General features: G+C 49.6%; 1 protein-coding gene across 2 annotated transcripts; it reads right to left on the bottom strand.

Annotated features, from left to right (window-relative positions):
* Positions 1 to 6,772: 6,772 nt before the first annotated feature.
* SERTAD2 (SERTA domain containing 2) lies at positions 6,773 to 85,541 on the bottom strand. 2 transcript variants are annotated; one of them, XM_084284663.1, is made up of 2 exons: positions 85,410 to 85,541; positions 6,773 to 12,356 (listed from the first exon to the last, which is right to left on the bottom strand). In XM_084284663.1, exon 2 carries the CDS (start codon positions 12,350 to 12,352, stop codon positions 11,402 to 11,404), a length of 951 nt encoding a protein of 316 aa, XP_084140789.1. In that variant the 5' UTR covers positions 12,353 to 12,356; positions 85,410 to 85,541; the 3' UTR covers positions 6,773 to 11,401. The 2 variants fall into 2 exon arrangements, with proteins under 2 accessions (XP_084140789.1, XP_084140788.1); XM_084284662.1 differs by lacking the exon at positions 85,410 to 85,541 and adding an exon at positions 27,360 to 27,469.
* Between the last annotated feature and the right edge of the window lie 19,328 nt (positions 85,542 to 104,869).

Genomic DNA, 104,869 nt, shown 5'->3' with positions numbered 1-104,869 from the left:
AGTGCCACCACGTCACGTTTCCTGTAGGTTTCACCTCTCAGTGTTCAGCAGTTGTTATTCCCAAGGCCTGGAGTTCTCCAAGAAGTAACTGAGCTTTTCTTAAAGTAAAAAAGCTCCTCCATCCGAGGGGCAGGCTGCCGGTAGCTGTGGCTACCCAGACCTGGAGCTTCCCCTCAGAGCTCCCTGGGTTTCCACCCTGGATGCTCAGAGTTACAAGCTGCCACCGAGGGATTTCCAGCTCCTTTCACGCAGAGCAGCAGCAGCCTTAGACTCAGAGGCGTGGTTGGAGACAGCTCCTCTCTCCCTGGCAGCCCTGCGAGCCTCACCTGCTGGAAGCTCCTCGTTTTCCCCAACAGGCCAGAGGTGCCCTGCAGCCCCGCCACCTGCCTCTCGCCCTGCTGTGCCTCTGGAGGCTGGTAGCCAACTGCTTGGGGATGAAAGGTGCTATTTAAAAATAATAATAGAAAAAGAATTGCTAGCAGTGTTGTTTAGGGACTCCAGTATTCAGACGAACACATTCTCTCATGAAAAATGAAGGAACTGGCTCCTTAAATATTACTTTGGAGGGGATGGTTTCACAGCACAGCAGTGATTTGAGATATTCCAAGTTCCGCTGTGGTGTTTGTTTTTTTCTTCCAAGGATTTCTCTCCTTCTCTCCCATTTTATTTCCCTCAGGCTGAGGCCATGGCATCATTTTTCCTTCACAGTCTTTGCTGTTGTCTATCTGGGGTATTTCATCTACAGAGGCCGCAGCCAGCAGGACAGCACCACACCACACGTGCAAGCTAAGTGCCAGGCACACCTCTGGGTTCAGAGCAGCAGCGAGCTGTTAAAATGATTCCCAGCAAACTGCTGCTGCCCATCCTTGTGTGTTTGTAAAATAGGGGAAAAAAACAAAACAAAACAAAACACTTATTTTTTTTTCTTACTGTTTTCAATCCTGGATTGGGTTTGCTGTTTGAAATACCTGCTCTCTGCTTTCTGCCCTGTCTCCTGAGGAGTTTGGCGGGACGCCGGGGAGCGGTGAGTTCGGCAGGCTGTGCTGAAGCCTGGGTTCATTTACAAGTACAGCGGCTCGAACAACGCGTGGCCTTGCTCTCCCTTCTTCCCTGGCGTGCAGAGCAATCGTAGTTTAAATGAAAACACGGGGCGAGAACAAAGCTGTGGGTAAATCCAATCTATTTCCCTGGGCCCAAACGAAGAGCGCCGCTCCCCATCCCAGCCTGTGTCCCCACTGAAGGGCTCACAGCGCCCAGCAGCCTGCGTTAAACATCCCAACAACAGCCCAGGCAAGGCTGCAGGGGGGTGAGGCTTTCTGGAAGTGCGTGGGGATGCCTTTTCTTTGCATCCTCAGAGCCCGGGGCTTAACTCCTCGCTGCTCTGCCTCTCGCACACGCCTGCCGCAGCGACTGCAGGGCACCGAGTGACAAATGAGCAGGGGCTCAGAACGAAACAAATCGGGGAAACAACATGAAAATCACACCGTGGCCTAGCATTGCACCCGTGAAAGGCATCCAGAGATGAAAACCAGCACCTCTTTCACAAGGACAGCGAGAATGCCCGCGAATTGTTGGTTTACACGAGAAAAGCAGAAACACGCTGAAAAATTGGCTCACAAAGGCAGTTGCTGTATCATAATCTCCTGCTTCCCTTCGTGCCTTGCTAATAAGAAGTAAGACTAATTTAACTTTTACAACGTCCCAAATCTGTGGCTATACGATTCAGAGACTTAATAAGATTCCCCTGCCAAGCCAAGAAAAGCTTAGCGGTTTTTAGCTTGCTTTCTTCTTCTGGGTTTCAGTTTCGGGACATTTGTGCAGTGGCTGTGACATTTTATTTTATTTTTATTTTTCGAAGCCGGCCTTTCATCAGAATTACTGATGTCTCTGTTTAAGTTATTATAGGTGTAAATTGGTTGGACTGGAGCTGGGTAAAATCTTCGTCTGGTGTTTTTCTAGTAAAAAAAAAAAAGGCAAATTTTGGCAAAACTAAAACATTTTATGAATTGTTTTGATTTGCCAAGCTTTTCTTCTGGAGAGAAGAGACAAAAAATACATTTTCTTTCAGCATTTTCAAAACGAGAGGCTTTGAGCTTTTTCCCTTTGAAGCAGTTCTTCATTCTGAGTGATCTGAACAAACTTTTTGTCAAGGGCTGAAGTCAAAGCGAACCATTTGTTTCAGCCAACCCTAAATGAATTATTTTTTTTTTTTCCCCCCCTAACTTTTTTTCAGAATCGCCAGCGAACCGAAAAATCAGTTATTCGCCCAGCTTTCTATACCATGTACCAACAGCAACCTCGGAGCACCCCGGTGACTGTTTACGTAGCGCAGCTGCAGCTGAGGCCCCCCTTTGGATGTGGGGGAATTATTGAGCTCCTCAGGGTTGCGTGAGATGGGAAACCCTCAGCGAGCGCGTGGTTTTTCTCCCGTGGGTGAAGGAGGAGGCAGCGCTTTAGGAAACGTGTTTCTAACTTTCTCTTCTCGTTGCGTGGCAGGTATTAGCTCTGCTGGCTGCCCTGCAGGACCCGTGTTTGCAGAAGGCACACGAGAAGCTCTTTGGGGACGCCGGTGCGCTAGGAAAAGGCGGCGCGTCAGGAGCTGCGTGGACGGAGCGGGTCGCAGCTCAGCTGTGTTTCGAAAGATTGGCATAACAATCAGGAATAGATAAAGTCCTCGATTTCGGGGTTAACCACAGTCAGAAACCACACTTGAAAATGTGCTTTTCCTATGGTTACTCCGGGCGATAAATTGTATATAACGTGAAGGTATTTAAACAGATTGTTTTAACCCTTTTCAGCAGGGCACATTTTCCTCGTGCAGAAAGATGTCTGCAGGGCGTTCTGGAACGACCAGGCCAGATGAACTGCTTTTACTGAAGCTGATGGGGGGAAAAAACACAACCTTAGAGCAGTTCCTGCACAACAGAGACACCCAGTAACCAAAATTGTGCCTGGTACGGTCTGCGAGTCCTGGAGAGGAGGGAGTTGCACCAAAAGGTTGGTTGCTGCTGTTCATCAGCTTCAGTCTTTCTGCACCTCAGGGGAAGGCCTTCAGCGTTTAGAGCAGCACAACAAGCCCAAAAAACGAGCTCAGGGTGCTAAATGCTCCTGAGGCTTTCCCTCCATACTGCTGTCCCACCCGGCGTGTACCGGGGTGCATTTCCGTGCCCAGCTGCAATGACAGGGCCTTTGCTGCATGCGAGCAGCAACCAGGGTGTCTCTGGGCTCACCCTGGCTGCAGAGGGACATTTCTCCTTACTGTTAGTATTTTTTTATCCCTGTCTTTGGAGCACTGACCCTGGCTTAGGTCGAGGCGTGTAGAGTCAGAGCCACGCAGACTCGCTACCCCCGTGGAGCAGCCCACAGACTGCAGACAGGTCGGTTTTTCCTCTCCAAGGACACATCAGTTCAGCAAGTCCTGCTCCCCTTGAGCTCTCCTCCTCCCCTGCCCTCTCTCCCTTCACCCCCGGTGCCTCCACGCCCTGCAGGGACCTGTTTTTGAGGCTCCCTCGGGTCCGTGGGTGCCAGCTCCTGCCTGGAGGCAGCAGCTGCCGGGCGGCCGTGCCGGCAGGGAGGTCGCAGCGGGAGCACGGGGCGTGGGAGGGGAGGCAGGAACAAGATCCTGGCAGCGAGCTGGGACTTGCTGCCTCTCCGAGCTCATCCCCAGGGCCACGCCAGAGAGCCGTCCCTCCTGCCTGGCACGTTTCTCTCCCTTTCTCCCCCACCCCTGCGCCTGGGATTACACAGTCCTGGGGTGGCTCTGCTCTTGGGTGTGGGACTTGAAACTGGTCGAACCAACCCCCAGCAGGTGATTCACTGGACGTGCTCTGGCCCCTGCTTTGTTCCCGCAGCGTCTGTCAGCAGCTGGTGATTTTTTTCACAGATGTGTGAGTCGTTCTGCATCGCCGCTGCCCCAGGAGCCCCCGCGAGGCCGCAGGCACTGCCCAGTCCTTTCCGCCAGTGACTGGGTGTCCTGGTGACCCCCGAGCCATCGAGTTGAGGCTTTTCACTAACCAGTTTGAGTGGCAGAGATGAATTTATTTAATTTTTTTTTTGGTTGCTTTAGTCGCAGTGTCTGGGGAGTCACCTGCAGCGCTGGCTGGGCGGAGGTGGTGTGCTGAGCCCTGCTCACGGCCCCGCAGGAGGTGGGGGCTCAGCGGAACAGGGGCGGCCTCGCAGCCAGCGTTGCTCCTGCCAGAGCTGTTGCTCGCATCTGGGATGTCCGAAAGAGCAGACTGCAAACCCCACTCATCCCCTGCCTCCCTGCCCTGGTGCTTCCCTTTTTCTCTGCAAGGTGCGGTGACGCTGTACCACGGGCTTCATCTTCGCATGGTTTGAAAGCCGCGGGGTGCAGGAGAGCAGCTCCTGGTTGTGGAGGTAACCCCAGAAGGGGTTTGAGGTCCTGGAGCAGGGGTGCTAATGCCCAACTCTCTCAGGATGGAAGCTCTGTGGTTGGTACCAAGCCTTGCTGCCAGAGCTGGGTTATCTCGGGGCTGCTGTGTGTTTGCTGCGAATTGCTGCTGCTTCTGTCCGTGTGCATCTTCAGGGACGTGGATCTGGGTCCAAACCCTGCTCTTGCTTTCACCCTGTGAAGGCCGAGGCCTGGCAGCTCGGCTCCCCTGACCTCCCCCAAGCCCTGGCACAGCCCCAAGCTGTGTCCTTGCAGCCTCCTTCGCAGCAGTTCGTGCCCTGCTTTGCCCGGGGGAAAGGAAGATGTCCTGCTGCGTGCACAGCAGAAGCAGCCTCCTCGTGTGGGCCGATGCCACCGCCCTCCCCAGCGAGCCCTGGCAGCCTCCAGCAGCCTCCTCCTGCCTCGCTCCCAGCCCCGCCGAGGGCTGTGCTTAAAAACGGCCGCCTGGGAACGGGCATTGTCCTCCAGCGAACTTCCAGGGTGTCGTGGCATTGATTATTTTTCCTCCTCTGATAAATGCAGGGCTTGGCTCCGGCACAAAATCCATCTCATCCCAGCTCACGCCGGGAAGGGAGAGGTGAAGGCAGCGGCGGCTGACGGCCAAGCTGCCCAGCGGAGAGAAGCGAGGGGAGGAGCACGGGGAGGGGAGGCAGCCCGGGGAGTGTGGGGGGAGAGGAAACACCAGGGGGGAAATGGTCAGGGGAGAGCAGCCTGAGGTGGACAGAGCAGGACCGTGGTGGCAGGGGAGAATGGAAGGAAACCCTCGCAGAAAGGGGCGATCTGGAAGCTGTTCTTTCTGCCGCAATTCGTGATGCGACTTCCCCTGGCAGATGCTGCAGACTGAAGGTGTCTGGGGAGGAATCGGTGGGGTTTTGGGGACGTGTGAGTGCTGGGGTGAGGGAAAAAAGCCTCGCTGCCTGTGCCCCTGAGCACCCGGCGTACCTCAGTGCCAGTCCCTGAGGACGGGGTTTGGAAGTGGCCGCTGCGCCCAGCCCGCTGTGGCCACAGCCTGGAGGTCGCACCGGTCTTTCCCCTCCACAGCCACGCAGTTATTTGGAGCAGGGTGGGAAACCCATGTTCCTGCCGGCCTGCTGCCAGTTGCCAAGGCAGTTTCTGCAAAAAGGGAGAGGAGCTGGGAAGGAGGGAGCTGCCTGGAGAGCAGGCAGATGATGTGCACGAGGACGAGGTGGCGAGGAGCCCGCAACCAGCAGCGATGGAGGCAGAGGAGCTCTCCGAAGCGCTGCCCATGGCTGAGGGTTTTTTCCCCGGTGCCTTTTCCCATCTGTGGTTTCTCTGGTGAGTACGAGCTGCGCGTGGTCCAGGCTGTGCCGCGGGGCAGCACGCGCTTCCCTCCAGGCCCGGGGTTAGAGGCAGGAGCGGTATCCCTCCTGGTGCAACCCCCAGGAGCCTGCAGGGACACGGGGGCCTCCTGGTGCCGCGCTGCTGAAGGTGTTTCTGCCCCCTGTGGTGCCTACTTGGGCGAGGCTCGTGGGAGCCTGGCTACAGCTCTCCGATCTTCCAGTTACTTGGGCCCGGAGAGGGGCTCGTTGCTGCCATCAGGGATCTGCATTGGCTCATGGAATTACCGAGCAGCTCCAGGCCATCGCTTTTGGAGGTTCAAACACAGCACAGGCCTATGAGGAGCCGCCGTGGTGGGTCCTCCGCCTGGAAACTCTGCTCCTGGGGCACAGGCACGTGGGTGAAGGGACCTGAACATGGCCAGCAGACACTGCGTGTCCCCGTGCCAAACCCCGGTCCTGCTTTCTCCTGCGGGGCGTTCTGTAGGGCAGGTGGGAAACCACTCGGTAAGGAAGGGGCAAGGGGGGCTGCGTGCAGCCTGGGTGTTTTGTGCTGGAGGCATCTCCTCGCTCTGCCTCGGGTGTGTTTCACCCCTTCGAGCACGGTGCTTTGCTGAGCAGGCAGAAATTCAATCCCCGGGCTGGCTTTAATTCCTACACTTCTCCTTTCTGTGCGCTTCACGTGCCCCGCGTCCCCGCAGCCATTTGTCCCCGAGCAGCAGCTGGTGCGCAGCGCGGTGGCTGCGTGCGCCCCATGCTGCTGCTGCTGGCGGCCGCCCCGGTATCGCGAGCCAGCTCGCTGCAGCGGAGCCGCTACGCGCGGCACGTCGGGCCGGGGGAAACTCGGCTGCTTTTCTGTCTGGTTTTGGTTCTCTGTGCCGTCCAAAATGGAGCAGCGACGTTTCCCGTGGGTGGTGGAGGCCACGCGGTGCGTGCAGCGGGGGCGGGCGGGGGGTGACTCACTCGCTGCGCCCTGGGGCCAGCCCCAACCCTGCTCCTGGGCTGCGCTCGCAGCCTCCTCGCCTCAAAACGCCTGAGCCAAAGCCAGGGCCAGGCCTCCCCGCTGCTGCTGCTGCTGCTGCTGCCCCTGGAACCAAACACCAGCACCTGCGGGGGGAAGAGGGCACCGCTGGCCAAGAAGCACTGGGTGAAGGTATCGGACGCTTCCTGCTGGGGTTTAATGCTCTGAACAAAAGTGCATTATGTGAAGTAAAAGTGTCCCGACCCTGCTCCCTCGCTGCACGCTGTCACACACGGTGACTTTTGTCCAGTCCTGAAAGAGGGCACGGTGCCGGTCCCTCCTGCATCCCCATCACCTCCCCTCTCCCCCACGCCCTGCCCCGTCCGCGGAGGGAAAGAAAGAAGCCGGAACTTATTTTAATCGTTTATTGTATAATATAAAACTACAAAAGTAAGACTGCTCATTTCCATGTACATTTGTCCAATTGGTTTTGATTACAGCCCATACCTACATGTGAATACAGTAATCTGGTTTCAGATGTATATGTCTGTAATATTGCATAGAAAAGGCACAGCTCTAAGGTCTGTGGGAGGGGGAAGGGGAAATACAGCCTTTTTTCTTTTTTTTTTCTTTTTTTTTTTTTCTTTTTTTGACAATAACAAGCCCTGTTCAAACAACCATGCACTGAACATGTCACACTATTTACACCTTTTCCGGAATCTTGGCCTTTACAGGCGCTAGTATGGATTACGCTCAGAACTAGATCGGAGTTGAGGTTGGGATTTTTGTCTGCAATTTGTATTTTTAAAGAGGTTCCAGAACTTGCATTAGGCTTATTTTCAGGAAAAGAAAAAGTGCTTAAAAAGAACTAATTTCTTGAAAAATGTTCAGTCTCGTTAATTAATAGAAGCACTGAAAGCAACTTGCACAGAAGCAGGATATTGAAACCTGAGGGGTGGGGAAAAAAACAAAACAACCAAATAAACCCTGTAACAACAACGCAAAGTTCACAATATGCCGGAGTCGATTAAACCGTTTGTCAGACAGGACCCATTACAATTTACTCAATTTAATTATGATAAAAGTGTAAACTTTGGATTCATAACATTGGTTTGAAATAATCCAGGCTATAACCACGCAACAGTGAGGGGAGGGAAAAAAAACAAAACCCACACGTTACCTCTCGCAAAGTCCAAATTTATTCTTACAGTGATTGCTTCAGCCAGTGGCTTCACGGTCTTGCTTCCCTCGGTGGCTGCAAGGAAGGTGCCGGGTTGATGCTTTTACGCTGCTCGGCCGCGGTTTCTTGCCCCGTCCCACGGGGGCTGGCTGAACTGGGACCAGTCTGCCAGGATGGGCTGGCTGGGGCGCAGCACTGCGGGCAGCTGGGCTCGGCCGCCTGCCTTCGCTGTCCTTACCTCAAGGCAAGAGGCTCGGCTGCGTCTCCTGGGGCTGGAGGGAAGGTCCCGCAGCCGCCGTCACCCAGCGGGGAGGTGCTGAACCCCTGCGAATGTCTCCGGACCAGCAGGCTGGAGGTGACTGCGCTCGCTGCTGGCTCCCCTCGCAGACCGAGAGGCTGACAGGGTAGGAGGCTGGCCGGGACTTGTTTTGAACGTAAAACTGTCCCCCACCCCGACCCCTTTTGCATATTTCAAACAACCAGACCCATATTAGAAAAAGAGCGGTGGTGGGGGGAAAAAAATGTCATGTGAACCATGCATATCCTGACTGGAACGCAATTCATTTTCTCTGAATCTGGCTCCCATACCCTTTTTCATACAGATTTACATTCCTACAAGAGAATACATTCCTACCATACATTCTGTACATGTTACAATCCAGATGTTGTTAGCTTCACAATAAAATAAATATATTTACAGAAGGAAAAAAAAAAAAAAAAGAATAAATAATTTATGAAAAACAAAAAAAAAAAATCACTTCAAATCCAAAGCTCTTATATTCTGCTCCCATCTTGTCACTTCATTGCACATTAATGTCGAAATCCATCCCTGGTGTAGGTCTCGGAGAAGCCCCGTGCGTGGCTGCGGTGAGGACCCCGGGGCGAGCGGCACCGCTGAGCCCTCCCCTCCGTCCCTCTGTGGCTTGCCGTGGCTGCCAACAGGACCAGAGCCTCTCCCTAGCCCCGTGTCAGCTGCTGGTGTCCCAGCAGATCGCCGCCAGGACCCTGGGGCAGGGCCTGTGCTTCAGCACCAAGGGCACACAGACATCTTCTGAGTGGAAAATGGACTTAGAGCTCACCTCGTCCCTCCTGCGGCTACACCACCTGCACCCAGCCACCTCTGTTGAAGCGTGGCTCCAGAAATGGCATTTACGTGGACTTTTGCCTAACATGCGGTAGTTGTTTGACTGCATAAATAACCCTCCCCTCCAAAAAAATAAAAAAATAAAACGGGCAGCTCCAGCTATCGGTGTCTAACCATGGCAATGCAAGCTCTGACCAAGTCACCGTGTGAAAGCGCCTGCGGGTTTGTGCAAGCAGACCCCGCGCCGCACGGCCGATGCTTTCCCAGTTTCTCCAGTTAGAAGCGGTGCGGAGCCCGGCAGGGCTGCTTCCCTACAGGCCACCACGTGCGGGGTGGGGGAGGATCCCCAGCCCTGGGCCCTGAGCTGTGCTCAGTCTGAGGGGTTTCTGTTGGAAGGGGTAACTTATTTTTTAGCCCGTGTAAGGAAATGACTGCAGCGCCATCAGCATCACTGAGTTTGGCTTGGAAAAGAAAGCAAACCCACCCCCAGCCCTGCTGTCCCCCAGCCCCACGCTCACCCTGGCGGAGGAGCCGGGCTCCAGAAGCGTTTCATAATTGTACGCGGCGCGTTTCGTTTCAATTCGGAGTTCCTTCATTGCAAAATGCGTTTGCCTTTATACTCTGTCTGTGTGCATATCTATGTCATATCTATCTATCTATACACTAATAAATATATATGGCCTGTTTTAAAGTGCCAATTTATAAAAAGCTGCCTCCTTACAAGGCAGACAAGACCCAATTTCATCCATGACAAGAAGGGAGCAGAATTGACTGAATATTGCCAAATGACGTAAAACATAATTTAAAATTTCTTAAATAAATATAAAAGTTATTCCTAAAGAAGCCATAGGCATGTCAACAATATAGGTTGTAACCGGCGCTCAACAGCTAAAGTACCATTGAAAAACTAAAATGCCATAGCAACTTCAGCAATAGGCATGATACATTGCAAACATTTTGTTTTTAAATTAAATGTACACCACAAGGAACTTAAAAAATGCTATTGGTGCAGTAATGAGAAGACTTCTCGGGTGTTACGGGGAAGGGGACCATGCATAGAAAGCTGTGTCTGTATATTCGTTGTAAAACAGGTCTATAAAGTGTAAAGCAGGTAACGCAGTTGATACAAGAAACCAACCCTATACGAGATGCCAAGTGATGTAACGCGACTGGCTCCAGTTTCGACAGCAATGGATATTAAAGCAAGTCCATCCAGTGCAGGTAAGAGATGAGCTTCACTGCAGTAATACTGAAGTTGCCTTTTTCAGCACTTAGCACAGTGAGGTGGGGCGAGGGGAGGAGAAATGCTCCAAGAAAGGGCGCGGGGACGCGGCGACGCCGGTCTTCTGCCCGCCGGTCAGGACGGTGGCCGCGGGAGGGCTGCTCCTGGCGAGCAGCGGGCGTGGGCCCCCTCGAAATTGCTCCCGGGGCTGCCACCGCGTTCGGCTCCTCCGGGCTGGAGTTCCACAACTGCTTCCTGCCGGCTGCTTCGCGTACGTGTTGGAGAAGGACATGGCTCTGAGTTTCGGGAATCACAGTAGTGCGCAGTGGGTACAGCAGGGAGCAAACACTTGTGAAACTCCCACAGGAGCAGCTCCCAGCCCTTTCTTAAAGCACTTTTTTTTTTGTTTTTGTTTGTTTGTTTGTTTGTTTGCATTCAGGGAAACCAACTGCAGGCTTATTTGATCCAATTTTCTCTTTGCACCATACACATATAAAACATTACAACTCTGTATAAAAGTACAAGTGGTTCTTGTACATCTGAATTATGCAGGAACTATGTGAGCAAATCCTATCAAAATAGCTATTTTTTGTGTGTATAAACAGCATTTGTTTTTAGAAAAAACAATATCATAAACTGCAGAATCTGTACAAAAATATAAAATAAATTTGGGCAGCAGTTTCTAAACAGCCATGTAAATGCAACACTTAAAGAGGAGCAGGTTAATGCCTCCAAAAGGCTGAATTGCTAAGTCAACCTATACAGGGCTAAAATGGTATTGAGATTATCTAAATAATAAATTTTTTTACCTCTTGCAATAAAACTTATAGAAAAAATAGACAAATATGCACATGCAATTTACAGCTTTCCCAAACATAATCCTTGTGCTTAGCTTTTACAATTTTTTTTTTTTGTAATAACATAACATTGTCTACAATACATATTCTTTCGTATACCAGGATATTCGGTCTTCCTTGAGGAACCACTTTAAAAAAAATACATTAGAAGTGGTCATACATGGATGAAGGCACTCCAACTCTGCTTGAAGCAAAAACTAGTGTGATCCTTTTCTTTTCAAAAAAGGCAAGCAAGGACGCATGCACAGTGCTGTGAATCGGGGGCGGGAGGGACTATGGAAATACTACCAAGTGTATATACTGGTACTTAAAATTAAAATTAAAAAAAAAAAAAAAAAAAAGAAGAAGAAGAAGAGAGAGAGAGAGAGAGTTGCTATATTTCTATATTTTAAGACCCAACAAGCACCTCCATGATGTGATCCAGTTCTGTGAGGTCCATTTTGAAAGGCTGATTTGGAGTTACTGGTTGACTGCTGTATGGCGCGAGCGTTTTTAGGAGCTCATCTGCTGAGACGGGAGCCATTTTGGAGGCAGCCCCCGTGGCAGACGTGCAGGGGTCAAAATCATACATGGACGTGTCAATGTCAGCGAACAGAATGTCATCCAGGGTCAAGTCTGTGAGGAAACCTGTGGAAGTCGTGATCTCGAAGTTGCCGGGCAGCGAGTCCATGAGTTTGGATTCGGCCGCTCTGCTCTCCGCGACGCCCTCGGGCTTTTGCGCGCTGGACTCGCTGGGGTGGGCTTTGGAGTCGGCGGCGGCTGCGTCGGCTGCTACTGCTACTGCCTCTGCGGAGGTAGGTGCGGGACAAAGCTCCTCGATTTCGTCCAAGGCTGAGGAGAAGCTGTCCTTGACTGGTTGGAGAGCAGGAGGTGGTAGTTTCGTCGGACCATCGTGCTGGACAGCCGGGGAAGTGCAAAAAGTGTCGTCCTCGAGCAACGAGGCCGGGGTGAGGCAAGACTCCAGGGGCGTAGTGCTTACGAAGTCAGTGGGGAGCAGGGGCTGGGAGGCGAGATGGCTGAACGCCGGCTGGGCCTCGCGGAAGTTGTCGCTGAGAGGGTCGGTGGGCTGCGAAGCCGTCACAAACACAGGCCTCAAGCTGCCTTCTTGTTTGAGTTCTTCCTGGATTCGCCTCAACATGTTGTTAATTAAAACTGTCTTTTGCAAGCTCGGCTCGGTTAATGGCCTGTGGTTATAAAGTTTCATAAGGGAAATGTTGAAGATAGTCTGACGCTGTAAGGTGTAAGACACCTTAGAGGGACCGTCAGTAGGAGACACCACTTTGCCTTCCAACCCATCTTCATGCTCGTCAAACTTCCGCTTTCCTCCTTTCCCCAACATATATCTGCAAGGAAGCAGAAGGGACCGATGAAGCCAGCAAAGCCCAAAACCTGCTCTTTGCTCCCCCAGCCCCCTCCCTGGCCACCCCGTCCCCTCCTCGCTTACCCCACAGCACATTTCCCTCGGGCACGTGCTGAGCGTACGGCCCCTCCTATCCGCACCGATGGACAAGCTCCAGATCCTGCGTTAAACTCCCAAATTCTGAGCTTCCTGGCCAATGCAGTGCCGTGGCTGGGAATACAAACCTAGCACGCCGAGGTTCTTACAACTAATTTCCCTTTTTTATTTGAAAGCACAGGGGAAGGGGGGTGAGGCTCAGCAATCCTGTACCGACAGAAACCTTCACGGCGAAGCCTGGAGTGTCAGCACTTCAGATGCGCGCGGCCCTGACCTGGTGGGTTTATTTAAATGATTGCATATGGACTAAACTACTGGAGCAGGAAATGCAGTTATTACACTCGTCTCATCGCAGAATTAGATGAATTACAGACAAAGAAGCCCTGCCAGGTCATTTAGCCTGATCGCCAAGATTATTCTCTGCACGACATTCTGCTGCCGCAGCGGGGGGGCTCGACTCCCGCTAGCGACGGGCCCTGGCTTTGGGGACGCTTTTGGGGACAGGGCCACCAGAGAGCCCTAAAGGCTGTCCCCAGGCGGGCACCACCTGCCTGCAGTGCCAGCAGCCTCTGCCACCTCTGGCGAGGCTTTCGGCGTGCGAGGCAGCTCCCTCGCCGCGCACAGAGGAGCTCCTGCAGCAGAGCTCTGGAGGACCCATTCGTCCCTGCTTCCCCCAAATCAGGGCGTGTTCCTCGCCCAGGACTACCTCCATGTCAAGTTTCCTTTGAGGCTCGCTGAGAACAAAAGAACGCCGCAGGGCTTTTTAAGAGCACAAAAATCAGCATAAGTGCATGTGCTTGTCTCCTGGTCAGAGAGCAGATTTTGAAGGTAACTCAGGCAATTTTACCAAATCTCCCCAGCATCGCAAGTCATCGCTGAGCTAGCAGTAAGTAGGGCACTTCAATCCTCGCTGCCGTCTCTTCCAGGATGTTTCAGAGCGCTGAGAAAAGCCTGCAAAGGCTCCTCTACACAGCCCAGCCCCAGCCCCGTTTTGTCCCTGTTATTTTTGTCACCTAAAGCTGCCCCCAGACGCAAAGGAACAAAGGCACCGCCGTGCTGCCACGGGCACGACACCTTGTGCCTTGAGCAGGGAGGGCTGGAGGGCCAGAAGCCCTCTGCCCTGTGCCTCCACCTATCTTTGGGGAGCAGCCAGGGCTGGGTTTGCCAAAATACCAGTGGCTGCAGGGTCAGAGAGTGTAGTGCCCATGCCAGCACCTCCCTGGGGGCTCACAGGACAGCAGGTTCCCTCCAGCTCTCTCCCTCACGACCTGCATGGAATGAAGTTGCAAGAAATGTAAGTAGAAACCCATTTTTAACCCCAAACGTGACTTCTCCCGTACGCAGCTGGCTCCTGGCTGTCATGCAGGAGGCAAAACTCGCCTTCCTTATTTGAGTACAGCTCCTCGCACGGGATCCCCGCCTGCGAAAGGACTGCACCAGGCAGGTCCCAGACAATCTGATGGCTGGACGCCGGTCGCAGACAGACTAAGGGCATGCAAACGCCCCCAGGAACGCCTACGAAACGTTCAGAAGCAAAGAGCCCTCACGATGTCGTCGGGGTTTTGTAAAAGAAAAAAAGAAAAAAGAAAGAAAAAAAAAAAAAAGAGTGAGGTTCAGAAGGCATTTGCTGGATGTTAAATCCCAAATCAGATTGGGTGAAGTGAGCCTTTTCTGGTTAAAAATAAGTCCCAAATCCAGATCATTTTCTAGCATATTATGCAATTAAAAAAAGAAAGGCGGGGGGGGGGGAGGGAGGGAGCTAAGAGGAGCCGAGGAACGGGCAGGCTGCGATCCAAGCGCCTTGGCCAGCTCCCAGCGATCCCCGCGCCTGGAATCTCGGGTGAGCAAAACCTCTGAAATTTCGCACTGCCGCTGAGGTCTGGTTTTTCTCTGCTCCCTGGTGTCGCTTCCATGGGCTACTCCAGAGCCGCGCACGTGGGTTCGGGGTGCTGGTGGGGCTTTGCTGGCTAAATGTTGACGACCGACAGGCATTTCCTTCGACTTTGAGCACCGACAGCGAGAAGGGGAGCTCGAGGCCAGCAGGAATCGAAAATCCTACCTGAGTTCAGCGCATGCTAAAGAAGCTGTGGGTTAGGAGGAGAGCGAGCAGCTTTCCGCCCCTTCCGACTCTCTCCTCCCCCTGAAAAAAGACAGACTCTGTCCTAAAGACATACCAGCGCTCCTTCCGCAGTGCTCTATTTAAAGGAGAAATTTTTAAATGGCTTGGGGACTAGGAGAGTTTTGAAGTTTGTCAGGCTCTGCGAGGAACGTAGAAAAATATTGGCCGCACAAAGCCAACCTTTCTCCCCGTGATAAAGGCAACACCGCTGGGGTGGCTGTGCTCAGCTCCCCACACTTGGTTATTAATTATTATTGTCAGGGGATGTTGGCACGCGTTTCTAATGAACCCGATTGAGCTGGTTCCTCTCATCTGCATCCGAGATCGAGGTGCTGGTAGCTGGACGTTTTCTAAGCTGGGCAGTAAGAGCTATGGGATCATCGTTAGTGAGCACAACGATAAGCTGGCTGCGTCGTTTTCCAGGAAGCACAGAAATGATTCAAGGTTTCCTGTAGGTATGACTGTCAAGCTTTCACATCTCACTCGATCTTCATGCAGCTCGGTTCAGAGCCGGGCCTTTTAAAGGACAAAACAGATCAGGAAACTCATCACAATTTCTCCTCTGAGCTTTTCAGCGCAGCTTTCAGTTTTCTTTTCCCCAGAAATGCTCGCTGAAAGCATTTAACTGTTAAAGCCACAAAGCAGGGCTGCAGCCTAAGCTGCTCCCCAAACAGGGAGCTGGAATGAACACCACAAGACTCCCAGCTTTGCGGAGTTTTATTTTATCCCCTTCTCCTCTGACGTGCAAACGGGAACTGTAAAAACATTTTCCTCCAGTTTCCATAAATCACCTCACTCGTTCTAAGCCAGGAGGGCGGCATCTTTTAGGACCAGCTGATACAGAGGGTAAAAGCACACGTGCCTGCAGGCCTTCCTCAGCATCTCCCTAAACCAAACGTGTCGTTTCGGACCGCCACGGCTGAAGACAACGCTGCCTGCCTGTTCTGTACCCTTCACACCATCTCCCCCAAGCAGCAGCTTCACGCCTACATTAGCGAGATCAGTTTTGCACGTCTCAAGGTAGCGAACAGCACGAGGCCAAACTGCAAGCTCGAACATCTCAAAGAAGGAGACGCCAAACTTCCAGATCTGCTGGGGCAAAGCTGAGCAGGGGATGGGATCTGCTCGCACCCTCCGAAACGGACGGGAAGCAGCCCGAGGGGTCGTGCCCACGGCGGGGTTTTCGTGCGTCTGTTTTGGCCGAGAGGTGATCCCGGCCAGACGAGGCTCTGCCGCGCTTCCAGCGGGCTGCCAGCAGCTGTCATTCTGCGTCCAAGCACTGCAGTCGGGACGGGATGTCGCTTTGTTGTTGTTGTTTTAATAAGGGGTGCTGCAGGGGTTTGGTATGCAAGTTAGTTTTCAGCGTTACTTAGGTATGTGGGATTAGAGAGTGGAAGAAAGGCCGTGGAAAAACTGAATTTATCTGGGCAAAGGGAGGGGTGGGGAGTTACGCGGAGATTTGCCCTGCTATTCCCCACTCGTTGGCTCCAAAGCTGGAAGACCCGGACCCAAAAGCTGAAGCATTGTTGTTGAGAAGGCTTCAGCTTGCTTTTTTGCCCATTTAGGGTGATTGCACGCGCCTCAGCGCCAGAGAAATGCTAGCATTGTTTGGGAGTTGGCTTCTCTTAATTGAAAAACAAAAGTAATATATATTTTTTTCATTTGCATGTCATTTAGCCTCCTTTTATTGGTGCTGCATGCTCTTCAGCCGGAGCTGGGGAAAAAAAAAATAAATGCAGTTGGGGCTGAGCAGAAGAGATAATCAGCCCGGAGCGGGTGGTGCTCTGGAGTCAACCATAATCGATTACACACAAAAAGCTTGTGCAATGCCTGGCTGGGTCGGAGCCTACTCAGCGACGAGTCCTTCGCTCTGCAGAGGGGAGGGAGAGGCATGTGCCTAGCGTGAGAGTGCTGCACGCATCAATTGCGCGCACGGTGCTGCACCTCGTCACTGCCGGGCTGTTTCAGGGACACAAAAGTCCCTGAAACTGTTTCAGGGACACAAAAGTCCCTGAAACTGCACAGAAAGTTGAGAAGGTGCAGACTCGACTCCCAAATCCAAGTTTCCCAAATCTCAGGTACAGATGAACCTCACCGGGGCTTCTCGGAGGCTCTCCCCAGCACCTCACGCAAGCGCCGTCTCCCTGCTGGAACACGAAACGTTATTTTCCTCTCCTCCATCCCTTCTCGCTCCTCATCCTGGAGGGCTGCGCTGGCTGTATCCCGGCCCAACGGTAGTCAATGAGTGTTTTGTTACTGACTTCAGCAGGATGGGGAGTTGGCACCGATAGCTGCAGGACCAAAATAAAAAGGTCTTTTGTGCCAACTGGGTTCAGCTGGCAAGGCGAGGGCCAGGTCCTCCGAGCTACAAGATGCACGCGCCGCCGGGTCCAGCCCGAGGGACCACCTGAGCTGACAACCAGAGCGGGGGCATCCTCCTCCCGGCACCTTTTCAGAGCTGCAAAGGAAGGGAAAGAGCGGAGGGGGACGCCAGTGGAAGGCTGGCAGCCTCTCCCAGCCTCGCTAAAGCCAGCGGAGCAAGCCCGGGTATTGAGGTTTAAGGGCAGGGCTGGAGCGAGCCCTCGGAGAGGTGAGGGCCATGAGAAGCAGCCCTCCTCGGAGCGTTCATCTGTTGACCCCGGGGTCTTCAAACCCTGGCACAGCAGCATCCCTGGGAGGCAGAGCAGCTCGTACCACGCAGTAACGCACGGCTACGTTCAATGCGCTGCAGCTGGCTCGCAATTCGTACGCTGACAGGGCTGGGGGTTTCTTTTTTTTTCCTTTTTTTTTTTTGCAAGGCTGCTTCTCGGGATCTGCTGCAGATTTTACTCGTTCAAGTTTAATGCGTCCATGCTGCCTGGCAAGAGGGAGGGCTCCTGACAAGCGCTGCTGGGTAAGAATTTGGTTTTAATGGCAGAGGGCAGCGAAAAACAAAAAGCCCGATACCAGACGTGGGGCCGGGGAGCAGAACTGTGCTGGGCTTTCTGTCCTCTCCAGAACCATGCCCTCCCATTTACAAGGTTTGTTTTCCCTGACACTTGCACTTCACCTTAATGCTGGCTGCTTTTTTTTTTTTAAAAAAAGGAGAAAGAAAAAAAAAAGCGAGGTTTAATAAGCACTTACAAAACCCTCCTTTAGAGCTCTATCAAAAAATTGGCCTCCTGGGTAGCTCTGTGCTTCCAGAGAGCACAGGGAATTGTGTTTTTTTTTTTTTTTCTGTTTGCAAGCCTTCACTGCGAGGCTGTCGTCACCAGCAGCAACCGTAAGCGGCAGGTATTTTGCACGCACGTTTTTAGGGGCTGACTCTTCTCACCTCCTGCAGCGGATGGGTGCACCTCGGCTGCCGTGGAAGCTGCGGAGAGGCAGGCAGAGCTGCTCAGTGCTCAGGCTGGAAGCACCCCATGGGCAAATTCGGCGAGCGAGGCAGCTCCTGCTGTCGGCACCCGCCGCTGAAGGCTGTGGCAGGTAGTACAGGGAGTGAGAGTGGTCTTTTCCAGCTTGGACTAGCATAAAAATACGAAGGGAAGCCACAGGGGGTGACTTTCAGAGGCTGATCTAAGGATTTAGCTCGGGTCGGTGCAAGGAAACCTCCTGGCAGAGGGGCGAGGCGAAGCTCTGGTGGGGTTTGGTGTTGGTGCCCGCAGCCCGGAGCCCCCCGTCCCTGCGGGCACGTCCATGCGGAGCAGCAAGTAAGGTGAAGCCTCCCCTAGCAAATCAGCAAGGCAATTATAAAGGCAGTCAATAGCCTAACGCCAGCCAACGTGTTCCAGCGATATTTTGAAACTGTAATCTGATCCTACTGTTTCCATCCTCGTGCCTTGCCTGCTCTCCCTTGTTGCATACTGTACTATTTGAGGCCCAGAGGGCAAAGCAAGCTCTTGCTGTTTGTTAATGATCAGAAACTGCGTTTCGAGCGAGAGCTCTCCGCGCGCCGCCCACACGACTTTCTTGATAGTTTCTTCAACTCGCAGCCCGCCGAAGCCCCATTAGAAGGCTCTGCGAAAAACAAAAGGCAGCAAAAACAACCAGAAACGCCACTTCGGCACTCCGCTTCTGTCTCCGGTTTCCAGCTCCTTTTCTACCAGGCTAAAAAAAGGCAAAGCCGCAGTCTAAGGCAATCTCCGACTCTGCAGTGTGTTAAGTCTTGCAGGAAACATATGCTGCTATTAAATTGGAAACAGTTTCTAATGCTGTCAGTTTGCTAAATGTAAGGCGCTCCCTTGGAAGAAGCGGAGCAGTTTTAATGTTTTTGACTAACTGCACACACCAAACAGAGTACGTCTGATAAAGCCGGAATGGGCTCCAATAAATATAGCTTGGGATAAATTACTGCCTCATTAAGTAATTGTTTGGGAAAAGGAGAGCAGGTTTTCTAGATTATAGCCGTGTTATTAAGGGTGTTTATAATATTAGGAATTCTATCGGGGTAGCAGACCTTAATACACGTTTAAATCAGACGAGCACTTGTTAGCTCGTTAAGCCATTAAAAACTACCCTGGCAGAACGAGGAGGTGAACAAGGCTGCACAGGTTGGGCGTGGGGAGAGCTCGCTGCGAAGGAAGGGGGCAGCCAGGCAAGAGCCCCGAGTACCAGCAGCTCCTGTCAGCGCAGAGGAGGAGAGGGCAGAGCTGGAGAGCACGCCGAGGCCAGAAAACGTTGAGTCAAACCAGGCTTTATTCGTGTACAGGAAGGCAGCCGCGTTTACTGGAAGAAGAGCAGGTTTGGATTGCCCGGCAGCAGCAATTTCTCTCTGAAAAGGTCTCCGAGTGGCAATTCTCACGTGTTTGGCCTCCCCTCAGCATCCTCACGGTGGCGCCCACCAGGTGCCACAAAGACCCCGGTCTGCCCTTTTTTGGTCTCGTCCCAAACTGGAAACTTCACCAAACGCCCTCCCCACAGCTGCTAACACCATCTCATCACCAACACCAGCTTCGACGCAGACCTCGGTGGGTGACTGCCGCTAGTGGCTGCGGCACTCGGGGTGGTCACGGGGCGCAGCCGCCTTCTCCTCGCGCCATATCCACGCAGACCCCTCTTTATATCCTCCCCCAGCACGGCTGCACGCACCATCTACTTAAACCAGTGCCCGTGCCACCGTGCAGGGACACCGAGGAGCCTCCTCGCCGGGCACGGGCTGTGCCGAGGCTCCCCCCGTGCTTCGAAGAGCCACCCCGATGAGCCGGGCCAAGGTTATTCTCCAATTCAGCCTCCACGTGGCGGCGTGAAGGAAGCTGCCAGGCCTGCCAAGCGTGAATCAAATTATACCGCGCTGCGTGCACGCGGCCCGGGACGGCTCTGCTGCCAGTAGCCAGAGCTCAAGGCGCAGGATCTGCGTTACGCACCTGGGCATCGGCAGCAGGAAACCGGAGCTGCAGTAAATAAAACCGGGCGCTGCGCTAGGCCAGCTCCTCGGACTTTACTACGCGATTAGCTGATGATTCAGGAGGCTCTGCTTGTTGTCACCTGAAAAACACGTGAGGGCTTCTACGCACAAGTCTCCCCGGGAGCAGCCAGGCTGCTCTGCCTGCTCTGCGCTGCTGTTTCTTTGCTGGCACCCGGGGCCTCCTCGCCCGGCAGCCGCCAGCCCTGCCAGCGGGAGCGGGGCACGAGGAGGGCTCCGCGTGGGGAGGAGCAGGGCCAGCATCTCTTCCAGCAGTGGAGCAGCAGCAATTAAGGTGGCCGTGTAGTGCTTCGGGGCCCAATTGGGCCGAGAGCCGACCGCCTGCCTTTTCTTCCCACTTCAGAGCCCGCAGGCACCGGCAGAGCGAAAGCGCCGGCTGAGAGGAGGCTCCTTGCTTGGAAATTGCGTTCGAGCCGATCTGCAAGGGGCTGGTGCAGCCACAAGAAAGTGCCTGCTAAAATGCCACGCCTGCAACGCCAAGATGCTACTGGTCAGTCTCTACGGGAGGGTGACGAAGCAGCAGGGCCGGCCGTACATCCTTCCTCCCCTGCGACGCCGCTCCCAACAATAGATCGGGGCAGCGCGGCGTCTCAGCGCACAAGGCGTCTCGACAGGCACGTGCATGTCACGATCTGGCTGATATTTTTAGTGTATGCAGGGACCGAGCTCTACGGGATGTTGTGTGATTCCTATAAAGGTTAATGAGAGCGGTGTGTGCACCCAAGAGGGACCAGACCCCTTCGTGGGTAATAAGGGGGAGTTTTTCCTCGCGTCTTTATAATTACTTGGTTAGAGTCCTTGATCGCGAGCGGATCGCAGTGCCTTTTCCCCAAAGATAGCTTGTTTTTCCCCCTCCTTGCAGACCCTTAATAAACACTTGGGGGAAAAAAAAATACCCACACTGCTGTGGAAAGAACTGAATGGTTTGCCAAAAAGTAGGTTATTGCTCTGAAAACAGTGCTGAATAAATTATCACAGTCAAACTGAAAAGCAGCAAACTGAGGGGGGGGGGGGAAGGGAGGGGAAGAGAAAAAACTCCAAAGAAACGTATACAGCAAAATGCAAAACACATCCCAGCAATGACAAGTCATTTTAGTTTCTGGCCTGCAGGTTTTATTTGTTAACCAGTTTCTTGCTATTGAAAGTTAACAGAGGAGAAAAACAAAGATTGTAACAGAAGGCATTTCCCTGGCACTTTTTAAAGGAGTTACGCTGCACATGGGTTGTTTTCAACATCTTCACTTAAATAAAATGAACACAGCCCTGCAAACAAGAAAAGCCTGTGAGAAAAGCACCCGCCCGCCCTCGGGTTTCTTTTAGGGACATGGAAAAGCTGCGGGGCATTTCTCCACCAGTGAGAACCCCCCCTAAAAAAAAAAAGGTAGTTAAAGTTTGACATGAGAGTTTGCTGAGGCGGTGTTAAGTGATGTTAGGCAACACGATGACTGCCGGCCTCTCAGCCCGCTGCACTGCAGCTCTCACATCTGTAGAAACACAGCGTGTGCTGCCCCGTCCAGCGAAGGAGCCTTCGGAGAGCTGATAAAGGGAACTTTGGCCAGCCTTGAGCTACTCTCAGCCATTACCAGCCACGAGTCGGAGAGGAAAGAGATTTAATTTTTCCCAGCACCTGTTTGATTGCACAATAAAACTACTCCAGCGAAGCAGCCCCCTTTGAAATAGTCACCGTACGGTCCACGTAAATTTTATGTGTAGTGGTTTAAACGTTCTCAAATAAACCACTTTGACTTATACAGGGACACCCTTTTAACAGCATATTTTAACAATTCAGTACGTACTCTGAAGCTCGCTCGCTGCAGGTCAATTATCATGGAACAAAAACCCGATCAGAAAGTAAGTCCCTGGGAATTAGGAGGGGAAAATACAGACGGAGAAGAGACCGGGAAACTGAAACTAAACCTCCTAAGCCTCATTTTGTTTTCGGTCAGACACAAGCCATTCACCTCACCCAGGACGTTGTTACGCTAGTTTTCCCCACAATTAAACAAAAAGCAAAAACAAACGAAAAGAAAAGGGGAGGGAAAAAAAAAAAAAAAAAAAAGAGCCAGCAAGCCTTCTGACAGCACATATGTACAATGTACGTTCCGCTGACAGCCCCGAGAAGCACGGCAGCAACAGGAAGCTTCCTGCTGTATGCTACATGCATACAGAAAATATGATCTCACTTCTCACTCGCGAGGCGTTTGTGTAATACTTCAGTTAGGGGAGGAAAGGGGAAGGGTTGCTTCGGTGGCCGGCTTTGCCAAACAGATGGAGAGGGAGGGGAGGAGAGCCTAGGCCGTGTGCTCCGTCACTGGAGGGTAACCTAAGCGAGTCACGGCCCCCCTGGGACAGCTGGCACCGAAGTCACCCCGGTCAAAACCCCTCCGACAGCAGCACGGCGCAATAAAGTGTAAGTCACTCCTCCTGCACGGGGCCGGGCGGCAACAAATCATGCTCCCAGAAAAGGCACAAACGGAGAGGGCTCCCTCACGGGCTCGCGTACAGAGATAAGGAAGCAGAAGGTTACCACTATGCTGTAAAAACGCCGTGGTTTGCGCACAAACGCCGGGCTCCTATCTTGATGAAGCGTGTATTTTAAAAATATGCAAATCCTATGCGTGCACGTGTACCTGCTAACCACTTCTTCCAAGGGTGAAAGGCTGCCTGTAAAAACACATGAAAAGGAAAGGGTTTGTGGAGGCACCGGAAGATGACGGCGTATTTCTGAATTATGTTTTCAAACTTCGTTTTTGCAGCTACCTGAAGTTAAGACAAAGCTGCCTGTAGGCATCTGAAACTAGTCAGACCTGCTGTAGCAGTTGCACACAGTCTGCTTCAAATATGCCCTCCACGCTCCTTCCAACCTCCACCCCAACATATATCCGCATAGTTTGCCTCCGACCATGGGTGGTTCTTTCTATAGCGCAGCTCGCTCAGCCTCGCTGCCTGCCTGGCACGCCAGGAGCTTGTCAGAGGCTGATGGTGCAGGCCTCGGTACCAAAAAGCTTGGAAACAGCAAAGGGAGGAGTTGGCAATTGTCACGTTTCCACCAAAGGCTCAAACAGCACGAGGGGTTCTGGGGAGGTCGAAGATCTGGGATCAAGAGAAGTGTGTTTTTTTTTTCATTAGAGATCATCCGAGCACATTTTCGGGCGAGTTTAGATCTTTCCACCAAGTCAGGGTTCCTTTGAAAAAGGAACTTCTTTCTTCTGCTACTTCCATATACCGCCCAGTTTTAAAAATAACATTAAAGAAAACAACCCACTTTTGCACTTTTCTCTTTTGTAACACACCAGAACACAACTTTATTCAAACTTGCCTGGGAGCAGAAGCTGCCAGATGAAATCAAATACGTCTTACTGGTGCGAAAGCAAGGGAAACAAGCTTTGGCTCCCAGTAATTACTCGGACTGAGATTCGTGTCATTCAATGCCACTTAAAACTCAATTCCGATGTGTTATTAATGAGAAGTTCCTCGTTAAGCCCACTGCTCATCAAAACACCGACCAGGTCATACAGACTGGGAACTTGGGGCGTTGTAGGGCAACCCTACAGTTATGTGCCATGCAGGGCAGAGGACTGAACCCGGCCCTGTGTTTGGGCAAGTGATGGCTCAAACTTGCATACACAGGACAATGAACATGGCTGTGACCCACAGCAACACCTTGGCCGCTCTGATATGGCGGTGGCCACTGTCTCGCTTGCCCCAGCTGAGGCCTGGTCCCAGCGAAGCGAGGTGTGAAAGGCTCAAACTTGCTTTCTGGAGGCTTTTGGGCTCTGTGAAGTCTTTTCCAGCTACCTTGCTCCTCACTATGACTTCACACCTTTCCTGAAGCCTGCCTGCGCCGTACCCTCACACTGTGCTGTGCCCCCACAGACGGTCCCGGCTCTCCCTCAGGAACCCCTCGAAGCAACTCTTCCCCGGCCAGGAATTCCCCTCCAAGCTGGAGGAATCTCCCAACTGGTCGAGCACGGAGCCTTCACGGCTCCTCCCGGTTGCTCTGCGATGACACAGAGCATCTGACACGCTCGGCCAGGCCCACGGCGCCGCACGGTTTCTGTTCTGCACGGTGACACACCGCCTGGTCCCCGCCTGGTCCCCGCCTGGGTAGCAGCGAGGGCACGGAGCCCGCTGCGCTCGGTGCGGCACCAAGGCGGGACGGGACGAGCAGCCTTATTTCTTCCACGCAGCCGCTGCGCTCTCCCAGCCACATGTTTGCTTTGAACTTTGTTTTTGCTCGACTTCAGCGCACCCAACGGCAAAGTTAGCGCCGCGTTTACAGGGCTGCCTTTCCCCGCTTGCGTTGAACAGTCAGCATTGTTGTTTTATTTTTTTTTTTTTTTTTGAGTGTTTGCACTGGTAATGCTGAACAAACCGAAAAACCTGCAGCCTCCGCTACAGCAAACACAAAAATTGACTTTGTTTATAGAAGAATTAAAGAACTAACACGTGTTGGAGGGTCCCTTTCCACTTACAGAAAGCAGGCACTTCTTCATGACAGCACAGCGTTTCTGACTGGCAGAAGCTTGGACACGAAACAAGCGGCAGAAAACGTGCAACGCTGGGCCCCCGGAGAAAGTCAGCACTGCTCTGGGATTGGCAAATTCGACTTCCTTCAAACCATTAATTAGCAAGAGCCTCATCCACACTCCAGGCCCGTGCGCACTGCCAACCTGCTTCCATTTAAACTGGACCTTGCTCCCTCCTTGGGCACACTCGTGATCTTTGGACTCGGTAGCTGAGCGCTGCCGTTTCTGGCACTGATTTGTGCGTGTGCGCCTGCTCCGGCGCTGCTGCAACTGGAGCTGCCTCCTCCTGCGCCGCTCGCACGTAGGGAGCTGGCTCGGAAGAAGGTGTATCCCTGCAATCCAGACCTTATAAAAAGTAGATTACCAGAAAACTACTTACACTTTCAGAGCGCTGCCTTCTCCCCGCCTGACAGATTACACTTTAAGATGTTACATAAAAGCAAAAATAGTCACAAGTATTTTGGATCACCTGTCTGGCGTTAGCGCTCTCGGAGATGAACTGTGCCAGGAGTGTTTTACATCAGCGTGAAAAAAGTCAGAGTTCCTGAAAGGATTTTTTTTTTTTTCCCCCTATGAATTATTTATTGGAAAAATAAAAGCAGCTTGTGTAAATGATGGCAAAATCCTTCAAACTAGATACCGCATAAGATCTGCTGTACTTCACGGAAGCTAAAAAAAAAAAAAATTTGGAATATGAAATTTGAGGGTTTCCTTGATAGTAGAACATTATCTCAAACTCCTCGGTGCCTCTCAGGCAGACAGTTCAAGTGCCTGGGTTATTTATATCATTATTTCTACCAAAACACTGAGAGAAACAGTGGCATTACTTCATCTTTCCCATTAAAAAAAAAAATAGCAGGTGTACAAAGGAATACAATTACATTTCTTAATAAATCAGCACCTACAGACGTATTTAATGTTCTTAAAGACTGCTTCATCTACAGACAAAACCTGAAGTACCTACGGCTAGCAAGTTTCTTTTTGTTTGTTTTTAATCAGCTTCAGAGAGAAAGAAATCAGCTCGGCACAAAAAATCAAAGTGCTGCTTTAACATGCACAAAGTCTAGCTTCGTTCGTTAGCAGTCCAATCCAGTTCCTGCCCAAAAGGAGTGGGCGGTTTTTGCCACCAACTTAAATGGAAGTAGGATCAGTCACGGAAGGAGGAAAGCCTACAGCTGTGCTGTTAGGTGCTGCAGTGTGTGCCTGGACAATGAAGTGTCCCCTAGGACCGGCTCTCGTATACCTGCCTGGCAGCACGAAGTGACAGCCTCCTGCTATCTCCACCACCACTGCTGGCCTGCTGTTAAATCACACCCCAAAGATACCACCTTAAAAAAAAAAAAAAAAAAGTGTGCGTTTTAACTTCAGGCAGGAAAGGCTACTTCAGGCTCACCCTGCCTAATGCACTGCTCCATTTCTAAGGCATTTCTAAGTGTATAAAGCTACAGCAACTTCACAGCTCGTCTCCACAGTTTGCTTTACCAAGTGACAGCTTCCCGTGCGCTTCAGCAGGAACTGAGGAGCCTTCAAAAATATTCAATACCCCGTGAGAAGCCCACGGGACTTAGCACCGACACATCTGGATGGAGCATTTTGCGCAGGTGAATCCCTACAAACCTGCCTAAAAAGGCAGGAGCTGCCTCTTCGACTCAAACCGTGAGCCGCGCTTCAGACACACAGGCATACAAGCGATGTTAGGGGGCAGCCAAGCCCTCTCCCACCATTGTTTGAGCAATAACACGCTCCACGGCGGCCAAATCCAGCACCCACTGACGGCAGCGAGAGCCACCCTGCTGACTTCACCGGGCACCGGCTGAAAAAGCCTGCACTTCCCTGAGCCCCAGAGCTCTGGGCTGGCCTGAACGCAGGCGACAGCTCTGATGTGCCGCGCTGCCGGCCGGCGAAGGGGCGAGTGGCCCCCTGAGAGGGGGCAAAATGGGCAGATTTGGTTAATTTTACGCACGCGGCTGACCGGCAACTGCGAGTTTGCCACTGACGGTCCCCGAGGGACGGCACACGAACCTCTCTGCTGATTTCCAGCTAAAGCGTCCCAGCGTTTTCCAGCTGTGCTTGACTTAGTGCAAGCCATGACAGCGGGTAACCGCACGCCGATTTTCGTGCTCAAAGCAAGCTCCTCTCCCCAGATCCTGACACATCCTGCCGGCTCCCCACGCACCGAGGCGAGCGAGGCAGCGCACGCCCTGCACGGGGAGAGGGGGGCACTGCGAAAGAAGATTTGCTTCCCGGGGCTGGAGTCCCACTCGAGGCGCAGCGTCTCCACCACCGCTTCCCGAAGACGAACAACCCCTGCCCGCTGAAGTTCCCCCCCCACAGCCCCCATTTCTCCTCCCTGGCTCAAGGAGAAGCCCCGCTAATCCCCAGCCAGCCCCGGGAGGGGTCCAGGCAGCGGGCTGGCCATGCCCAGCCATATGTCAGCCCTGCTCCTGGGCACCCCAAATCCCCCCCAGGCCCTCGGGCTCGCCTTGCCACCACAGAAGCAACTTCAGGGGAACCCCAAAACCCTTCGCTCTTCTCAGGAAACCGGAGGGCGGCTGGGTCCTGAGGGCTCGAACAGCTCCCCCAGTGCTCGCAGTGGGGTTTCCTCCACTGGGGGACTTTTGGGGGGCCAGCCTCGACCCAAAGCAAGCCCACCACCAGCACCTGCTCATGCTGGGGGTGCCGCGCATCGCCCAGGGAAAAGAGGAAGGGGGGAGGCAGCTTTTAAGGACAACTCCAGCCCTTTGGGGCTCACCTGCCCCCCCTCTTTCAGGCCGTGGGGCCCCCCAGCAGGGGGAATAGGGCGATTTGAGCAGCCCCCCCACCCCCCCCGGCCCCACTCACCACATGCAGCTCCCCCTGGGAACTCAAGCCTGGGGGGGTCGGCACCTCTCGCCCTCAGAGCAGCTCCATCTGTCGCTCCCGCGCCGGCTGGGAGGAGGAGGAGGAGGAGGAGGAGGAGGAGGAGGAGGAGGAGGAGGAGGAGGAGGAGGAGGAGGCAGTGTGAGGATTTAAGCCTCCGCTCCGGCCCGGCGGCTGCGCTCACGCAGCATTATACAATGGAGGAGGAGGAGGAGGAGGCGGGAGCAGCCCCGGCTCCAGCACCCGCCGCCAGCACTGACGCCAGGGGCGGCTCTGGCGAGCTCCTCGCCCTCCGGCAAAGCCCCGCCTCGGCCCGGCCTTCCTCCCCTTGCCTCCTCCTCCTCCTCCTCCTCCTCCTCCTCCTCCTCTCCCGGCTCGGCGGCCCCGGGCGGCAGCGGGCCCCGCTCCGGGACAAAGGCGGTCGCCAAGCGCCGACCGCAAAAATCCCAAATATCCCGGGCAGCCCCGGGGGGGGGCTGCTGCCTGTGTCCCCCCCTCCCCGTTCCCCCTTTGCCTCAGCCGGGGGCTTTACCTGAGGGGACAGCGGTGTTCCCCCCCTCCCCGGTGTCCCCCCTGTCCCCTGAGGGAAAGCTGAGCCCTCAGAGGGGTTGCTTCCCTCAAATGTGGGTGGGTTCCCTCAAATTTGGGTGAGTTTCCCCAAATTTGAGTGGGTTTCCCCCAAAGGTGTGTGGATTCCCTCAAATTTAGGTGGGTTCCCTCAAATTTGGGTGGGTTCCCTCAGATTTAGGTGGGATCCCCACACCCGTGTGGGCTGCAGCGCCTCAGGGTCCTGGCGCCATCCGGGGCGGTTGCGTCCCGGTGCGGCGCCTGTACTCGGGGCCAATAAAGCTTTAAGAGCAGCCATAAAGGTGATTATTAGTCATTAAGAGCACGACGTGTGTAGGTATTACACTCGGAACGGCCTGTAATGATTTGTGATCCATCACGCTGACGGGCTGCTTGGAAATCCAAGTTCCCTCTCCAACCTGAAAACCGAAAAGAAGAATGGTACCTGGAAACCCTACGTCGAAAACCCACAGAGGACAGGGAAAAAAATAAAAATGGAGTGAACCCGCCAAAAGAGAAGGGCAATTTTACGGATTCTTGAAATTAGAACTGAAAAGCCACCCATCTAATTGGGGCTTCAAACAAAAAGACTGGAGACACCTTTCCTCCTCCGTCTGAGGAAATCCTCTGACTGCTGGGCAGAGGTGGCCCTGAGGCAGGTTTGTGAAGCCATCCCGAGCCCTTTACTGAATTTTGTCCCTGATAAGTGACTTTTGAACGGATCGCAAGGCGGCAGAAATTAAAACCTGGATCTCCCCTGGCTGGATGCTTCCTTGCAGACGGAAAATTTGGTGCTCGGGCTCAGGAAAACAAGGCTCTTCTTGATTTAACAGCCGTCATAATAAAAATCACTCAATGAAAGGAAAAGCTTCATTTGCTTTAGGGCCTGACTGGTACCTGTCTGGTGAGCTTCAGTCCTCTCAAAAGCCAGCCAGAATATTTGGACATTTTCGACTTTGTTGGCTTTTAAAAGCCAAATCCACCAAATTTCAGAGCCCTCCTTTACACTGGTGCAGAAGGGGGACAACCCCAGTGATGTCTCTGAGTCTCCCCCAGCATATTCAAGAGCAGAATAAAGCCTTCTGTAGCCACTGCACCGCGAATCCCAACCCCTTTGCTTCCTAATTGAAGCACAGATTTTTTCTTCTCCACCCTCACATTCAAGAAGGCCACGACGCGTGTCGCCAGCAGGTCACACAACAGCTGCTGTCACCCCTCCAGCACCCAGTGGGCAACTCCTTTCATGCAGGCGCAGCAAGTTCAGAAACAGGCTGCATATTTTTATCTATTTACATTATTTTAGAGCGGTTCTGGCAGCCCAATTTCCTAGCTCCACCGGTGAAAACCTTTGCATCAGGGGGGTTGGTCCGGACTCGCAGCACGGCAGGATCTGGCCCCGTGTAATCGCGCCGGGGATGCATCCAGCCAAGCAGTGCCTGGCTTCTGGAGCTCAAAGTCCACGGCAGGCTTACAGTCCCTGCTCCTGGGTGTGTGCACGCTATCGCCGGGAGTATGGGCATAACCACAAACATTCGCTAAATAAGAGCTGGGCTCCACTCTGATATCCAAGGCCCCAGTCTTGCCTTTTTATACTCGGCAGCAAAAGGCCTGAGCCTCTAGTGTATGAGTTTTGACCGCTCCTGACTTTGTTAGGTTGCTCCAATTTTACACTAGCATAAGAGAAAACTCACTGCCCCTCCTGTTTCCTACTGTAACTCCCCTGGGCCTTTCTTGGCAGGAGTTTATAGTCACGCTGTAACTCAGATTGTTCCTCTGAACACAACGAGCACAGCCTGCATCCATGCTCAGAAACACTCTCAGATGAGCATAGGTCATGACACGAATCGATACGAGCGGAGTTCCTGCCCACACTTTGCAGTGCTCAGGCCCCGCCGTGCCAGGACAAGGTTAGGCGACACAGAGCGAACGATCCCGCTGCCGATCGCGTCTCACGTTGCCTGGAGTGTGATTTAATGAGGCCCTGCAGGCCAGGCAGCTCGGCCCCACAGCCCCGGAGCGATCTGACCAGGAGGTGTCTGCGAGGCCCCAGCACAGTTTGCCCAAACATGTTGGTGAGTGCAGGAACAGCCTGCGACCGAGCCACGAACGCTGGGCAGGGAAGGGAGTTGGCAGAGGCTTCCAGAAACCACAGGAGCAGGGGGAAAAGTCCCTGTACTCCTGAGGAGCAGGCCATCGAGCTGCTCGCACAAGAGGATGACACACTAAAAGAGAAGGAACTGTGTTTTTCGATAGTTACTGACCTGAAGCGGGCCACAGGCACAGCCTAAATGCAGCCCTGTCTTTGTGCAGGGATGGGCAAAGTTTGCCTGAGTGAGGCCAGGTCTTCCTTAGATCATTCAAAAACCCTCCTGTATCAAAAAGAAATCCATTAACAAGCAGAAATCAAAGACTGGGAGGGGGGAACAGACACCAGGCTTCTCAGGGCGATTCATTAGAAATATTACAGACTGCCAGGTAAGCTCTGGCTATTGACGTCTGAGCCAGTTGGGAAACAGTGGCAACCTTTGGTGTGCTGGAACATCAGCACCCCTCAAATTTTGCCAAAAAAAAAAAACACTCAGTGAATTGTTTCCTTTGTTCCTAAGCACATCCTTGGCCCTTTTAGTTGCTATACGTGTTAATGCTGAGACTTCACCAGGTAAATGTAAGAACAAAACACCTTCTTCATTCTCTCCCTGGATGTCTTTGCATTAGCGCACACCGGAGCTGACAGACAAACACGTAATGTTGCCCTGAGAGCAGACAACTTTTTGCAATGTCAGACCCTGCCAGCACCAATAACCTGGGAAAAGCTAACCCAAGGGCCTGCCTGTAGCCAAGGATGCTCATCCTACCAGAGCAGCGCTCCCCACCAAGCGACGCAGGTCTCACGGGTAAGAAGCAAGCATGCCACAAGCAAAGGCACGAATTAAATGTGATTAAATGCCACTAAGCCTCGAGACATCTCCCTTCAGGCAGCTCAGGGGTCAATACTGGCCTTCTGGAGGGGGCTGTGGGCAGGTGACGACAACAGCAGCAGCCCCGGAGCAGCAGGGAGCGACGCTCAGCAGCAGCCCCTCGACCGAAGCACCGCCGGTTTCCTCAGGCAAGGTTCAGATACAAATAAAAGCAAGCACCTCAAAATAATAATAATAAAAAAAAAAAACAACAAACCCACAAAATTTGGGGTGCTGCATTACTGCAGCCTGCATCTGTGCATTAGCAGGGAGCCGCACCTGTGAAAACCAGGGCTGCCCTGCTTTAGATTTCATTTGGCTTTTATTTTTTCCTGCTGGTGCAACTCATCCGCTGTGACGAGGCTGCCGTGCACGTCCCAAGGCACAGAGGAATCAGCTGAAACAGAAGGAAGGAACGCTCCCCCTTCTCACTCCCGTTTTAGCTTTTCTTTTCTTTCTTTCTTTTTTATTTTTTTTATTTTTTCTGCTTTAGTTCATGTTTTTCATCTCTAATGTTTCTGTGGCAGTAGGAGAAACGTCGTTCCCTAGAATGCATAATATGCTTAATTATCATTCTCCGTTAGTTCTCTAGGAAAAAAAAAAACTACAGGGGAAATCAGTTTAATTAATGAGTATGACCAAACGCAGCCTCAGTTCTAATGCAGTATCATATATTATATGTCCAATTGGGCAGTTGGTCTTACTTAGGTAAAATGAGCAGAGATGCAAAAACCACGGAGCTCGTGAATCAATATTCTGAGCGCAGCTAACCTCCTTCGTCTACTTATTCTGAGCCTTTCTGCAGACTTCGATGCCAACGTCTGTTCCCAAACACGCCTTTTGGCTTCGAGTGCTGCAGGATCGGGCCCACGGAATCCAGCAACGTACAGCTGTTGCTTGGCAGTGCCAAGGGTTGTGCCACACGGTAAATTTGTTAAGCAATAATTAAAAAAAAAACCCTTAACTGAGGTAGTCATACCTGGTAGAAATCCCCTGTGTGTGTCAAGGACAAGGGTGGCAAGGTTTTGTCTGAAAGTGAGACTTGGTGATCGAGATGCTTTTCAGAAGGGCTACTCTTCACATACGAAGTTATTAAGGAAATATTACGGAACAGGATTATCAGGAAAGAAAAAAAAAAAAAAAAAACAAAACGCAGCGTGCATTAGCTGGCTTAGTCAGAGGAGGTTTTGCTGCATTCCTCATGCACTGAGATGACTCCCTCCCTCTGTAATTCCCTGTGCACTCCCAGTGCTCTGGAGACTGCTGGTGTGCATCATCCTCGCTCCGGCTGAAACACGCTGTCCTCTGACGGAAGTTCACGCTGCCTACCGCTGCTGGGTCCACGCACAGCTTTCTGCTTTTCATAAACATCCTCGTTCCTTCCCAAATCCCATTCAGGCTGCATCACCTGCGAGATGTGCTTCGTTTTCGACCCAGGCCAGCCTGTTCGCACCAAAGCTGGCTGTGCTGCACAAAGGCTCCTAACGGGGGCTCGGCTTTTCACTCATTCTTCTCAAGACACAGTGGTCTGTGCTTCACATTGAGTTAAGTTTTAAACAATCCGGGGCTGTGAAATGCTGCATTTACTTTTCTTTCCCTTTTAGTGCTCGCTCCGCAGCCTCTATCAAAAGCACAAGCCATTCTTTTCTGGAACACTTGGTTATTTTTTTTTTTTGAAGAGAGGCTACGCTGATATTCTGATGCTCCTCTAGTACCGGGGCCAGTGTGGTAAGAGAAAAAAATCTGCCGAGAAAACTGAAGGCTGTGTTTTACAACCGAGGAGGGAATACTTTAAATAAAGGAAAAAAAGAAAAGCAGAAACAGTGGGGAAGAATACAGAGAGATGGCCAGTCCTCAGGCCTAATTAACCACTGGTGTAAACAGATGTCACTGCAATCAAGCCAGAAGTCTCAGGCCACCCACTAGTCCCGAGCACAATCCCGACCTGATCCTGAAAACCTTAACGAGCTGCGGCTGTCGAACACGGGAGCCACACGGGCGCTTCAGAACAAAGGTTGCCACCGTCTCGCTTCTGCTGACGGACAACCTGCTCCGTCGGCAGCTCCTGCATAGGCGCGCTGGAATATGTTTAGCACTGCTCGAGCCTGCTGAAATGCCGAAGGCTTGGTAGACCACACGGGGCCACCAGCAGGGCGATGAGCGGCTTGGAGACGTTGGAGGTTCCTGCTCAGATGCGTGGCGTGAAGGAATCGTACGGCAGTATCGGGGTGTTTGAGGCTGGGGTGGCACACACAAAATGGTGTCGTGGCTACGGTGTTGGTGTAGGATTGCAATGTTATATAGTATTTAAAACTGTGTCACCGTAATATGATGTGTTCATGCTCAGATGCATTACCGGGGGGAAATAAAACTATTTCAGCCCTTATTTACATGAAAACATGAGTTAGTACGCTGACATCCAAATGAACGCGCCCGCCTCTAGCTGCTTCTGCTGGCACGAGTACAACCTGTGCAGCATATGAAGCTCCTACACCATTCAGGGGGCTTGGGCGGTTCGTTTCAGACTCGTTTCTGCAGCTCCCTACAGCCACTAGATTCAGGCAGTACCTACCAAGTGAGACGAAGGGATTCTTGAGGTAATCCAAACTTGCAACAGTAAATCCTTCCTCCAGCTATCCCAGGTGCAAACCTCTCTACAGATGATGTTAATCTGAAGTCCTTTCAGGCAGACTGTTTGCTGGGGGGCTAATTTTAGGCAAGCAGCGAGTGACCTGCACAACTTCTTTAAGAAAAAAACCCCAAGCCCCAATAAAACAGAAGTTGAATCTGCAGGGCCAAATTTAGAAGAGAAAGAGAGGAGCTGACAAAAAAACCTAGCACAAGAACATCAAATGTAGCATAAACTCCCACTGCCGTTCTGTTCCACTACAAATAAACGAAGATCATATAGAACTGAACTCATTGAGGCTGTGCACTGAACGTACAAGTCTTTCCGTTTTAACCCTTCACAAAATGTGTGAATTCGTTAATTATGTGCAAAGGAAGGATTTTAAAAAAAGAGTGAATGAGCATATCGGATGCTTTTACTGCTGACGACTGCGGTAATGATTCATTTTCCCTCTCTACATTCCCTCGTGCTAAGAGTCAGCAGAAGCCCGTACTGTATGTGCAGGTAAACAGACCGTGGGTGAAGCACTCATTGCTCAGCCTTACCCTAAAACCACCCCTATAACGGTGAGAGCTGTATTTTGGCTTACCGAAGAAAAAGGGAACTGTACACGTTCATTTACATTCTCCCCTAAGCTTTTTTATGCTCTCGCTTTGAAGGAAGCTGGTCGTTTACAGCAGCCATTAGACAAAGGCTAAGAGGGGCTTACACCTAATTAGTATTCCCAAACAAAGCTACATTAAAGCCTTGCAAACCCACCCGCCATTTAGGATCTACCACCAGGACAAAGCAAGAAGCTGAGGAGCCACAGTTTATCACCACGGGCCACCTTGCCCACCCTTTCACACCTCTCTCTCCCTCCCACGGTGACTTTGGGGAGGCAACGTCCTTACAATCTGCCTCTGGTTTTTGGGGGGTGAGGCAGCTCTCCCGCCTGGTCACCCCCATCTAGGGGTGAGGAATATCGCCGAGGCTCTCCCTGCTTCTTCTCCCAAGCAGGGCCTTTCCCAGCACACAGGGATGGGCAGCAGGCTCCCGAACCTCTCTCCTTTACAGAGCGGTTCCCTGCAGGCCCCCAGCTTTACCCCCCAGGCTCTAGCAGTTTTGTGTGCAGGAGGAAAGCTGTGCAGTGCCGTCAGGGCGCAGGCCAGCCATCGCTCCTGTCCCACAGCCTGCCCACAAGAGCGGGCGGCGGGCAGGCACTTCGCGGAAAGGGGCCAGCCTCCTCGCGAGAGCTGAGCAGAAATCGCCACCCTGGGTGAGAGACTTTGTGAGCAGCCAGCTCCAGGAGGGATGGATGTCCATCTGCTCTCATGCCCCAGGGCGTTTGCTAATCACCCACACCCAGGGGACATTCCTAGCCTGATTCCTGCTAAGACAAAGTCAGTAACCTCAGCTCCTTTCTTGCCTACCTACACTTATAATCCAGTGTTGGTAACCTTTAGGTTAAGTCTTCTCTTTTTTTTTTTTCAGCCTCTTCTGCTAACTTTCCTCAGCTGGATGTTCGGCCCATGCCACAAGAGCAAGAGAAGTTAAGCACATGTCGAAGCGCTGATAATTTGACTCAACACACGTCCACAAATACTGTTCCCATGCAGGTCAGCAGCCAGAAACCTCTTTTTGCTGGCAGCACTCTTCAAAGGAAACCCTTCCTCAGCTGAGCAGCTGGGAAAGTGCAAGTGCTGCACTCCTACCTCAGTTGTGGGGTCCAACAAAAAGAGTGGCCCCCCCCAGAAATGCATTACTCTTACCTGGGAGAAAGGAGACCGGGCATTTGCTGGGTTTGTTTGGGTTTTAAAACCAGGAGAACCTAAAACAAGGCAGGTTTGTTAACAAAACATCGTCTTCCATGAGATGTGCAGGTGAAAGACCTCAGACTCCCAGCATATTTTTGCTCGCTTTCACGGCTGATGTGGGCGAAATAAGGAGGAGAAAATGCATCGGTGGCTTTGAACCTCCTCTTTTATTTAGCAAAGATTCACCTTAAATTAATGGAAGCGGGGAGATCTTGAAATAAGCCTTAGCAAGTTTTAATCACACTTTTTCTTTTCGCGAGCTAGCCGTCATTCAGTAGCTAGGTGGTTCTAAATAAAGAACTCTAGTCAACAACAGGAAATAACTCCCACAGAAAAAAAAAAAAAAGGGCAGAATACAAACTCTCAGCAACTCTTGTACATAGCTCACAACGGCCTTTTGTTCCTCGCACATTAAGTCTAAAATCTTTACTTTTCAGAACATGTTCTTGCTCTAAGTAATTAAAAGCTTGCTCTTGTTGCAAGTATGGATCCCTTCCTTGCCTTTCTCCCAGAAGGGTCACGTCTAAGAGTCAGAAAATCACAAGCTATTCCCGTTTCATTTAGGAAGGATGTTCTAGGAAAGCCACGCGATGACCAGGATTTTCAAAAGTCACTGGTGGTAGTATTTTTATTTTTTTCTTCTATTTTTCTTTTTATTTTTTTGGTGCAGGGGGAGGTGCAGTGCTGTGTCCTCAGCTGGAGACAGTTCACATGCCTCTTAACGTTCAGAAACCACTTTGTGTTCAGAAACTGCAGAGCACCTGGTCTGTGGGGAGGGGGATAAAGGAGAAGCCACGCAGCTCTAGCCGCTCTTTTAAAACTCAAGCCAGCGTCTAGAACCATCAGCTTTTAAATTTCACAAGATGTCATGGGCCAGTGCCTGCAGACACTACCGGCAGCGACCACCTGCCTCCTCCTGCACGCAGCCTTCCCAAATTCAGCAGAAGAGCCTGGCACCAGGGGCTGAGCCTGCTGTAAAACCAGAGCCACAGGCGGCAGCACGCAGGAAGCACAGGCTGAGCTTTGTGGAGGAAGCATTTTCAAGCACGACCCCAGGATTTCTGGAGTTTCTACGCTTCAGATTAACCCGCCTGGGCTTACAGCTGCCTTCACTGCACGCGTTAGGACAACAGCTTTCCCTCTGAAACCCTATCCAGGATGGGTTCAGGCAGAAGGGTGATTAGGACGAAAAGCTTTTAGGAGATATTGGAAGCAGGCTGGGGACAAAAGCCTGGAAGAGAACATAAACCTCCAGTCACCAAGTGACTGAGCCGTGCCAGCGCTGGATGGATGAGAAACTAAGGGAACATACACAGGAGGGGAAAAAGAAGTAAAACAACACAACACAAGTTTGTTCTGGTTCAACTTCAGGCTCTGGAGTAGGATCTCCAGCTGCTCTCAGAGGAGCCCGCCCAGCTTGCAGTGCCCACGATGCCTACACACGCAGCTCTGTTTTCTTGTGACGGAGTACGCAGGGAAACCAGCTTTAACAATCTGTTGCTTGATGGTTTGTTTTTATAATTCCTTAAAAGTTTTCATTTGTGGTCTGGTGCTGTCAACAGCCAAGCTCTTCCATCAGGTGTCATTCGGGAACACATCGTGCTCCTCCCATGGCTTCCAGGGTACGCTGAGCAAAGACGATCTCAGGCTTCACGAAGGGGGATACATTCCCACATTCCCCTCTCCATCCTCCAAACGCTTTTTGGAGAGGTGAGACTGTTCCCCTGGCAGAGGAGCACAGCTCCACGTCATGCATAGTGCTGACTGCAGGCCGGGGCCGGATCCTGCCACCTGTGTGAGTGCTCAGCAGACACACTTCAAAACCAGAAGAAACGGGAGGAGGCTGTCCACACAGACCTGGCAGTATCAGACCCAAGACAGAAGCACCTGGCAACCTGATCTGTAGCCCTTTTGCTTCCTGGAGAATTAAGAGGGCTAGTGGAAGCAGACTGCAGGGCTAAGCACGACGTACAGAAATGCACAAATGAAATGTGAGAAAGAATACACCGCTTTACTCCATCTGGCTTTAAAAAAATTGTGGTATTTGGGTGGCAGGCTGGGGGATTTTAAGATGGTTGCTGTTCACTAGCTGGCATGGACAGGCTCCTGCCGAAGGTGGAAGAGCTTCTTGAGAAATATTACTATCATTTGTGGTGTCTTCTGGAGTACAAACACATACATACCGGATTTTGGAGGCCAGTTTATTCCAGCAACTCTCCATCAAACCACCTGCCATGGCTGTGTCCCGTCAGAACCTGACTGCAAAACCAATTCCCAGGTTAGAGACGGGCCCTGTTCACATTACACAGCTGCAAGCACCGAGGTTACAGCTCCAGGCTGGCTTTTTGTAGCTGGAATGTAAGAAACGAGCTTGGTGTGCACATGGGTGTGCCACTGCGTTCGTGTGAGTGTGCACCAAAAGGCTACAGGAAGAGCAAATCAAATTTGCTTCCTAATGCAAAATGAACACGCAGGCTGAAGCGACTCCACATTCAAATCTCACCCAAAATAAGTCTTGGTGGTTGCATTATAAACTCCTCGAAAGTGGGTTCAAACCTGAACTTGCAATTACAGCCTTGTCTGGTTTAGAAAAGACTTCAGATGTCACTGCTGAGAGTGCCAGCCTCCTCTTGAACCTTCAGAAAGGAAGAAAAACCGACGTGGCAAAGTATCCTACAGAAGCTGCCCCCTTCTTTCCCCGCTCTCACCCATTAGATTAAATACTACAACTGCTTCAGTGGGACCAGCACGCTTTAAAAGATGCAGTCTCTTTCTCTCTGTCTTTTTCCCTCTCTCACTGAATGATATTTCTGCCCACATGCACTGACACATACAGTGTCTAACAAGGCTGTGATTCATTTTCAGTTCTAGTCATGCTCACAAGTGATGTAGCACACTCGCTGTGCCTTCGGGATCTGCGTAATTTAGCTTCATTTTCTCTGCCCCCACCCTGCATTAAGTGAAGTTCCAACAAAGCCAAGTCATCTCCCACCAACTCGCCCTCCCACCTGCTTGGGGGATGCATGCAGCAGGAGCCTGAACAATAATAATAATAATAATAATTAAAATAAAACAAAAAGAGAGAAGGGGATGAGAGCTGGAGAGATACCATGAATTGTTAGAAAGCTTTCTAACACCAGCAAGGAGTGAATAACAGCCACCACGGGCTGCATACTACCTGACCACCCAAGGAGCCGGATCAGTCCTGAATCATCTCACCCAACCTGTTGAAAGCAGCCGTGCGTCTTGCATCGTGAGCATCACGCACGCTCATGCTGCAGGAATGATTGCCGTGCTAAATTGCAGCCGGCGATTCGTAAAGGCCAACGCCACCACAGCAGCCTCGTGGTGACCACTCGCTCACCCCGTGTCCTGCAGCAGAAGCGTTGGGGGCGTCCCTGCCACGTCCCAGCTCTGAAGCTCTTGTGTCCAGTGGCCGCCGTCCCTCAGAGCTGCACGCGGTGGGTTGGGGCTACAACCAACAAGCTGCTTCCCAGCTAAACTCCACGTATGTGAGGCATGAGGCCAAACGTGAACAAAGTGAAAGACGGGCTTGTTGTCTGATAGATCTCAGTATCTCACTGGCGTTCCAAATTCATCTCAGACGCCGCAGTGCATTACACGAGCAGTTCTCCGGTTACTTCCCAGAGCCAAGATGCTTTAACGTGCGAGTTAGAAAGCGCTCACACCCCCATCACGCTGACTTTTCTAGCTCTCCCCCACCTTCAACCTGGAAGTCTGTTTTGATGGAACAGAAATCTTGATTTTCGAGCGAAAAACAAGTCAACTGAGTTTCTTCAGCAGAAGTCCCCAGACAGAAGTGAGTCACTGCAGACTCCTTCAAGCAGATCTTGGTGATCTGCATGACTTCCCTAATCCCTCACCAATGGCACCAGGAAAGAAGAATTAGCAGCAGAAGCTAGAAGGCACTTCAGCGTCAGAGACACCATTACTGAGAGGGTCGCTGTCACCGCAGAGGCGCAGCGAGCTGAGGGGACACGTTCAGCCCTTCTCCGTTTAGGTGAAAGATGTGTGTGAGGCTCCCCAGCACGCGGGGACCACCCGCTAGGCAGACTCACCTTGCTGCCCCCCTCTCATGACCCACAAGAGCAAGCTGGAGCAGGGATTCAGTTCCTGCCTGCTGTAGGGGCCCATCGCCCCCCTCCTTCACCAAATGCTCGCTGGGTTGGTCCGTGCACTGTATAGGATGGGAGAGGAAGGGGATCAGCTCAGGGGGCTCCGGGAGCCCCGAGACAGGAGGAGGAGGGCAGGGCAGCCCTGGGGCTGGCCACTCGCTGCGAGTAACGGCTGGGCAAAGCAAGCAGCAGGCTGTCATTTCGGCACACAGGCCACTGCCTCATTTGGCAAATTGAAGAAATGAAGCATGGGGAAACTACTGGATGGCTAGTAGAAGCTTATTGTGGAAATGAAAGTCAAACCCATGTGTTTTGATTTCCCGAGCGCTCAAGACAAGTCCGGCCTCCTCCATCCACGAGTCACACTGTAAACGTCCTCAGGGCAGGGCCTGCACCTCTCATTTGCTTTACGTCTGTGGCTTTCAATCTTTCCTGGTTTGCAGATCCCTTCGTGCTCTCTAACAGGGCCGTGCATTTCAATCTGCTGACACCAGGCTTGCTTTCCCCGGCTTTCCGGCACATCTTACACGTAGCCCGTGGATCTGAGCGAGCCGACAAGCACGGTCTGCTCCTCGTGGGCCTTGCTGTGGGTCCCCGCGGGTCCCCCTCTTCCCAACCGAGCCTGCACACTGCAAGAGTCGGATCAGGCACTTGCAAAATAGCCCCAACTTGGTCTAGGTGCCCTAATTCGAGACGAAAGCGCAGAGCTTCCCTGTCATTTCAGCGTTTCCCGTCTCAAGGTATGGGAGCTGTTGATCTCCCACATGAAAATGCATGATGCTGTCAGCCCAGCCTAAGGGCTGTTATTTAATTTACTTGAGGAGGTAAGTGAAAGCCCCTTCATGCAAATGCTTACAATGTGATCTGGAAAACAGCAGGCGTAATTAGATAAAATGGCAGCAAAGCCCACCAGGGAAATAATGTTAATTCATGAGGATTTTCCTCTCCACCTCCCTCTCAGCAAAATTCGAAGCCGGGGTGGGTGGGGGGGATCAGATGGGGATGCACCTCACCGACGCATCTGGTGGCGAAGCGGAAAAGCAGGATGGCGAGAGAGGGGGTCACCTAAAAGCTGCCTCACCGGGGCACCTCCGCGGCAGGATTAGCAGTCCACACTCCTAAGCGAGGAAGCACTGAAAGCAGAAATCGTTCCGTCACTGTCAGAAGCTGTTCCTCGTAGAGACGCAATAAGCAGCATCTCTCAACTTCGCACCGTCTCCTGGCCGTGGCCTAACCAGGCAACGCAGCAGACTCGGCACATGACGAAGCCCTCGGCGCGTGCCCCCGCCTCCAGTAACAATAAAAAAAAAAAAAAAATCAGAGCTCTTTCGCAATGCTCCAGAGCAGGTCTGGCATTTCCAACCCACTCAAATTCCTCCCCTCAAAAACATCCAGGAATGGGTTTTGGCCAAACTCTGTCGACGGCATCGCTGGCAAAGGAGAGCGCCGGGGCGCCGTGGGGGCGCTCCCGCAGGGCTGCGGTGCCCTCGTGGCGGGCTCGGGGAGCTGTGGCTCTGCCCCCCAGCTCCTGACGGCCTCTCCCTCCCAGCCAGGAGCCAGCCAGGAAAGTCACCTCCTGCTTGCCGACCTGCCGCTACCAAAATGGATCCCAATTAGCCGACTCCCTCCCAGCTCTTAGGAAAGAGAGGCATTTTTTGTTGTTGAGTAATTACGCCTCACGAAATGGCTTACATCCCTGGTTGATTAGGTCACAACACACTGTGAACAAACTGATGTAACAGAGATATCTTTAACCTGCTAAATTAAGGCATACTTTCTCAATATAGAAAGCTTAATTGAAGCCATGCATGGGGTACTCACTGAAGGCATCTAGACACAGACTTGGAACGCTCGCGAGCAAACAGCGGTGGAGAGCGAAAGGCAACCTGCGTGCATCCAACTGGCACGTTAACTGGGAAAAAAATGTTTTGTTTGCTTGCCGTGAGGACAGCATGGGACTCCAAGTGATTGCAGCAGTGCGGTACCAGCAGTTGAACGCGTAACGGCGATATTCAGGTGGCACGGAAGGAAGGGAAGAAGAGGTTTTCTGTTTCCTTGTTGCTTTATGTGCTTTCCCCCAACTAACAGAAGGAGCACCTCCTCCTCTCCTCGGGGGTACGCTTGTTGCAGCACCAGGAGCACACCAAGCTGTTTTATGCCAGGGGTCCCCAAACGCAGCCCCCGAGCACCTCTTACCCCGGGAAGCTTGCACAGCACTTCAACTAAGCGTGACCCCATTTTCTCTCCCTCCACAAAACCCCAAACTTTAGCCTGCCCCCCCAGAACAAACCTCCAGCTGCCCGGGGAACAGCAGCTCGCCACTATCTCTATCGAGCTGCCCATCCTAGCACACCGGTTTACTTAAACCCAAGCCAAATTCCCCAGGCCTGTAAATACCAGTGACTTCCTGATTTGGGGACGTGCCCTTTGATGAAAAAGGAAGCCGTTTGCTTTACAGACCACGGCCCTGAGCCCTCAAAATGCTGCGCCTGTGCGTAGCGGGAGCACGCGAGCGCTTCAATCCAAGGTAAGCATTCGTCGAAGCGAGGCCAATGCTTCCTGTTGCAGTTAAAAACACATTACACGGCTCCGATGGAAAAATAGGACTGCAACACCAAATCTACCCTTCTCTCCCCATTTCGGGGGGCGGGGAAGCACACGCAATGTAAATACACGCGGCGAGGGCCTGGAGAGAGCGAGTGCCATTACCAGCTTTATACCACGGTGGCTTTTTAAATCGGGAAGCCGTCTGGGTGTCATTTAATCTCCTAGATTAAAATCACTTAGCGAATATTGTATTGTTTCCCTGTTCTCCCCGTCGTTTCGGCGTGCGGGGCCTCGCCGGTGCTCTGCTGCTGGCTAACTCGCCGCTAATGAAACCTCGCGCGGGAGCAGCTGCCGGAATCTGTGTCAAACTGCATCTGGCACCCATCTATCTTCCAGCCATCTAAATTCACCTCTGAAATCATACAAAAGCAGCCGCAGAGCTCCCTGCAGCCACTCCGACACACCAGTCTTTGTCTCATCAAGCCTGTTAAGCAATTTAAAGCAATTTATTTTTTTTAATTCGCCTCGTGTTTTCCAGTGGCAGCTTTTTCAAAAGAAGTGAAGAAGTTGAGAAAAAAATAAGGGGGGGGGGGGGGGGGGGAGAGGAGAAAAAAAGTGTCTTTTTTTTTTTTTTGTCTTTTTTTTTTTTTTTTTTTTTAAAGCCTGTCAAGCTCACAGTAGACTATCATTAAACCAGTTTTGGCTGAAACGGTATGTTTAGGGGTTTTCCAATGGAGACACTCTGGTGCCTGCAACATTCAGACAGGGAGGGGAGGCTGCTATACAATTGTTGAATTGTTGTCATGGCTATTAAATATGCTGTAGCACAAATACCCAACAGGGCTGAAGGTTTGCAGTGTATTGGCTCTGGAGAGGTATCAAAAATACTGGTATTAACTAGCAGATAACTGAGTTATACAAACACTGAATAAAAGATTAAGTCAAAAGTTGTAAAAGGTTTTATTAACTCCACTCCAATCCCTTCCCCCCTCGCTCCCTACTTGGGGCTTAAAGTGCCCTGTAAATTTAAAATATTTGACATTTACTGGAGTGTTAATTTGACCGAGTCTCCTCTAACGTTTGGGGCAGAGCTGCCTCTTCTCTGCATTTTCTGCAGAGGGCAGGAGTTTTGCTCCACCATCTCGTTAGGCTGACGAGCGGCTGCTGGAGCGAGTGGCACAGTAAAGCCACGACTTGCTGACTAAAACAGGTTAATGAAAAACAGGCTGGTGACTGAAATTGAAACTTCTCATTTCTCTCAAGAAAAGGGTGTACTGTCAAGGCAGAGCTGAGCGTGGCTGTTTAGCAGCCTTCAGAGAAGCGCTGCTCAACGCAGCGGCACCGCAAGCTTCGCCAGGCGAGAGGAAGGGACCCGGCCCCAGCGTGGGCACAGCCCTGGCACGCACGGGGCCCGGCCAGGAGAGAGGAGATCCGCTCCTGGAGGATGTCTGCAAGAAGCTGGGGTGCTCAGAGCGTGGGCTCAGCGCTGCCCATCCACCCAGGGCATGCAGGATGATAGGGGAGGGTGCCAGGCATGGCATGAGGGCACTGCTGGGTGCAAATGGGAGGTGGTTCCCAGATGAACCTCGAGTGCTGCAGGAGCCGGAGAAACAGGCTGCGGCACCCCGGCTCCTTACAGGGCCTTTTCCCCACGCAGGCTCTCAAGGCTGTAGGGCCCTCGTTGCTTGCCTCAGCCCAAAACAGACTGAATGTATTTTACATTTCCATGACAATTTGTTCTCGGCACTTCTTGGGAAGGAGAAAGCACAACGCGCGTGTCCTACTGCAGTCCGCACGCTCAGACACCTCTGTCTCAGCTCTTAACCCCGCTGCGTCCATCCCCTTTGCAGTGCACGTTTCAGCAGCCAGCCCTGTTTTTCCATGCTCCGTGCTAACCCCATTTAAAAAAATAATCATAATGGAAGCATGCTGCTCTCCTGCACGCTTCCTGAAGCAACCATGTAGATGAGAGATCCCAGTCTCACAAAGGCTACAGGTCTGGCCGCTGGTGTTGCTGCCCTTCTACCCGCTAAGTGGAAGAGATGTTTATGGCCTGCGTAGGGTCTCGTTATGGGGATCTCCACAATGAAATAAGCAGGGCAGAGAGGCTGAGGGAACGTCCCAGGTGGGCCCTTTCAGCCCACGGGTGAGCCCTGCAACGAGATGGAGAGCAGGGAGGGCAGCCCTGGCAGCGTGGCCGCGAGGAGCAGCAACCTAGATCAACAACTCATTTTTCACAGGCCAGCGGGCCGACCTCTGGGCAGCATCGGAACGAGTCAGCATAAAGGTGACAAAGCTCCGCACACCACTATAAATCACCCAAACCAGCCAGCAGAAAAACCTGCAGCTGATGGAGAGAGCTTATAACTTTATTTTTTTCCTCCCCGCCCTTTTTTTTTCCCTTTATGAGGAGTTTTCCCTGTCCTCTGTAAGGCAGGGATGATGCACAGGCGATGCCTGTTGTCCAGGGAGCGGGTGCAGGTGGTGGTGTGAGACCTATTTCTGGCCTGCATGGATTTGGTTTGCGAGGAACGTGCAATCTGGCGATAGAGGGAGGAGGAGTGAATCATTATAAGAAAGTCAGGAATTAATCTGAGTTACTGGCTCCGTGTTTTCAGAGGGAAATAAGAGGCCAAAACAACAGCATGGTGGCTGTGCTTCGGATCCGAGGGTGCCTCGAGCAGGTAGAAGAATGTAAATTGGGAATTTGTGAAGCTGGAGGAAGAAAAAGGAGACCCAAATGCAACAGAGGGCCAAAGATCAGCTGCGTAAGTCACAAAGAAAGGAGAAAAAATTCAAGATGCATAGCCTAAGTTCGTCATGGGATTAAATACGGCAAAGCCCAAATAAAGGAAGACACCTCCCCACTTAGAAATGCACCGCACTGGGGTACACAGCCACCTCGCTACTGCACCCTCAGCTCAGTCTGAAGGCGATTTGGGATGGAGATGTCCCGCTAGCCCTTCCCCTGCCACAATGCATCACCCCTGGGTGCGGGGAGGAGGAGGCGTGAGCTCCTGGCACAGCCTCGGGCCCTTGCCACTGACCTGTAGTGGAAATACAGAGAAAGCATCCCCGCAGTGGGAAATGGAAAGCTTTGCTGCTTACAGAGCCAACGCTCTCCAAATCTGGTTTCCTTAACAGCACGGGAGAAATACTTGAAAGACAAATCGGAATTTCCCCTCCTCCCCTGCCTTCCAAGAACCCATTCATTCCTCTAACAAAAAATCTGCTTCCCCACCTGGCCCTTAGCAGCCTGTACCTGCTGAGCGCTGCTGCCAGGTGTCTCAGGTTTAGCGCACGTGTAGCTGTCCTGTAAGTGGGGCAAACAGATCGGCTGCTCGTTTGCCAGGTGGAGTATTTCTTTAATTATTCCTCCTGCACATGATACACGCAACAAAACGAGCTCCGTAGCAACAGGGTAAATTTTCCCAGCTGACTCTCCCTCTTGCAGGATTTTCTTTGGCATGGGCTGACACAGCCTTGGGTTTCTTGTCATTTGATGATTTTGCCATATTTTAGAGTAACTCCTCCATCCCGAAAGGAGGCCAGCGCTGTCCTAGCACATACAAACGGTACTTCAAAATTTACACCACTGCCCTCAAGTCAAAATCCAGGGGGCATTCCACAGAGGTGTAAAGGACGGGGAAGCAGAAGTCGTTGATTTGCACGAGACGTAGCACCCCTTTCATTAAAGGCAACTCTCAGCTGATTTCATGTGCTTCCTTGAGATCTTTGGGGTCTTCTGTTGCTCCCCACCTGCTGATCTCTCCAGCCATAGGGACATCTCTGCAGATCCCCGAGGACACGCTGTTCTGGCGCTCCGGTCTGCACACAGAAGCCCTGCAGAGCTGCAGCTGGTTTGTGCTATATGACATGTACACACTGCCTATCCAGAGAGAAATATTAAAAAAAAAATAACCAAAATAACCCAGTCCCTCTGTTAATTGTGGAAATCTCAGTCTGAATTTCCAGGAGCTCCTGGAAAAGCCTCCATACCTGCATCCCCTGCAGTATGAGTTGAGGGGAATTATTGTATAGATAATTAAGGGAAGGGGAAAACTGAATGGAGCTGGTTCTGTATCAAGCATTGTGTTTGTTTCACCGCTTTTAGCACAGCGTAATAGTTTTCAAAACAGGGCAGCCCAGAATTCCCTTCCCCAGCTATCTATAAATCAGGGCTGGAGAGAGAAGAAACAGTCCCGGAGCGTGGTATGCATCAGTCCGAGCAGCTGCTCAAGCACGTCCTGCAGGTAAACAGCCACACAGCCCCGATTCACAAAGCAAAGGGCCATCTACAAACCCAGCCCGGAGGAAAGGTTCCAGCTCTGTCAAGCAGCCACGCTCATGTGTTTACATGGGGAAGGAGGGGAGAAGGCTCCCACCCCCTGCAGACACTGCCCAAGACAAGCAGGACAGAATGGAGGGGGAAAGAAGGGCTGGAGAGTGGGCAAATAGGGGGTGAGATACAAACGTACACGCACAGGGCACACCGCTGCAGGAAGGTTGGAGTCTGGTAAGTGAAGGCTGGGGACGCTGGCTAAACCAGAAGCAGGAGGTGATCCAGTGTGACAAGAGGCTTCTACAGAGGGAAATCAAGGAGAGAGAAGGAAGTTGGGAAGCTTGCGTGGAGCAGGTAACAGCGGGATTTAGCAGCCATAAGGAATGGCAAAGGGGGTGGGTAAGGAGAGGGGAGCTAAAAACAACCGAGCTGCAAGCTGTGTTTCAGGGCACTAATTCAGCAGCGAAACAGGCCGCCATGGATGTGAACAATGGGCTATTCAGTAGGGGTTTCGTTCCCTGCTGCCCAGCAAACCATTGTCTAGAAGTTTTAAATACTCCGCACACACGCACGCACTGCAAGACAGACAGACAGACGTGCAGCGTCAGATAGCCCCAACAACTCGCTCAGATCGCTGCCCTCACGCAGCCCCCGTGCTTGGTGGGCCCTTTGGCCCAGCTGTCAACGCGTGCAGGAAAATAAATGATCAGGACCCCACCGCGGCAGTTTGGTCAGGGTCTGGAAGTGCAAACCACTCTACAAACATCCCAACAATGCACATAACGCTTGGGAGGCTTCAAATGCACTTCTGCTTTTGACTGCTCCTGCCCATCCCTCCCTCGTGTTTTGAAGCACGAGGTGGCTGCTCCGTGCATGCTGCCCGATGGCCACGCCGCCACCGGTGATCTTTGTGGGACCGGAGGCGTTCAGCCTGTCCCACCTGCCCTCACGCCATCTCCAGCACTGCTCATCGGTCTCCTCAGCGCCGTTTTTCCCTTTCCCGAGGCACTGGGGCCGAGGGAGAGCAGGAGCTGGCTGCAGAGCCTGCCCTGCTGGGGCTGCCGAGGGCCAGGAGCCAGGCTGCGGGTGAGGGAAAGACGCGGCTCTGCTTCGGCGGCTGGCGGCTGCGCACGGCGGCTGACACTCGAGAAGCTGGGATCAGGCTTTCAGCTCCTCAGCCAAGCGCTGCTGGTGCAGAAATCAAGAGGGAGCACGGAGGAAATCCGATGGTGCTATTCCCTTTTGGCTCCTATGAGGCAAACCTCGTGCATCCAGGGTCGGCGTGAGCGGTAGCAGGTAGACTGAGGTTCACACAGAGCTTTGCTGCCCTCGATGCAGTGCGGTAGGTAGGTGAGCTCTGCTCTGAGGCTTTTTTGGATGTCTCCCCCCAAGTGTCCTTTCTACCTCGCAACAGGAGCTTTCCGCACCGACAGAAGATGTGCTTGTGTCTCACACCGTGCATCTGGCACAGCAGCTGAACCAGCAGCTCAGAGTTTGGAGCTACATTTTCAACTGCAGAAGGTGGAGATGCACGTTGCTTTTGACACCTCTTGGGGTAAGGAGAGGCACAGAGAGCTGGACAGCTTGTTTGATGTCCACACTTGCTCATATCTGAGATACTTGCTCATATCTCCTCATGAGGAGGAGATATGTCCATATCTCCTCCTCATGTCCTCAAAGGTGAGCTGGCTCTTTGGGCTGCCCTAGTGTGAGCATTCCCACCTCCTTGAAGTGAAGGGCCTTGTGTTTCGCAGGAAAGGGCCAACAACCGTGGGGGGCATTTGTAGGGCAAGATGGAAGAATAGGGAGGTCACTCAGGCTTCTCTCTTCTCCACCTACCTGAAGACACCTGTATAAAGGACTTTTTGCAGCCTGCCCTTCCTGTATTCACAGGCAAAGGCTCAAAAAGGGCCTGTGTGGTCTGCGGTCCTGCGGAGCACAGGCTGCACAACCTCACCCGGTGCCTCGTGCCTGGCAGGATGTGACCTGTCTTTCAGGAACACAGCCAGCCTGGCGGGCTGCAGGGAAAAGCTGCCGACAAGAAGCTGTCTCACAGCCTTTCTTCCTCTTGCCCAGGCCCAAAGTTGCCCAAGCACGGTGCCTCGGCTCGGCGTTACATCGTGTCGCTCCCACCACGAATTACAGACAGAGGAAGAACCTGGACTCCCTTTGAGGTTTTTCCTCGGCTTCTTCAAACCGGCTTCTTATGCTGAAGGTCTGCAGAGAGGAGGGAGGGAAGAGATAACAAGGCTTTTCTTATCCCTAGTCTTGGGCATATGGATAACAACAAAGCACCTAATTCTGTTTTGTCTGTTATCCAGAAGCGCTGCATGTTTCGTTGAGCCCTGGAAGCACACAAGCAACACAGCCCACACAGGGGAAAAAAAAAAAAAAACTGGCCTAGAAAAGAGACAGGAGGAGGGGAAGATCTCAACAGTTTTAATTTAATTTGGGTCTTTAATATTGCATGGATGCTCTTTGTTCGTGTTATGTAGTGCACAAGCAGCACACACAACAAATCACTGTCTGCTACGCTGGGAGAAATATAAACGGATAAGCCAAAAAATATGCAGATGCATTTATGTTCCCCCCACTCCTCCCTGGGTGCTTTTATATATTTGGTTCACATTTAGGGTTCATGTAGTTCACGGTATCTCAATATAGCAATCATGCACTGATGACTCCTACGGTTTAGGGACACCTTCATGACTGCCACATGAGCTGCAGGAAGCCAAAAGCTCATGTACAACGCTAAAATTCCCCTTTTCGGCTCTCTGAAAAGCCCCTGAGTTGGGTAGAAGGAGGCCTTTGGGGCTGTAGGAGATGAGCCCCAGAGCTTCTGCAGCTCTGAGTGTTTTCCTTTTAACCCAAGTTTCCAACGTGAAAGGAGACGATTTCTGCCTCTTGCCATGATGAAGGCAGCCACCCGAATGTGAACTGAAGGGCAGAAAAAGCGAGGAAGCGCAGAGAGAGAGAGAGGGAGTCGTAAGTCACACGTGGTCTCCGCCATCTGGGTAACAGTCACACTTAAATAAGGAAATCAAATGTCAGTCCACTACTGCCCTTTCCAAAACGGATCTCTACCGAGTCCCAAGCATACCCAGCTCTGGAGGCAGAGCTCGCAGGAACGGGCAACCAGCAGGAAATGCACACGGGGAAATAACCGGAGCCTGCTCCCCTGCTCTCTCCAAGTCCTCTCCAGTTGGTATTTTGCACGGAGCTGTACAAGAGGGAGCAGGAGAGGAAGGGGGCGGTGGGAGGAGAGAAGGGGGAAATGCGGCATTTCCCATCAGCTCGAGGGGAGGAAAGGCATGGGGGGAAGTGGTGGAGGAGCCGGCCGCAGACCTCTTCCACCCAGGCAAGTGCAGCTCAGGAATGAGCAATGCACGGAGAGCAGGGGAAGAAACAACAGCAGGTAGGGGAAAGATGAAGAGAACACAGGAGACAGGAGAGGAGGGGTGGCTGAAGCCTACGGGATGAAGCTCCTTGGGAAGGCTCCGTGTTTTGGTGGCACAGACTGTGAAGGAAACAGCCAGATGCACGTTCCAGGCTAACGACCAAAAAGAAAGCAAAATGGTTGAACAGTGCATCTAAATACAGAAGGGAACAGGCCCTGTCTAAGGAAGAACTGTGGTCTGGAAAATACCAGCAAAAAAATGGATGATGGGAGGGGTGGGGGAAGAATGAGAAGGGACAAAACAGACTGCAGGAGTAGGATACAGGGTTTGGGCCTGCTTTTGCACATTGAAGTCCTCATTCATGTTCACGTCTAACCTCATGACGAGTCAAATCTCAATTTCAGCAGAAACATCCCAGTTTGAGTTAGTGACCCAGCAAAGGATATTCTGCCACCACCTCCAGCCAGCCTTCTCTCCGAACCAAGGACGCACCAAATATCTGAAGTTGACTCCGTCTGAAAGCTAAAACAGTACCAGTAATAGTAACAATTCCTGCCTGAGTCACGTCTTCATTTTAGGCTACACACATTACCCATTCAAAGGATTTCGTTTGGAAATTGTTATTGTTGAAGCTTTTTTTCTTTCTTTCTTTTTTCTTTTTTTTTTTTTTTTAGGAGCTCAGATGAGTAGGAACAACATTTCCTGCTCTATGGATGAGAAGCTTTTTAGAGCATTACAGGGTTTTTCCTTCCTCCTCTTCCCAGCCCTCACACACCTCTGTTGGTGAGAGCTTTCCTTGCAGTTGCTGTGCTTCCCGAGGATGGCACCGGAGAAAAGAGGAACGATTTCCTTGCATCATTTTAATGCTGACTTGGGGGCTGACGAGGAAGGTTGCATGGGTGCAGTGCACGAGCAGATGAAGCTGCAACCAAATGTCTTCACTCTTTCTCTTGTAACTTGATACCTGGCTTTAGCGATCCCTCCAGCTCTTGAATTAGGAATGGAAAATATGAGAGCTCTGTTTCGCAGCAAAGGTTTAGACACACGCACACAGAAAAAAAAAAAAAAGAAAAAAAAAAGACAGCTCTGGGCTACTTGCAAATGGTATTTGCTTTACGCTGGACTTTAACACCTGACAGGAACAGCACATGCAGGCTCTGTGTACGCACACATTCCCACTCCTGTGCTACGCAGCGCTGCTCAGGCTTGTCAGAGCTGGGAGCTGGAAGCCTGGACCTGAAGCGGGCCCGAAGCCTGGATTTTAAAGCCATTCCCTTGATTTTGGACCTCGCAGCTCTGGCTGCTGCGGGTACAAATAGTGACATTGAAAAGGAAACAGCTTCCACCAGCTGCAGGAGGAGTGAGACCTTAGAAATGCCAATAGCTGCTTTCTGCAGACCTGCGGGTCATTGCAAGAGTAAGACAGGATGCTGGCCTGAAGCCTTCATAGAAACATCGTCCCTAATCATCGCACGTATCTTCCAAGTCCCTCGAAAAATATTTTTCAAGCATTCCCCTTGCTACTTATCCCCTTACATGCTCTCTGCTGCACAACAAGCAAACTTGGGATCCCCAAACTGCAGACAAACACTCGTGGCAGTTGGCAGCGGGACCGGTGGCCCAGGCTGCGGCGCGTTCGCGTGCTCGCAAGGCAGAACCTCCTCGCCCAGCGATGCCTCAGCCATTTCAGTGACACAATTACAGCGTTTGCCAAGTCGCTTGCATCATGTAACACGCTGCGAGGCTCTTCACGGCAGCACGGCTCGCAAGCTTCCCTTCGGGGGCCCGTTCCCAAAAGCCCCGCTGCAGCCTCCTGCCACCCGTGCGTTCCCTCACCTCTGCGCGAGCTCTTGTGCTCCTCGTGGAAGGGGATTGCCCAGCCGAGCTTGGTGTAACACCGAGTAAGGTAACTGTCACCTCTCAGAGCGTCGCCCAGCTCGTTTACACACAAAGGTTTTGATGCAAGACAAGGAATCAGTGAAAAGAAATCTGCTCCAGTCTGAGGGATACGAGTTTGTGGTGGCACCGAGTGAGAGAGGCCCATTTTTAGCTAAGGCAGGATTTAATCCTGTCCTTCGAGCCAGCCAGCAATACTGGCAGGTACCGTCAAAGACACAGGTGGAAACCAAGCTTAACTTTGATTTTTCCACTAGAGCATAAGAGCACTCATTTTATTTTATTTGATTTTATTTTAGAGACCAGCTACAAGATTTCCAAAGCAACGTGCTGTCCCTGTGAGGTGGCACGTACCAACAAAGGCATCCCTTCTTCAGGACGGTAAGAACCGAGCAGTGTGCAGTGCAAACTAAGCAGCGTAAAAACACACTGAATTAAGCATTGCTCTGTACGAGGCTGCTGGTTCCTGAGCTGAGGTTTGTAGAGATCTGGTGAGCTGCAGGATATTGGCTCTCCATCTTGCTTCCAGCTGCTTCTACAGATGTCCGGGCTCCTCATTGCCAAGAAGAGCTAGGAGGCTAGTGAAAGCAGCTGGAAGAGAAGGAGGTGGAGGAGGAGTCAGGCTCGCTGGCTCTGGGAAGGGCACGAAGAGGAGGAGAGGGAAGCAGGCACTGCCCACGTGTGCTCCACAACTTTGGCTGAAGGTGCTGACCACTACGAAAAAGCATCGTGTACCAGCACAGGGAATAAGGCACGGGACGGTTTAAGGGTTGTCCCCTCCACCCCCATTTTTTATTTTTATTTTTTGATTGAAGGGACTTAGGGGAGCAAATCAGGACACTGAGCACATCTCTGCAAGAACCCGGGAGTGCAGGGGGCCGAGACTCAAAGAACCAACAAGGAGGGGGCGAGAGGAAGAGAGAAAAATAAGGTGATCAGATATTAGCGGTGTATGCAAGAGCAAGAGAATCGGCGAGCAGATGGGAGGAGGGAAGAAGAAATGATTAATAGAGAGTGCGAGGCCCTTCCCCCTCCCTCAAGCAGGACTAATCACGTGGAAGACAGCTAAAATGTTACTTCCTAATATTGCTTTGCTGCGGTAGCTGCCACATGACAAGGAGAAGGAGCCTGTCCCCAAGACAAAAGTCTCCCTAGGGCGTGGGGACAACCCCCCTGCAGCAAGGCGGCCGCCACCTTTTGACTGCCAGCGCTGCAGGGCTGGCTGTCGGGACACATCTGTCATATCCCGACAGCTCGGATCTGTGTGCTCTTGCTCCCGAGCCTAAAGCAGCCTTCCTGCTTGCAGCCCGCTCGCCTCCCGCGGAAAACCGACTGGCCTTCTTGCGCAAGCCGAGCCTGAACGCCCAACTTCCCCGAATCGGCAGCCAAAAATCTGCTCACCTGATGTCAGAGCATACCTCTGACCGAGCATTTGCGGAGCCACACCTGGATACTAATCCCCCGCCTTCTCAGCACGAAGGCACGGCGCTTTGCTACCAGGCACGTTGACCAAAGGCCCGGGGCAGCTCTGCGGCCGCCTCTCCTTGGCCTCCTCTGCTGCCTCGGGAAGCACGGGGTCCCCTTGTGCTGCACGCTTCTCGGGCGGGCTGCTGTGAATTGGGGGAGAAAGAAGGGATGTGACCATGGTAAGAAACGGGTCAGCCATAAAGGTAGGGGCTCCTGGGGATTTCTGGTGGAAATTTGCCACCGGGACTGCCCCGCGCTCAGCTCCCAGGGGACAACCAAGGTGGAGCCCTGCTCCTGAGGAACGTGCTCCACAGCCTCCGTCTGATGGTTCGCAGGGGTGATCACGTCCATCCATCTCCTCAGGTTTCTCTTCTTAGGATTAAACACCGCCACTACCTTCATTTTCTCCTCACAGGCCACGTCTGCCAAATCACCCATTGCTATTTTCCCCCAGGGTTTTTTCCCTCAACTGTGCGAGTTTTGCTGGTCTGGAAGGCTGCGAGCAGAAGACTGGCTCAGGGCTCCAGCTGAGAGCTCCCCACGCTGCGCCCTCCTGCTCACAAAGCCCAGCCTGCCTTCTTCCCAACTGCCCGAGCCCGGTGACTCACGTTCAGCCTGGAATCCACCCCTCCCACATCTGTATAATTTGCAAGTGCAATTAGCACGCGGAGCAGAAAAAGCCCCAGTGTCCCTGCTGGGGAGGACAGGCAGGAACTAAAGCTGCGGACAGAGCGGTGCCGGGGTGCTCGTGACACTGCCCCACGGCAGCCAGAGCCTGGAATTTCCCCTGGAAGTAACCGGCAGCTACAAGAAAGGCCGGAGGGTGAGGGTGGCGAGGGTATCGTACAAAGGGGCTCTGCTCACGATGGAGCGTGGCGCTCCACCACGACATGGAATAAAAATAATTCAAGTGCTGGGAGGGAGATAACCACATCTGATAAAAAAAAAAGGGCAAAAAAGATGCAAACACAAAGGAGCATTTGCCTGATCACGACCGTGGAGCATCCAGAAGAACCCATGGTGGCATCTCCTGCCTCTCTTCTGCAGGATCCCACGTCCTCAGAGCTTTCAGCTTCTTTCCAGGGAGCATCTCTCCTTCGGCAGCGAGCAGCAAAGCTGGCTAACCCCACAGCACACACCTTTTCCATCAGACCCTTCCCCTCCAGAAATTGCCAACTGCGCTGTGATGGCAGCTACCCCCAGACAGGTACAAGGCGAGCAAAGTTACGCTGTGGCTGAAGGCGAGGAGGCAGAGGTAGCCGGCGTTTTGCCTACATTTCCCTCAGACAACTGAGCTGGAAGGCCCTGAAGGCATTTCACATACAAGTTCCCCCCCCCTCGGCCTCCTTTCCCCCGTGAAGGAGCAGCAAACATGCCCTGGGCTGCAGCAGTGCCTGGTCACCATCCATAGCTCGTGGGCAATATGGCAGAAGGGCTCTTTGATCCCGAGCAGGGTTTCAGGGCAGCAAATTGTAGGTGTCCTACAGGGCGATGTTTATTAAACCTGTCCCACATGGTACTGGGCTATAAATTCCATCAGTTGCCCACTGTTTAAATAAATTAGTTTTCTTAGGAGGAGGAGCACGCTGGGACTGGTTATAAACACATTTGACTAAAATCCATCCGATCCCTCCCCCAGTTAGGCAGCTGGAAGGACTTTGCCTTTCTGCTGGGGAAAAAACAACGCTCAAAATTTGCTCTTTTCCCTTATTCCCAGCGTCCATGCTTAAGAGCAAAGCAAAAACCCGAAACCCAGCCTGTGCCTACCCCCATGGCTTGTATCAGCAGGCATATGGCACAAGCTCAAGTGCCAGAAAAGGAAGGAGATCTGAAGGTCACTGGCTTGTTGGGACCTCCAGCAGCAACGTAGCTGCTCACAACACCAGTGGAGACCTCAACCTTTTCTTTAGGAGTAAGAAAGCCCAGCAGAGGGCACGGTATATGCCAACAAGATTGCCACGAGATTAGCATATTCACCAGCACCACAAACCCCGTCCTGGATAGTTTCAGCCCCGCAATAACCAGCTCCTACAGCTGAGGTCAGATGGCGTCAAACTGACCGCTGTCCGTGGCAGCTGAGGATGATGATGGTTGTCTAACAGCGAGTGGACCACCTCAAGCAACAAGAATGTGGTTTATCTACTCCCTTATACCAGATTATTTATTTAAAAAAGTTACTGCAGGAGATTGTGGAAGATAAACTAAGATTTTCGCTTCTATTTAGTGAGGAGTAGCCTCACCAAATTAAGTTGGCACGGTATGGGAAGGGAAAAAAAATAAAGTTTGATGCTCTTCATCATCGTATTAGGATTTCTCTTCTAAGTATGGCAAAGCTTTGTAGTTTTCCTAGCTCCGTACACCATATAAATCCCCCAATCAGCAAGATTTACTGCGTTCGGAAGTACTGGGTGGAGTGCTCCAGCAGAACTGGACCATTGCTAGAGAAGGATTTAAAATAAAAGTGATGTCAGGAAATGGGTGGGGGCAGGGAAGGGGAGAATAGCAAATGACATAGCCCACGACCAGGAAACTCACTTGGCAAGACGTGTGGAAAACCGGAGGTCTACAGGAGCGAAGCCCCATCAAGCAGTGCTCGGGCTGCTCCCCACGTTAAGCTGTTCCCGTTATCGAAGCTCAAAGAAAAGAGGACAGTTGCCAGCTCTGGAGAAATGGGAGCGGTGCCAGCTGACGACAACTGCGATAGGCAGCCGCTCGGGCCTGGGTGAGGCCTGCTAGCGTGTGATGTGAGCTGGGAACAGGGGAGGGAAACACCAACTGCAAAAAGCACCCACTGGCTGGGTAAGGAAGGTAAGGGAAGAAAGCGGCAGCATCCTGCGTCTGTGGTCTAAAACCTCCCCAGAAAAGGGGCGACAGCAGAGTCACCCCCCTGGGTCTGGTTAATGGAGCCTGGGGCTCCCAGGTAACCCCGATGGCTGCGTTAGGGTGCCCCTGGATGTGTGCGCTGCTGCAACTTGCAGGGGAGCATGGTTTTCTGGTTCCTAGGCTGAGGAGTTACCTAGTGACGAGCCACCTCGAACGCAGGAGCTCCCAAGATGGGAATAAGATCGCAGCAGCCGCAGGATGGTAACGCTGTCGCTGCTGTCCTCTCCCCGAGCTGGGAGATTTGCTGGGTCCTGCTGTGCATGTGTCCGTGTGTGGACGCACAGCTCTGTGCCGCACACCACAGAAGCTAAAGAGTTATGTCGGAGGGATTGGAAAAGGAAATATTAACATCAGGAACTCAACAGAGCAAAGGGGATCACAAATACACTACAGCAAAGGGAATGTTTGAGGGCTGGGCTCTGAGCCCAGCCCTCCTGAGTCCTGCCACCCCATCCTGAACATCCCCTGCTCTCCTCCCCCTTTTTCCAGCCCGGGGATTAGGAGTTCCCCCAGGCAGACACCTGTTTTGAAAGATTTTTTGGAAAATTATTCTGCAAAGTACCTACACTCCTGGATAGTTTGAGCAGTAACCAAAAAAAATCCCCCTCCAAAGAAACCATGAAACCTAAATATAAAACACCACGAGCCAGCTTCGAAAGCCAAAAAATGTATTAACATAGCATATTAATGACAAATTTGGGACGGCAGAGAAAAGCTACAAGTATGCACAACATGGGAGAGAGTTAAAGTGAAGACATCTGCCAAGAGGATAATTCAAAGGGATGGAAGTCTCTGAAGTCATCGATAGCCTCACAACAGTCCGTAGCAGTAAAACATCAGGTACCAAAGCAATAAAAAATTAGGTGTTTCATTTAAGAGCGCCTCAGCCTGGAAAGATATTTCTGTTGGCACCGACTGCTTTCTGATGAGCAAGCAGGAATGCAAGACACACAAACGGCTCTGCACCACAGAAACTCAAAGCTGCAAGTTAGCAGATCTAAGAGCTCAACCAGGTTAGAAGCAAGAGAATCACGGGCAGAGGGTTTAACTACTAGGTCTGGCTTTTCACCAAAAAAAAAAGCACGGAGACTACGCATCCCTTGGAGCACCCTGCTCCGCGTGCCAAAATGTTGCACTTCACATGTGCAGTCCCCTTGAAAAATGAGCATTTTTCATTCCTTCACTTTACTGCTAAGTAATTGTTCACAGAGAAGGCAGGGTCGAGCCTCCGTGCCTTATTTTCCTGCACTAAAAACACTTTGCTGCTTCTTTGCTCTGCTATACTCATGCTGAGAACTGAAAACTTCACTTTCCGTGCACGTTTTTCCTCGTAGTCTCTCACACACGTGCCCATCTCAGCAGCAAGGGCCCACGTAACACTTAGCTGTGGGTACTTTTGATAAGGCCGAGAAGTCTCTGCTTGCAGGGCGGCCGAGCTCGGCAGCCGTCCAGCGTGCTCGCTCGTGGTAGATAGAGCTTTTGGCAATCCGATGTCAGGACGGCCGATGATTTAACACCACTTCTCTGACTTTCCAAGAGACAGAAAACACTGGGATACGCTGCGTGAGAACACAGCTACCACTGGGATGGTGTTCTTTAAGGCTGTTTAATTAGGCCATGAGTCACACATGATACAACAGCGCGCAATGCAGTTTGGGGAGAAGCAGGCTCTAGCCGCGACTGTGAGATAGTGGGGTTTGGTCCCTTGGCCTAGAGGAATCTCTTTTTCCCACTGATCAAAAGGAGTTAAAATTAGAGGAGCAAAATCAATCAATTGTGGCTGTCTGAGCGGTGCTTGGAAAGCTCCTGCTGGCACTGTAACATAGCACTCCCTGCGTACACCCTCTCTGCCATGCGAAACCAGTAAAGTCACTACCCGAAACTAGAATCACCAGTTTGTTTTAATTTTGTGTCTAGTTATTGGCAATTCTCTCTTTAGGTGTCTGTGCTCCTGCTTAATTACCCCAAGTCTCTGCCTCTGGGCAGTGGCAACTCGTACAGTCACACACCTGTATCTCTGGCTAAGCGAAGGAAAGCACCTTCTGTCCCCTTCACACAGAGTCCAAACCCTTTGAAAAGGGTCTGCAGGTGACACTGACCCCATTGCAGCCAGCCACAGCTGACTTTCCAGGGCCTGAGCTTCACACAAACTGTCCAGTCCACTTCCCAAAACACCATCATCTCACTGGGGGCAATGAGCATGTTTTAATGGCCAGCAGCTTCAAGAGCAGCACTCACTTTGATAGCATTGAAAATACAATTTTTTTTTTATTATTATTTTTTTTTTTTTTTGCTTTGCTTCAATTTGATATGTCTGCAGATCTGAAAACAAAGCTCCTCCAATTTTGTTTTGTTTAGTTTTGAAATCTCACAAGGCTACTGAATTTAGTGGTGTTTATACCCAACTTCTATTCCAGGCTTGTGTAAATCACTGCCCAACTTTACCCAATTTGCCCCAGGAAAAGTTAAGGAAAATTTATGAAAAAGAAAACCTGAAGTCAAAAAGATCTTGTCCAGTTTCTGGAACAGAATGTGTTCTCCAGTACTTTTTTTTTTTTTTTTTTTTTTTTTTTAATATACAATGACACAAAACCACTGCTGTAAGAAGAACATGCACTTCAAGTGGGAACAAATGTCACTAAAAATATTTCGGTGCTCATGTATACCTGCACACAAAGGACCACATTATATCTTGAATTACACCCAAAAACCAGCATTATCTGATGATAACTAAGGGGAAAAAAATGAGCTGTTACGTAAAGTTAAATAAACTGCAAAAAGCTGCAACGTTAATGCACTGTCGGAGTGGTAGGTGAAGGGACCAGACTGAAACTACACACCAAAGCCCAAGCTGAAATAACCCAAATCCAAAGAACTCCTCTCCCCCTCAGAGCCAATGCATTCTCCCAGTTTCTCTTTGGTGAGTTTGTGGATATTTTTCTCCCTGCTAGCTTTTTGGTGCATCGTTCACCAGCAGTCTTGCTAGCAGCATTAACATCACCATGGCAAGAACAAATTCAGAGACCGAGCCCCTTGCATCCCGCCAGAATGAGGTCACTTCAGCTTAAGGTTGAATGACACTGTCAGAAAACCACCAGGGTATTCTGCCCGTGATCGTGCCCATCCTGAATACGGAGACTGCTTTGGGAACCGGTTAATTACAGGAGGGGTGGTTGGCCTTTTTTTTTTCCCTTATCATGGTTAGTTTTCCAGACATCTGTTAAATATGCTTCACTGATAATAGATGAAAAGAGAAATGCATGAGTGTTTTGGCTTCAGCGCTCATTAGGCGCACAGAGCAGTACGAGCCTTCCTGCTCATTGATAGGATCAGTGTCAGACCTTGCCCTTTCGTGCCTCTAGCCATACCACCTTTAGCTGTGATCTCGGCAGCTCCTGCGAGCCAAGCAGGGTCAGGTTGGGTCAACAGGCAAAGGAGAGGCCCCCGAGGAAAAATCCAAGCGCTGCAGATACCAGAAGTGGTAGTGATGTGGCAGCGCTGCTCTTCTCTCTCAGGGCTTGCCTACCCGCAGGGACGCTGCTGTATGGTCAGCCAGCTGCCGATGTGCAGCCCCGTATCTCGCAGCCTAACAGCTCCCCGCGGAGATAGCGAAGCAGAGATACCCTTATGCGAGGCAGATAAGGCCCCTTTCAAGCCAGATATCGCGCTATCCATCGAGGAGAGGTTAAGGCAGAGCACCTCAGACACACTGCCTTGCACAGCCCACACCTCGGCTCGCTGCCCTGTAAGCAAGCCTGGAGCCAGTAAGGTTGATCCAAGGATCGAGCAGGTTTTCGTACCCCAGGAAGAAAAGCAGGCTCTTTGCAGAGAAGTGAAACATCTCAATCAGCCAGCTGTAAAAACCCTGATCAGCTTCCATTTGGGTTACCTTAAATTCTTCAGTTTGCCGCTGTACCCCGCAGATTCTCCCCCTTCCTGTCCCACTATCCTGCTGCCAAGCAGTTGCTGCGTTCCACCCAGCGCCGGGCTGCCTACCAGGAGAGAGGAACAGTTCCTGCATGCAAGTGCATATTGTTTGCAAAGTGCATTAGGATCTTTTGTGATTAACCCTTAGGAGTGTGACCTGCCGAGTTAGTTTTTGTTAGCGTTATGAGTGCAATTCACAGTGTGATAGGATATTTCAGCATTTATTTGTGAGCAAGCTCTAAAACCCTTTGGAAAAGGTTTACAGGAACATGACTGGCTTTGCATGCCTATAGAGTATATACGGTAAGTGTAGCTCCTTGCACCACCGTAACTTGGCCCTGACTGGAGATGGCATCGACTCCAAGGGATGTTGTTTGCAAGAACTTTGTAATCGTTGCAAGAGACCATAGAGAGAAAGCTGTAAGAGTCAGATGAGGAAAATCCCCAGAACTCTCAAATATCTACTCTTCAGAGCCGAAATGATTTCATAGTCACACAGCTTTAATAATGGGACTTCCTCAGGGACACGGTATTAAACATTCAGAAGCAGCATTTGAGGAGAAACTGTATTAGCGACTTGATTTCTGAACTTTTCACTTTCAGCTACCTAGAGCTGCTCCTAAAAATGACACAAAGCGACTGCGTTTGGCATTCTGCTGGGGGCAGGGAGGGACACACTCAGCTTCTCTTCCATTAATATTTCCTGCAGATAAAGTTCAGATTTCCATTTTATCAATTTATCAATTGACATTTTTAATTTCTCAGTCCACTGAGTTGTTTTTAAGAACAGTGCCTGCAATAAGAGCGCTATATGAAAACCAAAAGAATTTACCGAAGTCCCAAAACACTCTAGTTTCACTTTCCACTGATCTTGCAATGAGCAGTCCATCAGAAACTCAGCCTGATAAAAACCTTATATGAAAAATGGAGGGGACAGGAAGAGAAAGCAAAAGCAAACCACGAAAGTCCTTTTCTGCTGTGGCTGCCTGCAGCCTCCAGAACCATCCCTGCACACACTGTGTATTTAGAAGGAAGAAACAACTGGATTATTGTATAAGGCTGGTTTGAGTGAAGTACAGGGTAGTACAATTTCAGGCTGCCTCTTGATGTTAATAGAAGAAAAACTCCAGATAAATTGCCACAAGAGTCTTTAAAATTTCTCACATCAGGAAATCGCACATAAAATAACCAGGAACTCCTCCTACCTCCTCCCCAAAAAAACCTGAATCCGCAGCACAGCGTTGCCTTACTGCTTTTTTTTCCTCAGTACATCATAGGCACTGTACAACCTGAGAGCAAGCAGCAAGATCACTCCTACAATTTTACTTAAGTAAATTTTTACCTAGGTGCACGTCAGTTTTTCCTGTCGACTTCACGTGTGTGACATGACAAAGCCTCTGCATCTCCGTTTTTTCTTTTATTTGATGAAAAAAGTAAAGAGCAAACCAGCCTTAGGAGACAGCTGAGAAACCTATGCCTTACTTCAATAAAGCAAAACAAAACGCTTTTTGTCTCTTCCATCCAAAGGGAAGCCTACCAATTCTGGAGCAAGCAAGTGCAAAATAAAGCAGGGTTTGCATAAGCCTGTACATACTGCTCATTTTTTGGTGTGATTTTACAGATGCCATGTCCCTATTAAAATACATACAGCTATGCTTTCTCTCCCAGTTACCGCCACCATCAAGGAAACCTGTCAGAGCAAAGGAAAAGAAAATCTTGTGGCTCACAAAATGTTGTCGAAATGCAGAAAGGAGTTAGAAAACGGATTGTGAAAGAGAAGCGCTCTGTAACATCTGTCATTTATAGTAACTTTCTAAGCTAAAGCTAATAGAAAATGTTTTCAGATCCACATGTTGATTTGCTTATCCCCCCTGGCTGTTTTGTTTAAAGTAACATTCATTATTCAAAAAGAGAAAACAAATACAAACTAACAGAAAAAAAAAAACCTACTGCTAGTGAGAGCCAGGGCCTAAGACAGCACGAAGAGATAAGGAGACCCTAACAGTCGTGTGGAGCCCGTGCTGACGCCGCTATCGCAGCCCGCAGCTCTGCTGAGAGCTTTGGTTGGTGAAGCCGCACCGGGTGCTTGGCACGGGGCGCCAGCGGCTCCTGGCTCCTCCACGCAGCCCTGCCAGAGACCAGTGCTGCTGGAGGAAGCGAGGCTGGGCCAGCAGATGTTACTAACACTTACTCCTGTCACCAGCAGAAAGGCCGAGAAAAATCTTGAAGAGGCAGCAACTTGTTTTCTTCGTCAAGAATTGGGAGATGGGGCTGGGGGAAGGGAGCGGGATGGCACCCCTCGGAACTGCTGCTCATTCAAAGCCGTCTTTGTTGGCGTGCCACTGCCTGCGAGTTACTGCTACCAAAAAGAGAAATAAAATCAGCATAATTAAAGGAGGTTTCCAGCCATTTTAATTCAACACGCTATTGTGTTACTGAGAAAATTAAGTCAATTTTTAGTGGTAGAAGCAGGCAGTTCAGTTGCAAGACAGTTTTTGTTCGCTTTTAAGCGTTCTGTTTTATGCAGGGTGAAAAAGAAAATCAACGAGGTATTTGTAAGGGTAAAACCAGGGGGCCTCGACAGGTAGCAGCTTTACCCTCAGTTGAACAGAGGGCCGAGTACTTTTTATTAGATTGTCAAAATAGCTCAGAACCCCCTGTTTTGCTCTGTGTAGGACGTGTGTAGATAAGTCTGCTTCTTCCTGCTCATGAGTTTCCCCCACTTTGCTGGATTTCTTCCTCCCTGTTGGGCTTCCATGGCATTGCCAACTATGGGAAATCAGTAAGTTCCCGGTGCTTAATGTTACCCTTAACATGAAACGAGGAGAAACAAGGTGGAACAAAGAAACAAAGAGAGGCTTTCCAGGCTGAGAAAAAGGCCATGGGGAACTCTGGAATGAGCCCTCTGTTGGGTGAGACACGAGACAGGGAGCAGACACACAGGTATCATGTGCTCCAGAATGCCGAGCCCACTGGGGACAAATCATAAAAACAAGAAAGGAGCAGGCTATGGTGGCTCTGAAACAGAGAGGAGTGCTGTGGCTCCCTTCCTTTTTGATCGTGCTGGTTTCCTTCAGCTGGAATCCCACCTTCATGCCAAGAGCCGTGAGCACCCAGCCAAGTGTGAAACCAGACCTGCGAAGCGTGCTTGGGTTTTTAAGTTTAAATGGAGCTGATGCGAGTTGCAGAGTTGTTATTCTGCTCCTTCCCTCCGCAGGAGCACCTCAGCGCAAACAAAAAGTCCCCAGCAGCTACGGGGGACTGTCCTCCACCTCATTAAACTCGCTGATGTTCCTGCTGTAGCAGACACCGAACAGGTCAGGGAGCAGCTCCTGCTTTCTAAAGCAGCACAGCTCCTGGGGTAACAGCGGGTAAGACATCTCCCTTCAGCTCTCAGCCTTGCCCAGAGCTGTTTGTGCAGCCTGCTCCCATCTCGCCTTGCTACCAAGCACGGGGAGAGGCCATTCTTATGATGATGCTTTGCTATTCAGGAAAGCGGTAACCATTTTAGAAGCACCCAAGGGTGCAAAGGCAGGAGCTCACAGCAGTATCACTTACCCAGACTTCACTGGGCTTCATGCAGAAGGGGGAAAAGTGGCTTTTCCGTGGGTACTCCCAGAGCCAAGTGATTAACTAAGAACTGCAGCTTCACTCTTGTTTGGTTGGCTGTTTTTAAAGCCCTTTGTTCCACGGAAATCTTGAAAAATACCACCCAGCACGGATCTAAAAAGCAATTAGAGTGCAAACAGAACCATCCAGCAGCATTTCATCACAAGTCTTGCAACATTACCTTGAAGGGACTGACCATAAGACTTCAAGACTTTTCTGAATCTTTGAGGGAGAATAATTAAGATGTACAGCGAAATCATGCCAAAATTACACCCTGATAACAGAGCAGCCTATTTATGAACCTTTTTAGAACTCTCTATAAAACCAAAAAGCAAATTCAAGATTTTTTTTTCTCCCCACAACTGGTTATGTTTCCATATTATTGGACCTCTGGCCACATTAAAGCAAAACTGAAGACATCACTTGACACAAAGTGACCTGTATCCTTCACAGCCATCCAGTGAGCTTTGTTACATGCAGAAAAGAGCAGGGGAGCACTGCCTATCCGAAGCAAAGCACTGGCAGCAAATGCAAATGTTACACACTTGGAGGTAGGAGCAAAACACACAGGCCTTTCCCACCAGCTCATCTCCCTGCTTTGGGCAGTAGCAGAGGCTGTTTGGATGAGAGATGGTAAAGGATGGCAAAAAAAAAAAAAAAAAAACAGACAACAAAACAAAACAGAGTTTTTCTCCTGCGTGTCTCCTCCCACTTGTGGCATAACAGATCTCCAGTGGGGCTGCAGCGGAGAGATTAACCGTCTTCGCTAGTTGCTGCTGCAGTTTTTGGAAGGGGAAGTTCCGCCGGGGCTTGTGGCAAGCCCCACACGACAGAGTGCTGCTGGAGCAACCCAGGAGGAGCTCCTCGCTCAGCTAAGCCTGCCCTAGGCACCGCAGCCCTACAAGTCATGATTTCACCCTCCACAGGCACAAGCCTGGCCCCAGAAAGGAAGCACGCTGTAGGGAAGATGCTAGCAGCCTGCCACAGGAGCTAGCAAAGGGCAATAAACAGACCTAGGGCAGCTTGCTCCAAGCACTGTACGCAGGTAACGCTGCCCACGCTCGGTGGGGACAATCCAAGCAGCCTTTCTCCTGCAAGGTCACATCCGCACGGGGCTGCAGCCGTGATGCTGGAGTTGCCACTGGCCCTCGAGCCTAAGAAGCGTGGCTATTTAGCCTGAGATTTCAGAAAGTTTTGCTTCAGCTAATTCCTCTTGATCAAATTCTTAACCTGAGCAGGCAACCCCTGTGCTACCGCAAGCTCTCAAGCACGAAGTATCTGAAGGCTTGGCTCCTGGTGTCCTCTAGACCAGCCCTGGGCTTTCCTCGTAAATCACAAACGGTCAGGCCCTGCCACACGCCAGCCCCTCTGGGGAGCAGGATGTCAAGCAGCCACGCCAGCCTCCAAGGACTGTCAGGACTTCCCGGGTTTTGAAAGAGCAGCAGCTATTCATTCACCCTTTCCTTCCCCGCTGCGAGATCAGCAGCCCCAGCCGGACCGCTCTTTTTTGAACAAGACGTGCAGATCTCTTCTACTCTTCCTTTTGATCTCTTTGAATCCTCTGAGAAGTGTGGGCTCACACAGATGCTTGCTTTCCTGCCCGCTTTCAAAGAAGTTGCAATCTGCAAGACTTGTGCATTGCCATCGGATTTGCTCACAAGCAGGACAAACCCCACGCTGGAGCAGGGCCAATTTTTCTTTCTCTCTCTCATTCTCGTCCCTCCCTACTTTGACAGATTTTGTTATTAACCTAGGCTGGATATACCCTAAAAGCAGACGTAAAAGTTTGGACATTAGAAAATGTTAATATTGGCAGTTATTCACATTCTCTTCCAGGATTTCACAAACTCTGCAAATCCCTGGTGACAGGACCTAGATGGAATATGAACTTTTTGCTATCTCTGCAGCAGTACAAGAAACAAAGCAGAAACTGATGCACTGTTCTTCATAGACTTGAAATATTTGCTTAGAAGCGTTCTTGAGTCCAGAACAGCCCATCAAATAGCTTTTCTGGTTGGGTTATCAGCTGTGTTACTTTAATATTCTGATTTTCTGTCACACAACACAACGATTTTCATGTTTGTTTTGTCCTGTTACCAGAGCAAACCATTCATTTTTAACTGTTGGTTTTGGCATAGGAGCACTCTAAGTTCATAATGGAAATGTGTTTTCAGTGGTAGTGCTGAACAATAGAGAAGTCTCTTTCAACTGTTGGGTTATGAGGAGAACCATCTGTTATTAAATTTAAGTCACAGTGGCTCTGTTTCAGAAACGCAATGGAGGCTCCGCTAACTTTGCAGTCAACACATCTGTAGCATTACAGGAAAACAGCCACTTTGCTAAAGACGTTATCTGAAACCAGCACCACAAAGCGGTGTCTTCATTCCAGCCTTATTTAATAACAAAGAAGGACTCAACACCTTTAAAGTAAACCTTTTCTGGGTGTTGCGGTCAAGATCTGGGGCCTCAACGATTTTTGTGCTTATATCCTAGCAAAAGGAACAGAAATGTACGGAACCTAGCAAAAAGCTCAGTATCACCAGGCCCAGTTCTTTGAACTATATCTACACCACATAAAGCAAACATCGGGAATTAAAATCATAATGAAAGCGCTTTATTCAACACAATAGGAAAGTCAAATTTCATCATCTGCTTGATTGACTGTTACACGGCACTTTAATTGTTCTCCAACTTCCAATACAGCGCAAATGTGAACGCGACCGAGCACTCGGGATTTCAGGAGCTGGAAATAACAATGTGGAGAAGGACTGCAGCTGCCAAGATGGGAATCAGAATACCCTTCGGTGCAAGCCTTAAAAATCACCTCTCCACCTCGGGGAAGTTATCAGGAATTGCTCTATTATTTCTGTCATTAAGCAGCCATTCCCCCCCCCCACCTTCGCGCCGCTTCCTCTCAAGTGCGGCCAGAGATTATCAAACCCAGCGATAGCCTTTCAACAGCTTGGCCAGTTGAAAAATCTCTCAAGTTATACTGCTATCACCGCTGCGCGAGCTGACGTCAGGCTGTTGTTTGCTGGAGATGGGTCGGTGCCAACTTCCACTGAGCTGAAGACAGCAGTGTCCGGCCTCTTTTGGCTGCGCACAAGCAAGAACAAACTCCTTGTGTGTGTTTGCATGCATGTGCACATGCTGGGGGGAGAGAGCGCACGTGTGTCTATTTGCAGGCACTCACAGACGTGGGGGGGGAAGCTACTTTTGTTTTCCAGTCTGATACCAGAAGTAAAACAGCAACAGAAAAAGCAATAGTCTTCTGAGAAACAGCAAAGGAGAGAAAAGCAAACGCTGCCTGGTTTGTTCTGAGAGCTATCAGTGTACGGAGAAAATAGTCAAAATATAACTGAGTGAAAGAAGGCTTGGGATACTCACAAAATCTGAACAAAAAACTTACAGAATTAAAAAAGATGCTTGTCAAGAAAAGAACTGAGGTGAAAACTGGAGTACTTCACAATAGATGAAATAGGTACGTTTTACTAGGACCGTTTGTTTTCAGAGTAACTGCATTGCCTTCCTCTGCTAGAACTCAGAAAGCCCCAACTCTGGGTTAAGTAAAATTACATAATTAAAGTTTGATAAACAAAAAGACACTAAAATATATTAGAGATGCATGAAAGAAAAATAATCCTGTGAAGTTTGATGTTTTCCATAATGCTTGTTCATTTATGTCAGCCCCCGCAAGGGACCAAACTACTTGTGAATAAGTGGTGTAGAGGGGAAGGGCCAGAAGATGCAGGCCAACACCAAGTTCTATTTTCAAGCACAACTTTCATCCATTACAATCATCTCAATAGCTGCAAGGATCTGTTTGAAGCAAAGAGTTCCACTAGCAGCTCTGCTGGGAAAAAGCCTCCACTGTCTGTGAACACTAGATGCAATTATTTGCACCTCAAGGGAAGTTTCCAGCGTTGACATCCAAGCACAGACCACTGTAACCTGAGTGAAAGAAGTCCCTGGCCCCACTAGATGACTTCTCCCCTCAGCACCCAACTACACACTCCTCTGCCTTCTTGCTTCCCACAAGCGTATCACGAAAGCATCCTCAGATGCACATCAGCTCGTTCTCCTGACAATTTTAACCGTCTTACCCCATCTCCTCACGGAACTCCTCTTTCACGTCTACAGAGTTTCTCAAAAGTTTCTATTGAGCCATCTATCCGAAGAGGTTTCACAGACCATTAATACTGCTCTGTAGGTTAACCACAGACAACATAAACAATTGTTTTCCTCCTTGTTTAGGGAAGTACCAAGTTTGAGATCCCCCCCTCAACATCAGCAGCACAGTGCACGCAGAAAATATGTAAAACTGGGGGAACTTGGTTTGAACTGGCAAAATGGGTGAACTTTTCTTCTCCTCAGGTCCAATGTTCTATGCTTAAGTTTATGAAGACACCTAAAAAAGCTTGCAAGTGGTATTCAATTGATACTCTGTCAGACCAAATACATACTGCCTTCCTAATCTGAGATGAATTTTGAGGGCTGGTGATAACATTCACTGTGGGGGTTTGGGAACCTGTACTCTGAACCAATGTGTTGTCTCCTTACGGTACTGTTTGCTCCTCTCAGTCAATTTCTCCTCGGTGCTGGCTCAAAGATACCAGACAGGTCACGACCACCTAAAACAAAACTGAGAACTGGCATTTTGAAGTCTAGACGTGATTTCCTCTTTTGGAAGTCTTCTCATCTCTGTACCTTCCTCATGTAACCACACTGTGGTAAATAGTTCTCAAGGTGGCCTCATTTAGACCTTCTGCATGCAGACAATAGTTCAAAATAGCATTTATATCTTTAAAGCAGGAACCATACGCTAATAACTTGGTTGATAGCTGCATTGAATCAGCGACGCTTATTTTTAACACTTTCACCTTTTGCTTCACATCTCGGGGATGAAGGGGGCACAGCAGAGATGATACATTGGTGCACAAGGACCTGCATCAGCATCTCCTGTGACTTCTGTAACCCCCTCTCCCTTGGAGGGCCTCCTGGTATTCTGTGAAAACCCCACTCCGTACATGGTATATCTGTAAAACTGCATTAGCAGAGGATTTCCAGTCAGGCTCGTGAGAATTCGGTCCACTAAAGCTAAGGTGAATAGCATCAAACTTCACATTGGCGTGCCAAGGGGGACTTTGCCACATGGACAGGTGAATCTGAGGGGGAGTGTTTGTTTTTATAAGGCTGACACCAATCCTTTTGAGCACCTATTTGGAAATTCAGTGTGTTGCAGAGCCTTAACGGGTGGCTTTAAACAAAGCGACCCCTAAGGAGCACGGTTCTGTGGTCACCTTGGTTTATGTTCTCCAGCTGCAGCTTTTTGAACCTCTGCATGTTCTGCACTTTGCAATTTGTTCTGATGACAGGCTTTCAGAATGTATGACCACAGATTATCTACATTTTATTTATACATATGCATATATCCATAACGCAAATATATACCCTATGCATAGTAATATTCCTTGGGCTGGCTGCCTTCATTTTACACTGAGCTGGCCTCTGTATATATTGCAAATAAGTTTAGCCTCTGTCTGCATTCCGACGACACAGTTTGACCTTTGTTTTGCTGCGCTCTTCAGCTCTTTTACTGCTTTTTCATTAGGGAATCATTTTCACTCACCCTGCACTTACACACTGCTCGGTGGAATAAGCAGCTCTATTTCTCACTCTGAATGACTTTCAGTTTTATCTGTCTGTTAAAGATGCCGGGAAGTTTTTGGTCTGGAGAATTATGTCAGTGGTGCACTCAGCACTGCTCTGGGTAAGGGAGCTGAACACAGTTGTGACTGCACCCCCACGAGAGAGGTGAATTTCTAGTTGCTAAAGCTGCTAGTGGGGGGACTGGAGCTCCCTTCTGCTCTGCAGGTGAATCCAGCCCATGTAACGTTCAGAGTGTGGGTTCAAGAAGGCCAGAAAAAAAAAATTTGAACTCCAACAGCCCTTTAAAATTCCAGCTTCTCTAAAACTAGAATTTGTTTTCAATCTTAATCTTTAACCTAAAAGAGTTGAAACAATCCAAAGAAGAAAAAAAACTTTGGTTTTAGGATTACCTGAAGTCTTATTTTCTTCATGTTAGCAAGAGATATTTTTCTTGTTTCAGTTCAAGCCAGCCCACATTTCTGGTTCAGCCACAAAATCAAAAGCAACACAGATAATCACGGCTCTAATCACTTATATCATTACTGCCCAGTTTGCTAACTATTCAAAAATAAAAACCCCATGACTGAGTTTTACACAACTATGTAATGCTGTATCAAATGGCCTCAGCTGATCTCTAGTACCTTCTAAGGGAGGAATACCCTTTTCCCCTCACGTGAGCACGCACAGCATCCAAACTCTCTGGGAGGTGCAGTGCTATCTTTTTCTCCCGCTGGAGCCCACAGTAAATCTTTGTCACCAAGTTTGCCAGACGCAGAACCAATACAGGATTTCAGCCTCTCCAGTTCCCTGGTGCAGCATCGCTCAGGCCAGGAAGATGTGCAGTGCTGCAGCCAGCGTCTTCTCTGCCAGGCTCTGTTCCACACTGAACAACTCGAGCGGCTCCATTTGCTCCGTTTATTTTTTCCTGGTCTAAGATATGGCTTACTCCCAACTCCAGGCACTGAACAGTCAATCACTTTGATGCACGAGTGTTTCCTGCCTCGTCACCTGATGCTATTCCCTCCTCTTTGTGCAGACAAAACTAAAAAGAAAGCCAGCAGCAAACAAAAAGCCTGCCCCGGTACTGTGTGTGGACGTTATAGTAGATCAGAGCCAGCTATTGCAAGAGTTTCAATCATAAGATCAAGTCAGTTCAGTTACAGGTTTTCAGCATCGTCTGTTTTTTCTTTTTCCAATGAAACCAACTTGCATTTTTCCTCTTTTCTTTTTTTGTCAGAGGCAGGCAACCTTTGGCGTAAGAGGAGAAATCCAGCCCCTGATCCCCAGAGTCTCAGGAGACGTGGATCACTGATCTTTGTGTCAGAGGGCCTAGGGGCTGCCAGAGATACAATTTCCCTTCTTGGGCTTCTTCACAAGTTCTTGAGACTCAGAGGTTTCCTTTTATTTTGTCTGGCAGAACACACTTGACAATGGCTTCTGACAATACCAGTGAAACAAAAACCCTTTTGGTGGGTGAGCATACCAGCTGTATCCACCGATACAGTCAGCAGACAAAAGCATGGAGCCCTTAGTGGTGGGTGAGAACATAACACAAAGGCTTTACTACTGCCCTGAGCAGAGAGAGAAAAAAAATGATAGTGAAGTAAACCAGAGGAAGAGGCAGGCCTCAGACCTCAGCTATGGCCCTCTGAATTCAACCAAATCCAAGGAAAGACAAGGGTCTACTCTGATGTCAAGGAAATCTCCTTTGATTTCCCTCATGTCTCCTCCTGAGACATGAGGGAAAGACCACTGCCCTGCTGCACTCTGCAGCCTGCACGCAGCTTCAGTGTTGTTTCAGGTCAAGAAAGCTGATTTTCTTTGGCACAGTTAGCAACACAAGCCAGAAAACGACTCCCACTGCCAACTTCTCTTTCCACAGGCATCAAAACACCAGTGACTCCGCGGACTTGTTGACTGTTTAGCCAGAGGCCCGTCAGGGCTTCCTGGAACAGGGAGGACACGAAGGGGCTTTGCACCTTCAGTGGTTCTTGGTTAAGTCAGAAACACACGTCACGAGCTCACTGCGGTGGAGTTACACAATCAAATTAAACGCTGTGCTAAGTACCCAGTCTCCTCCTTATTGCGCCCCCTTCTCAAACACGCAGTATAAGAAACCCTGATGCAACCTGTCCCATAGATCCCCCGCTAATCCAGGTGTTCAGCTCTCCATTAAAAAAAAGGCTTTTATTCACGCTGCTCCCTGCTATCTGTAGGGACAAGATGCTCAAGACCTCGAGCCAGAGAAGAGCACAGCTCGGACTCCAGAGGGCCAGCCCACTTTGTGCTCTCTGGTCACCTCAGAAGGGGACATGGAGAGTGTGGCTGTCAGCAGCAGTGTGCTTGGCACGTACGTGATGCCGGCCCCATACACAGCTTCTGCTGTCTGTGCTTGTAAAGGTGCCAGGGCTGGATACAGTTAAATACCCCACGGCGAGGGAAAAGCCCCAGTGATTTTCGAGCCACAGCTGCTACACCATTTGTATGGTGCAGAAAAGCCTTACTGGGTAGAGAAGCACAGAAAGCTGGCAAAGGATTGCAAGTTTTCCTTCATCGTCCCTTTTCTAAGCAGTAGCAGATGATTTTGCTGCAGAGTCTCAGGTGTGCCAGACAATAGCAGTGGAGCCGGTCACTGTTTTGGTGGTAAAGACGACGCTGGCTTTCTGGGGAGACACAGAGACAAGTCAAGCCAGTTCCAGAACGTCATTTGCCCTGCTGGCTCATCCTGCCCAAATCACAAGCTGGAAGAACTGGAAAGGTAAGTAGTCCAAATTAATGGGAGCATCAAGTGAACTGGTTTACGTATTGGTTTAACTGGAAAAAGGAGCAGAATTCCAGCTTTGGGCACTGGCTTTGCAGACATTCCCTCAGTTTACCTTCTACCTGAGAAAGCCCTGTGCTGGCCTGGCTCATTGCTGGCCTTTCCTTCGGACACATCCCAGTCCCTCGCAGCCTCTTGCTTGCATGCCATCCATGACCACAACTCCTATTAACAAGATAGCAACACTCATATCCTACCAGCTCATTCCTCCAACTCCATATAATTAGGAAGAAAAAAAAAAAAGCAACAAATAAATCAGAAACACCACAGAGCAGGAAGCTGTCTTTTTCCTCACGCTGCTCCTCCTGTGTTATTGCTTCTACATCTTACCCATAGCACAGCATTTGCCCACTGAGCTGGTGTTTTTCTCGTGGAGGTAGAAAAAGCAGCTTTTTTTTCTTTTTTAAAGGAGTCCTACAAGTGGTAGAAAATAACCAATTTAGGTGTAATGACTAAAAAAATCCCCCGTTATGTATTTATAGTTCATTTCCACTATAGAACAGATTTCTCCAGATGCTCAATTGCATTTTATCCTAAAGAGCAAACAAGGGCTCCTGCAGACTAGACCTTTCCAGCAGAGCTGCTGCAGATGGGCAGATCGTGGTGTCCTGCTAACTATCCCCGAGACCACAACAGTACAGTGATTATACTTGCTAAAAGCAATAAGTTAGAGTAAACGCCACAAAGGGAGGAAAAGCAGTGTCAGCCTTGCACATCATTCCTCTTAAAACTCTCCATATATTGCAGGATGGACCCAAATTCAGGGAACAGGGAAACCTGAGCGCAGTGGCTTTGTTGCAGAGCTCTCTGAAAGCGAGTGCCCGATACCCCTGTAACTGGCCATTCCCACACCTAGCCCATAGGATCAGCCACCTCAGCAAGCAGCTGCTTCTGTGTGCACTTTAACAACCTGAGTGAGAGTAAACGAGTCACACCCCCTCACACAGTTTAAAAAATTATGACATGACATAACTGCAAGTCATTTCCATTAAAAGCAGAAAAAGAGCTAATGCCTGCCACACGCAGCTCCCTTGTCCACTGGTGACTTAATGACAGCTCCTGTGTCTTGGAAAGCTGCTCAGTAATAAGGCTTTAGTTTCCCCCTCCAGGACCAGAAATCAGGTACCATCACTTATCTGCATAAAAGGCACACAGAGGAAAATATCCCACAGCTATGTGGCTCATGCAGCAATCAAAGCCTTGGACACCCTCTGCACACAGAAATTTGTTCTTATTATGATATACTCCAGTTGGCCAGGATGCTAGAAATCTCCACTCGAGATTTCTGGCTTTTCCAATTAAGCTTATAGACAAAAAGTCTTTTTTCCTTTAACGACATTGCCATTTCTCGCAACGCTATGATGAGTCCTTATCTCACTGCAGTGCCCCACGATAAGTCATTATTCACTGAACTTCACTTTTTGATGTATGAGGAACAGCAACATACACTTAAATAGCTCTATTTAAACCGGCCCTATAGTTAAAACAAATCATTCCAAGAGTGGCACTGCATTACGGTTGGCCCTCCTCAGAAGCTTAGGATATAATATTCTTCAGTGTTCACACAGCTTAATATCTTCAAACAGAAATTACTCAAGCTGATGTATCTCTCATTATTATTAAGTCAAAAGTTCTTCCAAACGGGGAGAGGATGATTGATAGTCAGAGATTAGCAGGGCCAACGCAGCGAGGGATCAGACTCTTCGTGGCCATAAGCAAGCCCCGAAGGGCTCCATTCCTGCACAGCTGAGCGCCTTGGGAACACCACAAAGCGCCCTCAGAGCTTGGGCACCTCCCTCATCCAGCACCCACTGTGTGTGCTGCTGACAGGTGGCACAGCATTGTCCAGTCCTTCCAGGATGCAAGCTCTCAAACTTTAGAGGATAACACAAAAGAAACCACAAAAAAAAGCTTCCAAAATCAGATGTTTATGGCATGCTGGTATCACAGGAGACGAGGAGCCAGAGTCACACACCCTAAATTGCATCCAAGGCCCCATATCTTTTTTTTTTTTTCCCCTTCCAGCTGACTCCTGGCCTTCAAGCACAGAGCCTTAGGAGGAATTCAGGCCACGAGAATCTGCTCTTCAGCCTTTCAGCAAGTGGCAATACCCACAGCTGACTCAGGCTAAAACTCCGAGCACACCCAGAAGAAAAAAAAAATATATACACCTGCTCAGCATATACAAACACACAGCAAACCCAATTCTTCTGCCTTGGGGGTCCCCAGATTCTGGGTCTGGGCTTGTCCCAGAGTCAAATCCACGTACATGAGCATGCTGCAGTCAGACACCGCATGTGAAGTGTGCGGCAGGAGCAGCCTTCACCTTCTGACTCTGCTCTGAGGATCTGGAAACCAGTTCTCAAAGAGACACAGTATTATTCCCCCTCAATCCCTCTTACTGAAGTACTGCTTACCAAAGCCAAGCTACTGAAATGTTTCCAAGAGCCCAGAGAGTGTTATTTCCTTTCCATAGCTGTTGTGTATGAGGAAAGATAGTAAGCAGATAGTATCTCAGACACAGGTAAGAAAGGCAGCAGAATTAATGTATCCAAATCTTTTTCACACGCAAGCACACACCCTGAAATAAGCCAGAAATGCTAATTGTGTTTATTACACCGGAGTATAAACAGCAATCATGAAGCTAAAGAAAGTAACAAAGCATCTCTGCCTGAAGGGTCTTCTGCAGGCTATAATGTATCGGGGAAGATAAAACAGAAGCTGGGGACGTGGCAAGAGGAAAGCTCTCCACAGCCACCAGGTCTAGAAGAGCACAGCATGCAGGAATGTTCCACTCTTGAGGGCAGAGTGGCTTTCCAGGGCGCTGTTTCACAGACCAGCTCCAAAGTGTCCTCCCAAAAGCATTTTGGGAGGAAGCAGACATTATCTGAGAACTTCAGTCCCCGCTGAGTTGTCACAACAGCTCTGATGGAAGCGGGCACAGCAGTCCTCAGCTCAGAGCAGGAACTCTGCCACAGAACGCCTGCAGGTCCCAGCAGCCATCCCCCTTCTCCCCCACACCCAAAATATGGTGGGGAAGAGGCCAGTACCCCTCTGAGCTCAGTGCATCACTGTCCAGAGTCAGCTAAGAGACACTAGGAACACCCACCCAAAGGAGGTGCCTCCATCCACACGCTGAGATAGGAACCCGCCTCACCAGAAGAGAAGCTGCTCACTTTGCATCCAAGGCAGTCACAGCAGTGACCACAGGTCTGCACCCTCCACGCAGCACACCAGGACTCAGCTCCCTCAGGTGAGGCAGAGCGGTGACTTCCTCCCTGCCATTCCCACCCCATCCCAATGGGGTGGAAGTTTCAGCAAGAGCAGTGCCCTAAACCCCCCTGACCATCCCGTGTGAGACGCCTATCAGCTCCCGCAGCAGAGTTCTGCCTACCTCACGGAGGAGAATCAGATTTGTTACGCAGAAAGGAGGAGCAGATACTGGTTAAAAAGCAGAGCGGGGAAGGGAAGCGGGGGGCTCTCCCTGTTCACACAGCTCCTGGGGAGGAACAGGCACAGGTCCCAGCTCCAAGAACAAGTGGTCCAAACACCAGCTCATTAAATGCACCCAAGGTCCCAGGGGCAGGCAGCATATCCTGGACTCTCCTCTATCTCATCTCCAACCATCCTTCAAAAGGAGGAAGCAGTGAATACATATCCAGAGTCCCCTGGGCACACATTTTGGTGCGTTGCAGGAGTGCCTCAAGGAGCTTCAGCAAGAAAACATCCAGCTTTTACACGGCGGTTTGAGCTGCATCTTGAAGCTGGTCACTGCTGTAAGCTGAGGTCATTGCCAGTCAGGCTCAGCAAAAGCAAAAGATAACAAGAGCTTTGTTAGAGCAAAGGGCTGAGGTTAAGGGGATCTCCTTTCTCCCGCTCGTTCTGACACCATGTCATACACCTATCTAAAAAAAGGTGGGCAATAAAATTATTTCTTGACACCACAGGAACACTGGAAACTAAGTTAACCGAGTCAGGGCCTTTGTCTTCTTGTAATTCAAGTGGAAAAAAGAACATGTACGATGTGGTCAGATTACATGAACAAAATCTGTAACTTTTTTAATACAAGAACACTTTTTTTTTTTTTTTTAACCCAGATGCACTCCATACTACTAAACTTCACCTTGCCCTGCACCAGGCATAGAGGGTAGGAAGCAAAACAAGCTCTTCTGCCACATTTATGTTACGCCGACCATGCTAAATGCCTTGCTGCTCACCTTCCCGCACCTGGGAACATTCCCCAAGTACCTCACTGCTCCCAAACACTCCATGTCACACTAAAGAAAACCAATCCATCACTTTTACTCCCACTTCCCAGTCCTTGTGCTGCTAAGGAGGCGCCACAAACAAAAGCAAGCGACATGCAACTGCTCTGTGACATGTCCCAGGGACTGGCTCTGCATGGCGGCGCCTGAAGAACAAGCACATTGCAAAGGCATTATGTTTCCAGTGGCAAGATGGATGGGAAGGGTGCCAGCCACTAGCTGTAACCCTTTTGTCATGCCAATTGCTGGCTGCTATGAGGATGTATGTTAGATACCTCCTTAGAAAAAGAGCTCTGCATCTCATCCTTCCAGATGGAGGAGGAATGATTCATACGCACATAAGCCATGCTAGAATGACGACTGAAGAGAAAACATTTTCTTTTTGTTTTCTGTTTTGCATTACAGACATGTTCGGGGGGCCTTAATGGACAACACCTCCAGCCCCAAGGAATGCAGGCACAAAATCCCAATGCTGCTTCCCTCTGGCTTGTCAAGCCTCACGCTGCACACGCACCTCACGCCTCAGACCCTTTCTCATTTTCCCAGCATTTCTGCGTGCAGAACACGACAGGAGAACTCCGCTTACACGGCCGCCACACTGCGCATCGACAAACACAGGGGAAAGCATCCAAGAGATGGATCAGGTGTCAGGAGTTCTGAACTGATCAGGGACTGACTTGTAATGCAGAAGCAAAGCAAAGGATCTCTTTTCTTTCCAGACATGCCAGGGACCAAATGCACACATTTACTAGGCCTAGGTGGCTGATAAACGCAGACTAGGCTGAAAGCTCAGAGGTCTGAGCGCTTGTTTGCGTGGTGCCCCTTTCTTTCCTGGAGTCCCCTGTACTCCACTCCTCATTTCATTTGCACAACACCTTAACCACACACTCACGCTCCTCTCAAAGGTCCTCCTGTGAATCTTGTTCTGTTTCTCAGCAGCAGCCTGTAAATCCCCACCTATACACCTTCCTCTGGCCTGGCTCTGCTTTGTCAAGTCCCTTGGAGCAGAGATTATCCATCAGCATCTGGAAAGTACCTGGAATATCCCGAGTCCTGCTGCAAGTAAATAAACAGCAAGGCATAAGCACACCATACATTAAGCCGAGCACACAGCAGTCATCTCTGACAACATAAGTGAGGGTGGTAGTTGCTTCCAACAGACAGAGGTAGAAAATCTGAGCTTCAGGGGTACATCCATAAACCACAAAAAAAAAAAAATCAGATTCGGCCTCCCTGCCTCCACTTCCCTCCTTTCCCTCTCACATTATCCCTTTCTGAAATCCATGCCCCCTTTTTATTATAAATTATTCTAATCAGTTTTGTGGCATGGCAGAAATCCAGCACAACCATCAGAAATCCACACACACTCGCAGAGCGTATAGCCTTCTTCATTTCACAGGGGCCTTTGATGACAGACTGGTGCAGAGGCTGGGAGGATCTGGCAACCTTTCTGAACAGCTCTCCTGTGGTGCTGACCCTTTCCTAAAGATACACTACTTCACCTACACTACTTCTTTGTAAAAGAAGAATTGTTCCCTAATCTCTCATTAAAGTCAGGGGGAAGAAAAAAAGTGTTCAAACAGGATTTTTTTTTTTTTTCCTCTGCTGTTGCAGCTTGAAGAAATTTGACAAAGGGGCTAGAGAGAACACGTGTAGTCCAGTGCAAACCTTCTCCCTTTTCCTGAATGGGGAGATGCAAAACAGACTGGGTAATTGCTCCAGGACCTTTAGAGTACAAGCAGTGAAGAAAGGAGAAAAAGGAAATAAAATGAAGAAAACAGATAAGTGTTCTTAACTTTTCTTGTGTGAAGAACACAGGCTACTTTGATAGCCCCTGAAAGAAGCCCTACACGCTTTGCTCATTCGTGCTGCAACAGCTCTAGAAGGAAACGGGAACTGCGGCTTTCCCATAAAACAAACGGGGAGGTCTGAACCCTAAACTGGGGCTGGAGAAGATAAATAAAACCAGGAAAAAGCAACAAGTAATTCAAACTCAGAATGCTACCATCTTGTTAAATAATGTGTTAAGAGCTCATCTGCAAGTCTGTCTCGACCAATGAGGGACATAACTCAGAAGGATGCACTAATACGCACTAGCATGCAATTAGTCACTGCTCTAAGCACTTTAGCTTTGGATTTCTTGGATTATAAGATTTCAAATGGTGTTGTTTTATAAGAGTGATATGATAGCTGTCTAAGCACCACGATCAAATTATACTGTTAGGACATTTGGGCAATGGATCATCATAGCAAAGGAAATGAATTATCACAGCTTTTATTCTGAACAAGGGAAGACTCATTTTGAATGTGGCAGGGGGAAGAGTAGAAGACTATCCCCACAGAGTGGTTTTCTCCTTTTTTAACTTTGCAAGGTTGGAAAGCCATAAAGATGTGCAAGTCTGGAAAAAAAAAAAAAAAAAAAAAACACACACAGAAACTGCCTTTCCCTAGAATTTGTACTGAAATATCTGTAGATAGGTAATGAATTCAAAATATTCTAAAAATCAAAGGACAGTTTAGGCAGCCTCACAGTTCTGGCTGAATGCTGGAAGGATGCGTTATTACTGGGTCCTTTCCCATCACACATCTGGCTGCTATCTCTTCCATCACGTCTCTTGATATCAGAGAACAACCACTACCACCATCAGGCCTAGAAGCTTCAGCCCTGATTAGAAACTTTACTGTCAAGGATGTTCCCTCTCACAGGAAGGAGGGCCTTCCAAAACCTCCAAGTCAGCAGCTTTGGCAGAGGACTGGTGCAATCCTTTAAAAAGATTGAAGAGTTTAAAGGTTCTTTTGAGAAGGCTTCACCTTTTACCTTTACACCATCACGAAAAACCTACCCCACTTTATAACCTAGTTCTCACATTGCATCACAAACCAAATATTACCTTTAACTTCACAAGTCTTGTTTGTTTGTTTGTTCTAGGAGTACTTTGCTACCTCCAACACATACATTTTTTTGGTGCATGATACTCAAGAGGCCATGATTCTGACCTCAATTCCTTTGGCAAGAGCCAAATATTCCAGCATGAGGTGAGAGAAAACCCACTGATGCTTAATAACATCCCTGACGTGCAGTCTGAGAGGTCTGTAGTATCCATAACTTATTAAAGATGAGAAGAGACTACAGCAGAGAAGACTGCCAACTAAATATAAGCAGAACGACCAAAAGATAAATACAACTGAGCTCCACGAAGCATAGAATCAAAAAACCTGCTTTGGTACAGCACAGGACACATGGCTGCAGTTGATGACACCTGGGTATTATTCCTGGCTCTCGTCCTGATTCCTTCTGGCTGACTGCACCAACTCGTGTCACACCTTCAGCAGGCTCTCCCTTCGCCTTTTCCTTTCTGGCCACGGGTCAGCAGTGGCGAATCTTTTCCTTGCCAAGGGCAGAGGACATGAAACATTACTGGTGTCCCACACTTCAACACACACCTTAACGCTGCATGACAGCGGTGCAACAGCTCTCCACACCAAAAATCAAGAAGCGTGGGATGCAAAACATGAGAACCAGTCCCCCAGATTTCACATTCCCACCGTAAGCTTTTTAAAGGAGGAACTGTTGCTATTTATTTGTAATCTGCATAGAGCGGTGTTATTCAGAGCTGCTGATGTGGTTCTATAAGCAAACAGCAATACCGTGCAAAAAGAATGACAACTGGAAAAAATGGCTAGAAAGAAGCAGAGAGAATCAAAAACAGTGGAAAAGTAATTTGACAGGACACAGAAGGAAAGCAGTTGAAGAAAAGATACTTAAAATGAAACCAGAAAAGCTAACCAAAAGTGAAAAAGCCATCAACATGAATATCTGACTTTAAATCAACAAAAAACACTGCGTGCATTTTTTATGAGAATGTTGAATTTGGATAACCAAGCAACCCATGTTTTATTTTTCCCTCAGAGCAAATATATGAATATAGAAATTTAAATTTTAAAGAGGATGAATTGGAGTCCTCAACACACTTGTTCTCAGAACTACTGCTTTAACTGCATTAGCAACAGCTTATGAAAAGACAAAGTGACTGCAATTCTGTCTCTATCTAGAAGCTACTTTTGGAGTTACTGTTACTACTGCAGTTTTGGAGTTATAAAAAGCTGTATCCTTGGTATTGCTTGGATCCCTAGTTTACATGGTAGGAGCTAAGAAGGTATGATTCAAGTTCTGCCAAGATCCATCCCCATTTTTCCATTTCTGTGTTCTAAAGCTGTCCTTAAGCGGGCCCCCATAGCGATGTCACGGGCAGGAAGTACCACAGGTCACAACCCAGGCAAATATTTTAGGGAATCGGGAATTTACTGTGTTACTCCAGCTCCCTCAGCCCTCCTGTGCCTTCACCTGCTCACAGTCACCAGGTAGCAGAGTGTCATTTCCAAGCCATAGCTGAGCACTACAAGCCCTGTGCTCACTGGCTCCATTTGGCTAGAGATTAGCAGAAAGAGTAAAGCACAGGGAGACTGCTGACAAACTGGCAAAATTATGTTTAAAAAAAAAAAAAAAAAGTCCAGGCTGGCAAAGAGATAAGGGGAAGGCTGTCTATTTTATCTGTGTGGCTGGACCCGCAAGTTTGCATTTGCTGGAACCACACCCCCATCAGAATTCCCTCTGAAATGTCAATACAGAGCATAGTGTTAATTTTTCAAGTTGCTGACCTTTACTGTTGCCTGCCTCATAAATCTGGCATTTGAACTGTTTCTGTTCATACGAGGACATGCTTTGCACGCCTCAGAATGCCTTAACTCTGTACATATGCTACTCACATGTCACAAAACAGATTCTCACTGCTGTGTTCCCAAAGAAGCTGCTGAGTTGGACCTTCTTAGGTCCACAAAGCCCACAGTTACCATCAGTCATGCTATCCACCGCTAAGGCAGCCAGCTTTCCCAGGTTCCCCCAAAGCCCACAGTGTATCTTACTACAAATAAACCATTTCAGACTATTTTAAAGGTCACAGCATACAGATATTTTTTAATAAAATCATTTGATTATGAACTTACATTTAATTTTCACCAGGAAGAAAAAAACGAGCCACAAAGCCCTTGGACTAGGGCTGCTCCTCCATTTACCGTTCCTCCCAATTAAAGCGTTTTATACAGATCATCAGAACTTAATGCATCATACATGTTACCCAGTGCTCGACATAAGGCTGTCGATCTGTCACTTCTCTCTCTGTAAGTGCTTAGTGTGATGAATGATCTGGTTACTTGTCTTTCTAGAATAAAAGCAGGAGAAGCTTTGAGACAAAGAAATAAAGGCCAATGCATATTACAGATCTTACAGTGATTAATATCAGCCCTCCTGACTCACATCTCTGAAAACATTTAAGGTCACTATTTCTCTTTTATTTTCACCGTGGATTACAGTGTATCTCCCCAGAACCCTCCCAACACCTGAGCTAACTTGCAGCAGAAACAGAAAGGTAAGGAACACATAGCATTTTGGCTACAACATCACACCAGCATGTCAGAAGAAAGATAAGTGACCTTCACTCTTGCTTCTGCCGACAGACACACTTGAAGGCACCTGCAGGCCGGGATGTCAGTGTGATTTCTACGTGACAATCTAATAAATCAAGATTTAAAGAAGTTAAAAAAATATACGTATATCTGCTACTTATTGTCTGAACCAAAAAAAATGCCTTTCCAAATCAGCTAATGGTTTGGCAAGCCTACACGAAAGGCAGACAAACAAACAGCATCTTTTCCTTTTAGCGTGGAATCTGCAATAAGAAAAAGAAATCAGCATTTTATTGATTTCCATAATACCATCTCTACAGCTTAACAAACTCACTCAGCTGCTAATGCTAATTCACTGATGCTATGGAGCCTTCCCATATAATTATAAACCCTCCACTTTGCTGAGCCCCAGGGCACTGTTTCTAACTTTCCAGAGGACCACTGCACCAAAAGTAGAAACAGAAAAAAAAGCCACCCTCTTTCATTACCCAAAGCAAACTGCAAACCAAATTTTTGCTTATTTAAATGGGAAATTAGAGAGACTTAATTTTTAAGACAGGGAATAATCTGCCAGTCTGCATATATTTTCAGGCTTGATATCGTGACGACAAGTTCTCATTTAAACTCTTCTCCCCACCCCTCATTCTTTTTTCTTCCTGAGAGCAGACAACAATACAACATATAAATATTGGAACAATTATGATTTCTAGGGAGAGATTTTACAGTTCTTCTCAGCTCTGAAGTGTTTCAAAGGGGTGATTCAGATTCAGACAAAGACTCTTGTGAATGTCATTATAATTAACATAGAAAAAATTATTTTTAAAACATTACCATTGCTACAGGGAATAGTTTATTACTGGATATAATTCAAAGTTGTTTTTTTTTTTTTTTAAAAAAAAAAAGGTTTTCCTTTACAAAAAACTCAAACCCTTTCTAAATTAAAAGAAATAAGGGAAGATATCTACTCCAAGCCTAAGATCCAAAATGTCCTAAATAATTAATGAAGTAAACTCTGCCATTTTTCTCTGTTTCTTGAACAAATTCAGCAGTTCATAACCAAGCAGACAGCTCCAGGATATTTCGGTGAGAGTTTTGCTCAATGAGGGACTGCAGAATTTGGCCCAATTAATCCAGTACCATCTCTGTGGAAAGAATGTGGTGGGACTCTGCAGTGTAAACACCCTCTCAAATGGCTGTACCTAGGTCCCCTTCTCTTGCTCCCCCGGTCAGCCTGCCTTGATATTTCAGACCCAACCGTAACGCATTCACCACCTCTCTCAAGATTCAATGTGACGTTTCAGCTAAAGCAGCTTCATCCTGCCATCGTTTCCCATGTGCGCGTTAATTTGGAACCGGCTGATCAATTTCCTCTGAGAACGGTGAAATGTGTGGATTTTTGTTTAACAAACAAACAAGTTGACAGTATCAATACGGAGTTGGAGAGCCTCTAAAAACAATCTAGTTTGCATAATTAATGTTAATTACAATAACATCTCAATCAGTGACACAAAAGCTTAGCAATGAACACAGTCACACAAGGAAATGAAAACATGAAACAAACACGAAAGAATTGTCTCTTGTTCTGAAGGAGTATCAACAGATCTTTCAAGAGATATTTATAAATAAGAGCGTAAAGGCAGAAGAGAGCCCTGCTTTGTTAGAACTATTTTCTTTACAGGCGGGTTAGCACGGCGCTTGCTTCTGAGATTGTAACAAGACAGTGGATCTGAGCTGTGGACACTCCAGATAATACTATCCCCACTATCTCTCTACAACATCACATACAAGTCACCACCAACTGCTTTAAAGAAAAACAACTGAGGGCCTGATCCTGCCACCAATGATTTCAAGAGCAAACATTTAAACAACAGAACATGAATTTGGGTGAATTTTTTTTGTCTAAAAAAAAACACAAAACAAACACCACAGCTTGAACACTGCATGTAGGTATGGATTCCCCCAGGCACAGAGGAATTTCAGGACAAGATAACGACTTCTGCAACAATCTTTTTTCCACTTTCCATAGCAACAAGGGAAAGCTAAACACGCAGAAAACGTAAAACTTGCTCGTTTCACCAGCAGCAACAGAGGTCTTCAATGGTTATTTTTGGTATGGTCACTTAACAGAGCAGCTTCACCTAAAGTCCTCCAAAATTTTCTTCCCAATCCAAGAAAAAGTCAGCTAATGCATTCTTATTTCAGGGGGAGAAAAAAAAAAAAAAAAGCTGTAAAACCAGCTGCTGTTCTCACTCAGCCAGGCTGGTGCCGTGGTGCACACGCAGTCACACAAGCATCATCAGAGGGAGGACTCGTGCGGCAAAGTACCACTCCTGTGAGTAAGGGTGGCAGAACTGGGTCTGGGGAGAGAGGAAGTCAGAGCTCATCACGTCACCGTTCTCGGAGGCTCTCTGAAAACACGGGGTTCTTCATTACTTTTCACATCTATGCAAATCCACTCCACTGAAGTTAATGAAGTCACACTGGTGCTAAACTAGTACCAGAGGAGAGGCAGGCCTGCTTCACGCTGACTGAAGAGAGCGCAGCTCAAAGACCCCACGTAAAGGGGAAAGCGACAAATATTTAGGAAGGTTTGGGATATACTGGGCAAGTTACTCCCACGGATACTGCTAAGGGCTGATTCTGTATTTAGGGTACTTACCACCTCAGAGTGGATTCCTGTTTGTTTGCTCCCCTCCCCTCTTTACAGATACAAGCCAAGATTTGTTAAAGACTTCATTTTCTCTAGAAATTTACTGACCTGTCACTTCAGTACTTACTGACTGAGGCCATACTTTACTTCACCTTACAAGAGTGTTTGCATTAAAAAAAAAAAAAAAAAAAAAAACTTCATGTGGAGGACTCTGAGAACCATGCTGGCCTTTTAACAGAAGTTCAGTACACGTCTCCTTAATTTTCATGTTTCTGAGAGAGACGATTTGGGAGTGCTGTGAGATCCGGTAAGCCTCCAAGTCAGCAATCAGTTTCCGTATGATATGAGTTACAAAATACAAGCAGCCAACACGAACAGCTAAGCCCGGCAGAGCGCTACAGCTTCGGAAGCTCTGTGTGTGGAAAGAGCGCTCTGTTTGCTGGGGTTTTCCATGTATCTGTTTTATTTTAGCTACCCTGCCTGCACGCCACACCAGAACGTACGCCACATTCGCATTTCTAAAAATACCTCGGGAAAAATCAATGGCAGTGAAATAGAGACATGACAACTCCACGGCGAGCTCCCCCAGCTCGCCTCAGCCCCAGCCGCCAGCAGGGCTCTCCCCCTGCTCAGCACCAGGGCAGGGAGCCACCTCACGCTCCCTTCCCCACACCCAAACACCTGGGCTCGGCGGGGCGAGAAGATTGGGGCTATTTGGGGTAAAAAAAAAGGGCTGTTTGGGGTCACCACAGGGCAGCGGGGCTGCGTCTGAGCCCCCCCCTTGACCCCCAGCAACTTTGAGGCGCTCCTCGCACCTCAGCGCTCCCCTCACGGAGCCCAAACGCGTCGCGGGCAGCACGGCGCGATTTTTACCCTTTTTTTTTCCCTCATATTCTTTTACTTTCGCGACCAAACCAGCCCGAAGCACCCCCACGCACCCCCAAAAATAAGTAAATAAATAAAAACTTCCACACAGCTCTCGCTGCGCACCCCCCTCAAAACACCTCCAGGTTCTGGGGGGGGGCTCCCCCTGAGGCTCCCCCCGACCCCCCCGACCCCTTCCCGGCCCTGAGGCGAGCCCGGCACTCACCCGCTCCGGGGGGCTCCGCGGCGAGGACCGTTGGGGACCGTTGGGGACCGTTGGGGAAGGGGCGCGCTGAGGGGAAACGGGCGGCACAACGGGGCGGGGGGCGCCCGCACGGCACGGGGAGGGCGAGAGGGGTTGAGAGAGGTGCGTGTTTGGGGAGAAATGCGGGTTTTTAAAGCAAATAAACGGGGTTCAAAGGAGCGAGGGCGCTGAGGCAGCGCTGCTCTATCCCATGCCGCTGCGGGGGCTCGGCAGGCGGCGGGCGAGCTGCGGGGGGACGGGGGGCCGCGGGGGGGGATGTGACAGGGTGACAGGCGCGGCCCGCCGGCCGGGTACCGGAGCTAGGGGAGGGGGAGGAGGAGGAGGAGGTGGAGGAAGAGGAGGAGGAGGCGGCGGCAGCCCAGGCAGCGCCGCCCGCCCGCCCGCACACGGCATTTAACGGCGCTGCCGGGCCGCGCCGTGACTCACACACGGGAGTTAGTCACAGGGCGGGCCCGCCCGGCGCCGCCCCGCCCCGCCCCCGCCGCCCCCACCGGCCAATGGGAAGCGGATATTGGGTGGATTGACGCGAGGGCCGGCCAATGGGAAGCGAGGCTCGCCCCCCCTCTGCCTCCAGCGCCGCTCGGCCCAATGAGTCTTCTGAGGACACTGCCGCGAAGTGCCGGGGAGGGCCGGGGGGACCCCCCGCGGGGGCGGGCGCTGCGGCTTGGCCTGCCGCCTCCGCCAATCAGCGTCGCGGGAAGGCTTGACGGACGGACGGCGCGGGCCAATCGGAGGGGATCGCCGGGAGAGCTGGTCACGCAGGGCGGGGGCGGGAGCGTGACTGGAGGCGGAGGGCGGGCGGGCTCCGGGCGGGGTCACCTCAGCCGGCGGCGTGCGGGCGGGCGCCGGGCGGGCGGGAATTACCTCAGCGAGGCGGGGCTGGGCTGAGCGGGCAGCCGGGGCTTTTTGGGGGTCCGAGAGGTGTCCCGCTGCTTGAACCCGCTTTTTTATTCATCTTTTTTGGTCAGGTTTTGAGAGAACAAAGCGTTTTGCGGCGTTCCGTCAGATATCGAAGGGGAAAAATCAAAATAAAAACGGTAAAAGTGATCGCCCTGACGGGCTGCGCTGCGGGGAGGAGCCGGCAGATCAGAGCCGTACCAGCCCTGTGACAGAAAAGCGCAGTGCTGCCTTCCCGAGGGATGAACATCGCAGGAATTCACCCAGGGCGAGCACTGCCTGCGAGCAGTGCCCTGCAAGGGCTGCAGCCCTGCCAGGGGCTTGGTCTCGCTGAGGGAAACTAATACCCAAATTGTCCTCCCCCCTTCACACAAACTCTGAAACTCACTATTTTTATTATTATTTTCAGTAAAACAGCTGGTCGCATCATTGCGTTACCTCACAGAAGTCTGTCAGAATCAGGGGCCACGCCGGCGTTCTCCCCGGCTGCAAAAATCCACTCCTTGTTTCCTTTCAAAACTTATTCCCTGGACACGCTGCTCTATTTACAGCCTTTTTTTTTTTCTAATTTTAGCTAAATGAAGAGCTGAAAAACTGTAACCTGCGATAATTTCTTCTTGTTTTCCACTTTAGATGTAGTAGGTTATTCCTGGTTGCTTTTATTGAGGGCCGGGAAGCCGGAGGGAAGATTTCACAGCCCCCAGCTGAAGCAGCAATGCTGAATCCCACAAAAATAATAATAATAATAAAAAAAAAAACACGGGGCAGGGTTGTTTTAGCATCTGTGGCATAATCCTGCTAACTGTCTTTCAAGAAATCTGGGATGGATGATACAATTCTCTAACATAAAAAGGAAAGAAAACCAGGAGCAGTAAGGTGGGGTCTCACACCTTCCCGAGCATTTAGCGATAGCACACAGCTCAGCAAAGTTCAAGAAATTAGCTATTACTACGGATATATTTTAATTTTACCCACGAATGCTATGAGACACTTCTGTTTTTTGCACCTCAGTTTTCTCCCAACACCATCTTCATTGTGCCGATGGTCCGAGGATTTCTTACACGCAGAGCTGCTTGGGCTGTAGCACTGCTCAGCTCATCAGCTGTATGAAGCCATAAATCTTCGACTTCTGTTTGAGATAAAATTAGGACAGGAATGTTGTTCAATAACTACCCCAACTTCTCCGTTTCATCAGTCTGCTTTGAAAGCATCTGAAGGTTTCTCCAGCCCCCACCCTGGCCTGCACCTTAATAAAACTTTTTGTTGACTAATATTTCCATTCCTGTTGGAATCTGCTTAGCTGTGCTATTGTAAATGCTCTTGCTTTAATTGTGTTTGGATTAGAATAAACCAAATCCACCATATTGTTGTTATTTTGTGTTTTGTTTTACACATGCTGCACTTTGCTCTTCTTCTCTCCATTCACTTTAAAATTTATAAACACAAACGTATTTTGCTTTACCTGTTTACATTGAAACCCAGGGCACTTACCTTGAACTAACGGATTAATTGCAGCTAATTGTTGGGAGTAGTGAAGGATTTTCGCAAGTGATCCCCGTATTTGTATTGGTAGCAAAAGCAGAGGATTGAAGACCTGTCTTATATTTTTTTTTTCCTGCAACAGTAGTAAGAGGTTGGAATATTTGCAAGGTTCTGCAGTCTTCAGCAGTGCTTACATCCTGATTCATGCTTAGTGACTTCTGAACACAGCACAAAACATGGCTTTGCATCAGATTCTGTGCAATTCAGCAAATAAAATGATGAACAGAGTATTTAGCATTCACTGGTACACGCACACACACACATATATATGCACTCGTACCCTCTTCAAAGAACTGAAAGGGGTGGGAGTTTCAGGGTGGATGGTCTTTTCGCAGCTGCGTGTTCTTGAGAGGTAATATTCCAGCAGAATTTAGACAGAAACCAGCTCGTGAATTTGGGCACGATTGCTTCTAGAGGGTGAAAGTCTACAAGCAATCATCCTGCTCTGCTGCTACAACCTACTAGGGGGGTTTTGCGAGCGTGCTTCCAGAGAAAGCAGCCAAGGTAATATTTCACATCGTCGCGGTGCTGCAGCTTTCCCAGCGTAGCACAGTTTTTTCTTCAGGGCCAGTGTTGGCAAGGAAGCAATTATATGAAGATCTCAGCTTTTACGTTAAAAATCTCAACCTCACCGTTGAAGAAGAGAAAAGTTTGAGAACACGGCCTGCTGCCGAAGGTGGTTTCTGTTTGAGGCAGTTTACTTTGATTTTGTTAGTGCGGTATGTAGGTTCAGAGCAGGCTTGCTTCAGCTGGGTCAAGCTACTCCTGAGTTGAACCAAGTCAGCTGTTCAAATTACACCATTTCCATCAAGCTGCTTCAAACCCACTTGCGATTAGACTACTGCAGCGCAGCTTAGGCGAGGATCAGCTCAGCAGGGATGATTCTTGACCCTGGCCTGGAAATTCAGTGGCTCACCCTCCGTAATTTGTACGTGGAGCAAAAGTGTGGAGGAAGGTAGCGTGTCTGAGTTTTGGCTCCAGCTCCCCTTAAGGTTTCCACAGCTGCTTCTACAGAAGTCATTAGAGTGAAAGAAACAAACCACATACCCAAAAGGAGGAGTGGAAATGCTGCAGGGACTACTGCAGGTCTGCTCCGGGTGCATGAGTAGGTCCCGCACGGCTCTGCCACCCTTGCAAACCAGGAGTAATCCCCCCTGCAGCCCTTGACGTTGAGGTTTCAAAGCCCAAACCAGAGGTGAGAGGGGCCAGATCCCTCCCTGCTTGCATCCAGGCATATCCTGAGCGTGGTGCTGTGGCTCACTCAGACCCTTGCACTCCTTTCTGGTGGCCACCGTAGACTCGAGAGCATTTGGTCAACAGTTTCGCACAAAGACCTCAACGCCTGGCGCTTTTGCTGCACCGCAGCTGTTTACAAAATAAGTTTGTTTACTTACTCTTGACCTCAGGGAATACCTTCAAAAACCTGCAAATATTCCCTCACAAATGAATAAAAGCAGCGAATTTCCTTCAGCTGTGTTTGCTTTTTGAAAACATTCCAGTCTATTAGATTAGCGGCTAGAAATGTTTATGGAAAGAATTTTTCAGCCCATTTTAGAGGGTATTCGTGGAAGGCAACATTTTATCTCGAAAACACAGTCATCTCACCGGGTGTTAATTTATGTTCATTGACTCAGGGGATGTCAAACAGCATTATATGACTTGATTTGTTCAGGTCATGTATCTCTCCTGTCTCTCCGGTCTTGTCTTTTTTTTTTTTTTTTTTTGCTGCCATGCTGTTTCCTATTCCTCTGCTATGCCAGGGATGGAAAATTTAACATTTTATTTGTTCACTTCACACCTTCTTCATTTCCCTCTGAACAGAGAGCTCCTTTCTTGAGCAGCAGTGAAAGTAAACCGCTATCACAAAGCAAACCTGGGGCCCTGGAATATAAAACCGCTCCCTGCGATATTTAAATTCCTTTGAAAACCATCCTCTGCCATATGTCTATAAACACTGTCCAGCTGCAACAAGATTGCGGATTCTTGGCGACCATCTGAATTCAGCGAGGAAATAACAATACTGTGCACCGAGACAGTGGCAACTGCCGCCTTAAACATCTCGCTTTGCATTTCAAATACTCTTTTTTTTTTCCCTGTTTTCTCTGATGTAGGTGGCAGGTAGAGCTGGGAACAAAGGTATAGCAGTGGAAAGTACTTGCTTTTCTTGAGAGAGGTGTCTCTTTCTGAACAGTTGGATGAAAATCATCAGTTGTGTTGCAGGACGTGCAGTGTAATCGTGCGTTTTGAAAGGCTGAGGTTTGAGCTCAACGTCATTACCGCTGGCACACGAACAGGCTGATACTCACACTCAGCATCACGTTCCTGAGCAATGCGTTTAGGAAATGACCAAGAGAGGAGTGCCAGAGCTCTCTTTGCAAGAAGCAGACCCTCCTTTACCCAGAGGAAAAGAACCTGGAAGTTTTTATCCCTAAACAACACCATATACACGTGTGTTTGGAAGCTGCACCTACGCCTGACGCCCCGCCCAGCACTGCCAAACGCCAGCGTCTCGAGTGATCTGAAAATTCAGCTGTCTTCGTGAGTAAAAGCACCTCTCCAACAGCGTCATTGCCTGGTTTGCAAATGTTTCTGATCTAATGCTTTCAGCAGACATCCAACTGCAGCACGTCTGGGGCAGAGGCCACATGCTGGTGTTTGTTTATTTGTTTTTTCCTTGCTTAGGAGTGGAGCAGCAAAGCTGGGACAGCGGCATAAATGCGATAAAAACCAAGGATCTCAGCTCACCTCCTCCATCGGATGCCAAACGTTAGATAGGTGCTTTCGTGTGGTCTGTGAGGACAAGTTGGAGTTTCGGGAAATACCCGGTGAGAAAATTTCGTGCACAGAAATTCAGGGAGAGTGTAAGCTGCATGTGGACAAGCACGCTAAATTCGAGAGCAAATCGTATCCTATGCGATGTTGGTTCGGCTCGAGCTGCAGGTCACTCCAAAGCAGGATTTTAATGCATGAAAACGAGCAGGCATTTATTGTGAGCTGCAACCACCAATTCCTTAAGCGCTGGAGTTGGCAGAAAGCAGGGTAGAAATGAAAGGAACAATTTTAGACATATGGCAATCTGGCAAAGCACTCCAAAATTTTAATTACGCTACGGAAAGGTCAAGGCTGGATCTGTGCTGGTGGAGGGATAATTTGCTTTTAGAGTTTGTGAAAGTGCCTCCAAAACTAAGGAACCGAAAACTGAGGAATAAAACTAACTTCTCCCGTGCAGGTGGTTGGTTCTGATCTGCTTTGAAAACAGCCTTCTGGAAGCATCCCAGAATTTTACCAGTTTATCCCAAATTTCAGGGGTGAACGCACAGTTCTCGGGGCAATTTCTTTCCATAACCCTGTTTTCAGAGGAATGAGCTTGTCGAGGAAGTAGTATTCCCTCATTCGGAGGCCAGAAATTAAGCAACATCCCTAAATTCAGACACAGCTCTTGAAATAGCTGTTTCCTTTTTCAATATCTGCGTGCTCGCCGACAGAGCTGGAAGCCCCACAGCCCACAGGGAGCGTACGTACTCTGGCAGTGGGCGACAACCCCAGAGGCTACAGCCTGGGTCGATAAGGCAGGCACAAAAACAGGGTGGTGAAATGATTTACTTAAAGATAAGACTTATCTCTCTGCACCCCAAAAAACGCTAGCCCCTTGATTGCCCGATGGAGCTGCAAGGAGCACGGCCTCACGGGCAGGGCAATGGTTAATTCCACACGAAAGCAGAAGAGAGCATCTCGCTACGGATTTAATTCACCCGCTTGCCTTGCCTTACCTCCATTGTAAACCCGAGGGCCTGCATTCATACAGGAGTGCTCCTGCTAGAAATGACGCTGGCAATAAATATTGTGAAAATCGGCATTGTTTTGTTAAAAAAAAAAAAAAGAGAGAGAGAGGGAGAGAGTGGATGTGCACCTCCAGTGACCTCGATTTTTCACTTCGCTGGAGTGATTATAAATGGCTTTGCTTCTCCATCAGCTCTGTCACGGACAGGACTCCTTCTTTTTGCCTCGCTGCCCAGATACAGGTGTGCCGAATTTTTTATTCCTGCCTCCAAATGCTGCCTGCGTGCCAAGAGGGAGAGCGCAAGACATGGATGGAAGACAAATTGTCGGGGCTACCCATGCCGAAAGGGCGTGCAGGATGGGTGCAGGGGCAGTGCTGGACTCTTCCCATCCGTGGCTCAGCTCAGCCCTCGTGGATCTCATGGAGCTGGGGATGTGTGTGCAGAAAGAGCGATGGATCACGAGGAGCACAGCCCCTGGAGGCTGCCCCTGCGGTTGTGAGGGTATCCAAAGGTGTAAAGGACGGCTAAAATGAGGGATGTAGCTCGGGCTGGGTATTGAAGGGGATGTGATGAGGAGGGCTTGGCAGGAATTAAGGAAAAATTGGCCCTGCCCGATAGCAAGGTCCCCTTCTCTGTGCTGCGTGGTGTTTATCCAGCCGTGCCGAGGAATAGGCGCGCCTGTGCCAGGAGCTGGGAAGCGAAACTGCGCAAAGACGGGGGGAAAAAAATAAAAAGAAGAAAAAAAAATTTAAAAGGAGAGAGAGAGAAAGAAATCCAAGCTAAAAGAAAAAAAAAAAAAAAAAAAAAAAAAAAAGCTGTAGGAAAGAGCACCAGGCCAGAAAGCCAGTGTGCTGAAATTAATTAGTTCGGACTGGATCTGCCGGGCGCTTGCAGTAGCGGAGGGGCCGCAATCCTCGCCGTGCTCGGGAATGTCACACTCGGGCACAGCGGCTGCTTTCCAGCCTTTCCTTCGCTCCCCCCGCACGCTGAGCTGAAGCCAAGGAGGGAGAGGGAGGGAGGGAGGGAGGAAAAAGCGAGGCCGAGAGCTTTCTGCGGTCGGCGGGGGCCTATAAATAGCCGCTGAAGTCTTCTAATGCCGATGGGGTGCGTCATGCCGGCCCTCCCCGCTCTCGCTCCGCTCGCCGGCCCCGAGCTCGGAGAAGGGGGGGTAAAAATTCCCGAGGATGCTGCTGGCCTCGTGCAGGCGTTGCAAAGGGTCTTCCAGGTCCTGTCACCCTCACAGGGGGCAAAAGGCAGAGGTGGAGAGGTGCCAGAGGGGATTTTGAGACGGTGTTTTCCATCCTTGTCCCCGCCGCAAGCTACTGGGGATGGCCCCCTTGTTTCTTCTGTGAGCCCCCAGGTGCAGCGAGCTGTGCTGGGGCTCTTCTTGCAAAGAACCCATGTCCAAGGCAATATAATGCACAGGGAGACCTTTTTTACTAAACCAATTGAGATTCCAGTCATTTTTCTTTTTTTCATTTGCAACACTGAGGTATTTTTTGAGCATCTTGACGCTGCTTTATTTCTCTGTTTTTGCTCCAGTCCCTTATTCTTTTAGGCTTACATCAATCCATCAGGAAGAAGCAGAGGAATGTGCTGATGAGCATCTTGTCCGCATCAACTTGTCCGAAACTGGACCTGCTAAAGGCAAAGCTGCCAGGCTGGCACATGGGATATGCTTCTTCTCAAAGGAACGCAGTGAGTTCTCCCAGATTTGGGGCTCTCCTTGGAGAGCATGTGGGGAGCAGCACGTGGTGGTCTCTGCCACATCAGGGCAGTTCAAAGTGTCTGAAGCAGTGAAAAATTGCCAAAGAGAGGGAGCAGGATCATCTCCCCCTAGGAACAACCCCATCCTGAGCTGAGCTTCAAAGGTATCCAAGCACCACTGACGTCCTGGTCACTGATGTCCTGGTGTCCAAAGCAAAGCTTAAGCTTCAAAACTTTGGGGTTTGTTGCTATTTTGAAAGGATGGGTGCAGAAAGAACCCCAGCCTACGGTCAAGTGAATGAAATTCCTGCCGTGAAACGTCTGGCCAGGCTCTCTGTTCAGAGATGGAGGATTTGCCCTGCTCCCGACGGGTCCTGTATCGAGGAGGAAATGCCAATGGATGTGTCAGAGGGGCTTTTTGGTTTGGTGCTGTCTCAAGCAGCACTGGATATAGGCACAATTGTAGAGACCTTCAGCTCTTCATGTTTTTAGCACCCACGTTGTTAGTACGTTGTTAGCACAAATAAAACATGCGGCTCAAGCAAAATAGGTTCAAAATGTCTTTTTTTTTCCCGTAACGGTGATGTCTGTCCCGGCAGTAGGCTTGATAGACACTGGAGCCTACCTTTCCGAGCTGAAACCGTGAGGATTACTCACGTCTTTAAAAATAAGCCCACGTTGAAATTCCCTTGTTGGATTAAGACCTAAGCCCTGCAATTGTCACTTTTCCCGACGGAGGAAAGTACCAGTGGCTTAACTAAATATACCGTCCCCAGCGCCACGGGCAGCTCCTGGATTGTTTCTCTTTCCTCTTTTACTGGAACTCCTCAACGTTTCTGTAAGTTTATTTTACTATTTGGTTGGTTTGCTTTTTTTTTGTTCACCAGTCCATCGCCCCTTTTCCTGAGCGCTGTGTGATCTTTCGTCCCGCCCTTGCCATTTCTTCCCCATCCTTCTCTGCCCATTTGCCACAAGCAGATGGCCACCCGTCGCTTCAGCTTTGGGGAGAAACTGCCAAACTTGACAAAACAATATGTGTTTCTGTTAGCAGTGGCAAAAATAAAGCCAGGTTTAGCCTGGATTTGTGTCTCTTCTGTGTCTGATGATGTGCAAGAGCTGCTCAAAGTCTTTTTCCATCACAGTTGGTAGGGATTCTCCAGCAGGAGCTGTGCTGACATGGAGCCGTGTCCAGGTGGTGCTCCCAGTCTTTGGGATGAGTCTGATCTTAAAAGAGCATTCGTGGCTTCGTCACACGTGAAGAAAACTCTGAGACTGAGGAAAAAGCAAGGACTTGATGTGTTTAACCACACGCAAAGAGGATGCTGAGTGCTCTTAGGTTGGGACCGTCTCTATACAGACGATGCACGGACCAGATTTAGGCAGGAAAATTGCTCTTCAACCCAGCTCTTGTCCTTGTTGGGTCTATCCTGGCTAAAATTGGAACTCCTCCGTGCTTCCAAAAAATTAGCCACGAATTGGATGGCTCCTTACAGTGTCCAAGAAGCCAGGCACAAACTCTTCACTTGGATCCCTCCCAAGAGAGCAGGCGCTGGGGCTCGGACCCCAGCCCAGGGAAGAGCACACAGCCTCCTCTTCCCTCTGACCCAACGGTGCTTCGACAGCCTCGAGGGGTGGCAAATTAACCAGCTCTGTGCTCAGACACTACAAACCAAGACAGGAGCACTGCTGCTCATAGCACAGTGTAAGACACCGCCACCCGTATTTACAATAAATACTCCTCTCTCATGAGGAGAAAATCATTTTCATTCTCAGAGCTGCTTTTTTTTTTCTTCTGGCCTTCCCAGCCGCTGCAGTGATCAGCTCCTCAAAGAGGTCTTAATTTGAGGAGTTTCCTAATGCATACCTTAGCACAAAGCGTGCAAGATTAAGCTTTTCAGGAGTCTCCGGGTACAAAAGAACTGTATTTCACAATGAGGAGGAGAAGTGCCATTAAAAATATCAAAGCTGTATGATACCCACTTTGTAGTTACGTTCCAAAGGACACTTTTATTCAAATTCCCTCTTTTCAGGAGCTTCCGTTTCTGAAATTTCTCGCTGTTGTTAAGTAGCCCAAAGGGAATTTTTTTTGTGTGTGTGCACGCAGGGCGAGTTTGGCATAATTCATTCAGGATATTGCAGTAATGGGGTTATTCTAAGCATGAAACAAGATAATTTTCACGCCTTGTGGAAGCCGTGTTCAAGTTCGCCTCATTTTGGATCGTTTCCCTCTTGATGGGCTCCTCCTGACCGGTGTGGTGGGAACTTTGGTTTTTCCACGCTGGTGGGGGCTGGCCTGGGGATTGATGGATTTTGGGAGTGGCCCAGGCACCGGGGCAGCACATCCCACCTGCTGGCTCCTCATCTTCTCCCCAGAAAGAGGAGGCAAGCAGCCAGGGCTCCCACAGGGGGCACGTGAACACTGCATCCCGTACTGCTTGCATTAGCCCCTATCAAGCACAAGTTGGATACTTCAGGTGTATTTAGGGGCTGGGAAGTGCAAAAAGACACATAAAATCCCAACTGACAGCATGGGACTCAGATGCTGACCTGGCTTAGGTGCTTGTGGATCTTACCAACCCACCACAACCTCCTCCAGCTGCACTGCTGTGTCTTCAGGGATGAGACAGCTTTGGGAACGTGACCCATGAGCACATGAAGGTGTAAGAGTGGTATGCACGATTCAGATGATTTTTAATGCATATAAATGCTGCCACTATCGCATCTAAGCCCTGCATTGCCCCACCCCACCAGCACACCTGATTCTGTTACCAGAGGCACACAACACGCACGTGGTGAGTAAGACTTGGTGATATCCAGAGCCTGCATGGGGAAGGTGGAGGTGAGCCCTCGACAGGCTGTTTTAATCAGGATCATGGGTTGAACAGCACACGGCTGCAAAAAAAAAGGCCCACAGGAGAAGGGAGGAATCGGTTTCCATCGTGACACCACAAATCCAGGTGCTGGATTTGCACCCGGAACCCAGTTCATGCTGCTGGTTAGCAGGATCTTGTTAGCCCCGCTTCTAGGGAGGAAAGCAAGGATTTATGCCTGACATATCTTGAAGATAAGCTAAGAAGGCGGCTGTAATCTCTATGACAGCCAAAAGATTTGTGTGAGATGCGAATTAATCAATAAAACCACTTTTGGTGGTGGAACAGAGGACGCATTTCCCCGCCACACGAATGCCCGCACGTGAGAAAGAAGCATGCCCTGCCGCTGGAGCGTGCAAAATAAAATACCAGCAACATCCACCTAAATTTTAACGCTGAACTGTGCAACAACGGCGACCAGAAGAAAGGCTTTTGTTTCCCTGTCCTTTTTCTTGAACCGAACAGTGCCTAACTGTTTAACTTGTGGTTAAGGATTATTTATGTAGGGCTCTTGTGTAGGTAAAGCGCCATGTCCTTGGCCCTCTGCCCACGTAGCGCAGTGCAGGATCTCTAGTTACAAATTGCAGCTGTATAACATAACAGGAAACGTGGGGCTTTAAGTTATTCCACTGGAAAGATTAATTATTTGGAAAATAGTTATGCAGCAGCTTTGTGTATTTTTGGAGCAAAGGTGACCAGCACCATCTTAAATTTAAAGAAGTAAAAACCACTTGCAGGGAATAAAAAGGGACCCTTTAGAAACTGGAAGTGTCATGGGACAATTTGTTAATTTTGTTTTAATAACGTTCGAATTGTCTGCTCTCACTGAAGGAGCCAGGGAAGAGTGGTGGTCAGTCCCAGAAGGGAGATGGTGGGAGAGGAGTGGGAGCATTTGGGAGCTGCTGGATTCAGCTGCACCTTGACCTTCCAGTCCAAAATCCCATCCACCTGCTTGAGAGGAAGGTGCAGGGAGTCCTACCGAGGGCTGAGGCAGATCCCAGGAGAATGAGGCCTGTTTGCATGTTCAGGACTGTGTCCAGTGTGACATTTATTTGTGTTTCTGAGTTGCTGGTAGAGGCAGGAGCAGATTTGGGTTTGGCAGCCTGGTGTGATGGGACATCCCCTTGGCACTGGCACAAGGTGAGGAGCAAGCTTGGAGGCACCAGCTCGGCAGTGTGGTCTCCTTCAAAAGCGTGCTGCAGACAGCATGAAGACACTAGAGCCCAGGGAACCCATTTTCTCCAAGAAAACACTCCTGGAAAAAAAAAAGAAAGCAAATGCAGTGTCCGGAGGGGATGTTTTCCACCTCAGGTTGGAAGATGGGGTGACAAATGGCGCCTCCTGCTACACGTCCACGAGCTCTGCCCTGCTCACCTTGCCGTGGGCTTCTTTTTACAGCCTGGTTCAGGGGATTTTAATTTGCCCCTCTGCATGGAAGTGATCGCTCCGATTAAAGGGAACTACTAAAACAGCAAACTGGCTGCTGCAGCGTGTGGGCATGGGCGAAGGCCAAACTCTCTGATCAGCTCTGCACATGCTTCCGAGTGACTTCAGAGAGGTCCGCGGCCAAAGCAAAATGTCTCACTGATTAGGATTCCTTCAAGCATCCAAATGTGCTTAAATACTGGAGTCCTCCAGAGGGATGTGGTTTGGATAAAGAAGATGTAGCTATTTTTAGGCAGCACAATGCACCTCTCAGTAAAGTTTTTCCACTCTGACACGTAACCCGCGGCCATTTCGTGAGAGCAGCTATTCCACACCTGGCTCTGCACTAACTTAGTCTCCTGGGGCTTTTGCCTATGGCTGTGACGGGGATGTGGTGGTCACTCTCTGTTTGCTGAGCTAGAGATGCCAAAAAGAAAGACCCAAATGAGAAACACCCATGCATGAACATGTCAGTGGGTTTGGGGAGACCCCTGAAGGGTTTTGTACCCCTAAATCTACCTAAGCTTTCCTGTACTCCTATCAATGTCTTCTGCGCAGTTGAAACCTACCCTGAAGAGATAATTGAGGTCATGAAGTTCCCTCAGAGTGCATATTTAGTCAAGTAGAAACTCCTGCCTGGGCACAGCTGCAGGGCGGTTTGGAAAACAGCCAGGAAAGACCCTCTAGCATCACACCTTGGCCCAGGTAAGATGTGCAGAAAGACCCCCAAAGTATTATTAGAACAGATTTGGGAGAAACACGTGAAGAACATGACTTCTGGGTTCTTCTTTCCCTCTGCAGGCGAGAGGAGTGGGCAGGACGTGCCCCATGGGAAAGACAAAGTGGGTCCCAGTAAAGCAAGTCCAGCATCCATCAAAGCTCAGGGAAAGCCTGGTTTCAAGGCAGTCTGGTTTTCCTGATCCATTCTGGGGAAACACCAGTGCCAAAAAATGCCTGCAGGGTGATTTGTTAATCCCAGAGGGATTCACAGAAGAAATCTGGGGTCCAAGTGGTGGTGGTGGCTGGAGAATGTCTTCCTTCTTCCTTTCAGGGCTTGAGTTTGTCATGGGTTCATGGGTAGCTTATTAAGGACTAGGTCTTTACTCCGTCTCTGTGTCAGTTTTTAATGTGAGAGTGATCAACTGTATTAATAGTAATTATTAATATGGGGAAACTACAAAAATGCTTCATTTCACCCCAAGCGGACCCTGTTTCAGCAGGCTGTGAACAAATAATTGGGGAGGCCAGCAGTTGGCTGCCATACAGGGAACTTGAACAGAGAGCATCGCTATTCAAGCAGACTCGTCGACATTCGAGGTGTAAATTTCTCATAATTGATGGAGTTAAATGAAGGACAGTCCAGGTCCTGGCAAAGAACAACATCAGATCAAGGGGGGCCTAAAGAAAGTTTCTTATAAAATCAAGAATGCCTCTGACGTAGGTAACAAGCCAAACAGAGAGAGCAGTCTCTCGACTTTCCAAGTTTTTTATTTCTGCCTCATTTGCTGCTACCTCAGACTAACCAAAACTCCATGTTTGTCTAATATAAAACAACTATTTTCGCAAAATTCTTCAAGCCACAGCAGTTTAGTCCTACCACAATAATTCACCACTCTACTACAGCAAATGTTTATATATGAAAAAACTTACTAGGTATTAAAAAAATGGAGGAAATTATTTAATTTAAAGCCTCTACATTTTAGTGCATTTGATAGAATACAGAAGGCATGATTTTCATCAGCCAAAAAATATTGTTAGTGGAAGCCTGCTTTCTTCTCTGCATTGCACTTTTTGTGGCCATTGGCGTTCATACAGATCCCCATGCATCTCACCGAGCCGGGTTGAATTTTATACAGAATCACAGAATCACAGAATTTCTAGGTTGGAAGAGACCTCAAGATCATCGAGTCCAACCTCTGACCTAACGCTAACAGTCCCCACTAAACCATATCCCTAAGCTCTACATCTAAATTTCTACATCTACATTTATACCCGTCGTACTTTCCCGAAGCAGATCTCCATAAAGTCTGGGTGAAGCATCCCTGGTGTCATTACAGGAGTGATTTACAAGTTAGTGAATGTCATGTCACTAAGCTGGCCAACAAGGGCCGTGGTCATTCGAGGCTTCATCTAGACTCATCAGAAAAAGAGATCCTGCAGAGGACGACCCTGCCTAGCTTTAACTCCTGTTGGGATGAGTTTTTCTTCCTTCTTCTGGGCCATTGACTGCAGGGAGACCCCAGGATGACAAAGTTCCTAATTTACGTTCAAGTAACTGCTTAAGTCTGGGTGGGATAAACCCAAGGCAGAGGTGAAGCACGGAGAAAAAGTCTGCAAATCTTGTTGCAGCAGAGAACATAAACCCTTTGTAAGGATGGAGGCTGCAGAAGGCTCTTTAGGTCTGGGGACAGCAAAAAAAATCATCTGAAAAAACAAGGAGAGCACAGATAAGGTGAGAAGCTTTGAAGGAACCAGGTGTTTGGGGCAAAGCAACAAATCCTCTACATTTAAAAGTCACCTGAAGACAGAAGGTGCCTGGAGGGGCAAGGTCTTGCTGCCAGCTCAAATGTAACCTCATCATAGAGCCAAAAGTGACTCTGGTGCTGCTGTTCAGCACGGTGGTCTTTTCAGTTTGCCAGAGAGCCAGATGTGCCCTGCCATGGGGAAATTATCTTCTGCACCTTGGCATCTGTTTTCTGTAGCTGCCAGTGAAAGAATGGCACGGGCATGTTGCGTGGAGGGGCAGGTGGCATGTTGTGATGGCTTTTTCAAGTGATTACTAAGAAAAAAAGTATTGCGACAATTTTTGGCTGAAGCATTACAGATAAATGCTGTGAACAAGCTCTGTGAATGTGGCTCTGGGAATCGCTGAAATTAGCATTTATCGCTTGGTATTTCAGAGGATTTCAGGAATGAAGGATTATTTGGCAATAAAACCCTTTTCCTAGTGCTCTGTGCCTCGACAGGCAGCTCCCCAAATGAGCAGCCAGGCAGGCAGGCTATGAGTTATCGCGTGCCCACTCACACCTACTTGTGCTCGGAGGGGAGGACACCAGGCTCCTGCTGACCCTCCTGAGAAGCTGGATATTTGGGAAATTAATGTAAGTGCAAGCAAACGGCTTGAAATCTAAGACAAAAAATACAGCAATTCCTTATGCTTCATTCCAGGAATGAAAAGAAAATGCTTTGGAGGCTTTTGCAAATCCAGCCTCTCCATTATCTGCTGAGATCAGATTATGACCTTCGTGACGTCTTCTCCTCGAGGAGGGCATTTTCCTGGTGAGAAAAGCAGTTTGTCGAGTGAGCACAGGAGCAGTGGTTCCAGAAGCAATTCCTCTGTTTGTGGGTGAGGGTTATCCCTTGGGGATCCTCGTGGGGCAGAGGGCAGAGCATCCTGGAGGCTCCCAGCCTGGGCCCCACTGGCCTCCAGCCTTTCCCCAGTGGCTGCTGCACCAGCATCTCACACAGCATCTCACACAGCATCTCACACTATTGATCCCTCCTTGATCTCTATGGGACTAAATAAAAGTCATGGGAAGATCTTAAGAAGAGAAGTCTGGAAAATTCGGGAACGCTTCATAAAACCCTGGCTTCTGTGACACCCATCTGCTCAGAGCACACATTAGCGGGTTGTTTCTTCTAAATTAAAAGCTGTGATAAACTCAGCTGCTCTCGGATCTGTCACCATCTTTCTCCTGCAGAATTAATTTGCTGAGATGAAAGGGGCTATTCCCAACTCTCAGATAACCGCTGCCCCAAGGCAGGGTGCTGCAGCCCACCCTGGGCTTTTTACAGAAAACCAGTTTGGGCAAATGAAGGGCAATGCTGAAAGCGGGCGGCAAGGAGGTGGCCACACAAAGGATCAGTAAAGGTTCATCCTGCGAACTGGGAGCTACTGGTATTAGGGTTTATAACTAGGAGGCACTTTTCAGCTCGTTGGCATTACCTGCTGCAGAGACAGCCCCAAAAGGGGCTGCAAGTGAGGCTGGGCAGGAAAGGTGAAACAATGCCCTAGATAACAGTCCTGGGGAAAACAAAGGAGCAGATGTTTATTGGGGAGTAGCTTCTGGCCGGCTCCAGCCAGGCGGAGAACAGTTTACTCTTCTCAAGGCCGAATCTGAGATCAAAAGGAAGATCTCAAACATCAGGGGACCCCAAGGCCACGCAAAGGCTTGGGGAGGAGGGGGCTGAGTGGCTATGGACACTTTTTTTCTGGAAAAAAACTCTCAGGAGGAGCTGCTCGCCTTGATGGTGTGAGAGCCTGGCAAGCTTTTTCCTTGCAGAAGGTAAATACGTGCAGGAGACAGCAGTTCAGAGGTGTGACCCCACAGACAAACCCAGCGTCTGCATCTTTATGAAGAGCAAATGCCTAGGGAAAGAGTGGAGATGTGCATGTTTGGCGAATTCGCTCACAAAAAGGACAGATTATTGGGTGGGATAAGCTGGCAGGTAAGGTGGAAGCAACCTGGGTGCATTGATGCCACACGTAATTGTCCAGCAAATTGCTTTTTCTATCATACCTAAATGCTAACACCCATCTGTATGCAATACCGTGTTCTCTCTCTTTGGAGAAGGAAAGCTGTCCTCACCTCTGCTGCCTCTGCTGGACCTCCCTCACCTTTTATTTTGCCCTGATGAGCTCTGTTGGGCCACACTTTGCCCTAGAAGAGAATCTGCTCAGAGAAGCCTTGACTTGGTCCATCTGAGCACACATGGAGACCAGCAATAGGCTGACTTTCATGATCTTGGAGGTCTTTTCCAACCTTAATTATTCGATGGTTCTATGATTTAGCAGCAGACAACACTTCCAAGAGATGCTCACACCTCCCCTCCCTAAATAGGAAGCTCCTGAAAAGAAAACAATGAACTGCCAGGGGAATAATAATAATAATAATAATAATAATAATAATAATAATAATAATAAAACATTTCAGAAAGTCTTTTTTTTTTGGGCTAAGGAGCTTGGACTGGTGTCAGGCAAGATTTACAAAATTGACTTATAACTTGGGGTGTGCTGCCATGTAGTGCCATAATCGAGACTCCTTGCAGTGGCTTGGCTTCTGGACAAGATGGGGTGTTTCCCCTCTATGAATTTGTTCCCCTTTATGGTGCCTTAGGCCTGGTGAAAGAAGATGGCTTTTGGACAACTGATGTGCTTGCTCAATCAAGATAAGGTGATGAAGTATGCAGAAAAGGACAAAATGACTGAAAACAAGGAGCCCTGGTTTTGTGCCAAAGTCTCCTGAAGCTCCCAGGGGATGGCTTTGAATTTTGGCCCCATGGGAGCTGAAAGTGGTTAGTACACCATATCCCCTCCTCTTTAAACCACAGGTGCTTCAGGACAGAAGGGCTTTTACATACCTTTTACATGGGGAGAGGCTTTGAGGTGGGAATGGCAGCCCTTTATTTTTCTGAGCATCCCAGAAATGGATCAAGGCTGTAAGGAATGTTAATATATTTTATTGGACGAGATGCTAGAGCTGGAAACAGCTTGTCAGCTGTTGGGCACACGAACACTTCCAGGATAAAAGCAAAGACCATAAAAGCTTTAAAAAAACTGCTCAGAAACAGTTCATTCATGCCAGCAACACCTTAAATAAACCATCAAATGTAGCCAGAATAAAAAACTAGAAATATCCCTATAAAGCAATGAATTTCATTAAGTGTGGATCAGCTTTGGGCAAAGTCTAGCTGGTTTGCTTGAAAGGCAAAATTCTTCCCTACAAAAACTTCCTAGACAGTGTACTCAATCCTTTTCTGTCTTCTTCTATCAAAACTCGAACATTTAATGAAAAGCTTGATTGATAATTAGCCGGGCTTGACCCAGGCAAACTGCTGGCCTAGGCAGTTTTTCTTTGATTCAAATTTCTAAAGTTTTCTTAAAATAGCACTATAGGGAAATCCCTGTGGAGGGCAGCGTCTTCTGGTTGCTGGGAGAACCTGAGCAGCTCAGGCCGAGCGAAGAAGACCTCATGGCAGGAGAAATAGGAATATCAGAGATTGTGAATGAACCCAAACTGGGGAACTCCAGCCTCATCCTATTTTGTGTTTGATCCCATTCAGTGTCCAGGATCGGGCAGTTCAAAATTCAGATTTCCGAGAGTTTTGGCTAAAAATACAAGACAAAAGCCACGACAAAATAGGGTATTTCTCATTCTCTGTATTTTTTCTTCCTTCTTGCTTTCCTACCTCCCTTCTCTAATGATATGAGCCATAAGGAAGATGAGAAGGTTTGGGGTGAACCTGCACAGCTGAAGTTCTTTAATCACTTATTACCCAGGGATTCCCTGCCTGCTTTGTCTACCTAGAAGGCATTTAAAAAAAAATATTTTAGATATTTCTGCTCAAATGAGAGGCTGGATATTGCTTTGACATTCCTTATTCATATTGCGAATTTGCCTAACATCATGTTGGGCCAAGCCGGGGAGTTTCTTGTTGCGTGCCCTGTCACAGCACTTCTCCACCCGAAGGAAAAGGAGAATGTTACAAGCAAAGTCCATGGGGCGTGCTTCTTCTATTGCTATGCAAAAGACATTTCAAGTGAGGTTGACATCAAAGCGGTGCCGTCAGCACCGAGCATAATGAGCGCCAATGAAGGACTGCCACAATTCATACATCAGGGTAGACACAGAGGCTGCAGAACAACATTTCCCTCTCTTTGGTCTCCTTATTGTGGTGAGGTTCTTGTCAAAGACACAAAAACCCAGCCCCTTGGAATATCAGACATTTGTTTCAGTCATGGTGGCTGCCAGAAGATAATAGCCGTCAGTGTAAAATTACAAATCATTCTGCATAATGCTGTGCTGATTACCGTGAAAGCAATGGCAGTATTTGAATTTTACTCCTTTTTTTTTTTTTCCCCCCTTGCCTGTCTTTGTTGCCATGCTGAGCTGAAGAGCCCGATGTGGCAGTCTTGCTCAGGCAGCTTTCTGCAGGCGGCTTTGTTTGACCGGCCTGATGTTGCTCTCGAATTGCTCTTCTAGCACTCAGCAGAAATGTTCTGCAGGTACTTTGGGGCAGGTGGGTGATCCTACTGCACCTCGTCCTTACAGAAAGCCTTGTGGGCTCCTCCTTGAGCCTCCTTCATCAGCTCTCCTTCCAGGTGGGAAGTGATTCCCTCCTTCCTTACAAGTCTGAGGACGTCTGGTATTTACCCTGCGTGTTTCTTTGCTGTTGTACCCACATTTCCTGCAAAACA

This window comes from Netta rufina (assembly GCF_964035555.1).
Source record: "Netta rufina genome assembly, chromosome: 3".
Taxonomy (NCBI): Eukaryota; Metazoa; Chordata; class Aves; order Anseriformes; family Anatidae; genus Netta; species Netta rufina.
The sequence above is the reverse complement of the archived record's forward strand: the minus strand, read 5'-3'. Positions and strand labels throughout refer to the sequence as shown.

Coding starts and splice junctions, on each gene's coding strand:
- SERTAD2 (XM_084284663.1), bottom strand. CDS start 12,352: ATGTTGGGGAAAGGAGGAAAGCGGAAGTTTGACGAGCATGAAGATGGG.